General features: G+C 45.9%; 5 protein-coding genes across 10 annotated transcripts; 2 read left to right on the forward strand and 3 right to left on the reverse strand.

Moving 5' to 3' along the window:
* Window positions 1-615: 615 nt before the first annotated feature.
* LOC134406652 (transient receptor potential cation channel subfamily M member 5-like) lies at window positions 616-9,564 on the reverse strand (the record flags this gene model as incomplete). Its single annotated transcript, XM_063138170.1, has 4 exons — window positions 9,558-9,564; window positions 2,760-2,928; window positions 1,619-1,800; window positions 616-641 (listed from the first exon to the last, which is right to left on the reverse strand). Coding segments are annotated over exons 1-4 (384 nt in total), but the record flags the coding sequence as incomplete, so codon positions are not given.
* Window positions 9,565-17,151: 7,587 nt separating this feature from the next.
* On the forward strand, window positions 17,152-38,781 carry PNKP (polynucleotide kinase 3'-phosphatase). 2 transcript variants are annotated; one of them, XM_063138795.1, is made up of 17 exons: window positions 17,152-17,175; window positions 18,192-18,321; window positions 19,342-19,388; window positions 19,546-19,986; window positions 22,691-22,770; window positions 23,814-23,871; window positions 23,995-24,102; window positions 27,155-27,226; window positions 27,312-27,360; window positions 27,641-27,711; window positions 33,194-33,286; window positions 34,998-35,094; window positions 35,819-35,880; window positions 35,968-36,077; window positions 36,201-36,288; window positions 37,486-37,547; window positions 38,448-38,781. In XM_063138795.1, exons 2-17 carry the CDS (start codon window positions 18,195-18,197, stop codon window positions 38,566-38,568), a joined length of 1,686 nt encoding a protein of 561 aa, XP_062994865.1. In that variant the 5' UTR covers window positions 17,152-17,175; window positions 18,192-18,194; the 3' UTR covers window positions 38,569-38,781. The 2 variants fall into 2 exon arrangements, with proteins under 2 accessions (XP_062994865.1, XP_062994864.1); XM_063138794.1 differs by lacking the exon at window positions 17,152-17,175 and adding an exon at window positions 17,354-17,522.
* Window positions 38,782-39,241: 460 nt separating this feature from the next.
* Window positions 39,242-53,348, reverse strand: RUVBL2 (RuvB like AAA ATPase 2). Of its 2 annotated transcripts, XM_063137832.1 has the most exons (16): window positions 53,257-53,348; window positions 50,911-50,959; window positions 50,519-50,574; window positions 49,282-49,423; window positions 48,956-49,085; window positions 48,239-48,305; window positions 47,999-48,105; window positions 46,606-46,699; window positions 46,163-46,286; window positions 44,624-44,718; window positions 44,368-44,486; window positions 43,327-43,446; window positions 43,013-43,142; window positions 41,861-41,975; window positions 39,958-40,021; window positions 39,242-39,358 (listed from the first exon to the last, which is right to left on the reverse strand). In XM_063137832.1, the coding sequence occupies exons 1-15, from the start codon at window positions 53,269-53,271 to the stop codon at window positions 40,005-40,007; spliced, it is 1,380 nt and encodes a 459-aa protein (XP_062993902.1). In that variant the 5' UTR covers window positions 53,272-53,348; the 3' UTR covers window positions 39,242-39,358; window positions 39,958-40,004. The 2 variants fall into 2 exon arrangements, with proteins under 2 accessions (XP_062993902.1, XP_062993901.1); XM_063137831.1 differs by lacking the exon at window positions 39,958-40,021.
* A 2,862-nt stretch (window positions 53,349-56,210) lies between these two features.
* Window positions 56,211-65,309, reverse strand: BCL2L12 (BCL2 like 12). Of its 2 annotated transcripts, none has more exons than XM_063137306.1 (7): window positions 65,257-65,309; window positions 63,384-63,616; window positions 62,276-62,667; window positions 60,759-60,917; window positions 60,321-60,427; window positions 58,877-59,128; window positions 56,211-57,698 (listed from the first exon to the last, which is right to left on the reverse strand). In XM_063137306.1, exons 2-7 carry the CDS (start codon window positions 63,536-63,538, stop codon window positions 57,651-57,653), a joined length of 1,113 nt encoding a protein of 370 aa, XP_062993376.1. In that variant the 5' UTR covers window positions 63,539-63,616; window positions 65,257-65,309; the 3' UTR covers window positions 56,211-57,650. The 2 variants fall into 2 exon arrangements, with proteins under 2 accessions (XP_062993376.1, XP_062993377.1); XM_063137307.1 differs by lacking the exon at window positions 65,257-65,309 and adding an exon at window positions 64,693-64,739.
* An 8,245-nt stretch (window positions 65,310-73,554) lies between these two features.
* On the forward strand, window positions 73,555-93,127 carry NR1H2 (nuclear receptor subfamily 1 group H member 2). 3 transcript variants are annotated; one of them, XM_063137738.1, is made up of 10 exons: window positions 73,555-73,623; window positions 76,281-76,403; window positions 78,110-78,274; window positions 78,398-78,520; window positions 80,629-80,898; window positions 82,989-83,233; window positions 84,134-84,313; window positions 87,386-87,485; window positions 90,941-91,149; window positions 92,420-93,127. In XM_063137738.1, exons 3-10 carry the CDS (start codon window positions 78,235-78,237, stop codon window positions 92,564-92,566), a joined length of 1,314 nt encoding a protein of 437 aa, XP_062993808.1. In that variant the 5' UTR covers window positions 73,555-73,623; window positions 76,281-76,403; window positions 78,110-78,234; the 3' UTR covers window positions 92,567-93,127. The 3 variants fall into 3 exon arrangements, with proteins under 3 accessions (XP_062993808.1, XP_062993809.1, XP_062993807.1); XM_063137739.1 differs by lacking the exon at window positions 73,555-73,623 and adding an exon at window positions 73,672-73,849 and having other exon boundaries at window positions 78,197-78,274; XM_063137737.1 differs by lacking the exon at window positions 73,555-73,623 and adding an exon at window positions 73,673-73,849.
* Window positions 93,128-116,071: the final 22,944 nt, after the last annotated feature.

Genomic DNA, 116,071 nt, shown 5'->3' on the forward strand with positions numbered 1-116,071 from the left:
TTTAGTTCAAAAGATATTATTTAAATATAAATTTGCATAAGTTTTTTTTAAAAAATACAAATTTATGTAGAAATGGAATAGAATGTGTTTCTGAATGAACAAATGCAAAATCTATCTGTTTTCTGGGCAAGATAGATATCTAATTGCAAAAACTGCAGATCTTCCATCGAACGTAATTGGTGCTATGGAGCAATTATTGGAAAATGTTGTTCCTACTTGGGGAAATACAGAATTTTAAGTTCATGAGTGTTCTTATTTAATTTTAAAAGAGGTTTGCGTAATTTCACTTATTTCAGCTAAAGATTCAGAATTTTAACTTTAGATTTGTTTTGATATCTTTTGCTAAATGTTTGCTTTGTGATGGTCTGATCACTATATACAAATAAACACATTTGATCTGAAAATTGACATGGATTGGGAATGAGCCACCTCAAATTCCAACCTGCCCTTTGTCTCCTCTTTAGGTTCCCTCCCACACTACTCCTGGCCTCCACTCCCCAATCCTCACTTTTTGGAGGTTCGCCGGAGCCGTTCCGTGTCTCTCTCATGTTTCTGCTGGGACTGAGCGACTAAGTACTTCTCATTCTGCACTGATTCCCACGTGAGTAGATGTCTATCTTGGGCCGCAGAGAGTTCCAGCACTGCCCAAAACAAAAATGGATGTAGCGTGAGAGCGAGAAGAAGAAAGACCCATGTGAAAAGGACGTTAAACTGGGCGCTTGGGTAGGCGAAAGAGGGATGTTCGTGCTCACCAGGATTCTCCAAACAAGAGCTTGCTGCTCATCTCTCCCCGATTCGCGCTCACCTTTGCGATCGAAGTTTATTTTGCACCAGTGGGGAAATTGCACAAAACCAACTGCTATTGAATGTGAAATTTATGCAAGCAATTCCCAATTTTCCCCCATGGACTAAAGTGTGGATGACTTAAAATGTGCACGTTTTGCAGTTCAGGAAATTCGTGAACATCTTCAGTGATTTGCAAACTGAAATGAAATTCTTGTACATCCTTATTTGGGAATGATACTTTCTAACATTTACAAATGACCTAGAGCAGCCTTCCTCAACCTGTGGCCCCCCAGAGGGTCGGTTTACAGCTTCCAATGGCTGGGGATGATGGAAGTTGCCTCTGGAGGGCAACAGGTTTGGAAAGCCTGACCTAGAGTCAGGGACAAACACTGAGGGACAAACACTGAGCACAGATATCCAATTACGGCTTCAAACAAATTCAGGGGAGATGTGGTATAAAAATGTATATAAATCCATATGTATATAAATCCATACATAAGAGTATCTTTTGGAGCTTTTTGAGAGGCAACCATTCCGAATAATTAAGTGTCTCGCTGCAAAACACAGCTGAAGACTAAGAAGAAACCGGCTGGATAAGACCAAGGCCTTAGCTAGACCTAAGATTTATCCCGGGATCATCCCGGGGTCGTCGCTGCCTGCTCCCGGGATCCCCTGTGTGTCATTTACATGAACAGCGATGACCCCGTGCGCCATGTTTTTTTACAGGAATGCAGAGAAGGTTGGAAGGGGATAGGGGGCACAAGAGAAAGGACAGCCAGGAAACTCTCCTGTTCAGAGCCCTAAGATCCCCTCCTCCCACCACAGGACTCACGGAAGTGGCGCCCTTTGGCCGACTGAACCTTGCGTACGTGGCGCTTGAAGACAAGGTGCAGGTGGCTGATCAGGATGAAAGGTGGAGCCAGGGCTGGGCGGCTGTGATACTCCAGGATTAGGTTGTAGCGCTGGGATTTCCAATAGATGTCACTGTTGCCTTGCACTTTGGAGAATGTGTAACTGTTGGGGGACAGGGGAGAAATACCTTAAGGTAATTGTAGTCCACATACAGATGTGCATGAAAACAAGAGCAGATGGTGGGCAGTGGTTGCAGCAGGACAAGCACTATTTCCATTTTGCTCACACACACACACACACACACACACACACCTTAGTTCCAAACTGAGTGCTGACTGTAGGCCTCCCCTTATTGTACATTGAAGGAATATTGTCTGTTCTGTTCCTGTTTTGCTGATCATGCATTTATTTAGCACTTTCTTCCCTTCCCTTTTTAAAATCCCATGTCTTTTTCTCTAGGAAAGGTTGGGGGTGGCTTTGTGATTGACAGAAGAGCAGGCCAGTCAGGGCTGTGCACAGCCCTTCTCTAAGGAGGATGGGGGAGTGGCTTCATTATTGGCACAAGGGTCATCTCATCAGTGCTCCGCACAACCCTGCTCTAAGGATAGCGGGGGAGTGATTTCATGATCGACACAAGGGCCCACCAATCAGTGCTATGCAAATACAACTTCTGCTGCAAACTGGGGGAAAAAGGTTTCCCCAGAACTTGATCCAAGGGAGAAATAAGCACCAATGTAAAAAAAGATTGTGAATGCACTTCCCATGTGCATTACTTAGATTGGTCTAAAATACAAATGTAAAACCTGCATTTTTGTCTGCAGTCAACTGCACATTAATTACATCCATATGTAACACAAACAGCGTTGGACAGAATCAAGAGAATGACTTTGTCTCCTAGGTGAACACAAGTTTCTGCAGGGGTGTTGAACCTCCGGCCCACAGGCCAAATTCAGCCTGCCAGGGATCCCAATCTCTTGGGTTTCCCCGGATGACCACACACTCTCTCCCCAACCACCGATTGCTAGGTGGTTTCCCGGCTTTCGTGCAGTACACACACACACACAAACACACACGCACACTAATTCATTCACAAGAGGCGCAGGAACCCACAACCACGGTACCTGAACATGGCGATGAGCAAGTTGAGGAGCAGAATGTTGGCTACGAGCAGGAAGATCACCAGGAGAACGAGCACCAGCCAGTTGGCATAGGTGTTGGTGCAGGGTTTGGCGTCCTCCATCAAGATGGCCACAGGGTCGTAGGTGCAGTTCGATGCTTTGATCAGGGCAGCTGGGGGCAGAAGGAAAGACCAGGCAGAGAGACTTAGAGCACAACCCCTTAAAGGGCAGGGGCCTGCGGTCAAGGGTGGAGCAGACGCTTTGCACGCGGAAGGACCTAGGCTCAATCCCCAGGGTCTGCACTTAGGACTGGCATTTGGGCCAGATCTACACGCAGGTAGGACCTGACACTTTGAAAACATTTTGAAACCTGTACATGGAGTGTGTCCTGGACCTCAACAGTTGCCACTACTGTTATAAACCATTTTAAAGCACTAGTGTAGACCCTGCCATAGACTCTTGTCTGAAGTCTCGGGGAGTTACTTCCAGCCAGTGTAGACCACTGGCCTCCAACTGGTGAGTCGGGACCCAAAAGTGGATCATGAGATCAGTCCAGATGGGCTGTGGCAAATCCGTTGTCTGTGGTGACCATATGAAAAGGAGGACAGGGCTCCTGTATCTTTAGCAGATGTGTAGAAACAGGAAATTCAGCAGGTGTCATTTCAGCAGGTGTCATGCATGCAGCACCCGGTGAAATTCCCTCTTCATCACAACAGTTAAAGATGCAGAAGCCCTGCCTTCTTGACCAGGTACAAAAGAGGGCATGGCTCCTGCAGCTTTAATTGTTGTGATGAAGAGGGAATTTCACCAGGTGTTGCATGCAAACAAATGGCACCTCCTGAAATTCCCTTTTCTATACAACTGTTAAAGATACAGGAGCTCTGTCCCCCTTTTCATATGGTCACCCTACTGTGGCCACCATGTTGGGCATGGAGAAAATTGTTGAAGTGGGTCTCATTTTGCAGATTGGCAGACCAAAGAAAATGCATTCAAAGATGCATACATTTTTAAAAAGTACGCATAAAAAAGGTGGAAAAATACACACAAATGTCCTTTAGTCAATGTTGAAAAATGTATACTTTTCAGGTGTGCACAATTGAGGCATACATTTAGGAAAATGCACACAGAAATTTGCACAAACATTTCTGCGAATGAAAAAAAGCAGCTCGCAGCCTGATAAGGACACAAGTTAGAATAAGCTAGTTTTCCCCATTCGCACATCCCTCTCCCTAACCATTGATATTGCTGGCTGGGGTTAACAGAAGTTGAAGTCCAAACCATCTGGAGGGACCCAGGTTGGAGAAGGCTGGTCTCAAATACAAGATATGAACGTAAGGGGAGCCCTGCTGGATCAGGCCAGTGGCCAGCCAGATGCCTAGGGGATGTTACAAGCAGGACATGATGACGGCGGTGGTCCCTCTCCTCATTTTTGTCCCCTAGCATCTGATATCGAGATACACTGGCTCTAGATATGGGGGTTCCATTGAGTTATGATGGCAAATGGCAATTGTCCCATCCCATTTTAAAGCCATTTAAGCTAACAGCGCACCACGTGGTTGTAAATTCCACAAACTAAGAACACATTGTATGAAACAGAGCTTCTTTTGGGCCTGCCTACCCCAATTTGGTGCCTTTCAGATGATGGGAATTGCGATCCAGCACATCTGGAGGGCACCAGCTTGGGAAAGGCTGCTTTAGGCTGTCCTGAGCCTACTGCTGATGATTCCATTGGGTGTCCCCAAGTTCTACAGTTGTGAAAAATCTGTGCTGATTCTCTTCTTGCCATTCATCGTTCTGTTAACTTCTGATAGAGGTTTATAATATGATGAACAGCATGGAGTTGATCACTCTATCACTCAGTTGAGCACTCTAATCATCTTTCTTTTTTCTAAACTAAAAAGCCCCCAAACAATCATACGGAAGATCTTCCACCCCCTTAGCCATTTTGGTTGACCCCTTTTCTGCATCTTATCTATGGCTACACTACCCCAGGCCTGCATTTAAGCACTAGTCGAATGCATGTATGAGAGGGGTGGAGAAGGAGCAATGGAGCACTCCAGCCCCGCTTCTGCCCCAAGCATAGAAACGCAGCGGTGCGTCTGTCCTCTTCCAGATCCCAGCAGGCAAGTAAAACATACATATTTTGGTGGGCTAGTAACTTTTGCCGATTTATTTCCAGGGCTGCAGAACTCCTCTCTGAGGCAGGGCTGCCCAAAGTGGCTGCATATCCGGGATGGAAACCAGCACCCCTAAATTAGAAGCGCAGAAGCAGGAGTGAATTGACCTGCTCCGCCTTGCCCAGAGGCGGAGTAGAAGCGGACCGCGGCCCCTAGAAGCAAGGCAAAGAGAAGCGCCCATTTTCGGAGCGCTCCGGTTTCTGCGTTCCGCTTCTATCGCCATCTTGAAACATTTCGCCCATAGGATTAGATTGCGGAAAAGAATCGCAGATAACTGTGTTGTTTTTGAAGCTATCTTTCTAAAAATTCTTGTGCTTGGAGAGTCGTGAATGGGGGTCATTTTGAGACTACTCTCTACCTTTTCCGAAGGGCTGAGGGGCAGAGTCAACTCCCGGTCATGATCACATGATCCCAAAGTTGGAGGAGGGGATAGGCAAAACAGGTAACTTGGGATTCTGGGAACTTCTCTTTCTTAGTCTGAACGGACTTTTCCCAGTGTTTTTTAAAACAGTAGCCCCACCAAATGCACAAACACAACCTGTGAAATCATATACTATACTAAGCCAATAATAAGAGATAGAAACACAGCACTGCTACCCACCCTAACTTTGGGGAACAACTGAAAAGATGTGGTGCAAGGGGATGAGCTCCCCTAGGGCATCCCATGTGGACGTGCCCTCACTCTCTCCTGTACTTGGAAGGCCATCAGAGCCTTCCAAAGAGAGTAACCCGGTGGAGCAATGCCTATCATGAATTGAAGTGAGCGGTCTACTTCTCTTAGTGGTGAAGCGATGTCTATCATGAGTTGAAGTGACAGTTCCACTTTTCTGTTGTGGTGAAGCAATGGCTTTCATGAGTTGAACTGACAGCCTTGCTTCTTAAAAGACTGGTTGACCACCAGTCAAATTGGCAGCTGCTGCTTCCCCCTCCCCTGGGCACGTCCCCCTATTGCTGGTAAAAGACAGATATAGCCTTTTTAAAAAAGTTCTTCTTGTTGTTTATTCAGCAACACTGCTGCTTTTAATTCCACCCCTCCTTCGTTTATTTATTTATTTATTTATTCCATTTTATATGCATTACTGGCTTATCCTTGGCTCACTTCCTTATGCCCCCAGAAATGTCTGCTGCCTGCCTGCCTGCCTTCCCTCTCTCCTCCCCTGCCCGCCTCACAGGGATGTTGTGTGTGTCTGGCTTTGACTCAGGGGAGAAGTCCTTCCTGCGCTCACTTGGAGTTTTGGAAGTTCCAAATCCATTTTTCAAGTGTGGAAGAAGATTCATATAGGTTTATCTCTACTCCCCAATTCATGGCATGTTGGGATTTCCTTTGAAATGGCCCCATTGAGATGTCTGCAGGTTTAAGCCCCGCCAAAAATCGGGATGATGGGACTGCCTTGAGTCTGGGCGTGCATCTGTATCCCTGGATAAGCTGACATGGTGGTGAGTTTGAGGTTTCTAACGTGCAAATTGACGGAGCTATGGAAAGGGGTGTGAATGGGGTGTTGGATTTTCATAAATTCCCCCAAAATCAGGGGATGACGGGACTGCCTTGAGTCTGGGCGTGCATGTGTATCCCTGGATAAGCTGTCATGGTGGCGAGTTTGAGGTTTCTAACGTGCAAATTGACGGAGCTATGGAAAGGGGTGTGAATGGGGTGTTGGATTTTCATAAATTCCCCCAAAATCAGGGGATGATGGGACTGCCTTGAGTCTGGGCGTGCATGTGTATCCCTGGATAAGCTGTCATTGGTGGCAGGTTTGAGGTTTCTAACGTGCAAATTGACGGAGCTATGGAAAGGGGTGTGAATGGGGTGTTGGATTTTCCTAAATTCCCCAAAAATCAGGGGATGATGGGACTGCCTTGAGTCTGGGCATGCATATGTATCCCTGGATAAGCTGTCATGGTGGCGAGTTTGAGGTTTCTAACGTGCAAATTGACGGAGCTATGGAAAGGGATGTGAATGGGGTGCCCGATTTTCATAAATTCCCCAAAAATCAGGGGATGATGGGATTGCCTTGAGTCTTGGCGTGCGTGTGTATACCTCCATGAGGTGTCATGGTGCGAAACTTGAGGTTTCTAACTTTCACAGAAAAAAAGTTGTTTACTTTTTTAGCGTAATGCAAGCCTATGGGGGGGGGGGAAACGGAGCTCCGATCCGGATCCGGAGCTCCGAGCGGAGCGGAGCGGACATGGGCAGAGCGGGGGCGGAGCAAAGCGGGCCGATCCGAAAATCACGGATCTGGAAGTGAAGCGGAGCGGGGGGTCCGTGCACACCCCTAGTTATAAGGCCATTTCCAATCAATTTAAAGTCCATCATTCTACAGTGAGAAAGATGATTCAAAAGTGGAAAACATTCAAGACTGTTGCCAATCTTCCCAGGAGAGGACGTCCCAGCAAACCGTGCAATGCTCAGAGAAATTGCAAAAAACCCAAGAGTTACATCTCAGACTCTACAGGCCTCAGTGAGCATGTTAATGTTAAAGTTATGACAGTACAATTAGAAAAAGATTGAACAAGTATGGTTTGTTTGGAAGGGTTGCCAGGAGAAAGCCTCTTCTCTCTAAAAAGAACGTGGCAGCACGGCTTAGGTTTGCAAACTTGCATCTGAACAAACCACAAGACTTCTGGAACGATGTCCTTTGGACAGATGAGACCAAAGTGGAGATGTTTGGCCATAATGCACAGCGCCACGTTTGGCGAAAACCAAACACAGCATATCAGCACAAACACCTCATACCAACTGTCAAGCACGGTGGTGGAGGGATGATGATTTGGGCTTGTTTTGCAGCCACAGGACCTGGGAACCTTGCAGTCATTGAGTCGACCATGAACTCCTCTGTATACCAAAGTATTCTAGAGTCAAATGTGAGGCCATCTGTCCGACAGCTAAAGCTTGGATGAAATTGGGTCATGCAACAGGACAATGATCCCAAGCACACCAGCAAATCTACAACAGAATGGCTGAAAAAGAAAAGAATCAAGGTGTTGCAATGGCCCAGTCAAAGTCCAGACCTCAACCCAATTGAAATGCTGTGGCGGAACCTCAAGAGAGCTGTGCATAAACAAATGCCCTCAAACCTCAATGAACTGAAGCAACTTTGTAAAGAAGAGTGGGCCAAAATTCCTCCACAACGATGTGAGAGACTGATAAAGTCATACAGAAAATGATTACTTCAAGTTATTGCTGCTAAAGGTGGTTCTACAAGCTATTGAATCCTGATATGTAAAATCATACAATTCCAAGAGGGTGTACCTTCTTTTTCACATGACTGTACATCATTTTTCTCTGTTCCTTGCAAAAATTCTATCAGAGGTTTCCATTCAGATGTAAATGTGGCTGTTGATTTATCTCTCATTATTGCTGTAAGTTTTGCCATTTCCGCCAACTCAAATATCTTCAATATGTATTCTTCCATTGTTGGCGTTATTTCATTTTTCCACTTCTGTATATACAATAATCTCGCTGCTATCATCTTATACAAAAACAAAGTTCCCCCCTTCTCTTTCCATTGATTGTCCATTAACCCCAATAGAAAGGCTTCTGGTTTCATTTGTATATTAGTCTAATATTTTCTGGTTTATGTATTTCCGTCCAGAATGCCTTAGCTTTTTTACAAGTCCACCAAAGGTGATAGAAGTTTCCATCTTCCTCACATTTCCAACATTTGCTCGAAGCTCCCTTAGATATTTTAGCCAGTATTGTAGGCGACATATGCCATCTATACATCATCTTATAAAAATTCTCTTTGAACATAATGTAAATTTCAAACCTTTTCCCCACATTCTTCCACTGTTCCATTGAAATGTTATATCCAAAGTTTTGAGCCCATTTTATCATACAGCCTTTTACCTGCTCATCCTCTGTTTCATACTTTAATAAGAGATTATACATCTTTGAGATCACATGCTCATCTTTTGTACACAATGCCTTTCAAACTCAGTTTTCACTTGCTCAAATATGAAAACTATTGACATATATGACCTTCTTTCAACAACTCCTCCCTTGGTTTTAATTTACATTTATCTTGTGATATTTCTAATACATCATCATATGCTCTGTTTTAAGTTTTTATTTTTCCAACAGCACATAAACAGACATCACATATAATACATACAAACAAAGCTATACATATAACAACTACAATTACACTAAAAACATTTAAGTGAGGTTAAAGTACTTTTTTTAGCCCTCTTCATGCCAAAAATACCCACTAATTTCTTAATTACCATTTATATATCAATCAAATTCATTTTTCTTATAATTTATCTAAGTTTCATACATTGGATTCACAGAGTTATACTTCTTTCCTCTCTTTCCCCATCTTAATACTAAAATGCACAAACAAATACATCATTTTTTCTCTGTCTCTTTCAGATGTTCTATCAAAGGTTTCCTTTTCAACATAAACATAGCTGTTGACCTTTCCTTACATCATCATATGTTAACCATTTAAGCATAAATGACAATCCCCTCCTGTTAATAGCCTCCTGGGCAGACACCCAAAGCGGTATGTTCTGGCAGAACTTTGGTTTGTATTTATTCCATACTCTTAGGATAGCACGTCTCACACAGTGATGATTAAATTCTACGTTAACTTTAGCTTTGTCATACCACAAATAACCATACCATCCATATCTCAATTCGTGTCATTCCAGTTCTAACAGTCTCCTGTTTTTCAACAACATCCAGTCTTTCATCCACACTAAGCAGCAGCCAGAGAAATACGCCCTGAGGTCTGGCAACCTAGTCCTCCTCTTCCTTTCGCATCCTGCAATATTTTAATTTTAACTCTTGGGTTTTTTGCTTGCCATGTAAACTTAGATATCTCTCTCTGCCACTGCTTAAATGGTAAGTCCAATGTTACAATGGGCATTGTTTGAAACAAAAATAACATTCTTGGCAAAACATTCATTTTAATTGCAGCAATTCTCCCCCAAAAAGACACTTGGACCCTTTCCCATTTTAATAGTTCTTTTTTAACTTCATTCCACACCTTGACATAGTTATTATGTATTTTTTAACGGTTTTTAATGCTTTATGTGTGTATGTTCTGTGTTTTAGAATTTTAAATTTTGTATACTCGTTTTTATCTTAATTTTAGAATTTCTGTAAACCACCCAGAGAGCCCTGGCTATGGGAGCGGTATATAAATGCAATAAATAAATAAATAAAAATTATGAAATAACATACAGTTCATATTTGCCAGGACAATTCCCAAATATTTTACATTCTTTTCAATTTGGAAGCCTGTCTTTTCTATAAATTTTTATTGTTCTTCGCAGTTCATATTCTTTGTTAACATCTGTTTATTAACTTTGAAGCCTGCTACTTTCCCAAATTCTTTCAGTTTTCTCATCAAGATTTCAATACCCTTTAAAGCAGCCTTCCTCAACCTGGGGCGCGCCAGATGTGTTGGACTACAACTCCCAGAATGCCCCAGCCAGCTGGCTGAGGCATTCTGGGAGATGCAGTCCAACACATCTGGCGCGCCCCAGGTTGAGGAAGGCTGCTTTAAAGGATCTTCCAAGGTAAAGACCAAATCATCCGCAAATGCCCTCAACTTGTATGACTCTTTTTAAAATCTTTATTCCTCTAATTTGTTCCTCTTGTCTTATATCTCGATTCAGCAGTTCTAACACCAAGATAAACAATAACAGTGACAGTGGACAACCCTGTCTTGTCCCCCTTTATATTTCACATGATTTGGTCACATCTCCATTAATAATTATTTGTGCTTTCTGAGAGGTGTAAATAGATTTCACCCATTTTATTAAATTTACTCCAAAGTCCATTTCTTCTAGAGTTCTAAGTAAAAGGGGCCAATTAAGATTATCAAACGCTTTTTCTGCATCCAGGAAAATCAAAGCCGCCTGTTTCTCTGGGTGTTTTTCCAAATATTCCACGACATTTAGGACTGTTCTTACATTGTCTCTCAACTGCCTCTTAGGTAAAAAGCCATTTTGATCCTCATGTATAAATTCTTGTAGGACTTTCTAAAGTCTTTCCGCCAAAATTGCCGTAAATAGCTTATAATCATTTGATATAAATAATAGTTAACTAATAGTTAGCTGTTCTCTATCAGAAGACAAGCAGTAAGGCAAACATGCAGTCTAAGCGAAGAGACCACATATACAGTTGGGGTCAAGAGGTAAGCACGTTATCTGGAAAGACCCAGCTTGCTCAGTCAACAGACAATACACAATGAGTTTCTGCTAAGGGCAGTGGCTGCAAGGTTAGTCTATGAGCTTCTTGCGAAAAATTTACCCAAGAATGACACTGTATAACCAAATATGATGTAACTTGTTTGCCACACAGTATAAAAGTCCTGGATGAGAAGCATTCGGGGCTGCTGCTGCTCCTAAATTTGAAGCAGGCAGTCTTTTCGCTGCGGAAATAAAGCCAAGGCTTTGATCTTACCCCATGTCTATTTGTTATTTGGTTCCGGCGGCTAGACACGATCCGAGAGAGAGAGAGCTCAATTTGAGGGCTCTTACCACACATTGTTTATAATCCTGTCCCCACAATATACCCCTGTAAAAAATTTAAGGTCCAGATATTTTCTCTGCTGATAGGTGATCTTAAGGTGTTGGGTTAACATAATAATTTGGGTAGACATTCTGATTCTTGTGCAAAACCTTTTCAGGGGCTATTTTCAAAATGGCGGACAATTTTCTTTAGGTCACTAGTTTTTGTCAATCACAGAAGTAACTATCCTGTGTTTGGTATCAAATTATAGGTTTTCAGGGTCAAGGAGTTCAAAAAATGTGTTATTTTGTCAGAGTACTCCTTCTGCCATTTTCCAAGATGGCGTTGAAATGTTGTCTCATTTTCTTGACAAATCAGCATACAAATGTGATTTTGGCTTTAAAGTATAGTTTTTTGGGGTTGAGCAGGTCAACAATTACATTAATTTTGATGGAAAGACAGTCCTTCCACCATTTTTAAAAATGGCACCCAAACTTTTTTCCCTACAATAGGCCAAGTAATGCGAATGTTTAGCTTATGTAGTCATTTTTTTCATGATGTATGCTAAAACATGGTTTATTGCATCATTCATTTTAAAAAAGGAATGAAATTTGAATATTTATATTTTTGTATACTCATCAGGTGCTACTATTGTATCTAGAGACTTGCTAAAACAGAAAAAAAATCACATTTATATAGAAATATTAAAGCAGTTTAACATAAGCATTTTTGCAATTCCCCCCCCAAAAAAACATTTACAGAAATTTGTGCATTTGACCACTGTGTTTTGACATGGACACCTCATTGTACCACAAACCTTACAGTTACATACACATAAAAGATCACATGGCAGGAAATTCAAGAACGTTTTTGGTCGTAGGACATCATCATCATTTTCCCAACTGTAATCACATGGGTCTATTTCTGGATGAACACTCTCTAAGAGGCACATACATCTTCTCATCAGATAAAATGCTCTTGTGATATGCCCTCTTATGGAGCGTGATGTGGAAGGAAGCTCACTGATTGGTCCAGATCTTTTATATTCACTGAAACACAGATTGTCAAAAGTGTCATATTTTGAGTGAGATTTCCAGATGCGTACAGGGTACTTCTCCACTTCCTCAAAATGACAGTCATTACGTGTTTCCCCAAATTCAGTAAGATATTTTGTTGGTTCGGCACTTAGTGCTCCAACTTTTATCCTGATTTTGCTCATTTCATCATCTCCTGTTAGAATATGAGCCTTTATGACTACTCTTGACATCTGTGGACCTAACTTTTTGAACAGTTCATGAACTGAAATGAAGTTATCATTTTCCCCTGTTCCAAAACATACCCATAACTGAGACATACCTTATGGAAACCCAACTGGACATAAATCAAAGAAGCAAGATAATGACATCCGCATCATATGAAAGCAGAACAACGCTCTCTGAACTGTTGTGAACTGCCCAGTCTACATGTGGAACAATTCTAAAGTCACAGCCTCCTCCAATCTATTCATTAGTTGTTCAAGAACCTGAGTCCCTTCTCTTGTGACTAGAACAGCAGGTTCCAGCTCATCAACAACTGAACCACTAAATATCAGTGGAAGTATAGCTTTTCCTGCTTCCTCTTGCAATTTTGTTTGTGCTAACTTCTGCAGATTTGTCTTGTTTGAGGCAGATGACCAGAATTTTTCAAGCTGAACAGGTATTGGTATATTGCTTTCAATTACACCCAGATCTACTGTACCAGTAGTAGATTCTCTTCTTATCCTCTCTCGCATTCCTTTACTGTCAGCTGCAAATAGCTGTCGAAAACAAAATAAAGTTCCAGAAGACAACATACAGATGTTGATCCCTTCACTATGTTGTTAACAACTTCTCCAAAGTTCTTCATTGCTGACATCTTAACCATTCTTACTTGGGACATAAAGTCAACTAAAACAGTGGTTTTCAATGGCGAATATGCATTGAGTTCAAAATCTTCAGGGGAAAGATGCTTCTCAAGCCATGCTGTGAGAATGTGCATCAACATGAAACAGCATGTTCGTTGGCAGTACATCATGCTCCATAATTTTCTCTATTGATTCACCCCTTTCTTTCGCAATTTCCATATCTCTGTGTGCTTGAGCAATTACTTCCTTAGTTATCAGTTTGGGTGTGGTAGGCTCTGTGGTGCTTTCTGTAGCAAAAGATAGTAGTTTTACTTTAGAGATTGTGTCTGACAGCTTTTTATTTTTTGATTTAAATCTCTCCTGCCTGAGGTGCTGATACAGGTCTGAACCATGTCTTAAGACATCAAAGCCCAACAATACCTTTTGAACTTTTCTGGGATCTTTGAATGATTTGCTCCAACTTCATATTAGGTGCTATAGCACTGGACCTCCCCTCTTTATCCTTCACAACAAAATGTCCTTCAATGAATTTTGGGTAAAGGAAGGGGTTCTCATGCTCCAGTTTCTTTACTCTCTCCAGATACCAGCTGCCATACCGTAGGTAACTGATGAAGTCAAATTCATGAAAAATGGGAAGTAAAGACTCAACAGTGTCAACATGAAGATTCCAGTTACCATCACGATCAGCAACAATCAAGTTTTTCACTAGTGAAACTATCCTGAAGAAGATTTCCCAGCCAATAGGATATTAAAAAAGGGGGTAGGAAGGGGCAGGAAAAGGATGGGGTAAGAATTTAAGAACAGACTTCACAACAGGCAATTTCACAAGGCAAGCAAACCTTTAAAATTCTAGCCCACCCAAAACCATGCCTCAAAGGCAAACAGATTTCCCTGGAATGTCTAAAACCAAGCGTTTACCCAGGGATCACCAGGGATCTCCCATTCTACATACGCATAAGTCCAGGGAAGAAGGCTGGGCCCCTGGCTGCCCGCCTCTTTATCCTTTTTCAGGCCGGCAGGCCTCGTGACTCACTTTAGCCAGTCCTATGCCCCACTCGGGTCATTGGCACCCCCTCCCTTGCCAGGCCGTCTCCACAGTTGAATCAGGTCAACACCCCAATTAATACAACCTTGGCTACTCAAGCTAAACTGATAACCCATAGGCGCTGTTCCAGGAGATAGAGAGGACTTGGCACAGCCAATTACCCAGCCATGAGATAGACTCTAAGGAATGTTCCCTGAAACTCCCTCCTCCTGGCCCCGAGGCCGGCCAGACTGAGCAAAACTAACTGAACAGGGCCGCAGCCATTTTGGGCCATTCTTCACAAGAGGAAGTTGATTGTTGATATTTTGTAATAGATGGAACTTTATTAAAATGTTAATAAAAATGTGCTGGAGGCCTTTAATGTTTTAGAACAAATGTTGTTGATGGTCATCACTGTGAATTTCCCCTAAGTCTAAAAACAAGTGACTTTAGTCTTCCCAACAAGAAAAAAAATCCAGCTGCTGCTCTCTTGTAGGGTGACCATATGAAAAGGAGGACAGGGCTTCTGTGTTTTTAACAGTAGTTTACAAAAGGAAATTTCAGCAAGTGTCATTTGTATGTATGCAACACTTGGTGAAATTCCCTCTTCATCACAACATTTAAAGCTGCAGTAGCCCTGCCCTCTTTTGTATCTGGTCACTCTAGTATAGCTCCTGCAGCTTTAACTGTTGTGATTTCACCAGGAGCTTCATGCATACAAATGACACCTGCTGAAATCCCCTTTTCAATACAACTGTTAAAGATACAGAAGCCCTGTCCTCCTTTTCATATGGTCACCCTACTCTCTTGGCCCAAACATGGGACAAGATCAGTGAAAAGGAAAAGAAATGCATGCCCTGACATCTCAACAGGGACATGATTATGGTACCCCAGTTTTCGTTTTGTGACCTCCACCTTCCTCCATTTTTACCCTTTGTTGAAGGTTCTTTGCTCTCTGTCGTATGCAGTGTTTATTTACTTTGCCGTTTGGGGGGATATGTTTTTTTAAAATCCATTAAAAGCACAATTTAAGGAACTGCAATAAAAGGAAACACTCATCTCACAATTTTGCCTGTTTGTGAGAAAGTAGAAGCAATGTGAAGCATTTTATCTTTGTTTTAGGGGGTTAATCCTTAATTGCTAATTTAGCATTGCTTATCGTGATATATTTTTAAAATTGTACACCACCCTGAAACCCGAATAGGAGACGGCTGGTATATAAATATTTTTAATTAATTAAATTGAGCTTTTAAAAAGACAACATCAGCTATTTTGCCAGTCAGCCCTTTCCATCGGTGCAGATTTCTCCTGGGCTACCATTGCACGGGAGCTTTCCTTGCCCTCGCTACAGCAGTGCCTGCCCCCTCCCCACGATAAAAGTGTAAAGGAATTGAAACCGCCCGGAACGAATTCGCGATAGTTGACGTGCAGCGCTGGAACTCTGATTCCCCCGTGCCTGACGGAAGCCCCAGCCTACAATTCAAACCATAGAGATAAGAAAAGGTGAGAGTGACACCCAGTCAGCAGCTTCCGGTTTGACCCGAAAAGGTGTGCTGTGGGATGCTTCGCCGGGGGTACGGGCGGGCGACACGTGCGCAGCCAAGGCAACGGAGAGCGAGGCTCCTGCATGCCACTGAGTGCCGGACTGGGCCCGAGGGGAGCCTTGTACAAGACTGCCCATTGCACAGTGGAGGCTGGTGGCTCGGATGTCAGTGGCAGCGATGTAAATCTGCTCTGCGTTTCACTCAGAACCAGCCAGAACGCTAGACAAGGTGCTTTGGGGATAGGATTTAACCCCTTGGATAGCTCCTTTAGCGTTCTGGCTGGTTCTGACTGAAACCCGGAGCGGATTTACAGCCCCACTGACATCCGAGCCGTTATGTTTGCGTGGGTTATTCTGGACTGGAAATCCAAACCCAATGACAGAGGGAGCGACAGTTTCTACAGCAAGCCTTCCCCAAGCTTGGGCCCTTCAGGTGGGTTAGACTACAATTCCCAGCATCGCCCAGCCAAGCATAGCTTGGGAGTTGTAATCCAACCCGTCAGAAGGGCCCCAGCTGGGAGAACAGTGTTCTACTACATCACTGTGTGACAACCACTGAGGCTCTCTTCGAGTGCATAGAGTTTCTTGGGGTGCCAGGCGGGGTGGAGTGGGGGTGACCCTATGGAAAGGAGGACAGGGCTCCTGTCTCTTTAACAGTTGCATAGAAAAGGGAATTTCAGCGGGTGTCTCATTTGTATGCATGTCACACCTGGTGAAATTTCCTCTTCATCACAACAGCTAAAGCTGCAGGAGCTATACTGCAGCTATACTGTGACCAGATTTAAACGAGGGCGGGGCACTTGTAACTTTAACTGCTGTGATGAAGAGGGAATTTCACCAGGTGCTGCATGCATACAAATGACACCTGAAATTCCCTTTTCAATACAACTGTTAAAGATACAGGAGCCCTGTCCTCCTTCTCATATGGTCACCCTACCAGTGGGGAATGAAGGCAGGCACTACCCTTTCCCTGCAGGCTATTATGGGATCAAATTCAAGCTAGCCCGCTAGCCTCAGTCGCACACACCCGTTTTCTCATACATGTACTTGAGAGAAATAGGAAGTTGGAGACCAAGCAAGACGAACACCATCGAAATCAACCAGGAAGTGCCTGGTTCACAAACTGAATGTGGCACTCTTCATACATAGCTCTATGTAATCCTCTGCTGTTTACTCGGAAGTAAGTCCCCGCTACGGTTCAACGGGACTTTACTCCGAGGTGAATGTGCCTAGGACTGCAGCCTCAGTCCCACTCCTCTTTGGCGTTTTCGACTTAGAAATTACTTTTCACTCTTCAACATGTCCAATTTCACCATAGAGGTGCCAAGAGGTAGAGCGGCACCCCATGGCCAATGGCGGCATTCATATTATTTCCCGGAAGTTCAGATGTGCCGTTTTAATTTTTCCATCTCTATGGTTCCCGGCCGACCGTGTGTGGATAAAGCCCACTTCCGGGTAGGGATAGGAAACGATGTAACACCACCTTTTGGACTTCCTATTGCGGAAGAGTTTGCTATCTCGGTCTTCCTTTCTTTTGCTGGGGGTAGCAACAGCAGTGTGGAGGTCTTCCTCTTAAAATGTGGGGCCAGCCCCTCTATCTGCCCAGGAGGACCCCTTCAGAAATTCAAGTCTAATTTTTCTGAGTTTTAGCTCATACTTATGAAGGGAGTCCTTAAGGTACATCTTTTTCCTCCCACTTAATACGGCTTATGGACATACTCCCATCCTGGGATTTCAGACCTCAAAGTTCAATGGGATGCAGTTTTGCTCATTCCCTATTATGAGAAGAGGTGTCTTCTTAAACACTAACTTTTGTTATAGATTATGTGGTTTTGTTTTCTTATCTTTTATTGGGTGCTACCAACATTTTAATACACATTTGTTCATAATTGTGGCATTCGTGGTGCAACTAGATTTCCCCTCCTTACTGCCCCTTCTAGGAGGGGTGCTTAATTAGCAGTTTTCATAGAGAGCAGATCCTTTCTCCACATACCTTCTCTACTTTCATATGTCCTTTCTACCTTGGCTTCTTTTCCCCAATTAGCCTGGGATCGCTGAAAATGGTCCTTTCCAAATTTAGCCCCCTTTCCCCCATGTCACAATCTGCTGCCCACTTCCCAAACTTCAGGGTCCATTCTTAGCATGGGGCTCATTTCTCTTCCCTGCCTTTTGGGTGGGATCTACTTTCCTTTTGAAAACGAGAAGATTCTAGCCCCCGAAGCTACGGGAGGGAAAAGCTATGAAAATTGTTCTGTGCACCAAAAGAGGAAAAGAAGGGAGATTCGTGTGACTGTCACAAACGCCACTGTGCTATGGTTGACCCAGACTATCCCTTTTCATTTGCAGGCCATGCGGTGCCTCTTTGACAGCCAAGACAAGCGGCACGATCCAGTTCTTCTCCCTGATGGTGTGACTGTGGTTCTGGGCAGAGGGCCTGAAACACTTGTCACTGATAAAAAGTGTTCCCGAAAACAAGGTAAGTAATTTTTCTCTTGTTAGAAAGCATTTGCTCCTAGCATTAAAAAAAAACCAGACACACATGCACACAATATCTGCATTATATCTGGTCTGAGCTGCATCCCTGAATGTTCTGGGGTTCTTCCCATTCTGTTTGCCAGATTTCTGCTTTGGGGGTTGGATCCAACATCTTGAGAGCAGACTTCCCCTGGAAGAAATAATAGTTGCAAATGTTTCCAGGCTTGAAGGCTGCTGCTCTGGAGCTACAGAGAATCAGTGGGTTGAACATCCACAGTGATGGGCAGACCAAGGAAACCTCTGCCCAAATCTCTGCATGAAACTCCCTGGGTTACTGTGGGCCAGCCATTATTTCCCAGCCTAAAAGTTGTTTTGCAGAGTTGTTGCAAGGATAAAATGGAGGAAAGGTCTGTGTAGGTTGCCCTCCTTGCCTCAGTTAGGACATTTTAAGTTCAAGGTCTCCCCCCACCCACCCTGCCCTTTAGATGATAATGTGTTATTACTTCACTTTCTTCAAAATGTGATAAGCCAGCCCTGCTGTGTTTAAAGTCACACATACCCTTTGCTCATCTTGCTGAGTGGGCCCCTGGACCATTGCCCCAAAGTCTTGCCCAAATGGCACCATTTTCTACTCAGAGCTCCATGGAGGAAAAACAGGCTTTAACCGGATAGATACCTGCCCTTTCTTTGCAAACTAAAATTATGCTATCTTCCCTGCACACCACCTACTGTAGGGATGGGCAACTTGTAGCCCTCTGGATGTTGTTGGATTGCAACTCCCATGATGCCTCACCATCAGCTATGTATGCTGTCTAGGGCTGATGGGAGTTGCAGTCCAATCTCTGGAGGACCACGTGTTCGCCACTCCTGGCCTACCACCAGTGTATCCTTTTTTGGCCAACAACATCACTGCTTCTAATTCTTCTGGTTTGGCATCATGAACGGACTTGTTTTGTGTGTGGAATTTGAGTTTTCTCCGTCATAACAAGCCTTTTTTTTTCTTTTCTCCATATCGTCACAGTGGAGTTGCTGGCAAATTATGCCTACCGATCAGTTCGAGTCACCCAGGTAAGGTGGGAAAAGCTCAGAAGGGGAAGTGGTTCTGGCGGAGGAGGGCAGGGCAGCTGCTTCCAGCTGCACGGTTGCAGGCAGCCCCTGGCCTCTGGGCCTAAGGGGCAGCTGGCTCTAGGATAGAGCCCCCCTGAGGTTTTGGGTGTGTTGGCAGCGAGGGGTAAACCCCACATCTGTGGAGGAGATACACCTGCGCTGTGGGGACAGCACGACGCTCCAAGAGGGCGAGACTCTGCGCTTGGTGAATGGACTGTATCCATATCGCATCCGCTTTGAGCAAGACTCCAGCTCCCCAAAGAAAAACCTGCTGCAGTTCTTCAGCCCCAAGCGGCCCCTGAAGAAGGAGGAGGACGACGGCAGCAGCCGGCCCAAGCGGCCCAAGGTCTCCTCCCCTTCCAAGGAGGAGGAAGATGACGACGACCCATCCGTGGTTGAGAAGCTGAGGCAGCTGCAGGAGATGGCAGCTCGGGCAGAAATGAGCCGCCAGCCTTCCCAGCAGCCTCCCTCTAAGCTGGCTGCCCAGCCCTCGGACTCCTGGGAGGAGCACGGCAAGCTCATGGTCTTCACGAAGAAAGGGGTGGCACCCAGCGCTAAAGTAAGACCCGAGGCCCTGGGGGGTAGTTGCCAAAGGGCACAGCTTATTCGCAGGGGGGGGGCTGCTTAAAGAATGTTTTGGGCAGCTTGCGGACAACTTATGGCTCTGTGGATGTTTTGGCTTACAACTCCCATCAGTCCTAGCTGGCAAAGCCAATGGTGAGGGATGATGGGAGCTGAGTTCCAAAATATCTGGAGGGTCACAAGTTGACCACTCCAGTTTGGGGCAAAGTTTTAATACCCCCCCCACCCCACACACACTTTTAATGAAAATAACTGTAGGGTATAAATCTCAGCAGTGGAGACTGATGTCTCTGATGTTAGTGCGGCGGTGAATCCGCTCCAGGTTTCAGTCAGAACAAGTCAGAATTCTAAAGGAGCTTATCCAAGTTCCAACTGGTTCTGACTGAAACTCGGAGCGGATTCACTGCCCCCACTGTCATCGGAGCCACCAGCCTCCACTGTATCACAGTCACCGTAGACTAGCCAGTTTCTGACATTGTCTCTCTTTGTCTACGTGTGCAGTGGAATAGGACAGTGCCATTTCAGATTGCAGGGGGAGGGATATTTTAACCTACTTTTTTTTAAAAAAAAAAATTGCATGTAAAAAACAAACCAGGGAAAGTGCTGATCTAGAAGCTTTCTTCCTGATATGTTCTCGATCTTCACTCTTCCTTATGTGACAGTTTTCTAGTTTGCACAGATTTTTTTTTTAAGCACCATGAAGCTTTCAAATTCTCACTCTTCCGCCTGCAATCAGAAGGGGTACAATCCAGTCTACCACTTCAGAATTCCAAACACCTCATTTTGTGCCTTGTTCCGCTGGGATGATGTAGCGGCTCAGAGCATCAGACTAGAACTAGGGAGAGTCCTGAGTTCAAGTCCTCGCTTAGCCTTGGGCCAGTCACTCTCAGCCTGTTGTGAGGATGGAATGGGAGAGCCGGAGAGCCATGCAGACCGCCTTGAGCTCCATGGAGGAGGAGAAGGATATAAATATGATCTATAAAAAGAAATAAAATGTGTAGAGCAGGTCAGCTTGTAGCATAACTAAGAAACGGAACCCAGGGTAGGACTCTCGTGGGTGGGCTGCATGCATCTCTAAGTCTAATTTAAGAGAGCTTCGGCTAGTGGGTGGTATAAAAGTGTAATAAATAAATAAATAAATAAATAATTTCAAAAACGCTTTATAAACAATCAGTGCAAACCTCTGACAAGAGTGATCTATCCTTGACAGCCCCCTGGGTGGGGAGGGAAAGAGAGAAAAGTGAGTGGGCCTATTCAGAAGACACCTTAAACCAGTGGTTCTCAACCTTCTAATGCCGCGACCCTTTAATACAGTTCCTCATGTTGTGGTGACCCCCAACCATAAAATCATTTTCGTTGCTACTTCATAACTGTAATTTTGCTACTGTTATGAATCGTAATGTAAATATCTGATATGCAGGATGTATTTTCATTGTTACAAATTGAACATAATTAAAGCATAGTGATCACAAAAACAATATGTAATTATATATTGTGAAATATTTATTTCTAATTACAAATAAATGAAATGTCTCGGTTCCTAAGACCATCGGAAATATGTGTTTTCCAATGATCTTAGGCGACCCCTGTGAAAGGGTCGTTCGACCCCCAAAGGGGTCCCGACCCACAGGTTGAGAACCGCTGCCTTAAACCCTGCTGGTTAAGGCTTTTGGTTTAGCAGCAGGGTTTAAGGTGTCTTGTGTGATGCGCTTTGCCCTGCTCACTCACTAACCACGGTCAGACCGCCTGCAGCAGGGTTAGTGGCTCTAACTGTGGCTTAAGGTGTTGTGTGTGACAGCACGGCTTGGGGTTAGTGCTAACCCCAGAGAACCACAGTTTCTCTAACCACAGAGCCTGAAGTGTCGTCTGGCCTTACGCACTTCTAGCATGTGAAACACACACACACACCAGATTACCTTGCTTTGACAGGGGGGAAAAAAATCCTTGGCCCTTGATGTAGATAAGAACAGAAAAAGAGCTTTGCCGGATCACACCAATGGCTTAGCTTGTCTAGGGTTCCAGATACCCCAATAGGAAACCAGCATTTCGGCATGAGTGCAACACCCACCTACCCTGCTCAAGCTCCCCAGCAGCTGACATACAGAGATGTTCTGTATGTTTAATCCCCTCTTCAAGCCATCCGATTTGGTGGCCACCACTACATCTTGTGGTCACAAATTCCATGCTTGATCTGTGCGCTGTGCGCAGAAGTACTTTTGTCCGTCCTGAGTCTCCCACCATTCAGCTCCACTGGGTGACCCGAGGTTCTAGCGGCATGAGAAGCTTTTCTCCCTATCCACCTTCTCCATGTCGTGCGTAATGTTACGTGCCTCTGTCGTGTCCCCTGCCTCTGTGCGTTTTTCCAAAGCCCCGAGGTAGAGCTGGGGGGGGGGGGCTTGGAGCAGGTGTAGCCCCTGCCCCAGGGCTACGGGCGGAGGCACCTCCACCCCTCATTCTGCCTGCCCTGCAAAGGTCACCTAGAGAGTTGCTGCTGGTGGTGGTGGTCCTGCATCCTTCATTTGCAGATGGGCCTGAGGGATCTGGTAGGAAGACTCAAGAAGACTAAGCCAGGCAGGGCGGAGATTGCCATGCCTTGGAGCGCTGTAGACCCATGGTCACTGGGAGGCCAGGCTAGACGTGCCCCCTTGGTCTGATCCCTTGCTGCTTTTTTTAAAATCTAGGTTGCAGGGTTTGATCTGGACGGAACCCTCATCACAACACAGTCTGGGAAAGTGTTTCCTACAAGCCCTGACGACTGGAGGTGAGCACAGGGCTAAATGCCGGGGCAGGAAAAGCGGTGGGCAGGGACTGCGGGCCACCAGCATGGTGTAGTGGAAAATGAGTTTGACCGGGAGCGGAGAGACAGGGGTTCGAATCCCCACTCAGTCACGAAGTTCACGGAGTCCGTTGCTTTCTCAGCTTACGTCACAGGGTTATGGTGTGGATACCGTGTGTTTGGGTGTGGGTGGGGCAACGAGGTATGCCATCTTGGAGTCCATGGAGGAAGGGTGGAGGAAAAGATACTAAATAATATTGTATGGCAGCTTCTCCTGACCTGGGCTACAATTCCCATTATCCACAACTAGCATGGCTGGTGGTGATGGGTGTTGTAGTCCCACACTTCTTCAGGGCACGAGGCTGGCAGTGTCTGCTGTAAGAATAGGGTAAAGTTGGTTTTTAATCCCAGCTGCAGATTGTTTTGTGCTGTCTCTGTTAGACGGAGTGTTTATGCTGCCTTTTTATTGCTGTTTTTAATTACTGTGTCTTTAACGTTTTATTTTGTTTGTCTCAATGGTCTGTTATCCACCAAGAGGATATTTGTTGAAGGGTGGCCACATGAATCTAATCAGTCGAAGAGAGCCGGTGCTGTAGTGGTTAGAGTGCCAGACTACCACCAGGGAGAGCTGAGTTCAAGTCTAGCCATTCAGCCATGAAGTCCACTGGGAAGCTTTGGGCCAGTCACTTTCTCTCACCCTGTCCTACCTCACAAGGTTGTTGGGAGGATATAATCACCCGTGGAGGGGGGGGAACTACGTACTGTGCTCCTTGGAAGACAAGCAGGATAAAAATGTAATAAATGAAAATAGAAATGGGGTTGGGTGGGGTTTGGTCCTACCCATATGAGGGGAAAAGACAAATGCCATGCGGGAAAAGTTGCCACTGACTTCACAGAATGACCAGGACTTGTGCTGCTCTTCCCACATCGTGTTTTACATTCTTCGCCTAACATTAGCAGTAGTAGTATTCTATCCATACAGGAGATTAACACATGAAAATTGGCCATAACCCCTCTCTGCTTTGCAGGATCCTGTACCCTGAGGTACCCCGTAAGCTGAAGCAGCTTCAGAGTGAGGGGTACAAGGTAGGCTCCTTCCCCAGCCCACTCCCCTCCAGCCACGTTCCCACCTCCTCCCTGCTCCTTATCGCTATGTTCTTCTTTCTCCCCCGCCCCATCCCTCTTCCTTCCCCCCACCCCCATGGGCAGCTTGTGATCTTCACCAACCAGCTGGGAATCAGCCGTGGGCGCCTGAGGCCTGAAGTGTTCAAAGCCAAAGTGGAAGCCGTGATGGAGCGGCTGGGCGTCCCGCTTCAGGTGAGTTGATGATGGCAAACAACGCCTCTCCCAGAGTGCTTTGCAAGGAAAGCGACAAATTGAGCAGAGGCAGGTGCTGGTCGGATATGCAGCAGGGCTCATAGAATCAACTAATGTGGGTTGGGTGTGTGTGTGTGTGTGTGTGTGTGTGTGTGTGTGTGTGTAATAATATAATAAGCCAGTGTGGTGTAGTGGCTAAAGTGTTGGATTGGGAGTCGGGAGATCTGGGTTCTAGTCCCCACTCAGCCATGGAAACCCACCAGGTGACTTTGGGCGAGTCACAGACTCTCAGCCCAACCTACCTCACAGGGTTGTTGTTGTGAGGATAAAATGAGGAGGGGGGTTACGTACGCCACCTTGGGTTCCTTGGAGGAAAAAAAAGTTGGGATATAAATGCAATAAATAATATAATAATTAATAATAATAATAATTATAATAATAATACAGGATGTCTGTCCATGCATCGTGCCCAGATGGTGAAAGCTAGATCCCTGAAATTTGGCCATGCATCTTGTTTTTAACACATTAATTTCAATTTGTTCTTATGGTTGAAGCCTGCTGTAACAACTTTGGCCACCAGGGGCAGATGTCCCTGAGCAGCATGTAGCTTTGCAGTTCATACAGTTTGAAGGCAGGAAGATTAAGAGAGCGTCAGCTATGTGGCGGTATAGAAATGTAATAAATAAATAAATAATAGGCTCAATGGCGCAGGTATTCGCCTGCCCCTGCCCCCTGCTACGGGTCCGCTCCCTTAGGGCAAGGAAGCGGACTGATCCCACCCTCAGAGGGCTGCAGGGTTGCACCATGGCAGGGACCGTGCCAGCGGACGTGGCTTCACTCAGACAGGGCAAGCACAACGTCTCCAATTCTGACAACTACAATAAGTTTGCCAGAAGGTTTTGCTACACCAAACTAGGAGTCATTCCCACCTGTGCAAAGCCGGGTTTGTTTGCTAGTTTTAAATAAAGCCCAAAGACATGAAATCTTAACTATCACCAAGACACAAGATGAGAGGGGCAGAAATGGAGATTAGAACATGGAAAGATAATATTTGATTTATAAAGGGCCTGTTCAGCGGTGGCATCTGAGTTGTAGTGCTCCTTTCCCAGGGAGACTTGTCTGGTTGGCTGGCCAGCCTCCCTCCTCCCAGGTAATAGTCTTATTACTTAGGCCAGCCTTCCTCAACCTGGGGCACTCCAGATGTGTTGAACTGCATCTCCCAGAATGCCCCAGCCAGCAGAGCTGGCTGGGGCATTCTGGGAGTTGTAGTCCAACACATCTGGAGCGCCCCAAGTTGAGGAAGGCTGACTTAAACACTTCTGATTTCAATTTGCCTTAGTTGTCTTTGATGTCCTTTTTGCTGTCATTAGTTTCGATTCAGACCTAGTCCTACTTTGAGTAGACCCACTGAAAACAGTGGGATTTAAGCTAGCCGTGCCCAAGATAAGTCCCATTGATTTTAGTGGATTTACGAAACAGGGCTACATTTGGATCTGACCCACCATTTCCATGTTGTTGTGATGCATTGCTGTTCCACTACATGCCTTTTAACGCCTTTGTTTTTATATGGTTATGCCGCCTTATTGATCCCAATGGATGAAAAGGCAGGTTGTACCGTATTTCTTCGATTGTAAGACGCCATCGATTCTAAGGCGCACACTAATTTCAGTGCCACCAACAGGGGAAAAAAGCTTTGATTCGAAGAAAAAATAAATTTCTTTGAACATCTTTTATGAGTAGAATTTCTTAGAATATCTTAGAATTCCTTAGAAAGAGCTGGGTTTTGGGGCCACTGGGCTGGGAGAGGCTTAGGGGTAAGCAAAAAACAGATGCTTACCCTCCCAGCTCCTTGTCCCGGCTCGCGGCTGCTGCAGGAACTTCCTCTTTTGGCTGCCTGCCTGCACGTGGAGGGGAGAGACGACTGGAGCTGCCGCGTGAGAGCAGCTTTGGTGGAGCAGCACAGGTTTTTCCGCGGGTGTGAGGGGTTCCAGGTGGGACACGCGCTTCCCAGCGCGGCGGCTGGGGGTGGTGGACCCGGTGCTTGTGGGGGGCTGAGCCTCCTGACTCTTGGAGCCGCGTGTCTTCCTGGCGCGGCTGATGAGGGCCGGAGCTGCACGGGGCGCGCTGTAGGCTCCAATCACCCAGCAAAGCAATTTTAGAAAGCCCTGCTTGCTCAGCTTTCTAAAAGCAATAAAGCTTAGGAGACTGGATGTTTCAGACCCTTTTTAATGGAATAGAGTCTTTTTGCATCTACCATATTGCTTCGATTCTAAGACGCCATCGATTCTAAGGCGCGCCCCATTTTTAGAGCTGTCTATTTAGGGGAAAAAGTGTGTCTTAGAATCGAAGAAATATGGTAAATAGTTATTGTAAGAGATGGCAGTGGTCCTTCTAAATCAGTAGAGGTTTCCAAATTGTGGCTCATCCCCTCTAACAACTGTATCCATGCTGAGTTGTTCTACCTGGCTGCACCGGAGGGAGAGGCAAGCTGCCCCCCCCCCCCCAGCCACCACTCCATTATCCCCGCTAGGACCCACTACCTTTGACTCCCTTCCAAGAGCAGTATCTGTTCAGCCTGGCTGTCTCCTGCACCTAGATCTTCTGCCATTTTGAGAAGACAGACGACGCAGAAATCCCAAACAAATAAAGCCGCTAAAATGTCCCAACCCCTCATTCACCAACATGTTTTCTCCACACACACACACACCCGTGTCACCCATTGGGCCTTGCCTGGAATTGGCATCGCCCGACGTCAGTCAACACAACCCAGACAACAGACTTCAGCCCAGAAGTTGTGCTTGCTGCGGAAAAGGCCGAATAACCTTACCATCAACCAGGCTTCCCCCAATTTGGTGCCCTCCAGACGCGTGGGACTTCAACTCCCATGATTCCCATGCTGGTTGGGAATGCCGGGAGTTGAAGTCCCACACGTCTGGAGGGCACCTGGTTGGGGAAGCTGCCGCAAAGGAACGGTGCCTGGTGCTTGATGTCAGTGAGGCTGGGAACCCAAAGCCAACCTTGTCACCCCCCCACGGCCTTCCTTTCCCTGCAGGTGTTTGTGGCGACCGGCTCCGGCATTTACCGCAAACCTGTCCTTGGCATGTGGGATCATCTGTGCGAGAAGGTACCTGTGGTGATGGGGGTGGGTTTGATGGGGAGAGAGAAGCCTCTGCCCCTGGCTTGCCTTGACTTCCCCTCTCCCTCCCAAGGCGAATGGCGGCTTAGCGGTGGCTTTGCAACAAAGTGTCTACGTGGGAGGTGAGTCCAGTGCTCCGGGACGCCTTTCGCAGTGGGTGGGCACCGCTCGCTTCCAACCTCCACTTGCCGTCTTGGGCGGATGGCCTTGGTTGGGGGACAGCAAGCGTCGGTTTCACATGTGCCCGTCTCACTGCAGCAGGAGCGGCCTTTGCAAGACTTCCTTGTGCCCCCAAATTGACGAGGCCCAGCTCTGGGTGTTAGCAATGACCTGCCACCGGATTGGTCTTTTCCCACCACATGGTGAGGGTTGTGTTCACATCCCTTTTTCCCCCCTCGACAGATGCAGCTGGACGTCCACCAAATTGGGCCCCTGGACATAAGAAGAAAGATTTCTCCTGCAGTGACCGCCTGGTATGAGATCAATCCGACTCTTTCCTGGGGTCTCCTGCAGCCCTTTTTACCTCAGAACTGGTTATTTGGGCCACCTTCATGTTCCGCCATTGTTGCTGTTCGCCTGATTGTCAGGGGCGACTGAAGAGGCCCTTCCAGCTTTTGTTTGCACTCGAGGAGATGACTGTTATGCAGGTGCAGCACTCTGTGAGCTACATAGCAAACATTTGCTGCGCACAGCGCCGGCTCTCTAGCATCCTCAGAATCTCAGTTTCAATCAAAAGCAAGTTTCTAGCACACATAAATTTGCATTTTTCAATGAAAACTAAGTTATTTTTGAAAAGTTTTAATTCTAAAAAGCACACATTTCTAACCTACTTTTCTTACCAAGATGAAGGCAGCCCTCCAGTAAAATATGGGGAAATAATACCTGTCGGCTTCCTCATTTCCTCCCTCTGTATCACCCACTCGATTGTCTTCAGATCCCACAAATCTAAACTGTAGAACCAGAATAAGTTATGGTTTACTTATTGTTGCTTATTGAATACAGTAGTACTTTGTTTGAATTTTATGTTGCTCAAAATGAAATTCTTATGCAAGTGCTATCAACCTACATGGAATTGCAGAATTAATTTGCGTGATTTTTTCCATCTAAATTTGCACAATCTTTTCAAATTGGGTGGGGTGGGGTGGGCAGCGGGGGCGATCTAGGAGTGACTTGTCAGTTTGTGCAGAGAGAAAGAGCTGCAGTAAAGCCTTTGAGCTGCAAAAAGTGATGTGAAAGTTGCACAGGTATGTTTTAAAATGGAGAGGATGAGGAGGATTATGAACCCAAGGTTCCTCCAAGGAACCTTGGGTTCCTTGGAGGAAAAAAGGCGGGATATAAATGCTGTTAATATAAATAATAATAACAACAATAATGATATCACTTGCATAAGAATTTCATTTTCTGCAACACAAAATATACACCACTGGCCATCGATGTCAAAGAACTAGGGCAACAGGAAAAGGTCACAATTATTCCATTAGTCACATCAGTCGCTGGCATCACATCAAAAAACTATACAGAAAACCTTCAGAAAATGGGCCTACCAAAATACATCCAAAAAGCAGTCATACTTAAAACATGCTCAATTGTCAGGAAATTCCTGAATCTGTAAAAGACAGTATGAATGGCAATGCCCGTCATGTCCATCTAGACCAGCCTTCCTCAACCTGGGGCGCTCCAGATGTGTTGGACTGCATCTCCCAGAATGCCCCAGCCAGCTGGCTGGGGCATTCTGGGAGTTGTAGTCCAACACATCTGGAGCGCCCCAGGTTGAGGAAGGCTGGTCTAGAAAAACCAATGAAAAAGTAGAGATAGTCTCTAGTATTGGAAAATAGAAAAAGGGGTTTTATTTTTTGTTACGTATATCTTCAATCTTTAAAAATTATATTGTTGTAAACGGACTGATATTATAAAAAGCTCAACGTTTCGGATCTCCCGATCCTTCTTCAGGAGCTTCTGAAACAGAATAACATCCGTAAACCAACTGCTGCATTTAGCTGTTTTAACTCACGGTATTTGGACTTGTGGTTTACGGATGTTATTCTGTCTCAGAAGCTCCTGAAGAAGGATCGGGAGATCCGAAACGTTGAGCTTTTTATAATATCAGTCCATTTACAACAATACAATTTTTAAAGATTATTATTATTATTATTATTATTATTTATTTATTTATTTATTAATATAGCACCATCAATGTACATGGTGCTGTACAGAGTAAAACAGTAAATAGCAAGACCCTGCCGCATAGGCTTACAATCTAATAAAGTCATAGTAAAACAATAAGGAGGGGAAGAGAATGCCAACAGGTACAGGGTAGGGTAAAACTAACAGTAGAAAGTAACAGTAGAAGTCTGCACAACATCAAGTTTTAAAAGCTTTAGGAAAAAGAAAAGTTTTTAGTTGAGCTTTAAAAGCTGCGGTTGAACTTGTAGTTCTCAAATGTTCTGGAAGAGCGTTCCAGGCGTAAGGGGCAGCAGACGAAAATGGACGAAGCCGAGCAAGGGAAGTAGAGGCCCTTGGGCAGGCGAGAAACATGGCATCAGAGGAGCGAAGAGCACGAGCGGGGCAATAGTGTGAGATGAGAGAGGAGAGATAGGAAGGAGCTAGACCGTGAAAAGCTTTGAAGGTCAACAGGAGAAGTTTATATTGGATTCTGAAGTGAATTGGAAGCCAATGAAGAGATTTCAGAAGCGGAGTAACATGGTCAGAGCGGCGAGCCAAGAAGATGATCTTTGCGGCAGAGTGGTGAACAGAGACCAACGGACTGATGTGAGAAGAAGGAAGGCCAGTGAAAAGAAGGTTGCAGTAGTCCAACCGTGAAATAACCAGTGCATGAACAAGCGTCTTGGCAGAAGAGACAGACAAAAATGATCGAATCCTGGCAATATTATATACAGGAAAAATCGACAAGATTTAGCTACTGCCTCAATATGAGGAATAAAGGAGAGCGAGGAGTCGAATATAAAGCCAAGGCTACGAGCTTCCTTGACCGGAGTAAGCGTAACATCATTGACAGTAAGAGAGAATGAGAGATGAGGAGAAGGTTTAGGAGGAAAAACGAGCAATTCAGTCTTTGCCATATTGAGTTTCAAACGACGATGAAGCAGCCAAGCTGAGATATCTGAAAGACATGCCGAGATACGATCGTGAACATCAGGAGAAAGTTCCGGAGATGACAGGTATAGTTGTGTATCATCGGCATACAGATGATATTGGAGGCCATGAGATTGAATAAGCTTGCCCAAGGGCAACATGTATAAGGAAAACAACAAGGGGCCAAGCACCGAGCCTTGCGGAACCCCTACTGAAAGGGGAAAGGAGGAAGACGAGCTGCCATTAGTCAACACGCTGAAAGAGCGACCCGCTAGATAGGAGGCAAACCAGTTATAGACAGAGCCACAAAATCCAAGGTCATGAAGGGAATCTAAGAGAAGATCATGATCAACCGTGTCAAAGGCTGCAGTTAGATCAAGGAGAATAAGAATGGAATAATGGCCTTTAGACTTGGCAGTAAGGAGATCATTGGTGATCTTAGTAAGGGCTGTTTCGGTGGAATGCAGAGGACGGAATCCAGATTGAAATGGGTCCAAAGCAGAGTTACTAGAAAGAAAGTCAAGACAGCGAGAGTAGACCGCACGCTCCAGGATCTTTGAAACAAACGGCAACAAAGAGACAGGTCGGTAGTTAGACAGAGATAGCCTATCAAGAGTAGGTTTCTTGAGAATGGGAGAGACTGTAGCATGTTTAAAAGCAGAAGGAAATGAACCAGAGGACAGAGAAAGATTAATAATATGTAGCAAGGAAGGGAGGATAGCAGGAATAAGATTAATAAAGACGCGAGAAGGAATCGGATCACGAGAACAAGTGGAAGGCTTTGAAGAGCGCAGTATTGTAGACAGTTCATCCGCAGAGACCGAAGGAAATGCAGAGAAATTTGCAGGAGGAGCTGACAGATGAGGAACAGGAACTGGAAGAGGAGCAGAGCTGGCCAGATCAGAGCGGATAGTTTGGATTTTAGCATTGAAAAAAGAGGCAAAGTTATTAGCAGACAGAGAGGCGGGGAGAGATGGCGGATTAGGCTTCAGAAGAGAATTGAAGGACGCAAAGAGCCGCTGAGGATGCCTAGCATTTGACTGGATCAGCGTTGAGTAGTACTGCTGTTTGGCCAGTGAGATGGCAGAAGAGAAAGAGGAGAGTACAAATTTGTAATGGACAAAGTCTGCCCGGTCCCTGGTCTTACGCCAAAGGCGTTCAGCTGCCCGGGAACAAGAGCGAAGGTAGCGGAGGGAAGAGGTGAGCCACGGTTGGGGTTGAGAAGGGCGAACTTCCGAGTTGTAGATGGAGCAAGATTATCAAGAGTTGAAGATAAGGAGGAATTAAAGAAGGCGACAGCTGAGTCCAAGGAGACAGCCGAACAGACAGAAGGGAGGGAGGAGGCTAGAGACTGGGAAAAAGCCTCATAATTGATAGATTGCAAGTCACGACAAGAGCGAGAAGCGGGACGTGAAGGAGGAGGATTATGAGTAATATTGAAAGAAACTAGGTGATGATCTGACAACGGAAAGTGAGCAGTAGAAAAGTCCAACACAGAGCAATTCCGAGTGAGAACAAGATCCAGACAGTGTCCAAGGGAATGTGTGGGTGCATCAGACCAAAGCTTAAGATCATAAGAGGAAGATAATGAGCAAAATCGTAGAGCTGCAGCATCTTGAGGGTCATCCACATGAATATTGAAATCACCCAAGATAAGAGTAGGACAGTTATCAGAGAGGATATTGAAGGATTGAATCCTCAAGAGAGGATTGAAGATATACGTAACAAAAAATAAAACCCTTTTTCTATTCTCCAACACTAGAGACTATCTTTACTTTTTCATTGGATTCGCATAGTGTTTTTTTCCCTCCTTCATTTTGACGACGTCTAGAAAAACCGCCATGAGCGAGATTAATAATAATAATAATAATAATAATAATAATAATAATAATAATAATATTATTATACCGGAACCTCAGTCCTGGGGTCCCAATCCAGCCCTCCAGGATTCCCCAGATGGCCACCCCACCCTTCCCCTTCACTGTTTCATGGTTTTCTGGCTTTGTGCCAGTTTTTCCCCATTCTGGAAGGTTGAAATGCCTCTGCTAAGGTTTCGTTACTGGCGGTAAGAGCTTTAAGCTACAATGTGCTGGTATAGTGTGTCTTTTTGTCTGCATCTCTTTAGCCCTTGGGCCGCCCACCAATGCAGTGTGCGTGCGCACACCTACCCACCCACAGGCTGCTTCTCTGAAACGGCCCTTATGCCGACAGAGGTTCCTCATCCCTGCTTTATACGCAAAGTCCTGATGCCATCCTGCACGGAGAACCCAGCAGCCCATTGCCAGTCAGTGGGCATTACTGCTGGCTCAAATAACCAGGATTCGGCCGCAGCCCGCCTGGTACCTTTGACAGGGAGAGGCAGGGCCAAATATAACCAAACTTCCGAAGTGCAAAATAATATGCTTGGGTCACATTTGGTGTAGAACGTGGCATCTCTCGGCTTTCTCCTTTTAATGGAAGCTGCTTATCCTCTTACCACAGAGAAAAGATTGAAAAGGTGCAAGGAAATTGTGGCGCTCAGTAGGGTTTAAGGAGCTCAGCCAAGAGTGAGGACTCCAGTGACCTGCCCGGTCTCTCCCTCGTAGCCACGGTTCCTGCTGCCCACCTCCCCCGAGTCTCCATGTTCATTTTTCTCATTCTTTCAGTCCTGGCCAGACAGTTCCAAATTCCTAGAAAGTCTGGCAGCAAGTTATGCAAAACGAACAGGGTGAGATGCAAACTGCGTGTACTTTGCCGACTTTATTGCGGTCACAGAACGTCTCTGTTCCGGGCGCCAGAGTACAAGCAGTTCTCCTCTGCTCCCGCTTGTTTCTGGCTCCTTCCCCCACAATTAACAGCTGTCCTTCTGCCCATCTTCCACAGTTTGCTCTGAATGCCGGGCTTCCTTTCCACACCCCTGAAGAGTATTTCCTGGGCTGGAAAAAGGCATCATTTGCGCTCCCCAACTTTGACCCGGTGAATAATTTCTCAATCTCTTTTAAGCTGGGCTCCCTTCCGGGTCTCGTTATTGTAGAATTATGTGTGACTTTTCAATATTCAAAGCACTTCACGTCCCTCCTCTTTGTGTTACCCTGACGACAACCCTGTGAAGTAAGTAAAGTTATCTATATTGCAGATGATGTGAGAGGGGGAGGGGGGGCACTGAGGCAGAAAGAGAGGGGAAGGTTCACACATAATGCTAAACCTTCAGCGTGGTGGCCCCCCTCCTTTGGAATTCCCTGCCTCTGGAGGTCAGGCAGGCACCAACTTTGTATTCCTTTCGGCGCCTCCTGAAAACGTCATTGTTCCAGGAAGCCTTTCCTGAATGACTAGCCATGGTTTACTATACATTTTGCTTCTTTGAAAATCTATTTGAAAGTGTTTTATTCTCTTTTTATTTTATTTATCTTGTACACCGCTCCGAAATTTTCAATGGGGAGCGGTATATTTTGTAAATAAATAAAACAAATTAACCGTGGATTGGTGCTAGAATTGAGCTTCACTTTTGTGCTTGCATGCTCCTGCAGTTTGGGGAAAAGGAATAAACCAGGGTTCAGTTTCACTTGGCCCAATTCTCTATGCGTGAACCAGGAGTTGTGATTTGAAATAAACTCTGGCTTGTTTAATAAATGGGTTTATATTAAACCACGATTCCGGGTTCACACATCACGACAAGACAGATTGGCTAAAGCAATACTGAGTTCATGGCAGGTGAGAGTCCAGTTGGGCGTTTTCTGAGGGCTATATTATCTATATCTGTTTAGACATCAATTGTTAGAGGACTGATCACTTTTTGATTACAATTTAAAAATAAATAATTTTTTTTTTTAAAAAAAATCTATAATAAAGATTTGTGTCTTTCTGTCCGTCGGCACCATAGTGTCAAGTCCCTGAAATCTAGGCACCTGTAATTTGGAATGCATACGAAGGGGACCCTAGGGATGTGCATGTTGGTGACGTATTGTTTTTAAAATACATGAATTAAAAATAATTTAAATATGCCCATGTGGTTGAAGTCTGCAGTGACATCTTCAGCCACTAGGGCGACTTTCCTAACAAGCCCGTATTCTTGCAATCCATACAGTCTGAAGTCACATCTGTCCTCCCTGCCTTGCTGCTTTGAGGCAGCCCCTGCCCACAAGGGAATGGAGTGGGCAGACCTCTTCCTCGGGGGGCTATAGGAGCACCCCCCTGGCAGGAGCTGTGCTTAGGAGTGCCAGCAAGCATGGTTTCACTCAATCGGGGCAGGCCTAGTGTGTCCAACTCTGAGAGCTGCGTCATCTTGCTTGAAGGAGGAGGGCCAGGATCTCTTCTCGATCCTCCCAGAGTGCAGGACACGGAATAACGGGCTCAAGTTAAAGAAAGCCAGATTCCGGCTGGACATCAGGAAAAACTTCCTGACTGTTAGAGCAGTACGACAATGGAACCAGTTACCTAGGGAGGTTGTGGCCTCTCCCACACTAGAGGCCTTCAAGAGGCAGCTGGACAACCCTCTGTCAGGGATGCTTTAGAGTGGATTCCTGCACTGAGCAGGGGGTTGGACTCGATGGCCTTGTAGGCCCCTTCCAACTCTGCTATTCTATGATTCTAAGGTTTTGCCCCATCAAACTAAGGGCCATTCCAACCCATGCAAAACCAGCCTGTCTGCCAATTCATATATTGCTATCTTCTCCCTCCTCCGACACAGCGGGCGCTGGATCCCAAGGCACGGCTGTACGATCCCCCGGACGCTTGCCTGACCTCATCCTCCCCAGAGCTGGTTGTGGCTGTTGGCTTCCCTGCGGGTGAGTGAGCCTCTATGATCCTCCCCAGGGGTCCAAGTATCGATGTTTCCATATTGCCACTTTGGGTCAGCACGAGAGAAGAGCGACGTGCAAAAGGTCCCGCTTGGCTCAGGAAGCCAAGGCCAACAGAAGCTGGGTGGGGCCCTGAGGGTTTCTGTATGCTTTTTGATCCCGATTCCTGACCAAGACATCAGCGTTTCCCTGTGGTTCTCCAACTTGGAAAAGGCTGGCGACCCTTTTGCTCATGGCTGTCCTTCAAGCCTTTTTCGCCCTTGGTTCGCCCAAAGGGCGGGGAAATGAGGTCTAGGATGACGGAGCTGTACTTTGCCAGAGAGATTTAGTGTGCTGAAATAAGCCGCCACTGCAATTTTGCGTGCTTTTGAAAGATCCAGGACAGCTTGACGCAGTTCCCATCTCTTTTAGAGGACTGTAGCGAGGTCACCAGTAGCCATTTGGTGCCAAAGTAGGGCAAGTCCAGAGAGAAAAAGCATCACCTGGCAATATCCACAAACCATGCAAGGAGGGACAGCTTGACAAAACTGTGTTCATATCGGGGACATTTAAGATGTATGCATATACGTCTTTAGCAAGGCTTCTAGTGCTGGAGGGGTCTCCACTAGGCTAGCCAAACTTTTGGGGAAACCCTATTTCTACCCCCGTTTCCTGTCTTAACTTTTAACACGAACTTCCTCCTTTTCTTCTCTCTCCCCCCCCTCCCCTCCAGCTGGCAAGTCAAGTTTTTTAAAGCAACATTTGGCCTCTGCTGGTTACGCCTACGCCAACCGGGTAAGTGAATGGCTATGCCTCCCCCGCCCCTTTGCCCTAATCATCCAGCCTGTCTTTTTTTAACCTGTCTTTCACACACACACCCAGGACACACTTGGTTCGTGGCAGAAGTGTGTGGCTTTATGCCACACATCGCTGCAGGCAGGGAAGAGCGTAACGGTGGACAACACCAATCCAGACCTGGAATCGAGGCGGAGGTGAGGCACTTCCTATCAGCAGATGGGGTTGAGTTGCTAGTCCGGCAGGATCAAGCTGCTGGCGGGGGGGAGGAAGTGGGCTCAGGTTCCCTGGAGAAACATCATTGTCTTCTATCCACCCAGGTACATTGAGTGTGCCAAGGAGGCTGGTGTCCCCTGCCGGTGTTTCCTCTTTACCGCCTCGTTGGAACAAGCCAAGCACAACAACAGAGTAAGTACATCCCTGTCCCTGAAAACTAGCAGGTCGGCAACGCCTTACCAACTGAAGCCCATCAAGTCCCGTCACTACAGGTCTTCAGGAAAGCCCCTCCCAGCTCAGGGCCTTCACTTAAGTTGTGTGCTTTTACAACCCTGGTGACGGCATTTGCTGCAATGTTTTGGGGGGGGCTGGGATGTCTGTTGCATTACTGTCTCTGGTTATTATTTATTCTGTTCATTGCTTTTATCTTGTAAGCTGCCTTGAGAGGGTTTTGTACCCTAAAAGTGTACCTACAACTATTTTCTAAAAATAATGTTTTCCATTCCCCTTCCATAGAGAGACCAGGTCACCTCTTTAAACTCATGAACCCACCCACCCCAATTCTGGAGTAGGATTTTCTCTCTCTCTCTACAGGGCAGTAACAGACACATTGCTTTGTTTTGGAGCTATTATAATGAGCACCCTTTCTTGGGAGAATCTAAGTAATTGAGTAACTGAGCATGGCTTTGTTTAGGTGAGGTGGCTGAATTCAAACCAGCCTATGAGTGCTGTAGCTCAGTGGTCTATGGCCAAACCATTGACCCAATAGATGCCACCAGAGAACTGTAGCAGCAGTGCAAGACTGATGTACACCCTCCTTTGCTTAGAAATTGCCACTCTGTCTGAAGTGGTGTGCAGCATTAATAACCTGCTGCACTTGCTAGTCAGAAATATCCTGTCCCTGAAAGTGAAGTCTGTGCTTCAGGCTACAGTGCCTAATGGTCACTGACAAAGCAGACCCTTCATGTAGTTATCCAGTGTGGTGTTACCCTACAATTGGGTATCTTGTACACATCTAGATTAGTATGTCTGGTGAGTAATGGTCACTGACAAAGCAGACCCTTATTTATTTATTTTATTTGTTACATTTATATACCGCCCCATAGCCAAAGCTCTCTGGGCGGTTCACGTAGTTATGCACTCCTTCCTGAAAGCTGTTCATCCGACTGGACAACACAGTATTCAGTGAATTCTACAATGACGAATGTACTGTGTGAATTGCTTCTGCCTTAAATGTGCTGCCTGAGAAGCTCAGTTGGATTGTTTGCATTTCTTCACTCTCTCTGATGGGCCAAACAGGAAGCTTCTCCATCTCCTGGTCAAAAAAACCAGCAGCCAGAGTGATTAGGGAGCTCGCTTTTTTGCTTTTTTTTTTTTTCTCTCTTTCAGTTTCGGGAAATGACGGAAAAGGGACATGTGCCTGTTAACGATATTGTCCTCAACACTTATAAGTGAGTTCCTGGATGTCCTCGAGAGGGCAGGGGTGCCTTGCAGTGGAATGGGAAGCATTGTTTCTGGGCCATCACCCCTCTTCCCATTAATCCTAATCCATCTGTTCTACAACCGAGGTGCTGAACTCAAGCCTGGGGGCCCGGTCAGCCCCTAATGGCCCCTGCTTCCCTTCCCCTCGACCACTGATTGGAGCCTTTTATGCAGTTTCCCCCCATTCTAACTGGTTGAAATGACTCTCCTGAGGCTTAGCTACAGGCAGTAAAAGAGTTTCAAAAGCTGCAGCATGCTGGCCTTTTGGCCCCTCCCCTTTTACCTTCAGCCCTGCCCATCCAACATGGAATTTGGCCCGGAGGCTAAAAGAGGCCCTGCACCTCCTGCTCTCCAGACTGCTGGAGGAGAGCAGTCAAGGTATTATTATTATTATTATTTATTTATATAGCACCATCAATGTACATGGTGCTGTAGGTACACCTACATTTAGCAGCGTTGTGTATTTGTGGTACCACAACACACAAATGTCTGCTATTTCTGCAATCCAATTGCAGAATAAGAGGGTGACAAGCCAAAAATCACTAACTTTTTTGATTGTATGGGGGAAATTGATGAACTCTGTGGGGCTAGATGAGTCTTCCCCAACCTGGTGCCCTCCATATGTCTTGGACTACAATTCCCATCGACCCCAACCAATTTGGCCCATGCTCCCTTCCCTGTGGCCTTACCATTATTAACTCTTTAGTTTCATAATGCGACCTCCATGAAAATCCAGTGCCACACCCATGTAGAATTATGCAGCTCTGCTACTTTCGTTGCAGGATAGGGTGCCCTGGGGCAGAATTGTGAGTAGGGCTGCACCGCTACCCTTGAAACCTCACTTAACCATCCAATTTTCTCTTTGGCAGGAGTAAGTACGTGGAGCCATCGCTGGAGGAGGGTTTCTCTGAAATCCTCAAGATTCACTTTGTGCCTCAGTTCACAGACTCTCAACTAGAGTCGCTTTACCGGCAGTTTTCGGAGGGGTGAGGGCGAAGCCGCAGCACCCGTTGGCTGGAGCCGTTTTGAAGTGTAGGAGGCGCGCTTACGGAGTGCGTGAGCTCCCCCTGCTGGTCAAAGGGGAACTTTGCCTTTGCCTGGAGTCTGTCCTCAGGCTGCTTGAAAGTGGAGCAAACTAGGATATGATTCTCCTTCCCCTTCTACCTTTTAGAAGCAAGGTGAAATAAAGTTTTGGAATGCAAACTGCTGTCCTCTTTTTCCAGGTAAAGCCACAAGGACTGTATTAAGGCTTCCCCCAGCAATATGGGGGCCTTCCAGATGTTTGGCCTACAACCCCCATGATCCTTAGCCAGCACAGCCAGTGGTGAGGGATGATGGGAGTTACAGGCCCCGAGTTACCCATCCCCTGCTTTACGAAAACAGCAGCAGTAGGCACACGGTGGAGTTGGACCTATCTACTGGTAAATCCTATGAGGGGAGGCAAAGCAATGACGGAGGCTAAGCTTTCTCTTCCCATCAAAGCAGTCCTAGGCTGATTACACCTAATCTCCCAAGTCCCAACAGAGCCAAAGCCGTGCACCAAATAAGGAAAACTCACTGCAAAAGTGACTACGTAAATATGACTGAGGGAAACAAGGGGGTGACAAACCGCAGGCCATCTTCATTCCACCTTCTCCTGCCCCTCCAATTTGAACACAGCAGCAATTCTCCAAAAGGTTTATTTTACAAAAAAATAATAATAAAAGAACCATCCATTCACACACATTCAACCTGAGCCAGGTAGCGGAAGCCCATCAGGACGTGTCCATGGTCTCCCCCTCTGGAAAACAAAACGCAGAAGTGAGGCTTCAGGATGGAGGAAAACACAACCCAAGAGGATTTTGGAGCCCTTCCCTCAGCAAAACGAAGAACCTCATCCCCACCCTCCTCTTGAATTTTGGAGCGGCCCCATTTAACCTTTCAAGTTGATAAAAACCCTCTCTCTCTCTCAACCAGGGGGCTCAAAGTGGACCTAATGCTACAAAACTATCCCACAGCAAGCCCACGGTAACCTGGACCACCACCCTGGCAAGCACAGCTAGCACCGAGAGGCTGCGTGCGCCCTACACACAGTAATTGACTAAACGCCTCTTGGTCTATGCTCTCATTTCAATTCCCGCCTCCCCCCCATGCCCAGTTTGCTAAACCCTCATGAAGGAGGCCCCTAGCAGAGGGCAACAACCACACAGCACATTGCAAAGTCTTGCATAGTGCTCAGGTTAAGTCAGCTTTCGTTTAAAGAAAAAAGTCCTCTAGCCTTTAGAAAGAAAACCCTGAAAATGGAGCAATTTCCCTTGAGGGCTGGGGCCAGCTTATCTGACGGTGAAACTTGGGCCAGCCTGGCTTCCTGCCCCTCCCCTTCCCCCTGCAGCAACACACCTATGGCTTCCAAATGTTCCTCACGTTTTAGCTTTCCTTTAACCCCATCAAACAATTCCGAGTTCTACAAGAAAGAGAAGCCCTTCAGATTTGGCAAAAAAGCAACCAAAACACCCCATGCAGTTTATCCCAAAATTGGGGGGGGGGGGGTTTGTTGGAGCAAGATTAGCACATAACACATTTAACACGTGCGGCTCCCTCACACAATGCCATTTCATTTATCCAAACATCTTAGGAGCTGCAAGAGGGTGGAGGAAAGTTGTGCCACTGCAACCGTTGGCTTGTGAATGCTGATTCTTGTATTTGCTGCTCCATATTATTTTTGCCCAAAGATGTGAGTAACAAGGGAGAGGTAAATATGGCAAGGCCCACGGTTGGTTATAGCTACAGCAGCCTTCCCTGACCTGGTGCTCCCTCCAGATGTGTTGGGACTTCAACCCCATAATCCCCAAAACCAGCATAGCTGCCCAGCTGAATACATCCAGAGGGGACCAGGTTGAAGAAAGCCGCTCTAGGGTTATTCCTTCCATTGTCCAACACTTCCACCCCCTTTCCACAGGTTCTGGCCCTGTGAAAGTCACTCAGGGTCATCTGACAACTGTGACTCAACCCGTTTGTGTAATTTGTCTGCTACAGGAGTCGGGAGAATGTAGTGGATCCTATTCTGAGTTCTGCAGCCCTAGTAGGAAAAAGGAAAGGAACCTCTCGTGCAAGCACTGAGTCATTGCTGACTCTTGGAGGGACGCCAGCTTTCGCTGACGTTTTCTTGGCAGGCCTTATAGCGGGGTGGTTTGCCGTTGCCTTCCCCGGCCATTATTACCTTTCCCCCAGCTAACTAGGTACTCATTTTACCGACCTCGGGAGGATGGAAGGCTGAGTCGACCAGAGCCAGCTGCCTGAAACCAGCTTCCGCTGAGATCGAACTCAGGCCGTGGGGAGAGTTTCAGCTGCAGAAACTGCTGCTTTCCAGGCCTATTCTCACACCTCTTGGCAAAGAGCAGACCATGATCATTATGTTAACAAATCTAATTAACTTTTGGGTGGTCTTGCTGACACTGAATCAGTCCTATTATTTATTTATTGCATTTTTATACCGCCCAATAGTCAAAGCTCCCTGGGCGGTTCACAAAAATTAAAACCATTCAAAGTATAAAACAAACTGCATAAAACACGATATAAAATACAATATAAAAGCACAAGCAGGATTTGAATTTTCTTGTCCTGTCTGGGACTCTCAGTGCTTTTAAGATTTTTGGGGATGGATTCAAGGCAAAACATGCATACGTGGATGACGCTCGACATGGAGCTGTCACCAAAAGCAGCAGCCCCATCTCAAGTCCTCTTCCTGCCCTTTACTGTGGTATTTTATCCACCTCTGCTTCATGTCACTGGTTAGGGAAACCAACCTGCTGAGCCCGGCTAAACATTTGTGGAGCAGGAGTGGTGGTGGAGGAGGGAGAGAACTCACCACAGGCTGCCATTTTCAGCAGAAGCACCATGTTGAGCGTTGCGAAGTTTTACCCTGACAGAAGCATTCACAAGTTCGCCTCAAAAGGAGACTCATAAGACCTCAAATGCTTTTGTTGGTGAGAGGCCATCCTCCGTGGCCCTGACCAAAGCCAATCCGAGCCCTCCGTTTCTGAAAGCACCTCTCTCGCTCCTTGCCAGCTAAGTCCTACGCTTCAGAAGCAATACAAAGAAGGTGGCCGTTCTGGCCCTTCCTCAACCTTCTGTCTTCCACATGTGCTGGGCTACACATATGGAAAACTGGCTGGGGGATTTTGGGAATTGCAGCTCAACACATGTGGAGGACACCAGATTAGGGAAGCCAGCCCTCGGGGGAGTTGGCACTGGCTCTGAGAGACCTCTGAGGATCCCCCATCACCCTTTATCTTTTACTCACTGAGTTCGTTGAACATGAAGGCATCCTGGTACTCTTTCATGTACTGAGTGGAGCGCGACTCATCCAGGAACAGTGAATACACGCGCTTGATGTCGTCCACCTGAACCTCTGTGCCCTGTGGACGAGAAGGGGGAGAGTCAGCGCTCCTCTCGGGAGAGGCCGCAGCCAGCAAAGGGCCTCACACAAAAGCCAAGACTAGAGGAGGGAAACCTCCGTGCGCAAGGCAGCTCCCTCCGGCTCAACCTCGAAATCAGAACCACGGCCGCTGGGCTTCCAAACCCTCTCGCAACTCTTCCCCAAGAAGCAAGGGGTCCTGGGATCTCTAGCAGGGTGCTACTGCCACATAGTTCCCTGCACATCATACGCTCAGTCATACTCAGAATATACCCATCTAACAAAAGGATACTGAACCTCTTTCAGCCCGAGGGCCGAATTCCATTTTGGAGATGGTCTCAAGGGGGGGAGGGGGATGCATTCTCATGGTGGGTGGAGCCAAAGGCAAAAACGGCAGGGCCAATGTTACCAAAAGTACCAGCCTATTTTAGCTTATACGCACTTAATGCCAGTAACTAAACCTCAGGAAAGGCATTTCAGCCTTTTAGAACGGAGAGGAAAAAATGCACAAAAGCTGGGAAACCCATCAAATGATCTGTAGTCAAGGGAAGGGGCCTGGCCAGCTGGGGAGCCCTAAATTATTATTATATTTATTTGTATCCCGCCTTTTGCCCAATACTGGCCCTCAAGGCGGCCAGATTAGGATGCCGGACAGGCTGGATTCAGCCTGAGCTTTGGCACCCCTGCGCCAACAGAAGTCCTCATCCTCAATTCTAACCCACCTAATTATGACCCACCCAGAGTTCCTGAGCAGTTTAAGAAAATGTACAGGAATAGAAACTCTTGGTGGGCACATACAAGAGGACCCCAAACAGAGTTGAAGGCCAGATCAGGAAGAAAGGGGAAACCAGCAGGGATTCTCCTGGTCGTATGGAGACTTCAAGCACTGGAACATTGTCCATCTGTTTCAAGGGGTTTTTTTTTTAAAAAAAAAATATTCATTCATTTATTATTTAAACTACTTATATACCACTTGGTGTAAGATCTCTAAGCGGTTTGACTCCCCTCCTCCCAGAAAAGCCCAGGGTTGGGTCTCACCTTCCTCTTGCGACACACAAGGTTGGCAGCTGTGATGAGCTGGATGGCGTAGCGCAGGGAGGTCTCCAGGCCGATGCGGGTCAGGACTGTGTAGGCGTCTTCATTCATCTCCACATCTTCCTCCTCGCACCTGCAAGAGAAATTCGACAGAGCTCAGAATACAGAAAGCCTCCTGTCTCTCCCAACAGTACAGGGGAAGATGCCGGAACGAATCAATCATCGTCGTCATTGTAGCGAGGGGGCAGGTGGACGGAAGAGAACCGCAAGGCAGGAGCACCCTGCTAAGGCCGAGGCTGTGGCGCTCAGCCCCTCACCGGATTTTGAGGATCTGCTTGGTCTCCTTGTCGCTGTAGGGAGAGGTCGAGATGATGAGCATGCGATCCAGCAGGTCAATGGGGATGCCGTGGGGGCTCTGGTAGTTGGTGCCACGAATCCTGCATTGAAGAAGAGGAATGAGCGACGGGTGCAGGACCGCCAAACCAAAGCGAAGGGGAGGAAAAGAGGAAATGGAGTTCTGGTGCCAAGGGAGCCCCTCTGGACAACATGCACATTCCCACCCCCAAATGTCTACAGAGTGCCACATCTGCGGCCACATTGAGCTCAGCTGTGTGGTGCTGCCCCTAAAAGGCACTGCTTAATATTGACAGTTGATCTTCAACCCTCCCGTGACTTCATCAGCAATGCCCACCATCACCTCCAACTCATCCCCCTGAGATGGCCACGCCCCCATCCCCTGGCCCCACCCTCCTTCTCCCAACCACTGATTGTTTGGTGGTTTCCCAAGCTTTGGGGTTAAAAGGTTGAAATGTCTCTGCTAAGGCTTAGTTACTGGCAGTTTGAGATTTAAGCTGCAACATGCTGGTCTTGTTTGTATTTTTACACCACCACCCCCTTTTGCCTTCGGCTCCTCCCACCATTGGAATGCACCCCAAAGCTTCTCGAAAATGAAATTAGGCTGAATCATGCTGAAAGAAGTTCTCCACCCTCCAGAAACACCCTCTCAGAAGTGCCCTCGTCTCCCAACACTCTGCATCCTTCCTTAACTGCACAGAGCAAAAGGCCGTCCTTGTCCCAGCTCCGGCTCCTTTGCACGTGAATAACGGTGCAAGCAGAAGTTCCTGTAGTGAGAGGAAAGGGGCTGAGTGCCCTGCACAGCTCCTCCTTGCTCTGCCTTGTGGCAGGCGCACAGTCAGTGATGTGAGGCCAGGGAGAAGATGCAGAGCTACAGAATCTACAGCTCACAGAATCTGGGGTCACTTTGCAGGAGAGTTCTGATGCATCCTCCTCCACTCCCGACAGCAACCACCCACATCACCAATGCCTGATGCCCAACCGCCTGGTGCTGTTAGGCCTACCTGGTGATGCCTCGGTTGGTAGCCATGATGAGAACAGGCGCCATGTCACTCTCCAAAGCCCGGTTCAGGAAGGAGAAGCACTCAATGTCTAGCATGTGGACTTCGTCAATGAACAGAACCTGAAGGGAAGCAGGAGAGGGGAGACGGTTGGTGGGGTAAAGAATATTTGCACACACACCCCGCAAACATTCAAGTCAGATCACAGTGTGGGAGAAGGTCACCACGGGCCTGATGCACCCTGTGGAACAGGACTCACCCCTGGGATCACCTCCGCCTTGCCTTCCTCTCGCCACTCAGCTACCTTTGCGTTGATCTGTTCTCGCACCTCTGACTTTATCTCTCCCGTATCACCTGGGGGCAGACACAGGTTTGTGAGGTGGGGAATGCTTGCCCATACATTCAACCCCCCTCATGCAAGTAATAATGTCTTGTAAAAATGAATCAATTACCCACCCAATTCCAGGATGGGCTCTCAATGAGACAGTGTTTTTTCCCCCTTTTTAAAAAACACCAGACGAGAGAAAAAGAGCGATATCCACCGTTTTAGGTCACAGCATCTCATATTAGAATACCCACCTCATATTTTAGGCTCTGGTCTCAATACAGCTCAAGTAACTCAGTATGAAAGAGGTGCTTGTTATATTTTCATCCCAAATTTTAGCTAAGAAAGGGTGGCACACATGGTTCTCCCTTCACCCAAGTCCTTTTTAATCCAGTTAGTGAAGATTATTTACTGCTTGTAAGTCCAAAGCGTTTTTATCAGAATATTTTCACAATCCTACATTATTCTGTACCTTTAACTTGCCTGCAGTGTGAACCAAACTTTGCCTGGTTTTCTTCCAGGCTCAAACCCTCCACCTCTAATATCACCTACTATATTATCTTCTCCACCTACATTATGATTTCAGCACCATGTGAAGACCTTTTCGTTTCCCCAAACGTTTAAAAGGAATTTAGCCTTCAATTTGCATTGATTTTATGCTGCATTGGCTGCTGTGCTTTTTTCTTTTTAATTGTGGGGTACAGGGGGTTGTTTGTTATGATGTTGTTTTAACTGAACGATGTGTATGCTGCCCTTATATTATTATTTGAAGTTCAATATTTAAATGTATTAGTAAGTGAAATAAATCATTCTCTAACTCCACACTCTTATGAATGCTTCAAGTATAACTTGGGGGATTTTTACATTCCCTCTAACTGGTTGATCTGAACCACACTGGAATGTTACAAACTCTTGTTATTCATACTGGATTGTGTGACTAAAGAACTTACAAAGGTCCACTACCCCATTAAAAAGCAGAGGTATACACCTTGAAAGATCTGGGTTCCAGTCCTCAGTTAGCTATGGAAGCTCACTGGGTGACTTTGGGCCAGTCATAGACTCTCAGCCCAACCTACCTCACAGGGCTGTTGTTGGGAGGATAAAAATGAAGAGGAGGAGGATTATGTACGCTGCCTTTGGTTCCTTGGAGGAAAAAGGCAAGATATAAATGTAATAAATAAACCTGGTGTGTGTGTCCCCTGCAAATGTTTTGAACTGTAACTCCCACAAGCCTCAGCCATTATAGCCTGTGGTGAGGGATTAGGGGAATTATAGTTCGATATATCTGGAGGGCACCAGGTTGCCTAACTCTAGCGTAAAGAATGCACGTTTATACATACAATACATAGGGCAGGGCTCCCACGGTATCTCAGCACCTAGAACCCAAACACAAAGGCCCAGCAACCCTTCTCTGACAGAAATCCCACAGGTCCAGGTTTCCCGTGTACTACACCTCCCTCCCCATCAACATACCAGAGAAAAGGGCCAGGAAGCCCTGCGTGCGGCTGTTGATGACGTCGATTTCATGCAGCGTGACTGTGTGCACCACTTCCTTGCGCTTCTGCAGCTCCCCGTCAGGGCACTGGACAAACTTTGTCTGATATAAGGAGATGCAGTTAAAAGCTCTCCTCATGCATTGCTCCTTGGCCCAACCCCAAGGCAGCTTTCCGGGACATGTGTCTCCCCCACCCCCCCACCCATCCCCGCAGATGTGCTAGTTCGATGGGCAGGCTGACCAGGGATGGTGAGAACTGTGGTCAACACCTGGAGGCTACTCCAAGACTCTGCCACCCAGAGTAATTGTGGGACTGAACTGAAGCCCACCTCACAAGCTGCAATCCATTTGGTCCCCTCCAAATGAGCCTTGAGGACCTCTATGTCCTCACTCTAACGGGCCTGTCGCCCCACGGTAATACCTGCGAACCCATGGCATCATAGTCTCTAGCCCGGGTAAAGGAGCGCCCTAGTTTGGTGATCTTCCCTGTGGCTTTGTCAATAGTGATGACATCCCTGCGGAAACAGAAAGGGGAAAAAATTAGGACTGGGGCCTACCATTTGGCCCTGGTGGGGGAAAACACCTCACAAAGGATACCTTCCCCTTCCCCGTGAGGACAAGTTAATTTCTCTTTTCTACTCCTAACTGAAGGGAGGGTTAAAGCAGGGGTGGGGAATGTGTGGCCCTTCAGGTTTTGTGGACTGCCATTCCCATCATGATTCACCATTGGCAACGCTAGCTAGGGGTGATGGGAGCTGAAAGCCAAAAACATCTGGATTAAAGGATGCTTAAAAGGGTGGTGAGGAACCTAATTTACATCAATCTGACTTTGACAAATCCACTTGCCAGGGCAATTATGGCAAACAGGCCCTCTCAGCCCTGGTGTAAGAATGAGATGATAACCAAGAGTTTAGGTGTTATTATTGCTTGCCATGATTAGATCAAATTCAAACAGCAAGCTGGGCCAGTTACTCTGTTCAACCCACATAAAGACAGAGGGACGTAATTTCATTGGACAATACTTGCGTTAATAAATTCACATTTTTGTTAAAGTATCGTGATGGGACTGGACTTCCCAGCTGGTTTGCAGAAACTAACGCTTGGCTACCAAGCACAACCCTCATTTGTGGTCCCGACTTTAATGAATCTGAGTCCTTGTTTTAAGACAAAGAGGAATATCATAATAGCTCTGTTGTGCCAAATATCCAACGCCTTTAGTCTGTAGTGTTTAGTGCATGTGCATGCTCTGGAACAAAAGATAGCATTTTGGACCTCAGGCCTTCCCAGGCAACGTCAACCTTTGGCCAACTTCCAGTTAACGCTTCACCGCCTGCTACTCTCCTTGCCTCACCCCCAGAAGCAGATTCCATTCCACCAACATACCCTGACACACACATCACCCTAACACAGCCTTCCTCAACCTGGGGCGCTCCAGATGTGTTGGACTGCATCTCCCAGAATGCCCCAGCTGGCTGGGGCATTCTGGGAGTTGTAGTCCAACACATCTGGAGCGCCCCAGGTTGAGGAAGGCTGCCCTAACAAGACATCTCAACACATCTCAGGTCTTCATCAATCCTCCTATATGCCAATCAGCCAACTGTGCTCATCTTCACTATCCTTGTACATGTTAAACTGTGGAGCTCCTCCATCCCATCCTCCCCTGCTTCCATCTGTTGCCAATGTCTGCTTCCCATTTGTCCACAGAAACCCTGCTTTGTTTATTGCTACCGGTCAAATAAAGAAGCCCCAACTTCTCTCTACTAGCTGTTGCTTCTCACCTGCGCCCTCCTGAAATTGCACCCACCCACACTCACCCAGCCTGAACTTTCTCCTTTGTCAGTGACTCAATCATCTTGGTGCCCAAGTCGTAAATCGTCTCCATCTCCGTTGTCTTCAGGGTCAGCTTCCCCACCTTAGCACCCTGCAGTAGGGAAGGGGACAAGCAGCAGCATCCATCAACAGTTATCTTGATAAACAGGCTGCTACACACAGTGCCACCGCTCCTGGGCAAACGGACACAGCCAGCCACATGTTATCCTCCACCCTCAACTCACGGTGCCAGTTGCAGGGCGATCTATTTGGATCTCCACCACTTCACCTTCAATTATTTCTGTTTCCTCCCTGCAAGTATTAAAGGGGGGGGGGGGAGAGAAACTAGTCACACAGGCAAGAGGGTAGACCGCAGAACACCCCACTCCCGTAACTCCCTTCTCACAAGAGCTGGAAACAGAAGTTCAAAAGAAATCAGAGGAATCTCATAGGCCCTGCTTTTCTCATTCACTTCCACTCCCCATCTAGAGAACCAAAGTCACCAACTCCTATTGTATTTGTAATTTTTAAAACCTATCACATCATATTACCTGCTAAAATAGCATTAAAGGCAACGTACAAAATATTACAAACACTAAACAGTGAAATCAAACAGCAAGCGTGTAATGGTTCAACTTCCACAATTTGCTAGGCTTCCAAAGCGTCCTAGAATCCTGGTTGTTGGCTCCCACACTTCTGTTTAAACCAGCCTTCCTCAACCTGGGGCGCTCCAGATGTGTTGGACTACAACTCCCAGAATGCCCCAGCCACTGGCTGGGGCATTCTGAGAGGTGCAGTCCAACACATCTGGAGCGCTCCAGGTTGAGGAAGGCTGGAACCCTCTAAGCCTGAGTTTCAACTTCTGGGCCCGATAGCAGCCCCTTCCTGCTGAAGCCACTAGACCTCATCAATCCCCCCCCCCCCCCCGTCAGAGAACAAAAGGGCTCCAGGCCGCTCCTCACTTGATGCGGACACCGATGGAGCGCCGGAAGGCCTGAGTCAGCGCCTCAGTCTTGCTCATCTCCAAGGAGAAGATCTCACTGCCAGAAATGGCTGTGAAAGGTGTGTCAAGGCCCAGCGCCTGCGCCATTCCTGGGAAGGGAAATGAAAGCTTTCGGTTACCACACAGGCGAGAATGAGGCGAGGGCCCCAGTTCTTTGCCTCTTGATACCGGACCATGGCAATATAAGAAGAATAGACCCCAAACCAGAGGACATCCAAGGCCATAGGGCCAACCCTACTGAAAATATCAGCAGACCTCTCCTGGTTTCTAGCGTCTGCTCCTTACCCATGGCAATGGCGGTTTTCCCTGTGCCTGGTTGGCCAGCAATCAAGACAGCCCGGCCAGCAATCTTGCCCTCCTTGATCATCTCCAAGATCACACCAGCAGCGCGGCGGGCAGCCAGTTGGCCTACCATGCCCTGGGACACCTAGCAGGGAGAAAATAGGGGGAAAGTGGAGAAACAGGAAGACCAAAAAGCCCCACACTTCCTTCCTTCCCACATTTCAACCCTCACACAGCCCCCTACTTACCCATTTCTCTCTCATTCCCACTCTGTAACTTCTCCATTTGTTCCTCTTCCTATTTCATTTTGCCCCCTGTAAATCTATCAATGCCCACACTACCATTACGTATGTTACATAAACTATGTAAAGTTTTATGAACTCTACATTAACAGTGGCAGGATCTACACTACTGCTTTATAACAGTTTATAATGGTCTTGACAACTGTTTGGGCCCAGGACACATTACATATACTGTTTTCAAACCGTTTGCTTGGTATAGATCTAGCCACTAATGTACATTAATACCATTCTAGCTAGTTGTGTTCAAAATTGCACATTCTCTTTCGCACCCCCCTCCCACATACATATGGAGGGAAGAGGGACAAATCTGTGCATTTTTGGATGTTGGCAAATCCCTTTTTTCAACTGCAGCTGGTTGGACAAAGAGAACCAAAGGGACTGCAGAGAGAGTTTATAAACATTAGAATCCAGCAAGTTATCTATCTTGCTTACCTCCTACATATGCAGTAGGAGACAGGCAAGGCAGACAACTTCCTGGGGAACATTCAGGTGCTATTAGTAAAATTGCAAAGGAAAGATGTCTCAGATGTTTGTATGCGTAAAATGACACCCTTGTGTTACATTTGCAACCCCAAATATAATCCCTCCAGATACACATTGGTCCTGTTCAGAAGACACCTTAAACCATGGCTTTAACCACGGTGGTTAAGCCAGAAAGCCAGGCTGTGTTCAGAAGACACCTTGAACCACGGTGAATAAAGCAAAAAGCCTTATTCACCATGGTTAAAGCCATGGTTTAAGGTGTCTTCTGAACATGGCCTGGTTTTTTGGCTTAACCACTGTGCCATGGTTTAAGGTGTCTTCTGAACAGGCCACCAAAAGTTTCTGAACCTCCCCTCAATTTGCATGCATACTGTTAAGTACCAAGTACTCCACTCTCTCTCATTTGATCAGATTTTGCCAACTGCTCCCTCCCTGAAAGTTCTTTCTCCAAGTACCTGTCTCGGTTCCAATGTATCATCCAAGCCAAGCCCTCGGATGTGGGAGTGGGCACCTGTAAGAAAGAGAAAGAGAGACTATTTGGAAGGAGCATGTTGAGTCTAAAGTGGACACCAATGGAATCTGAGCCATTACCCTATCTCGCTCTGCACTGCCCCTAGACCAGGTGCTGATTTTAGGCATCACTTCCAAAGGTGAAAGCAGCGTCATCGACAGCAGCACTCCCCAGCCACTCTCCAAAGGCCAGGCTGTCTGGAATGCTGGGAGCTACAGTCCAGCACATCTGGAAAGCAACTGGTGGGGGAAGGCTGATCTACTGGGAGGGATTTGACTGTAAGCTGCAATGTGGGGCAAAGAGAGAAGCAATCGCGGGGAGGCAATGGACACTCACCAATGCGTTCAATCCGGGTGACATCCCGAACTTCAGGAACCTTAGTAGCCTGAGGAAGAAAAGAAGATTTAGTGAGGCTTATCAGATCCCAAAACATTTCTCCCCCAATCCACATGTAAACTAACATACTTTGGAGAGAAATGTTTCACATCCACAATTAAGTGGACCTCCTAGAAAGAAGCCAAAGGAAAGAATCACAAGCTCTCTGTTCTGCCACATTGGGGAAGGCTGGTTTATTACACATACATATTCACGCATATATTTATATCAAAATCAAATCTGAGTGATGGTAGTGTTAGAGTTACAATTTTAGATGCTACAGCAGCCTTCTTTAACCTAGTGCCCTCCAGATGTTTTGGATTTCAATGCCCATCAAGCCCCAGCCAGTATGGCTAATGGTCAGGAATGGTGGGAGTTGGTCAGAGAAGGCTGCTCTAGAGTTCTTATAGCAACAGCAGCTTAAGTAGAGTTAAGTAATGGTCAGATCAGCCTTCCCCAACCATGCTGGCTGGGAATGATGGGAGTTGCAGTCAAATCTATCTGGAGGCTACCAGATTGGAGAGGGCTGGATTACATGGTCAGGGGATACCCAAATTCAAATCCCCACTCTAAAATGGCTTCGAACAGGAGTGGGCAGATTTCAGGCTTATGGGGTCTGCTTTGCATTTTAATAGAATACTGAGATCCACCAACCAGAGCCAAGCACAAGCAAACCGCACTTTGAATTAAAGAATTCTGACTCCAGAAATTTGGTTAATATCCTCTTCTAGTCTTCCCCCACCCCAGCTTTCTTCATTTAAATGGTAGCTTTGGGAGGTCATTTTGCTGTTGCCATTGTTAAACAATTGTGAGGCAGAAATCCTTGCTGGCCTACTTCAAATCACCAGCAGATCCCAACGTACCTTTTGCCCACCACTGGCTTAGAACAAGGAGCAAAGGGCAAGTAAAAGACTGAGAACGAGGGAGAAACACCAACCGGCATGGGACTCCCCACTAATGAGTCATGAAGCTTGGATTAATCACTCTCAGACTAAGCTACCTCACAGGGTTGTTGAAAAGATAAGATTATTTACTATTATTATTATTTTTTACAGGTATATACCGCCCCATAGCTGAAGCTCTCTGAGCGGTTTACAAAGATTAAAAGACTTAACATTAAAAATCAGTATACAAAATTTAAAATCATAAAAACAGCTAACATATAAAACTGTTAAACTCTCAGCCATGCCAAAGATAGTTCTGGAGTCAGTTAAAACTCAACATATGCTGTTAACTGCCTGGGCGAAAAGAAGTCTTGACCTGGCACCGAAAAGATAACAAAGCCTATTATGAGGCCCTTGGAACCCGGCCTCCCCTCAATGTGGAGGAGCTGGGTCCCTCGTATCAAAAGGCCATTGAGCTGTTTTCTCTCTGCACCATGGAGGATCCGAGGAAGCGTCCTGCGGCTGCACACAGTGAGCGTCTTGGAGGCAGAGGAGTGCGTACAGTAAGTACCCCCGTCTTCATCCCTGCACGACTATGGCAGCATTTCTATTTCCTTCTAGATATTTCTTAAGAGGTGTAGTGTATGTATATATAGCTTTATTACATGGAGGATATAAAACTTTCAGGTTTCCATAATTTCAATTAGAACTGGGTGGTCTCAACACTGTTCTACTTTAAGCTATTTAGAACACCCAGGCTATAAATGTTTCATAAATGTCTTTTTTGCTAAGTGTAAGCCGCTCCGAGAGCCTTTTTTGGCTGAGGAGCGGGGTATAAGTATGATAAATAAATAAATAAATAAATAAATGTTGGCCCCAGGCGGGCCTCATCAGGGAGATCGTTCCATAATTGAGGGGGCCACCACAGAGAAGGCCCTTTCCCTTGCTGCTGTCCTCCAAGCTTCCCTTGGAGGAGACACCCGGAGGAGGACCTCAGATGTTGAGCGTAGCGTATGGGTAGGTTCATATGTTACCCAGGGGGAAAGTGGGATAAAAAAGTAAATACATCATCAAATAAATACGAGGTAGACAGATCTATCTGCTACAAGGACAGGCAACTTATGGCCCTCCAAATGGTGTTGGGACTGCAATTCCCATCATCCCTCACCATTGGTTATGCTGGCTAAGGCTGAGATGAGTTACCGTCTAACTATCTTGGAGGGCCACAAGTTGCCCACCCAGGAACTATGAGGTAAGGGAGGGAGGGAGGGAGGGGGAGCGAAAGCGCATCTCCTGGGGTTCGCTCCGGATTCCCCCTCCCCACAAACGTTCAGAGAACAGAGAACCAGGGGTGCATTTCTAGGTGCGCGTGAGGGGGCTTATCCGGGTCTCTTTCTGGGGCGGAAACGAGGCTGTTGCTCACCGCGGCCGTTGCCATGCTGCTGCTGCTGCTGCTGCCGCCGCTGTCTCGCGCCGTCTCTAAGCTCGAGCGCGCTCCGCCTTCTCAACAGCTACAGGAGGCCGGGACCAGAAACCGGAAGTGGCTCTAGAGAGCGTCCGTGCTCCAGTTGACCTCTATGATCGCTCGGTCCTCCAGCCTCCGTGGAAGTGGCCTCAGTCCATCGCCGCCTCACCGGCACTACAGACGTTGAGTTTAAAGCGCTTTGGCCAGCCGTATAGCGGAACTGCCGCCATCCGCTCCGGGGAAATTTTATCCACCCCGCTGCCGTAAGATCATCGCTTTAAGGGTCCAGTGATGATCCAGCTGTTTGTTTTTTTTAAATACAGAATAGAAAAGATGTGACTGTCACATCGGGGGCGGGGACGCTGACACCCTTTCTCAACCTGGTGCCCTCCAGAGGGGTTGGACTATAACTCCCATCATCTTTGGTCAAGCCAACTAGGACAATGGGAGTTGTAGTCCAACCCCTCCGGAGGACACCAGGTTTGGGAAGGCAAAGGCACTACTATAGATGGGTGGGATAGAAGTCTCTAGTGGAGGCTGGTGGCTCCGATTTCCATGGGGCTGGAAATCCATTCTGGGTTTCAGTCAGAACCAACCAGCACCTATCCAAGGTGCTGAACCTTATCCCCAACCTGGATTCAGCGCTTTGGATAGCTCCTTTACAGTTCTGGGTGTTTCTGACTGAAACCCAGAATGGATTCACATTCCCCAACAAATTCGAACCAGCAGCCTCCACTGGAAGATTCTATATACATTTGTTGTTGTTTAGTCGTTCAGTTCCTTCCGACTCTTCGTGACTTCATGGACCAGCCCACGCCAGAGCTTTCTGTCGGCTGTCGCCACCCCTAGCTCCCCAAGGTCAAGTCTGTCACCTCCAGAATATCATCCATCCATCTTGCCCTCGGTCGGCCCCTCTTCCGTTTGCCTTCCACTTTCCCTAGCATCAGCCTCTTCTCCAGGGTATCCTGTCTTCTCATTATGTGGCCAAAGTACTTCAGTTTTGCCTTTAATACCATTCCCTCAAGTGAGCAGTCTGGCTTTATTTCCTGGAGTATGGACTGGTTTGATCTTCTTGCAGTCCAAGGCACTCTCAGAATTTTCCTCCAACACCTCAGTTCAAAAGCATCTATCTTCCTTCGCTCAGCTTTCCTTATGGTCCAGCTCTCGCAGCCATAGGTTACTACAGGGAATATCATTGCTTTAACTATGAGGACCTTTGTTGTCAGTGTGGTGTCTCTGATCTTAGCTATTTTATCAAGATTTGTCATTGCTCTCCTCCCAAGAAGTAAACGTCTTCTGATTTCCTGGCTGCAGTCAGCGTCTGCAGTAATCTTTGCGCCCAGAAATACAAAGTCTGTCACTGCCTCCACGTTTTCTCCCTCTATTTGCCAGTTATCAATCAAGCTGGTTGCCATAATCTTGGTTTTTTTGGTTTAACTGCAACCCAGCTTTTGCACTTTCTTCTTTCACCTTTGTCATAAGGCTCCTCAGCTCCTCCTCGCTTTCAGCCATCAAAGTGGTGTCATCTGCATATCTGAGATTGTTAATGTTTCTTCCTGCGATTTTAACTCCAGCCTTGGATTCGTCAAGCCCAGCACGTCGCATGATGTGTTCTGCATACAAGTTGAATAGGTAAGGTGAGAGTATACAACCCTGCCGTACTCCTTTCGCAATCTTAAACCAGTCCGTTGTTCCGTGGTCTGTTCTTACCGTTGCTACTTGTTCGTTATACAGATTCCTCGGGAGGCAGACAAGATGACTTGGTATCCCCATACCACCAAGAACTTGCCACAGTTTGTCAAAGGCTTTAGAATAGTCAATAAAACAGAAATAGATGTTTTTCTGGAACTCCCTGGCTTTCTCCATTATCCAGCGGATATTGGCGGATATTATCCATTATCTAGCGGACATATACATAAATGCCCTTTGAAAAACCAATGGTATCAAAAGCCACTGAGAGATCCAGGAAGATCAACAGAGTAGCACTCCCCATCTTTCACCCGGAGTAGGTAATCAGTCAAAACAGCCAAGGCTGTTTCAGTGCTGTTCCCTGGCCTGAAACCAGACTGAAATGGGTCCAGATAATCCATTTCTTCCAAGAATGTCTGAAGCTACCCAGCTACCATACGCTCAAGCACCTACTCTGCTCAAGCACCAACAAACGTTTTGGGAATGGTCACTGTGAACAAAATTATCTGTCACTACCTTGTACTCATGGCATTTCATTTCTCTGACCTCATTGTTTAGAAGCTGTGTCTCTCTCACACACACGTACACACACGCACCCCTTGTAACTCAGGATAAAGCTTCATCAGGTGCATGGAGTACTCCAGAAAAGCTTATGCAATTTCTTTAAAATGCCACAAAACATTTTGCTGTTGATGTTAAGAGTGGCTTTAGTGGGGTGTGTGGTTTTATAGCAATAAATCCCCCTCAGTATACATAGTACTTCACAGATTTACCTAGACATGCCTCTACTCCCAATGTTCTTATATAAAGAATCTTGGCACAGAAGAGGGGCTGGACCTCTTCAAAGCATTCCTAGTTGTAGTCTAGAATGCTTTATACATAACAAGCATTCTCTTTCTGTGTTGTATATATATCTAGGTATTTGCTTTTATTTTTCTCTCTGCAGGAAATTTGAACACTGCAAATGGCTATTTTATGATACTATGTTTTAGACTTTTTTTTTTATTATTTCATTTGCGTGCTGCCCAGAAAACAAAGTTATTAAATGGCCTTACATAAATAAAGTAAAGACATGAATTGTTATATAAAGAGATGGGTATGGCAAAGAAAGACTTAGGGGAATGCCTGAAAGGGCAAACATACACACACCAACACAAATACTTAACACTGAAATATTTTAATTAAAATGTTTGTTTGTTTTTAAAAAAAGAATACAGTGCATTTCAATGCTTCAAAGAAGCTGTTGGTATTCCACAGAAACACTCCCACACCCCTGAGTTGAAGGGTTAAATTATTTTCAGAGACTTAAAAACCCACCCTATACATATTTACTTGGAAGGTGGTCCCATTGAGTTTAATAGGACTGACATACAAATAAGTTTTGTATAGGATTTATCACACACACACACACACACACATATATATATATATCTCCCGCACTTCCACCTGTAAAGCTTCCCAAAGTAAGTGGCTCACAAATTCAAAAAGTTTAAAAGATAAAAACACAAAAACAATAATTATAAAACAGTGGAATAGAATCAAATCTTGAAACCAGAGCCAAGTAAAACCAAACCACATCTAAAAAGCCTGGGCAAACAAAAAAGGTCTTCCCGTTGTGTTCTAAAGATAACAAAGTAGGCATCAGGCAAGCCTCTCTCAGGAGGCTATTCCAAAGATGGGGTGCCACCACTGGTAAGACTCTTATCTTGGGTCATCACCCACCTCCACTCTGACGATGGGGGATCTGAGGAATGCCCTTTGAGGAAGATCTCAACATCTGGATAAGTTCATGAGGGAGTAAGTGGTCCTTGAGGCCACCTGAGGATTGTAACCCATGCACATTTACTTGGGAGTAAGTTATTGCACTGAATTCAGTTACACATTTCCATGTAAACACACACAAAAACATACTGTTTGTGGGAATGTGGCGAAGGCAACATTTTAATAGTGTTTATAGAATCCTGTAATTCTCAGCTAATGTTTCTTTCTCTCGCGCTCTCTTTAATAACTTTTCCATATATATTTTTTGTTCTCATGATGGTTGAGCAGCCTGGTACCTTCCAGATGTTTTTGGGAGTACAGCTCTTCTCATTGGCCATGCTTGCTGGGAATGAGGAAAGCTGTAGTTCAACACATCTGGAGGGCACCAGGTTGGGGAAGGCTGAGAATAAAACAGAATTCATCTAACAAGGCACTCTCCAAGAGCATCAGCAGGGTGGGATTATAAAGCTATCTGTCAGTCCATTTCCCCTCCCTTTACTTACTTCTTTCGCCTCTCTTTTCTACAAGTCCCCAAGTCTCCTTTGCCCAAGTAAAACATCAAATTAAAAAACCTCCAAAACTTGAAATTCTGCAGGAACAGACCTGCAATAAGTCGTCACCAGAGCAAGACTGTCAATTTCTCCAATCCATTCCGAGTGCAGAAATGTGGAATTCGTGAGTGTGGATCTTTAGATCCCAGAAATTTGAGTAAAAGTCAAACTCCACTCATGGTTGCATGAAGAGTAGGTTCTTCCTTGACTGGCCTTTATACCCTGGCAGAGAGGAAAGATGCAACTTTTCTCGGAGACTGTAAACAGTTCCCCAGGAATCAGCTCCCCCCAGAAAAGTGCTCCCCTGTGTCACATTCATAAGAACATGGTGTTGGGGTTGGGGGAGGATGGCTAGTCGAGCTGCAGGTCAAATATCTCATCCTGGGCCACAATGTTCTCCTACAGAGAAAGAAAAACGTAAGAAAAACAGTCATTTCCATAGCAGCTGTAATATAACGCATTTTGCACTTTGTGTACCATTTCCCCATCATGTCACAACCCCAATGGTTGGCAGGAGCCAGGAATATTGATGCAGAGGTGAATGCAAGCAAAAGCTGCAGAACCCAGAGCCATCCTCTCTCTCCCCAAAACTCTTGTCAGCGAGGAGCTGCAGAAGCCAGAGGATCCTGAACTGGGGGCCCCAGACATAACTTCCCCTGAGAAACTAGCTCCTTTCCACCAGGGCCTCATATTTCCCTGATGCCCCCCCCCCCCCAGCAGACACAGTGCACCAGACAAAATGCGACTGGGAAGTGACAGAGTTCTAGGCTTCAGTTTATAGCTCTCCATTCTAGAACAGTTTTCCCTAACCTGGGTGCCCTTCAGATGTTTAACATTCCAACTCCCATCAGCCCCAGCCAGCACATCCAATGGTCAGCCTGCAGGGCACCAAGCTGGGGAAGGCCACTCTACAAGGGTGTGGAACCTAAGAGTTGTAGTCTGGACCAAGAGGGACAAAAGGCCTCAGTTGAGCTTTGTTGGAGTATGTCAAGGAGAGGCAATATGGTGACCTCCAAATGATCTGGACAGCAACTCCCATAATCCCCAATCATGGAGGCTTATTGGAGCTGTAGTCCAAAGCATCTGGAGAGCTGCAACTTGCTTACCCCCGTGGAGTAAGCTGCTCGCTAGGAGGTATCCAAGGTCCTGTAACTCCAAGCTGGCTCTACCAGCTACTGGACTGACTACGCTCACCGTAGACTTTGGTGCCCTGTGGGCCCTTTTACATTCAGGTCAGAACACTGATAGCACTCCTGTTAAGTAGGTTACTTAGACCCATTTTATAGATGCGAAACTGAGGTCTAGAGGGTTAACAGCCTAAGCTACACAATTCATAGAATAGATGGGCCTTTTGTGCGAGGGGGCTGCATTACTGTGGCAAGATCATGGCCATGAGCATTTCTCCACAATCCTCCACATCATTCTTGATTAAAGCTGCACCCAAGGGCAAATCTCACCACCATTTTTTTTAAAAAAAATGTTGGCCACTTTTGAGGCCGGTTTCGATGTGTGAAAGGTAGGTTTCCGACCCAGTCCGAGTAAATTCCACGGTGCCACACAAAAGCATCACCACCTACCCAGCCACCTTGCTGCTGCAGCCAAGGCACAAACATGTCCATATACTGCAGGCTGTAGCCCATGAGGGTGTGGACTGCGTGGCTGTTGATGCCGGCCACTTTCCGCGTGAGCTCCATGGTGAGGGCCAGCTTGGCCAGCTGGGGGCTGGAGACACCAGGTGGGGTCCGTGAGGTGAAGACCTCAGCCATGCGGGAGAAGCTGCGGTACGACAGGCGGGAGACGGTGCTGCGCAGTAACGGGTCTGCCTCAATCTGTCAGTGGAAGAAAGGAGAGAAGAATCCGCAAGAGTTCAGCTGTCAGAGGGAGGGACAACTCTGTATTCAAATCAAGAGGACCTAAGCATTCATTTAGCACAGGGGCAAGCAACATGCATGCGGTCCCTACTTACCACCAAATTTGGGGTGACCCCAATTTTTTTAATAAAAAAATATTATTTTGGGGGGTGGGGGAGTAGCATCTGTACCTGCTATGCAGTGCCAAAACTTTCAAATTCAGCCTCCAAGTTAAATTTGACTCTTTGGGTGCTCGGTAGCTGCTACAGATGCCATTGGTTTTTACCTTAATTTTTTTTTTTAAAAAAAAACCTTTTCGATGGGTTGCCCCTTGGATCGCAGCCTGGGGCAGGGGGGGCAGGGGGCACAAATGGCCCCCTGACATCCTGAAGGTACCCACCCCTGATTTAGCACCAAGAGCAGCAACACCCATCATTCCCCATGCTGACTTCTTGACATCAGACTCTCATACTGACAGGTGAAAAAGAGGGAGAGAAGATGGCTGATTGTCCATTTTGGGCGCCACATTTCAATTGTCCATTTTGGGTGCCACATTGACAAATTAGGGTGTGGTCCAGAAGAGGGTGATCAAAATGGCGAGTGGTCTGGAAACCAAATTCTATGGGGGACAATTAAACAAACTGGGCATGTTTAGCCTGGCGGAGAGAAGATTAAGGGGGAGGCACGGTAGCTTCTTCAAATATCTGAAGGGCTGTCGCACAGAAGACGAAGCAGAGTTGTTCTGTGTTGCTCCAAAGATCAGGACTACAATAAAGGGATGCAAATTGCAAGGAAGCATATTTCAGTTAAACCAACAGGCGAAATTTCTTAAGAGTTAAGAGCTTATAGCAAACTTACTCTCCAAATCGGGACTCTTAGGAAACCAAAATGTTGCACCATCCATCAACAAGATGGAGGTGTCAGCAGGCCTTGTGGGCAAAGCAAGGTTTGCAGGAGTACAAAAAAATAATATGGGGGTGGGGGGAACCTAAAAAAAAAAAAAAAACACACACAACTCAATGAGGACTTCATGGCCACAGAACGTAGTCTTGGTGGGAAAAACTAAAGGAAGGGGGAGTAGAATATTTTCGAAAATGACGCAACTGGCTAGCTGGAACCCTAAACAAGAGCATTCGATACCGCAACAGTTCATTGCAGTACCCACTCATACCTCCTTATTGATGACTCCAGCCTGTTCTTCCAGGAGGGCAATCAGTTTCTGGAGGATTTGCTCTTTCCGTTTCTCATCCAGTCCTCCTTGCAATTCTTCCAAATTCACTGTGAGCAGAAAGACCAGAGCAATTCTAAGATGCAATATGGGGAGGGCAAAACAAGACCTCAAAGGAAGGTAAAACCTAAAGGGGTCTGGATCTTGCATTTAGAGTGCCCTCGCTCATTAATTGTCTCCTGTTCTTGAACTAGCGGAGCCTAGGGATACAGAAGTCCCAGGGATAAGGAAGTCCCACTAGGGAGTACTGTAGTGAGCAAGAGAAAAGGGATGTGGATCTTAATCCTTAGAACATATCAGGTCCAACTAAGGGAGAGAGGATAAAGATATATCACTATTATCATAATGCAGGCTATCCGCCTAAGTAAATAAATCTAATACCTGGTGTACTGGATACAGTGTCCGTGGGAAGCGTGTTGATCTGGTCTACTGAAGGCAATCTTGTTGCTGCTACAGGGCTGATCCGCTGTTGCTGTTTCACGAAGTGCTCCAGCTTCTGGGCCACCAAAGTATAAAACTCATCATCCTCAGCACTGGTATCTGGAATAATAATAAAGAATGGAAAGTCATTAAAGCAAGGAACAGAAAGAAAGATTCTGCACTGCTGAGATACTCACTGGCCAGCAACGCAGCCAAGGCTAAAGTATGCCACATGATCAACTTTTGTTGTTAAAGATATGCAAGCTTTTCAATTACAAAGAACACTTCAGTCAAAAATTTGTATTATTATTATTATTATTATTACTACTACTACTACTACTGCTACAAAAAATCCAGAGGGGCTGAGAGCCTGGCAGGAACCAAGAGATGTGTCCATGGGCAAATTGGTCCATATGGGCAGCATGCTGGAAGACTCCAGGGCAGCCTTCCTCAACCTGGGGCGCTCCAGATGTGTTGGACTGCACCTCCCAGAATGCCCCAGCCAGCCGGCTGGGGCATTCTGGGAGTTGTAGTCCAACACATCTGGAGCGCCCCCAGGTTGAGGAAGGCTGCTCCAGGGCTATAGCACCAGGCTCAAAAGCAGGGCACCCAGGTTCAAATTTCTGCCCAAGATGGACTTGGGGAAGATAAAAACATCACTTTATCCCATCCTTCTTTCAATGAGCTAAGATGTATACACTTTGGGTCTCCAGCATGGTGCACATAGCCACCAATGTGCCAACAGACACCTCTCTTGGCACCTGTCAGGTTGCCTGCTCCTCCCGATTTTTATTGTATTTGTGAAGTTTTTATTTTATTTTTTAAAAAGTTTAACTGGGAGGCTGGTTTACTGCAAAGCAAAGTGCTGCTCTCTAATGCCATCTTTATGAGGGGCGGATCCGCACGTCGGCCCCAGAGCGCATTTATGCGACCCCAGGGCACCCCAAAAACGATAGTCTGTACTTGCCTGTAAAAAGAAACGAGGAAGAGACGCCGCCGATGACGCCGCCGACGCCACCCAGCTTCCTGCTCCCCGGCCGGCTCGGAGAGCTCTTTTTGAAGAAGGCGGGGTAGAGAGCTTTTTCCGCTCTCCACCCAGCTCTCCGTCCCGGCCGGGGAGCAGGAAGCTGGGTGGCGGCGGCGGCGGCGGCATCATCGGCGGCGTCTCTTCCTCGTTTCTTTTTACAGGCAAGTACAGACTATCGTTTTCGAGGTGCCCTGGGGTCGCATAAATGCGCTCTGGGGCCAACGTGCGGATCCGCCCTAGTTTTCAAAAGAGTAAGGATTTTTGTTTTGTTTTGTTCTGGAGGTCAAACCCCACATCTGCCTTGTACTTTCTTGGGCAGGTTACTATTCTTTTTCTCACCAGTTTGGCTTCTGGGAAATGAATGTTCTGTGACTGCCCATGCCCACCACGGCAGCCAGGCAGCCCTCCGTGGCAGCCATTTTGTGAGCCTCACATCTGGGAGTTTTCTTACCGACTGCCTGGGGCTCCTGTTGCTCGGCTGGGTGTTTTCTACAGTAGCAGGTGTCAAGAGGCAAAGAGTCAGGCCGCTGGCGGGGGGTAGCGGGGCCCGCTGTCTCCTCTGAGGTGGCACCCTTCTTCCGCAGGAGGTTCTTAAAGGAGAAGGCACGCTTCTGGCGGGTCCCCTCCCCTCCCTCTCCCCCTGCCTTGGACCGCTTCAATGAGTCCTTTGAGGAAGGAAGGCTGTCTGAGGGCTCGCAGGGGCTGGGCCTGCGAGGGCTGGGCCGCCGCCGCAGGAGGTGCTTGAGGCTGGTGCGGAAGCCATGTTTTCTCTCCTCCACGCGGTTAATTTCCTCATGAACTGGGGTCCAGGCTGGACACTGTGGACCATGTTCAGCTGGGGACCTGTAGTGAGAAGATGGCAGCAGAAACTTGGGTATCTTGATCAAGACCCAACCTAGAACATTTTTAATTAAAAGTTTACACGTAGGTTATTCCTTCACTCCTCAAAGTTAAAATAATTTCCAGAGGATCTAGAAATGAAAAATCACTACATTAAGAACAAACCAACACATGAAAACAGCAGAGCAGTTTTAGCAGCATCTGCTAAAAAAGCATTTTCAAACCAATGGTGGCAAGGTTTTCTTTTTAAGACATATATTAACAGCATTTAAACAGGAATGCAAAACACTGTAGATTGTCCCCCAGTGGGATGGAAGCACCCCACCCCTGGAGGAACTGCAGAAGGCTTGGGGAGTCCGGCTTAGACCCACAGGCAAGGGGTTCTGAATCTTGATCTAAAAGCTTTGGGCAAATTGAAGTTTTTTACCTGGCACCAAAAAAGATTACAAAGCTGGCACCAGGTAGAGAGGCCATTCCAAAGAAGAGATGCCACCACCAAAAAAAGCCTTGCTTCAGGTCAACACCTGCCTTACCTCCAGAGAACAGGGGGACCCGAAGAAATGTCCCTGAAGATGACCCCAGGTTTTGTCCCATCCTTGCCCAAAGAGCTTACACTCCTTGGCTGACAGTTCCCTCTCTTCCTAGCTATAAGCAGCAGGCCTCCTTCCCCTCCCCACGCCACCCTGGAAGACAATCCGTTCACTCCCCAACCCATTTACCTGTGCATGTAACTTTCGGGGTCATGGTAGCTACCTCCCACATGACCTGGGGGCCCTGCCTCTCCGTTGCTCAGTGCCCCTTGCAGGAATGCTTCCAGCACCCGCCGCGTCTCTTTTTCCACTTGCCTCCTGTGAGGCACTGGACTCTTTGACATGAGCCTGCAGTATCGCAAGTCTAGGTTGGCACACGACGAGAGGAGAACAGTTCCTCTGCTTTACATCTATCATCACCCCTGGAAGGAAAAAAGAAGACACCACATAACAGACTCTTTCTCTGCCATTCCTCTCTTCTTCCCATCAAACCTTGCACCCTGTTTCTCACAGTCTGTGCAACTGATCACCACACACACCCAGCTCTTTACACAGCAAGGATCTTCCACTCACCTTCTGTCTCCACCCCATGCCTGCTAGAATCATATGACTGAGAGGCTATCTAATTCAGTGTCTGCCCAAAGACAGTACCTATTAATCAACCAGCCCCACTCGAGACCCAAATCATGCCATAGGCACAGACCACTTTAGAGCAAAAAATAATCCCAGATGATTCAAGTAAGTGAACCAAGCCACAAAACTGGAGGGTATATATAAGAAATGGTAAGCAGTATATGAATCGATTAAATAAACAAAGCCCCAGGTCACTGTCAATAAGATCTGCAGAAAATGTCCTTTCTGACTCCAAATAGAATTCTCATCTAAGGCCCACACTTCATTTTTAGTTGTTCCATATTCCCTAAATCCTACTTTATTGATTAAGGGAGCAATCTTATGCATGTTTAGACAGAAAAAAGTCCTACAACTCCCACCAAGGCTGGCTGGGGAATGCTGGGAGTTGTAAGCCTTTCCCCTCCACCACCTGTCTAAATATGCCTAGGATTGCACCCTTTATTCATTCAGTTTATGAGTCGTCCTACAGCCAAACCTCCCAGGATGACGTTCATAAATACATAATAAAACACAATAAGGTCAATTATCAGAACCCAGTTAACTAAAAAACAAACCTAAGAGCCATCACAAAGGTTATTTAAAATAGCAAAGATATAAGCCAAATACTTAAAACTCGACAACTTAAAAGTCTTTTAACATTTAAGAAAGCTACTGAGACTGATCTCTTCTGGCAGGCCTACCCAGTGGAATTTTAGAATGTTTTAATAATGTGTTCTATGTTTTAAATCAATTTTATGTATTTATACTTATTGTTGTTCCCAGCCTCAATCCAAATAGAGAGGCCGGTAAAAAATATTTTTATTATTATTATTATTATTATTATTATTATTATTATTATTATTATTATTAAAAAATCAAAACATACCTTCGGAGATAAAAACAGCTCTACCTCACAATCTCAGCCCTTCGAATATATCATCCCTCCTTCCCGATGCCACCAGCCACAAATCAACAGCTGTCCCAAACCAGATTCCCTCCACGTTTTTCGGTCCGGCAGTGCAATCCTAGGCACGTCTACTCAAAAGTAAGCCCCGCTAAAGTTCAGTGGGGCTTACTTTCAGGAAACGTGTGTATACCGTAGCTTTTCCCAAGCCGGTACCCTCCGAGATGTTGGACTGCAACTCCCATTATCCCCAGCCAGCACGGCTGCTGGGTGGGAATGATGGGAATTGCAGCCCAACACATCTACAGGGCACCAAGTTGGAAAAGGCTCGTGTAGAGGATTGCAACCTGAAAGACTCCTTTCTCTTTCCCTTCTTGTACCGTCTCTCTGCCTGTCCCCCATTCATCACCTTTCTCGGATCTCTTTCTCCACCCTTTGTGGGTAAATCAGAGACACCCCTCATTGTAGGAACTGAGTCTCCCTCGGCCGTCGCCTACCAGTAAACCACACTTAACCCCTAAGGAGAAGAGCAGCCCAGCTACTAACCTGAGAACTTTTCACCGGCGGCTCCACAACTTTCCTGCCAAACTTTTGCACCGCGACAGAGCTGCGCATGCGCTACTCGCTCTCAACGGCAAAGTTCTGGTTTCATTTCCTCCTTCAGTCGTGGGAGTATCGGGGGCGGGGCTCTGAAGAAGACACGCCCCCCGCGCTCGGACTCAGACTTGGACCGAGGCAGAAATCACAGAAGTCGGGCCGGAGGAGGTGGGGGGGGGGGGGCAGGTTGGCGAGTAATGGATGGATCCTGAACGAGTTTACCAGGGTGCACTAGCGGAGGATCCCATTGCGTAGGGAGGGAACAAAGACGACCGTTCCAGTGCCTTGAGAAAAACATGCAGCAACTATTTCCCTCCAAATGCACTGGGTAACCTTGAGAAAATTAATCATTTATCTACGGAAAGACCAGTCATCTCAGTCTTGAAAAGGAAAAGAATACAGAATGAATGACAGGGGGAAAGATATTCCCAAATCCCATATCAATATAAAACTTATGAAGTTCACTGAAGAGCCTTTATAAACATCATATGATCTACTGGGCAAGTTAAAAGCCAGAATGAAACTGGAGAGAAGAGTGTATTTATTCCCTTTTTTCTGTCTAAACCTGCATAGGAGTGCACCCTTGTTTATTTAAAATTGAAATCGGAAGGTGGTGGATTTATTTAACATGGACAATATCTTATATTTATTTATTACATTTTTATCCTGCCTTTCCTCCAAGCAGCCTGGTTCTTTACCACTCTGTTTTTAGCCCCACAATAAACCTGTGCAGTAGATTAAGCTGACAGAGAGCAAAAGAAAAAGTGAGCCACTAAAGGTCACCTATGGCTGAGTGGAGATTTGAAGCTGTCTCCCCAATCCCAGTCTGACACACTAAATTAGTCCTTCCTAACCTGGTGCCCTTTAGATATGTTGGACAGCAACACCCATAATTCATGCCAGCTGGAGTTGATGGGGGTGGTGGAGGGCACTAGATTACAAAATACTGGTGTTATCACTATGCCACACTTCTATAAATGAAAATAATCTGTAGTAAGGTATTAATATTCTCAGCTGGAACCTTTTGTTATCTATCTATCTATAAAACACTAAGGTGATGCATGGCATAATGGAGATTCCGAACAAGAACTTTTTGTTGCTAAGCAACAGGAGCTATGAGAAGAACTTTGTGTTGCTCAGCAACAGGATATATAAACACAAATGATACAGCTGGCATTGAAACATATTATTGCTGAACCAGCGGGGTGGGGGGAATGGGGAGGGAGGAGCGGATAGGAGTGAGGGGCAGCAGATGGGAGGGAGCAGGGGGGGAGGAGAGGAGGGAGTGGCTGAGAGAGGGGGAGCTCAGAAAGGAGGCCCTGGTGGCTCACCAGCACACAGGTAGGCTTCAGATGAGTCTCGCGGGTCGATGGACAGGCGATGGGGGATGGCTGGAAGTGGGGAGTCCAATGAACTCCTGATCAGCCTTGTGCCCAGCTTTCCAGGTGCCAGTGGAAAAGCCAGAAAAATATGACACTGAGCAATAAAGTACTAGCGTGCAGATAGTTTTCATTATTTTATTCTAATGCACATCTAAACATAAAGGGTCTACTCCAGTATACTCCCACACACGCACACAATTAAAGTGTCATTGCATTATTATTATTATTATTATTATTATTATTATTATTATTTTATTTATCATACTTATACCCCGCTCCTCAGCCAAAAAAGGCTCTCGGAGCGGCTTACACTTAGCAAAAAAGACAGTCCCTGCCCTCAGGCTTACAATCTAATAAAGACATGACACACAAGGAAAAGGAGTCAAGGAGGGAGGGAGGGAGGAGAGAGAAAGAAAGAGAGAGAGAGAGAGAGAGAGAGAGAGAGAGAGAGAGTCCAGCAGGAGCAGGCCCCGATGTTTCTTCTGCCTGCTCCTGTCCCCTCGGTCCTTCTTCTTCCCCACAGGGCCAAGATGGCAGTTTGCCCTGTGGGGGGGGGGGGAAGAGTCCAGCAGGAGCAGGCCCCGATGTTACTTCTGCCTGCTCCTGTCCCCTCGGTCCTTCTTCTTCCTCACAGGGCCAAGATGGCAGTTTGCCCTGTGGGGGGGGGGGAAGAGTCCAGCAGGAGCAGGCCCCGATGTTACTTCTGCCTGCTCCTGTCCCCTCGGTCCTTCTTCTTCCCCACAGGGCCAAGATGGCAGTTTGCCCTGTGGGTGGGGGGGGGGGGAAGAGTCCAGCAGGAGCAGGCCCCGATGTTACTTCTGCCTGCTCCTGTCCCCTCGGTCCTTCTTCTTCCCCACAGGGCCAAGATGGCAGTTTGCCCTGGGGGGGGGGGGGAAGAGTCCAGCAGGAGCAGGCCCCGATGTTACTTCTGCCTTCTCCTGTCCCCTCGGTCCTTCTTCTTCCTCACAGGGCCAAGATGGCAGTTTGCCCTGTGGGGGGGGGGGGGAAGAGTCCAGCAGGAGCAGGCCCCGATGTTACTTCTGCCTGCTCCTGTCCCCTCGGTCCTTCTTCTTCCCCACAGGGCCAAGATGGCATATGGACTCAATGGTAATAACACAATGCTAGACCAACTCGCCTACCAGCCTCAACCCAAGGATTGGGATCAGGGGGCTTCCAGGCTGTAAAACAGCCTTTTCCAATCTGCTGTCTTCCATATGTTTTGAACTACAAGTCCCAGCATGCCCTAGCCAGGTTGGGGAAGGCTGGAATATGTGTCAATAAAGTAGGCTTTAGGAAACATGGTAGGTTGAAGAGGCAGAAGAACTAAAACTGAGGTGTGCACACCTCTCGCTTATCCATGCTGCTCTCTGCTCTTTTGAGTCTCATGTCATAGGAAGTACTGAAGCATAGGCCTAGACTATCCTTCACCAACCTTGTGCCCTCCAGATGTTTTGGACTTCAACTTCCATCCACCCCAGCCAGCTGCTTAGTCAATAGTCCGCAATTCTGGGAATTGTCCTCCAAAACATCTGGAAGGCAGCATGCTGGTGAAGGCTGGGGTAACACATTGCTTTTTAAAAATGGAACATCCTAATCTGAACTATTCTGGACAACCAAGCTGATAATCCAAAGCTATATAGGCCTGAAAATTCCGCTCGGCTTTTATACTCTCCCCATATATAGCCAATCTATTCAATTTCCTACCACAGAATGTGGTGACAGCCACCAACTTAAGCCCTCTTCAATTGCATGTCAGCTCGTGTGTAGGGCTAAACTGGGTATGGGGACATGAGTACACATACAAGCCCTGCCCCGGCATCCCTGCACACCCGGCTTCTCAGCAGACCTTCATGATCAGAAACCCGGTCTGCTTGGAAAGAGGATGAAAACAAATTCATAGAGGAGAAGACTATCAATGGTTAATAGATAAGTTGGCTATATAATTGCTCCAAGATCGGAGTCAGTATGCCTCTGAATGCCAGTTGCTAAGGAACAACAGTTCAGGGGAGGTATTAGCCCTCAACTCCTGCTTGTAGCCATTTTTTTACTACTTAAGAACATAAGAAGAGCCCTGCTGGATCAGACCAAGAGTCCATCTAGTCCATTACTCTGTTCACACAGTGGCCAACCAGCTGTCGACCAGGGACCCACGAGCAAGACGCAGTGCAACAGCACCCTCCCGCCCATGTTCCCCAGCAACTGGTGTATATAGGGTTACTGCCTGTACTTGTAGGCTTCCCTACCACAGGCAGCCGGTGTCAACAAAACCACCAGTGAGGGAGGAAGCAGCAGCCAGGTACCTCTCCACCGTGCCTGGGTCCAGCTCCAGCTGAGAGCCCCCTCCCTCCTGCTACCAACTGTCACTGCAGAGGCCACCAGTGAGGGAGGAAGCAGCAGCCAGGCACCTCTCCACCGTGCCTGGGTCCAGCTCCAGCTGAGAGCCCCCTCCCTCCTGCTGCCAACTGTCTCTGCAGAGGCCACCAGTGAGGGAGGAAGCAGCAGCCAGGCACCTCTCCACCGTGCCTGGGTCCAGCTCCAGCTGAGAGCCCCCTCCCTCCTGCTGTCAACTGTAACTGCTGAACTTTACAACTAAGATTGTAGTGCCTGAATTTGCTTTCCTTTTCCCCCTCCTCCTCCTCCCTCCCAATCCCCTTTCCTTTTGTGTCATGTCTTTTAGATTGTAAGCCTGTGGGCAGGGACTGTCAAGAAATACTTTTGTAAGCCGCCGTGAGAGCCTTTTTTGGCTGAATGGCGGCATAAAAATCCTTAAATAAATAAATAATAATAATAAAAAAAAACAAAATGATGGACTACATTGGCCTTTGGTCTGACTCAGCCAGGTTCTTCTTATGTTATAGGCATTTCCTATAGGCATCTGATTGACTAATATGGGAATCTGGTGTACTTATGTTTTTAAATGGCAATGGTTACTAAAGGTATGTTTATGGGTGTGGTGACTATGTACATTGGACTCATGAACTGCATGGCAGCTGGCACAACTCTTGCCCTCCAGTGAGACTGCGATCCCAAGGAATTGTTGCAAGATACTTGAACCAAGCAGCTATAACTTGCCGCATTTTGTCAAGGCTTGAATAAAAATTGGAGGGCACTTCTCTTACTGTAAAAGACATAGGGTGCAATCCTATGAATTGTTTAGACAAAAAAAAAACCCTTCTACAACTCCCAGCAATTCCCCAGCCAACTGGGAATTGTATGTGGTCCCCCCACCCTGCCGTCTAAACATGCATAGGATTGCACCTTTAACTGGGACATCTCATAGAGACCACATAATGCGGGTCTTAAAGGAATTGCGCTGGCTGCCTATATGCTTCCGGTTGGAATTCAAGGTGTTGGTAATGATTTTTAAAACCCTAAACAGCTTGGGACCTCGATACTTGAGGGAATTTTTGTTGTTGTTTATTCATTCAGTCGCTTCCGACTCTTCGTGACTTCATGGACCAGCCCACGCCAGAGCTTTCTGTCAGCCATTGCCACCCCTAGCTCCCCCAAGGTCAAGTCTGTCACCTCCAGAATATCATCCATCCATCTTGCCCTGGTCGGCTCCTCTTCCTTTTGCCTTCCACTTTCCCTAGCATCAGCCTCTTCTCCAGGGTATCCTGTCTTCTCATTATGTGGCCAAAGTACTTCAGTTTTGCCTTTAATACCATTCCCTCAAGTGAGCAGTCTGGCTTTATTTCCTGGAGTATGGACTGGTTTGATCTCCTTGCAGTCCAAGGCACTCTCAGAATTTTCCTCCAACACCACAGTTCAAAAGCATCTATCTTCCTTCGCTCAGCTTTCCTTATGGTCCAGCTCTCGCAGCCATAGGTTACTACGGGGAATACCATTGCTTTAACTATGCGGACCTTTGTTGCCAGTGTGGTGTCTCTGCTCTTAACTATTTTATCAAGATTTGTCATTGCTCTCCTCCCAAGAAGTAAATGTCTTCTGATTTCCTGGCTGCAGTCAGCGTCTGCAGTAATCTTTGCACCCAGAAATACAAAGTCTGTCACTGCCTCCACGTTTTCTCCCTCTATTTGCCAGTTACCAATCAAGCTGGTTGCCATAATCTTGGTATATCTGCCTGCCTTAGACCTGAGATCTGTCGGAGGAGCCCTTCTCCATGCCCCACCAACACAAGATATATGCTATGGTGGGACATGGGGGAGGGCTTTCTCTGTTGTGGCACCCTGGCTGTGGAATGCCCTCCCTCTGGAGGCCCGACTAGCACCGGCACTGGCTTCATTTCAGTGCCAGGTTAAGACATGGCTTTTTAACAAAGCCTTTGATGGCTAAATCCACCAGCTTGCACACTCTCTCGTTTTAATTGGATTTTTTTCTGTTTTAAAATTTCATATTGGTTTTAATATGTTAATGGTTTAATTTGTTTTAGAATTGTATGTTTATTGTTCTATTTAATATGTATGATTTTATCTGTACGCCACCCTGAGATCCTTGTGATATAGGGCGGGATATAAATGTTTTTATAAATAAATAAATAATCTCTCATTTGGCACTTGAGCCCTCGTTTCTACACAATGTACCAGCCAAAATACGTTATATTCTGTTAACAGAAACACATTCCTGCCCCAAGTCAAGATTGCTAAAATATGTAAGTTCTGCCCCACACACCCATAGGATAAAAAGGCAGGGCAGGTCCTCTGAAGAAGAAAAAAGAAACAGGAGAGGAATAAGTTCTTCTCCAACCTAGCACCCCATTTCTGACCGTTGTCCATGCTGCCTGGGACTGGTATTTTTAAGTTGTTCATAAAGGAATACAGTTCCCAGATGACACTACGTTATTCGGGGTGGTGACAGCCCAAGTGACCTGTCAAGAGCTCTGGAGGGAGTGGCGGCACTAGAAGAAAATAGTGCAAGGAGCCACCCAGAGAATGGGCAAAGTGCGTTGGGTGCGGGGAGCTCTACCAAATTTCTGACAGATTCATGACAATATATTTCACATTATCTCTCCCATCCTAAATGTTTTCTCTGATACAACAGCCATATCAGCTATAACACCGTGAGGACTAACACAAGCTTGCGTGGGCTAAAGTCACTTCATCAGATGTGTATAGTATTGCCATTTGGCAAGTATGCATGTGTACACACACACACGCGTGTAGACAGTGGTGCAGCTAGATTAATTCTATACCCTGGATATGCTGGCTGGAGGAATCTGGAGTTGCATGCTCCCCCCCCTCCCCCGGTGTAAACATGCATAAGATTTTACCCTTACTGTTGCAGGCTTGGGACCAAAAGAGACATTACTTTAAATCTGGATCTAGAAGCTGTCTCTCTCACTCACACACACACACTATCTTTACTCTAGAGTAAGCACGGAGTCCCCTAATCTGGATCAGGGCTCTATGTGTGTACGGGAGCTTTCAAGATCCGGATCGGAAATTTAAAGAAAAGAGAAAAACATAGCTGCTAGATGTAAAGTAATGTCTCTTTTCGGCCCTTATCTTAATTTCCAGTTTGTGCTTCAGTATAACTCAATGTGAAAAGTATTATTATTATTATTATTATTATTATTATTATTACTTATTTATATAGCACCATCAATGTACACGGTGCTGTACAGATTACACAGTAAATAGCAAGACCCTGCCGCATAGGCTTACAATCTAATAAAGTTGTAGTAAACAATAAGGAGGGAAAGAGAATGCAAACAGGCACAGGGAAGTGTAAACAGGCACCGGGTAGGGTGAAGCTGACAGTATAGGGTCAGAACAAACTCAATATTTAAAAGCTATAGGGAAAAGAAAAGTTTTTAGCTGAGTTTTAAAAGCTGTGATTGAGTTTGTAGTTCTCAAGTGTTCTGGAAGAGCTTTCCAGGCGTAAGGGGCAGCAGAAGAAAAAGGACGAAGCCGAGTAAGGGAAGTAGAGACCCTTGGGCAGGTGAGAAACAAGGCATCAGAGGAGCGGAGAGCAAGAGCGGGGCAATAGTGTGAGATGAGAGAGGAGAGATAGGAAGGAGCTAGACCGTGAAAAGCTTCGAAGGTCAACAGGAGAAGTTTATATTGGATTCTGGAGTGAATTGGAAGCCAATGAAAAGATTTCAGAAGTGGAGTGACATGGTCAGAGCGGCGGGCCAAGAAGATGTGGCCAAAAAGTGCATTTTCCTGTAAGCAGCCACAGGAGTCCAACAAATTACTTGCAGGGGGTGGGGTGGGGTGTCGGTCTTGCCCTCTTCTGGGTGAAGGTCTAGGAAAACGTTTGGCTCAGAGCGGGTTGGAGTGGGTAGGAGAGAAGAGTCCATCAAATCCACCATCTTCCCGTGTGCGTCTAAATGAAATAAGTGCGCAATCCTATGCATGTTCAGACGGGGCGGGGAGGGGGGAGTACTACAACTCCCAGCATTCCCCAGCCAGGGAATGCTGGGAGGCGTAGGTCTTTTTCTCCCTGTCTGAACATGTATAGGATGGCGCCTTAAAAGAATTGCAACCACCACCACCCCCTTTCTGCTTCAGAATTGCTCCGGCCCAAGCAGACATGACTTTACATCTGTGTCTAGCAGGTACATCTGGCTCTTAATTTTACTCTAGAGTAGGTGCAGGGGACCCGATCCAGAATTTCGCGCGCCGGGCAGCTTTTAAGATCCGGATCAAGCCCCTTGTGTCTACTCTAGAGTGAAAATAAGAAGAAGGAGCTCCTAGACATGGAGTTAACGTCGTGTTTGTTCCGTCCCTTAGCTGCTGCTGTGGCTTCCGCCTTCTTCAGCGGCCCAACCCGCCGATCCCACTCCCGTCCCCGGTTGTGCAACACCCGCGACACGGGAGTAGAAGGAGGCGCCTGCTGGAGAAGGGGTGGTTTCCCAAGCTGGAAAGGGAAGTGACGCCCAGCAAGGGTTCCCGGAAGCGACTGGCTCCTGTGTGCGATAACAGTGTTTTCACTTTTTTTTAATGCAAGTTGCAGCAGCAGAGCGAGAGAGGTAAAGAAGGGGGTCGAAAGTAGGGCGGCAGTGGCGAGGTTTGGGGAGAGGTCTGCTGTGTAAGGGCTGGAATCGCTGGGCACCCCCACCCCCCGGAGGAGCGTATACACCCCCGGAAAAACAGAGTCCAAATCTGCGAAGTAAAGCCCCCACCCCACCCCCGCACGCTTATGAGAAGATCTCAGCCGCTCATTTACTGCGCAATCCTATTCGTGTTTACTCTTAGGTAAGCCCCATGGTGTTCAAGGGGGCTTTGTGTGTCGGAATGCAGCCTGAGTGAGAGGATCGGCGCCCTGGAGCTCCGAGGGTCTCCTAATCGTAGCGCGGGCACGGAAAGGATCTATGTGGGTCTCTGGGGCAGCCTTCTAAACACCCCCCCCCGATGTTTTGGACGACACCTCCCAGCATTCCTGAGCATTTGTCATGCCGGCTGAGCTGATGGCAGTCCAAAACATCTGGAGGGCAGCAGGTTGGGGAAGACTGCCCTAGGGGGTTTAAAACCGCAACAACTTCCAAAGCAGATGATCACAGGAGGAAGGGTTGGCTTTGGCTTTTAGATTCTGGCTCCCTTTGCGGTGGGGGAAGATTTATGCCATCTGTCCTGATTCTAGCCCCCACCAGCTGGAGCAGTCAGAAAATGAAAAGGGGTGTTAAATGAACTCCCCATAAGGCAGAGACAGATGCTTTTGATGGGGGAAATGGTTGAGTCCCTCAAAATGGTGCTGAGGGCCACAGACAAGTAGAACCTGCTTAATGCCTGTTAAGTACTTGTGTTGACAGCTAAGAAACATCCAGAAGTCCCAGGTGTGAATCTCACATCTGCCATGAATTCACCAGATGGCCTTAGGCAAGCCGCTCTCTCTCAGCTTCAGTTCCTTACCCACCCATCTGCAGTATGGAAGAAAGTGGGGCCTGCAACAAAATGTTGCAGTGGGTGGGAGGCGTGCTCTTGTTCAAAATGCCACCCATGCTCAGACTTCATTGGAGGGGTCTATTCCTCTCCTTGCCCCAGCCATTAGAGTTTTAGCTAGCTAAGGATCCATGCTCACCTCTAAACTTTGGGAAAAGAGGGAATGATAATAACACCGGCTTGTTTTATGGGGTTGTTTTAAGTTAATGCACACAAAGTGCATTGAACATTTCATTTTTCATTTCATTTATTATATTTCTATACAGCCCCATAGCTGATGCTCTCTGAGTGGTTCACAAAAAAAGTGCTATGTAAATGTTGTGTATTAATAGCAATACAAGCTATTTAGTTAGCTGGACTGAAGGCCATTCACTCATTCCCAGCAGTGACAGAGACAGCATGTGGCGAACTTACACAAGACTGTAAACTTTTGCTCCCATCAGCTTCCCTACAGTCACCATCACACGTTAGGATAATAATTCTGTGCAGTATAGCTGAGAATACCTAGTTTTCAATTAACCTGATTGATACAATGGGAGGGGGTTTATTGTGCATGAAAGGGTGAAGAATCTACACTTTGATTCAAAGGATGGGTGCTCAGGGCCACATAACACAGCTGAGCTAAACTTTTGCACATGCTTTTGTTCTTGGAGATGGTTAGAGAGTGGTAACTGTTCTTGTTTAGTTTACTGCTTTGGTGCAATGCTTTTGATCAAGGTTTTGGCTTCTACTCTGCGTTTATTCATTAGGGACATAGAACAACGAAGGATTGGATTACTGCAATGCGTTATACGTGGGGCTGCCTTTGAAAACGGTCCGGAAACTTCAGCTGGTACAAAACAGGGCAGCCCGTTTACTAACAGGGACTGGCTGGCAAGATCATATCACGCCAGTCCTTCTACAACTTCATTGGCTCCCAGTCCAGGTCCGGGCCCGATTCAAAGTGCTGGTATTAAGATTCAAAGCTCTAAACGGTTTGGGGCCAGGTTATTTGAAGGAATGCCTCCTCCCATATGTGCCTGCCCGGACCTTAAGATCATCCACAGGGGTCCTTCTCCGTGAGCCCCTAAGTGAGGCAGGTGGCTACTAGGAGGAGGGCTTTCTCTGCTGTGGCACCCCGGTTGTGGAACGAGCTCCCCAGAGAGGTTTGCTTGGCACCTACATTGTTTTCTTTCTTTCGCCAGCTGAAGACCTTTTTATTTTCTCAGTATTTTAACACCTAATTTAACTTAAATTTAAACTTTTCTGTTTTAATCTCATATTTTAACCTATATTAACTTTTGCTGTGTGGTTTTATTCTGGTTGTGCTTTTTATATTGTATTTCGTATGTGTGTTTTAAATTTGTTGGTTGTTTTTATGCTCTTCGTGGTTTTTAATTTTTGTGAACCGCCTAGAGAGCTTCGGCTATTGGGCGGTATAAAAATGTAATAAATAAATAAATAAAGGATGAGAGTGATTAGAGATAGATTCATTGGAAGTAAAAGGATGTGTTCTTGTGCATGTTCCCCAAGAATCTCGAGACCCCTATAGCTAGCCCCGAACACCACTGTGTGCGTAACTTATCTCCTGATGCCATTGAGGGCCCCTGAATATACAAAATATCCTCAACAGTCAAATAATGTATGTTGGAGAAGTGAATGTCCATCTTTGTGGGAGTCCTGTCTATTCAACATGTGTAAGAAGGGTGATGTAAGGGAGAATGGTGGGGTGGGATTTATTCACCCCTGCTTCCTTTTCCCCTTTCAGGTTGTGCTTTGTCCCCGGATTTATTTGGCCACCTGCCCTTCCACTGCCTTGCTGCTGCGCCCCCAGAAATCCTGCTATGTGGCTCCCAACCAGCTGAATCTCTTCCCCATAGTGGGGAGAAAGGTGAGATTGTGTGTGAGAAGGGGGGGGGGATATATAAAATGGGGGGGGCAGTGAAAATTTGGAAAATGTGTGTAGGAGGCAACGGGTGGGCAGAGGTTGGGAAAAGAGACAGGTAGTAAAGAAATGAGGTTATAGGTGGGTGGATAAATAGGTACCATAGTTTTTTTGATAAAGAGAAGCCAAAAAGCAGTCTGTCCCCTTGTGGAAAAGATTGCTCATCAATAACATTTTAGATTCAGGCTGAGACTGCTATGTTTTTATGTATGTATTTTATTGTATGCATTTTATGGTTTTTTTTAATAGTATTACTGGTGATGTTTTCTGCTGTGCTGGTCCATGACTGAAATAAATAAACTGAAACTGATAGCTTTTGGGAAGGAAAGCATGTGAGGAGCGCTCTAGAAATATGTTGACATAGGACGGGAGTAGGGAACTCTTTTTCTGCTGTTGGCTGCATTCCATAGGTACATAGGAAGCTGCCTTATACTGAGTCAGACCATTGGTCCATCCAGCCCTGTACTGTTGACACGGACTGGCAGCAGCTCTCTAGGGTTTTAGGCAGAAGTTTTCCCAGTCCTGCCTAGAGATGCTAGGATTTGAACCTGAGACCTTCTGCATGCAAAGCAGGTACTTTGCCACTGAGCTATGACCCTCCCTTTGGTGGGTGGGGCCATACCCAAGAGTGAGTGGGGCCACCCCTTTCTCTCTCTCTCTCTGTGACACCTCCTTCTTGCTCTTCCTCCCTACCCATTGGGCTGGGAGAGAGAGATCACTCTTGCCAGAGATCTAAACTGATCTCTTTCAGGGAGCTCTTGTAATTAAGCCAAAGGGTTCATGTGCTTAAGGCCCACAGGTGTTTCACCCTTGGCATAGGAGGGAACAACATAAGAGGAGTCCAGCTGGATCAGACCAAAGAGTTCTGTTGGATCGGGCCTATCTATTCCAGTGTCCTGTTTCCTATGTTAGCCAACCAGAGATCTCTGGGAAGCCCACGAGCAGAGTATGAAGTTGCCCCCAGCAATTGTAATACAGTGGTATACTTGTCTCCTCCCAATATGGAGATTCCATGTAGCCGTAGCAGCTAAGAGCCATCGACCTGCCTCATGCAGCTGATTTTGGAGACGTTATGAAAGGGCAGGAAAATGTTAGTCATTTAATTCATTCTTATTTTATTTTTCCTCCCAGAGAGAGGCACTGAGAGTAAGAATATAAAATAATTTTATCATTATTATCATTAATATGTTTTTTCTGCCTCAGGCACGAAAATAACTTGTTACTATGCACCTTATCTTGGAAAAGGGTGTGCAATTTACTGCTCTGCCTCAGACAGCACAGGCCTTTGTGCTGCCTGAGGCGGAACAATGTCTTTGGCCAGGCCTCACAGGAACTAACAGGTGCAGGCAAGAAGGGCACAGGTAGGTAACAGGAAGCAGAGGCAACGTTGGGACTTGCTCTTTCTCTGCCCTTTAAGACAATGTCCTCCAGATCTTTTGGACTACATCTCCCAACATTCCTGACCATTGCCTATGCTGGCAGGGGCTGATGGGAGTTAAAGTTCAATACTTCGAGAGGGCATCAGGTTGGAGAAGCCTGCCTTAAGAGACCTGAAATAATTAAGTGATAGGAAGAGGATCTGACTGGAGTTAAAGCACCTCCCACCAAATATGACAGAGGGCAAATGGCTGGATTTTTTCTCCTTTTCCCAGGGAGATGGAAGAGGAGTGAGGAAGCGGAGCTAAGGGGAACTGCTGAGTTAGCTGAACTGCCTCTTTATTTGTCTGCCTGGTTCCCAGGGCTGGCTATGCAATGCTGCTGTGGCTGACGCCCTGAGATGGCCAAAACGGGCACCGATGAACCTCAGTTACCACTAGGTAAGCCAGCTCCTGAGCAACCTTAAAATGTCAGCCCACGACCAGCCGGACAACGGGGGTGGGCTGTTCGAAAACTAACTCCTGGTTTCCCTCACTTTTCTTTCCATTTGTTTTTAAAAACAGAAGATGGGGAGTCTGCTTCGCAGGTCAAAGATGAGTGGTCGGAGGCCAGGTCAGATTCTCACAGCACTGTGAAGATCGAGGTGGTTTGCACAGATGATGGAGAGAGCTCTACCCACAGCGCTGGTGAGGGGAACAATGGGGAGGGCTTGGGCCCAGGCACCAGCAGCCTGGACTGGCCTGTCATGGGGATAGTTGGGAGGAGCACTAAAGGTGCAGTTGGGATTTGGGGCAGGAGTGTGTGTATTTATTTATTTGAATTTTATTTTATTTGTTTGAATTTTATTAGATCATATATATGATCTAACATTCCACAGCACATCATCTAACACAGCCTTCCTCAACCTGGGGCGCTCCAGATGTGTTGGACTACAACTCCCAGAATGCCCCAGCCAGCTCTGCTGGCTGGGGCATTCTGGGAGATGCAGTCCAACACATCTGGAGCGCCCCAGGTTTGTTTATTTATTTATTTATTTATTTATGATACTTATATACCGCTCCCATAGCCAGGGCTCTCTGGGCGGCTTACAGAAATTCTAAAATTGAGGTAAAAACAAGTATACAAAATTTAAAACTCTAAAACACAGTACATACATAAAGCATTAAAAACCGATTAAAAACTAAACATGTGGGTAATTAGGATGTGCCGCCCTATGCTTGGGCAAAGAGGAAAGTCTTGACCTGGCGCCAGAAAGATAGTAGGTTGAGGAAGGCTGATCTAACACATCATCTGTTGTTAAACATGTGGGGTGGGGGGAAACCAGTAAAACAGTTTATCCCAAACTGGGCAAAAACCACATCTTAATCTGTCTATAACAAGGAAAATCATTTGTATCTGTCAATATCAAGTTGCATCTAGCCCTCATAAAGACAATAAAAGGGTGACAGATATTGGGGGGGGGGAGTCAGTCTTTTGTCTACCATCTCTTCAATAGATGTACTCCGTTTACCCTGCTTTTCAATATGAAATTTTGAAATCAGCTTACAGATTTTTTTCCTGAGCACTCACAAAATACCGTGTAAATGAATAATAACTGCAGCTTTTCGCAGCAAGTTTAGAAACTGCTGAACTACTTAAAAGAATTTGTTTAAAACACCTTTAAAAGAGCTATTGCAACAGAAGAACTGGACGTTTTTAACCTAGTCCATGAAGGCCATCTAATTTGCTCCCAGGTGAATGGAAGAACGGAGAGAGGTACATAAGGGAGTCTCCCTTTATCAAGAGGCCCTCCCTTTATAGCCCCTCCCCTCTCCACAGAAGCTGGAGGCATTCAGAGCTGAGCCTCTGATGTTAAGGTCTCTGCAGTTGAGCAGATCCTTACGGAAAGAGCTGGTCCTTCAGATACTCTGTCTAGTCCTAGACTGCTTAGGCAGGAGTGTTGCACTTCTTTCGGCTGGAGGGCCAGAGTCCATTTTGAAAAAGCTCTTAGGGTCTGCATTCCAGTGGTGTTCAGGGCCGAAGCCAAAAGGGCGGGGCCAAAATACCAGCATATTTTGAGCCTAAAGCTCTTACTGCTGGTAACTGAACCGTAGGAGAGTCGTTCCAAGCATTTAGAATGGAGGGGGGGGGACCTGCTCAAAAGCCAGGAAACCAATCAACGATTGGTGGTTGTGGCCAGGAGAAGAGGGTGTCGCCGTCTGTGGAACCGTCTGAGAGAGCGCCTTCTCCCTTACCAACCTGCCCGGTCACTGAGGTCATCCAAGGGCCTTCTCCTGGTGGTTCCACCTAGATCCATCCTCCAATTGGAATCCACCAGGGGAAGAGCCTTCAGCATGGCGGCACCCCTCCTGTGGAACTCCCTGCCTCTGGAGGTCAGACAGGCTCCAACTTTGTACTCCTTTCGGCGCCTCCTGAAAACATCTTTATTCCAAGAAGCCTTTCTTTAACATGCAGCCTTGGATTTCTGTGTTGTTGTTTTTTGCTTCTTTTTAAATTTTGTTTTAACTGTTTTATTCTGTTTTTATTTTCATTTTACCTTGTACGCCGCTCCGAAATTTTTTCAATGAGGAGCGGTATATAAATATTCTAAATAAATAAATAAATAGACCCTGGAGGGCTGGATTGGAATTCCTGGTGGGCCGGATGCGGCCCCCAGGTTCTGCACCCCTGTCTTAGCCAGCTCCTGCGATTAAGAGGAGGGTGTGGGTCTCCCAGCTCATGCAGGGTGTGGGTCTCCCAGTTCTCTTAGCCACTTTTGTTCCCTGTCGCACCCCTCCCCACCTTCCCTCCGCAGCCGAGGAGCCGGCCCGCAAGCGCAAGAAGGGCCCCGCCCCGAAGATGTTGGGCGACGAGGTCTGCAGCGTGTGCGGCGACAAGGCCTCGGGATTCCACTACAACGTGCTCAGCTGCGAGGGCTGCAAGGGCTTCTTCCGGCGCAGTTTCATCAAGGGGGCACAGTACACCTGCAAGGGCAGCGGGCAGTGCCACATGGACATGTACATGCGCCGGAAGTGCCAGGAGTGCCGCTTGAAGAAGTGCCGACAGGCCGGCATGCGAGAGGAGTGTGAGTACTGGCGAGGGGAGCTTGGAGTGGGGGGTGGGTGGGGGTGGGTGTCAGGCTTGCAGCATCTACTTTGGTTTTATACTAGCACCCCGAGATCCACCGATTGAAGTCTGATGCAAAAAACATACTATTACTGTTTTTATTTATTTATTTATTTATTTATTTATATAGCACCATCAATGTACATGGTGCTGTACAGAGTAAAACAATAAACTCCAGAATTGTTGTTTTAAATGAATACTGTTGTTGTTTTTATACTGTTTTTATGTTTTTTAAATTTTTTGTATACTTTTAATGTCTACTATTTTTAATTGTTGTAAACCGCCCAGAGAGCTTCGGGTGGGGGGCGGTATATAAATGTAATAAAATAATAAATAAATAAATAAATAAATAAAATAAAATAGCAAAACCCTGCCACATAGGCTTACATTCTAATAAAATCATAATAAAACAATAAGGAGGGGAAGAGAATGCACCAAACAGGCACAGGGTAGAGTAAAACTAGCAGTATAAAAGTCAGAACAAAATCAGGTTTTAAAAGCTTTAGGAAAAAGAAAAGTTTTTAGCTGAGCTTTAAAAGCTGCGGTTGAGCTTGTAGTTCTCAAATGTTCTGGAAGAGCGTTCCAGGCGTAAGGGGCAGCGGAAGAAAATGGACGAAGCCGAGCAAGGGAAGTAGAGACCCTTGGGCAGGTGAGAAACATGGCATCAGAGGAGCGAAGAGCACGAGCGGGGCAATAGTGTGAGATGAGAGAGGAAAGATAGGAAGGAGCTAGACTGTGAAAAGCTTTGTAGGTCAACAGGAGAAGTTTATATTGGATTCTGAGGTGAATTGGAAGCCAATGAAGAGATTTCAGAAGTGGAGTAACGTGGTCAGAGCAGCGAGCCAAGAAGATGATCTTAGCAGCAGAGTGGTGAACAGAAACCAACAAACTGATGTGAGAAGAAGGAAGGCCAGTGAGAAGAAGGTTGCAGTAATTCTTTTACTCTTAGAATGCAAAGAATCCTGAGCCCAGGAATTTGTTTGAGAACCAGAACTGCAGGAGTTCCCAGTCCTCCCACACAAAGATCCTTTCCTGGTTTTTACCGGTCTTCATTGAGACCCGGTGTGGTGCAGCTGGGGCTTGGTTCTGATCCAGTGGAGGCTGGTGGCTTTGATGTCAGTAGGGTGGTGAATCTGCTCCGGGTTTCAGTCAGAATGCTAAAGGAGCTATCCAATGTAGGACACCTGTTACCCACTCAGCCATGAGGCTCACAGGGTGACTTTGGGGCAGTCACTGGCTCTGTGACTCAGCCTAACCTACCTCACAGGGTTGTTGTGAGGATGAAAAGGGAGAAGAGGAGGAAGACTACGTAATGTATTTATTTCTTTGTTACATTTATATACCGCCCCACAGCCGAAGCTCTCTGGGCGGTTTACAACAGTTAAAAATGGTAAACATTAAAAAAATATACAAAATTTAAAAACCATCGCAAACATTAAAAACAACAGTATAAAAACAACAGTAAGCTGCCTTGGGTTCTTTGTAAGAGGTAAAAAAGGCAGTATATAAATATAATAATAAATATAATAAAATAAATTTTAGCAGAATTATTTAGGATGGAGGCGGGATCAGTTTGTTGCTTCTGTTGTGAAACAACTGGAGGTCAGGAATCCTATCAGATCTACTGCAAATCACCCAGAAACCTGCCAGTAGATCCAGATCTACCTTCCGTGCAGCTATGATTTACAACTCACCATTCCACTATCTTAATCTTCAGATTAAGATAGCAACACCATGTTAGAAATAAGCAATCATAAAAGCAAAATAAGGGTGCAGTCCTATGCATGGTATATTTCAAAATATAGACAATAGTTTTATTTTGCAATCCAAAAGCAGTTGAAAGTTTGAGCAAACAGAATGGGCTTGGCTTGGAGTCATAAAGATATAGTAATGATGGCAGCTGGCAAATCTTTCTGGGGAGGGAATTCCACGGCCATGGAACACCGTTCTTTAGTGGGCTGAGAGCGTTCTAGTGTAGCAGGAGCTCTGGGATATGCTTCTGTGATCCCTCCGCTCTTGCTGACCCCCTCCCTCCCCATGCCTCTCCAGGTGTTCTGTCGGAAGAGCAGATCCGCAAGAAGAAGATCCGGAAGCAGCAGGAGGGGGAAGTGGCATCAGGTGGGGAGGGGGGTGGAGGCGAGGTCCTCCGAGTGCCTCCTCTGCCCTGCGATCCTGCTTTGCCCCAACCCGAGCCAGCTCCGCTCACGCCCCAGCAGGAGGGCATGATCCGGCAGCTGGTGGCAGCGCAACAGCAGTGCAACAAGAGGAGCTTCAGCGACCAGCCCAAAGTCACGGTAATGACACACTGTGTTGCTGGCGATTCCATTTATTGCTGCGTTTTTAATTGGGTTTTCATTCATTTGAGATTTTGCTAACCTGGACTGTATTGTTAGCCACCTTCAGTGCCTTTTTGGGGGTGTGGGTTTGGGTAGGATGGAAAGACAGGATAGAAATCAAAATAAATAAATTGTATGAGGCAGGGGTAAGTGGGGGAGAAATGTCTCAGAGATATTTCTCAGAGTAGTGGAGAAGCTGCAGGTGTGGGGAAAAGTCTTATTCGTATCTTAGATTATTATTAAGCTATGGAGTTGTTCAAAAACACATCCATGTGTTAAGCTCAGCTTCCCTGGAATTCCCGCTTCACCCCCACCTTGACATTGAAGCATATCTGTTCTCCAACCCCCGCCTCCATTCCATTCTGCCTTGCAAATAACCAAGAATCCTATTCCAAAAGAGGTCTGTGCTTCAATGGAGGGGAGAAGGATCTGGGGGAAGGAGGGGAGTGGGGTTGGGGTTGGGAGGGGTTGGGGTTCAGATGTCTAGATTTGCACTCCATTCCTCTTCTGACCCCTCCAATTTTCCTCCCCTCCCAGTGGGTCAGGAGGAAAATGTACCCAGAAGGGGATCCTTTGGATGGTGGGGGAGGAGAACAGTAATCCTGATGGTTAAGGAAAATTAGCAGGGGATTTGAAGATGACAGAAAGTCTCCTGGATCTTGTTTGGAGGGAATCACCCAGCTCTTGTAGTCTTCTGGATTAGAAGGAGTGTGTAAGAGATCATAAGTTCTGAGGAGTGGGAACCCTTGGGATCATGTTGGAGAAGGCCATGCTGTGCACGTGTTTCCCCAGACCAACCTTGCTCCCCCTTTTTTTTTCTCCTTCCATGTCTGTTTTGCCCCTCCTGCCACCCACCAGCCCTGGCCAATGGGCAGCGACCCCAACAGCCGGGAGGCTCGGCAACAGCGCTTCGCCCACTTCACGGAACTGGCCATCATCTCGGTGCAGGAGATTGTGGACTTTGCCAAGCAGGTGCCCGGCTTCCTGCAGCTCTCTCGGGAAGACCAGATTGCGCTACTCAAGGCCTCCACCATCGAGGTGAGCAAGTGCTGAAGATGTTTCTCCAAAACCCATAGTTTAAGAATAGTTAGGATTATTTAGCGTAGTTTAGGTTATTTTAATTTAGCTTCGGTTGGTTTAGAGAAAAGGTGAGTGAGGGGAGACATGATAGAGGTGTACGAAATTGTGATGGTATGGAGAAAGTGAACAGGGAAACCTTTTTCTCCCTCTCTCATAATACTAGCACCCAGTGGGAGTCATCCCAGTTGCTGGGGAACATGGGAGGGTGAGTGCTGTTGCACCATGTCCTGCTTTGTTGGTCCCTGGTCGATGGCTGGTTGGCCACTGTGTGAACAGAGTGCTGGACTAGATGGACCCTCAGTCTGATCCAGCATGGCACTTGTTATGTTCTTATGAAGCTGATTGGTGGGAGATTCAGGACAGATAAAAGGAAGAGTTCTTCACACAGTGCATAGTTAAACTATGGAATTCACTTCCACCAGATGTAGTGATGGGGACCAATTTGGATGGCTTGAAAAGGGTAATGGACAGATTCATGACGGGTAAGGCTATCAATGGCTACTATTCCAGGTGGCTACATGCTATCTCCAGAGCCCATATACCTATGTACACCAGTGTTGGGGAACATGGGCAGGAGGGTGTTTCTATTGCACTCATATCCTGCTTGTGGGTTTCCCATGGGCTGCTGGTTGGCCACTGTGTCACCAGAATGCTGGACTAGATGGACCTTGGTCTGATCCAGCAGGGCTCTTCTTATGTTCTTACGAACTTATAGTCTTAAGATGCTTAGAAGCGTTTCTTCCAATCCTGGAATTATCAGTGTGGCCTTCTTAGCCCAGGAAGCTCTGAAGCACCGCTGGACCCTGTAGTAATAAGTAAGAGGAACCTCAGTGGTGGATAGTGATGTGGGTTTGGGGGCGGGGATTCCCATGCAAATTAGGGCAGTTTGCATCAGAGCTGAGTGGGGGGCAGCTTGTGGCCCACCAGAAGTTTTGCTCTACAGCTCCCCTCAGGCTTAGCCAGCATAGCCAATCATGAGGGATGATGGGAGTTGTAGGCCAAAATCTCAGGAGGCCTACAAGATTCCCCACCACTGCCCTAATCTTGGTCAGCATATTTATATTACTTGTATTTTGTAAACAACCATGTTAAACATAAGTGTGTCAATACACTGTAAGTATTTGACCTGAAACGTTTGAGGAAAAATATGTAAAGCACACTTTAATGTGATTTAAAGGTTATATCTTGGATTTTTTATGGGAATACTGAGTCAGCTGAAAAATGTTCATTACCACTTTGAAACTGCCAAACTTGCATAACACTGTATTTGCGGTTGGCAGCTGTTCATTGTTACTAGCGAAATGATGCAATGGAACATTTGCTGTTGAAAAATAAAGCATGGGAAATGTTCTGCCCCACATCACTGGTGGCGGTGCCTGTTTTGCATCTCCAGTAAGAAGGAGCAGAGAGCAGGTGACAGGAAAGCATTTCTGCCTGAGACCCAGACAGGGCCAACCCAAGACATTTTGCTGCCTAAGGCAAATTACAAGTTGGATCCTCCTCCCCAGTGCACATACAGAAGCTGACTGGACTGGCAGTTGAATTTTACCTCAGCATTGGCAACAGGATAGCATCTTCCACTACCCCTGAGGCAGCAGGTTAATTTAGGGGGCCCAGGACGGGTTGTGTGGCTCACAGAGCTCTGTCCTCCCAGCACAAGAAGCTTCTGAAGACTTCAAGAGGAACAATTTGGAGGGTGCCATTGCCTAACCCCCCACCAGCCAGCATCTTTCATCTGAAGTGGTCGCCTCACTTTGCCTTATAGTAGGGCTGGCCCTGGACCCAGGAAAACCACTGCCACTCAGGAGAAGACAGTACTAGACTAGTTGGAAGAATTGTCTCTTCTGGTCTAAAGCAGTTTTCTGTGCTTCTAATCCTACAGCAGCAAATGTGCTGCTTACAAAGAGAGAAAGAGAGAATTTGCTGACAAAACAAGTGGTGAAGTTCAGGTGTGAATGCAAATTGAGATTAATGACAGTGCACGAGTGAAACAGAAGCAAAAGAGGAGGCCTAATTCTCCCTCAGGTTTGTCTGGGCTGTACGACCTGAAACTGCAGGTGGAGGCTCACATGATTGAACCCTGCTCCATAAAACACATAGGGTGCATTCGGACGACACAAAAGCCAACCCTGCCCTTATAGTCCACTCCACGGATGACTATATTATGTCGTTCTTGCCTCTCAACTCTGTAGGCAGGGCAAATAATCTATGGAGCCTACCACATGACACAATCATCAACGGTTGTGCAGATAACTCTGCATACCGTTGATTATTTGTGTTGGCTATTTCTAGAAAATAACCAACCGTGGCGTGTTTTCCCCCCGCCAGACGACACAATAGTCAACAGTGGAATATTTAGTCTATCATGGACTATTTAATCAACTGTTGACTATTGTGTTGTCCAAACCCAGTCACAGAGTGAGAAAACCAGAATGTCGGGGAAAAAGAAGGCTTTAGCCTAGAGTTGGTGGGCTAGCTTTCTATGTGCAGTTATCTAACTGTCTTTTTTATTTTATTAAAAATGGAGCCATGTTCAGTCACATGAAACTGAAGTAGTATTAACCCAGGCAAAGGTTTACCAGCCCTGTGAGAACTAGGCCTTACATGAAGTTACTATGGGAACAGAATGTGGGCAGTTATTTGTTTGTGATATTTAAATGTACTGTATTTTGTTCTTTGTATTGTAAGTTGTTTCTTCTTTTTAGCCACCTTGGGCACCCATGTTTGGAAAGGCAGGATATATTATTTTCTTTAATGTAGAAAGAGGGAAAGAACAAAAGAGCTGTCTTTCTATATTTTCTTATCTTTCATTTTCAGCGAGGGGGGAAAGTGTGAGGAAAGCAGTTTCAAATCCAGTGAGTCTATAAGGATGCAATTGTATGCATGTTCAGGCAGAAAAAAGTCCTACAACTCCCAGCATGACCTTTTCTGACTAAAGGTGCAAAGGATTGTAGCCTAAATGTGTCTGCTGTGTATATTGGACAGTTTTTCAAGAGAGGCCCACAACCTCACCACCATCTATCTCCACAGATCATGTTGTTGGAGACAGCCCGGCGCTATAACCACGAGACCCAGTGCATTACCTTTCTTAAAGATTTCACCTACAGCAAGGATGACTTTCACCGTGCAGGTGAGCTGGGAAAGAGGCAAAGATGAGGTAGAAGGAGAGAAGGTTCAAAGTATGTGTGGAGCAGAAGGGGCTACTCCCAGAAAATTCTTCTCCTTGGTGCACCAGGCCAGAAGAATCAAGCATCGGGGGGAAAGACCAAAGTTATATTTTTGAGTTATCATTAGGGTATAACCATTTTCCTCTTATTTCACAAATAAAGGACACACTTAAGTCTTGTGTTTAATTAAACTCATATGGACAAGTTCTTTTTTGTGTGTGGGCAAAATGCAGATCTCTGGATATTTTGGACTTTCAGCATCCCTGACCATTGGCCATGATGACAGGGGCTTCTGGGAGTTGAAATCCCAAAGCTCTGGAGATCTACCTTCTGCCCATTCTTGTCTTAAGCCATCCACCATTCAGAACACCTTAGATAGATCTCTCTAAAGAAAAATGCATTCTCTTTCTTTTCTTTCCCTAAAATATTTTGTTTGTTTTACTTTGGCAAAGGCCACAAATATGCACATGGAGGATAAATCCAGTCATTGCCTCCTCCTCCTCCACTTCTTCCTCCAGGGTGAGACTAGCAAAACTCCAGACTCTTGCCAAAAACAGTTCCTGCTGGCTTTCTCGACAGGCATGAAAATGACAGGGCTGCGCAGTACCCGGCGTGCCTGAGCAGAGTTCCAACTCCCCACTCAGAAAAATCTTCTCACCAGCACTGGTTTTGCAGTGAGATTAGCAAAGCTTGAGCAGACTCTTATCAAGTACAGCAGGGGTATTGAGCCCCTTTCCGACCAAGACCTGAATTCCATTTTGGAGAAGTTCCTGGGATTTTCCAAAGGCAAAAGGGACAGGGCCCCAAATCCCCAAAATATAACCATATTTAACTTAAGGCTCTTACTGCCTGTCACTAGGAAGCATTTCCACCTTTTAAAATCTGGGGAAATCTGCACAAAAGCAAAGAAACCATAAATGCCAGGAGAAGAATTTAATTTTTGTGACCCTCCCAGAGAGCTTCGGCTATTGGGCGGTATAGAAATGTAATAAATAAATAAGAACCCCAGAGTGTTGGATTTGACCCCCAGGCCTGAAGAAATGATATCTTGACTAAATATATGGCAGCCATGCTTTTTCCAAAATGTTCTCAGCAGCCCTGAAAATTAAAGGGTTGGTGGTAGAGTGATTATATATTTAAAAACAAGGCACTGCTTTTGGAGGATTTCTGATATGTATCCAAGGTGACAGATCTTTTGCCTTGGGGGACCAGGAAACTGGGGCTAGGTTTTAGCCTGCCTTGCAGGTGATTCACTCCACTCATTTCTTCACACGTCAACAACCATCTCTTCATGCTTCAAGTGAAAAAAAGATGGCGGGGTTTTCACATTTGGCGAGAGTTTGCACGGATTTTTCGCCCTCTTTCTGCAGCTGTGCACCTAGCTGGGTGGAGGAATCACTTAGAGATGTGGAATCCAGTCAGGATTTTCTTTCAAGGATTGATTCTGTATTCCTGGTCTTGTGTTTGGGAGTGAAAGAGGGTGGTGTCTGCCTCAGACACACACACACACACACTCACTCAGTCCTGGCTCAGCCTCTGCCTTCCTGCTTCTGTTAACATGCAGCGGTTACCCATTGCACTGTGCTGGGGAGGTTCTTTCCTGATGGAATAAATCTTTCCAGGATGTATAGGTGGCTTGGTGATCTCTAAGTTTCCTGTCATTTTTGGTCTCTGGTTGGAAGTCCCTATTTGTTCCTAGAAACGCTTTGCTGCACTGTGTTAGTGGTTGATCTTTAAAGCCTCGATACCTTGGGCCTAGTCTACATTAACTTAGAAGGTAGATCGGGTAGATTTCTGGATGATATGGATCCGCAAGGATTTGTGACTTGCAGTTGGTTAATAATAGTGGTTATAAAATTACACACACACACACGCTGCTAGATTGTACTGCTGAAGTAAAGCAATGAAGGGGAGTGCAGGGTAAGCAGGAGTGAGTTTCCGTGCAGAAGGTCTGTCAGCTCCACTCAGTTCTGGTGCTCAAAAGAAATCCCTGGCCCCAGAAACAATTTAATTTGGAGTGAGTGGGCCGGTTTGCACAACACAACAGCCTACCCGTGGGATATTGAACCCGGGGAAAAGCTACAGTGTGTGCAGGGCATGTGCAGCTGCATTTTTGCATATCCAGCTCCCATTTAGGGGTTGTTGTGTCGTACGAATCCAGTGAGCATAGGCTATGCGAAGGTAAACAACCCTCACATCAACCTCAAATATACCATGGTTTATGCAAGGATTGTTTAACCCTCGCCTAACCCACAGCCACTGCGTGAGCAAAACACAACAACCCCCAAGGGGGGGCTGGCTATGCAAAGTGGTGCCCGAGGGCAGCGTGGCACGTCATGGATTAAATAACCCACGACGAGCTGCACCATGTTGTGCAAACCACGTCTATCTCTTCTGCTCCAGGCTCTGATTAGTGGATCTTGAGGTTTTGATTTAAAAAAAAAACCCACACAAATCAGATCACGCAATCCTGAAGTCTTCCCAGCCCTGAATAGAAGGGACGCTTTCCTCCCACACCCACCTGCCCTTTCCCTATGATCTGTTGGGGAACCTTATCTCTGAGTCCCATTGGTGGATGAGACGTGGCCAGCTGGGATACAGGAGAGGACTTTCTCTGGGGCCGTGGCTAGTTTGTGGAATTCTTCTCTCCTGGCCTTCAGCTGCTTGGCAGAGATTTTCTTAAAAATTCCAGCGCATGTCTGACCACCTGGGTATTTGGAATTCCTTTTGCAGCCATCCCTGTGGTCTCAGATTGTTCTTACCTGCTGCGCCTAGCTCTGTTTCCATTAATTTATTGTTATTTTGGTTAATGTTTGATTTCTTTTGTTCCTTTCTATGAGATCTTAATGTTTGCCCTGTGCTCTGGGAATTTAGCTGAAGGGCAGGATATATAAACCTTCTAGTATGGAGGCGCTGTGGCTCAGTGGTAGAGCGCCTGTTTTGCGTGCAGAAGGTCTCAGGTTCAATCCCTGGCATCCCCAGATAAAACCCCTGCCGGAAAACCCAAAGAGCTGCTAGCAGTCAGCGCCAGCAGTGTTTTTTCAGTCTCTCCTCATAGGGCTTTATTTCCAGAAACCTGATCATCCTCATTGCCCTCCTCTGAACCCCCTCCGGCTTGTCTGCATCCTTCTTGAAGTGTGGTGCCCAGAACTGGAGGCAGTACTCAAGATGAGGACTAGCCAGTGCATTTTGGGGTCTGCAGATTAGTAAACAGGCTAGCATGAGCCAGTATGTTGTGTATGAACCAAATTGCTCCGATTGAGTAATGCAGAAAAGGACAATTTTCAATGGGAAGATAAAACTGTAGAAGGAACCCTGACAAAAAACAAAATAAATAACTTTGAGCATCTCTGTGTTGTGAGATGCACCTGCAGCCTGTCTCTGATGCTCTGCTTCCATTTCCCACCGCCCCTCTCAGGTCTGCAGGTCGAGTTCATCAACCCCATCTTTGAATTCTCCCGGGCCATGCGACAGTTGCAGCTGGACGACGCCGAGTACGCCCTCCTCATCGCCATCAACATCTTCTCAGCCGACCGGCCCAACGTGCAGGACCACGGCCTTGTGGAGGCACTGCAGCAGCCCTACATCGAGGCCCTCAGTTCTTACATCCTCCTCCACCGCCCACAGGTCTCTGTGTTGGGCCTAAGAGTAGCAGCGGATACCGAGGATGGGTGGGTGGTAAAGTCAAGGGAATCACTGGGCCTGTTCAGGTGACACAGTAAGCCATGGTTAGGCCAAGAACCCTTTTGTAGCAAATGGTTAGTGGGCACGTTTAAACCGTGGTTATGTAGCCACCATGGTTAGGAATGGTTCACACGAAACGCTAAGCTGTAATGTTTCACTCGGAATGCTTAACCACCGTGGCTTAGCGTGTCATCTGAACAGAGTCAATGTGGGAAAGGCCCTAGCTCAGTGGCAGAGCTCCCACTTTATTTATTTATTTACAATATTTATATACCGCTCTGTATCTAAAATAGATTCCAAAGCGGTGAACATAGGGATGAACTGTAAAAAGAAAGAAGATTAAAAAAGCAAATTCAAATTGTTCAGTTTAAAACAAGGACCAGTAAAAACAGTGGCTGGTCAGTTGTGTTAAGGAAGGCTTCTCAAAATAGAATTGTGTTCAGGTGGTGCCAGAAGCAGCCTAGCGCTGGCGCCTGCCTGATCTCTAGGGGCAGGGAGTTCCACAGAGAAGGGGCCACCACACTAAAGGCTCTTCTCGTGGATTCCAAATGGGCCACAGAACCACCAGGAACATGCCCTCCAATGACCTTAGTGACCAGGCAGGTTGGTATGGGAAAAGGCATCCTGATCCCAAGTGGTTTAGGGCTTTGTACACCTGGCCCAGTAGGCAGAAGGTCCTCGGTTCGATCCTCTGTTTCTCCAGGTAAGGGCTAGGACAGAATCCTGCCTGAAAGCCAGGACAGCCATTGCTGCCAGTCAATGTGTCGACAATATTGGGCTAGATGGACCCATGATCTGACATGGTAGAAGGCAGCTTCCTGTGTTCCCTAAGGGGATGGGAAATCGTCATCAGTTTATTTGTATGCCGCTTTTCCATGATAAAACCAAGCTCAAGGAAACCGTTTACTGCAACATCAGAAACATTACACAATAAAATACAACAGCATTTCTAAATAGTGAACAGTTACCCAAGCATTTCAAAACCACCACCCTATTTTTGGGTCGTCCTGTTTGGCTTCCAAACGGATCGGCACTCTGTCGCCCACGTTTGCTATCAAAGGGAATGCTTTCCAGCAGAACCTCTGGCCCACCTGTTTGATGTTGCGTTCCAACTCCCACCGGCTCTAGCCAGTATGGCCCATGGTCAGGGACGATGGGAGCTGTAGCCTGACTTAAAACTGAGACGCCACCTCTCCCCACTTCCGTTCTCTAGGACCGCCTGATGTTCCCACGCATGCTGATGAAGCTGGTGAGCCTGCGAACTTTGAGCAGCGTACACTCCGAGCAGGTCTTTGCTTTGCGCCTTCAAGACAAGAAACTTCCACCGCTGCTCTCCGAGATCTGGGATGTACACGAGTAGACATTTTGGGGGTGGGGTGAAGGGAGGGTGCAGCCCCTCCCTCCCTCACACACACACACACCTCTCTCTCTCTCTGTCTCTCTGTCTCTCTCTCTCTCTTTCTCTCGGCCCCTGCAGACCTGGCTCCCCTGTGAGGGATTCTTTGGGACCTTGGCATAAGACTTGCTACAGATGGACCGTGATAAGGCCAAAGGGACTGCATCAAGGGGGCTTACAAAGCACTTCCCCCCCCCCTGCCCTGTCTACTTGTTTTCGCTCCACGCCTTGCTTCCCCACTTCTGGTTTTGGGGATTGGGGAGTGGAGTTGGCTACAGTTCTTTTTTTGGGATGGGAGGGAGAAGATGCAAAGGGGCTTCTCCCCCCAAAGACTGATCATGGAGAATGAACCACATCGCCCCGTGTGGCATTCTTGTTTGTCAGCCCTCATGTGCGCCCCACTACGAAGGGCGGAAGGAGAGTATTGCAACGGAGAAGAAGTAGGAAGGGGCAGGGGGCAGAATACCGTATGCCTGGTGTGTGGGGCAGATGCCCAGAAAAATAAATTCCGTCATGACAAACCAAGTGTCTGGCCTGGCGTGTGTGAATGGGAAGAAATGACCATTTGGGGATGTCACCTACAATGGGAATGTGGCGAGAGCAGAAGTCAGGAGCTGTCGAAAGAATGTATCTCTAATCATAAAAAAAAGGAGGGATGTTGGTCCACACTGTAACTCCAAGACCACAAAACCTAGACACCTGAGCCTTGGCATGCATACTAAGGTGTGTTAGGAATGCTTAGCAGAGATTAAGCAGCAGCTTCTCAGCATTTGACTCTCCTGCATGGTTTCTGAGTGCCTTCCCTCCGAAAGAAAAATACTCACACCACGTAGAGTTTTCTTCAGCAAAGATTTTACTGAAGTATATACGTATAACATTTCCATACAAAACACATCCAGCAGTAACAACATGACTGAACAGCATCAACCACACCTACATTACATTTGTACAGCTTTATATACATTTCATACACAGCATTGCACACAGTTTCATCATCCAATAATTCAATTAAGGGATGATGCAAGAAATTCTTTCCTGATTTTCAACCCTGACAGTTCCAGCACGAATGAGCAACACCTGTGTGAAGCTCTGTGCCAACGTCCAGTTTTCTTTTTCATTCCAGGGCTCTTCTGTGGATAAATTTTCCCCCTGAAAAGGTGGCCCTAGGGGTGTGTGGCTCAGGCTTACTTTGTTTTTGTAACAACAACTTAAAATTAATTTAAATGTGTCCATGTGGTGGAATCCTGCAGTAACATCTTCAGCCACTAGGGGCAGACTTCCCTAACCACATTGGCCTGGTTCAGACAACACGCTAAACCATGCTGCTTAACCACAAAACAGTTACCATTTTGTGGTTAAGCAGCATGGTTTAGTGTGTTGTCTGAACCAGGCCATACAGTTGCAAGCCAGGAGAGATTAGCAGGCTGAAGGACCCCACTGCTATGGGGCAGCCGGGGAAATGGAGCACACAAGATCCCTCTCTCAGGGTGTGACGGGATGCACCATGGCAAGGGCTATGCTGGGGGGTGCCTGGTTCAGCCAGATGGGGCTGCCACAAGGCGTCCACGTCTAACAGCTGCGTAAATTTGCTTGAAGTCTTCGCCATGTCAAACTAAGGGCTATTATAAGCCAGGCCTATTGGCTAGTTAAGAATATTTGAGTCTTGTGGGTTGAGGAGGATTAGAAACCAGCATGCTTTGGTACTTGGGGTGGTGATGAAAGGGAATGTCTAGTTCAGAGGAATGGTGAGTCTGGAGGTATAAGAGCTGTAGACGGTGTGAGAAGAGGAAACGAGCATGTGGCATTAGCAGTGAGAGTGTTGGACGAGGGAGATCCAGGTTTAAATCCTCATTCAGCTGTGAAGTTTCACGCGAGCCAGTAGCCATCTCTCAAACTAACCTACCTCACAGGATTGTGAGGATAAAATTGTTGTATCTCTCCAAGAGCTCTTTGGAGGAAGGTTTAAAAAAATGGAGTGAATGAAATGGGATCCGGGACTCCTAAATTCTCTGTAAAGGTTGTGTGATAGGGCTGATCATTTATTGGAACTGGCGTAGAACCAATCCCCAAAATAACCTACAGATGGCTTGGACTATAATTCCCATCATCCCATCTGTAGTCCAGCACATCTGGAGGGCACCAGTTTAGGGAAATCTGGTTTAAATGCTCTGCCAATTTTAATATTGCCTCAGGCCCCCTGAATTACCCCTTCTGGGCTTGGAACTTCCCTCCTGGCAATGGGTCTGGGGGAAACCCAGAGTTGTTTGGAAAATGGGGAATTCCTCCTTGTATTTCTAGTGCTGGCCACCAGAGGGCCCCCAAACTCCACTGCTTCTAATCAAATGAATTGGGTTTGCATGCATGAAACTGCTGGTTCCCCCCCCCCCCCCGTGGGTCATAAATTTGATTTAAAAATACATTATTTGCACAGCAGAATGTATAACAGTTGCCAAAGTAAATGGAAAAGAAATACCCCTAAAATTTCAGTCAGGGAGTGGCTGTCCGTATTCTACATGAAGAGATTAAGCTTCTGGGCTCAAAATAGTGCATGCAAACAAATTCAGTTTTGCATAAAGTTGCTAAATTAGGTCTCTTATTTTAAACCTGCTTTTTATTTTTTGCAGAATATGGAATTACTGTTTTCAGGAAGGTCAGCAATTTTATACAGACAGAGAAGGGAACATGATTGTAAGGCAAGGCAGCCACAGAAGTTTTTTCCTCTGTTAATACTGGAATCTGTGGCTCAATATTGCCTTGAACATTTAGAATACGGGTCCCTAGCCATGAGGACTAGAAACTTCTCTCTTCTTTTTTTAAATTGAACTGACACTTGAAATGTCCGTGTCAGATGTCATCTGTGTAAAATTTGGAGAGTCATGATATATGAGTGGCCCCGTCTTCCTTCCAGACTGTAGGAATTAGTCACATTTCTTTTGGACAGCGTCAGGAGCGGTGGTGGTAATAATTCTTGTTACTAAAACTTGATATCTTCAAAGTAAGGTAAAACAGATGGGCGTGGGGAGGCTGGGATACTAAAGCCTGAACTCACACAACACTTGGCCCTCCCCCCACCAGCTCAACCGGTTAAATCCTTGCTATTATCTTAGCAGCAAACAGAATACTTAACAAACAAAAGTGTAAAAATAATCATTACGAGATAATCTCTTTAATAAAAGTCACGAGGTTTAACTCTGAGCTTGATCACATATGGAAACAAAAGGGCAGCCAGAGAGAACGGCAATTTTAAACATTTTTTTAAAAATACACCTTTTCTTTATCAAGAGAAGTAGAACATATTAGTGTCCACAGAGTTATGTCTTTTTGGTTGTGGGGTTCCCTTGATAAATGTATGAGTTTCTTTATTTTAAATATTTATATATTTAAATACTCAGTGCTTTTTAATTTTCTTTTATTTTTGTGTTTTTACATCACTGCACTGTTATATCTGTTTTTCATTCTGGGTTTTGGGTTTGTTTCTTTGCTGCTGATTTTATCTTGGTTTTATTATGTGCTATTTTTATTCATTGTTTTATTGTTTCTATTTTATGTTTTTAATATATTATACACTGCTCCGAGAACTTGGGTTATTGGACAGTTTTAGAAGCTAAATGAATAAATTTAAGCTGAGCGAAGGAAGATAGATGCTTTTGAACTGTGGTGTTGGAGGAAAATTCTGAGAGTGCCTTGGATTGCAAGAAGATCAGACCAGTCCATACTCCAGGAAATAAAGCCAGACTGCTCACTTGAGGGAATGGTATTAAAGGCAAAACTGAAGTACTTTGGCCACATAATGAGAAGACAGGATACCCTGGAGAAGAGGCTGATGCTAGGGAAAGTGGAAGGCAAACGGAAGAGGGGCCGACCGAGGGCAAGATGGAGGGATGATATTCTGGAGGTGACAGACTTGACCTTGGGGGAGCTAGGGGTGGCAACGGCCGACAGAAAGCTCTGGCGTGGGCTGGTCCATGAAGTCACGAAGAGTCGGAAACGACTGAACGAATAAACAACAAGCAGATCTTCCTGGATGGTTTACAAAACAAGATAAAACGCACAAATAAAATATAACACTATGTTATATATACACCTGGGAAAATTAGAGTGTATTTGCCTGGCACAGAAAGGATAATAATGTTGGTGCCAGGCAGGCCTCCCTGGAGAGGGAATTCCACGAATGGAGTGCCATCACCGTGAAGGCCCTTTCCCTGGTCACTACCCACCTTCCTTTGGATGGAGAAGATGCTCTGAAATGGGGGAGGGGTTGTAGGATGCTACATACGGTACATCTGCAGGTAGAAGCCTCACTGGTGTGGCAACAGAAAGCTCCAGCACTGTGGTGTTCCTCAGGAGGCGGAGGCTAGAAAGGGGTGTTCCAGGGCTATGGAATATTCCACGCAGGATATTCCACTATGAAAGTGGTGTATAAAAGGCAGGAGCCACACTACTGCTTTCTAGCAGTATTGAAGTGCACTGACAACGGTTGGGGCCCAGGACACGTCTACACCAAGCAGGATATACCACTATGGAAGTGGTATGAAAGCAGAATATGGTATGTGTCACGGGCCCCAACCGTTGTCAGTGCACTTCAATACCATTATAGTGTAGCTGCTGCCTTTTTTATACTGCTTTCATAGTGGAATATCCTGCTTGGTGTAGATGAGGCCTAAGTCAGGAAGCCATAGATCCGCAGGATCCTACATCCCCTTGTTTCTCCCAGAATGCCTCCAAACAGGCATAACTACGTCAGGCCTGGAGCTGGTGCAATTAATCCCCTCCCATTGGTTTCATTTTTAAAAAAACTGCTGTCTCAAAAAACAGCCTAAAAAAACCAAAACCCAACACCCCCTCTGTTAGAAATATCCCCCATCTCATGCCCTAGCCTCTATGAACTGGCCAGCACGGCTTTGAATGTGATGGTTGCTCTGTTGCAGATCCCCAAGTCGTGGGTAAATAGGATTACACAGTGAGTTAGTTGCATTGATTTCCCATTGTAATCCATAGGCTTTAAATCATGAGTAATTTGCCCTGTTGATTTCAATGGAATCTAAATGCAAATAACTTCGTCGGTATCTATCTGTATATTATCTGTATCCATATATGTACACACACACACACACACAAGTACAGAGGGAAGGACAATGGAAAACAAACAAAAAACTGACTATTTTGTGTAAAGCTTAAAGTGAGCAAAGAAAGCCATTCACAAGTGATAACACAATCATCCCAGCTTTGCTATGTTAACTAGGCAAGTATCCTCAGGGCTCACAGGTTTATGATGGCAGAAGAGTTTGTGGACTAGAACTCATGTCATCAGAAGTGTGATCCTCAGTAGATAAGATTAAAAAAAATTATTACACAATGGGGTGGGCCTTGAGGGGAAGAAAAGAGTAACAAATGTGGGCAAATGATCACAAAATGCAAGAAGTATAGTCTGTGACAGTCTGTTCAAAGGTCAGATGTATGCATGATAAGCACAGATATTCACGGCAGTAATCCATCAATCATAATAAATGAGGATGTCTGTCTGTCCATCCGTCTGTCTGTCCAGCCTTTTTTGGCTGAATGGCATCCGTGTGTTTGAAGCCTTCAGTACCACCCTCAGTCGCTAGATGGCGGATGTGTCTAACCAACACATAGCTTTGCAGTGAATACAGTTCGAAGCCAGGGAGTAGTTGTCCAAGGCACAGAGGTATAGGGCTGCCCCCTTCACATGCTGTGGAGCACCCTACCCCACCCCACCCCGGAGAATGGAGTCTACAGGGGAATGGAATATGGGTTCACCATGCAGGGGCCGTGCTTAGGGGCATCAGTGGCCAGGGCTGTTCTTGAGAGTGGACATAATGACCTGGTTTGCACAATTGTGGCATCATTAACAACCCATGGGCTGTTGTTGGGTGATTTGAGGGTTGCTGCCCCCACCCCCCAAACAAGCCATGCTAGTGTGGCAGGGTTAGCAATCCACTGTGGCTTATTTCCCTCACTGCAATTGTGTGAACTGGCCCAATGTGTTCAATTCTGACAGTTGCAAAAGTTTGCTGGGAGGCTTCACTGTATCAAACTAAGGGCTATTCCAACCCATGCAAAGCCGGGTCCATGTGCTAGTAAGGACACAAGAAAAACCCATGCTGGATCAAACCAAAGACTATTCTAGTCCTGCATTGTGTTCCCACAGTGGTCATTGGTGATGACACTTTGCTGTGCTAATTTAATACCCACAGTGGGAAAACTATTATCATACAAAACTGCTGGTTGCTAGATCCCAGAATACTGTCTAGAGCAAGATGCAGGGGAACCTAAGGGGTTCATCGCACGCTTGCTACTGCCCACTCACGTTTTTTCACACAACCTTTAGATGACGACATCCACCTCCTGCATGCCTCCTGTTCCTTATTGCCTTCTTTCTGTCACAAAATAGACCCCCCCCCAAAAAAAATTTAAACAGAAAAGAGTCACAATAAAAATGGTTTACTTTTTATTTGTTTACTTCCTCTTTCTTCTCCGGGAAGAAAGAGGAAGTATTGTGGGACAGGAGCAGGGGCGGAGAAGCGACAGTAGGGAACCATGATTTCCCCCTTCCATGTCCCCCTTCCAGATGTTGTTGGATTCCATCAGCTACAACCAGGATAGCCAATGGTCAGGGATGATGGAAGCTGTAGTCCAGCAACATCTGGAGGGCCACTGGTTCCCTACCCTTGTGTAAAGGAGTGGTGGGCAGAAAGTGCATCAGGATCCATTGATAGATCCCTTTGCAGTAGATTGACAAATACTTCTGGTTTCTAATTGTTTAACAGTAGCAGCAACAAAATGACTACCCCAACTCAACCGCTGACCTTAAGAAAGCTTGTGGTAGCCAGGAGTGGATTTTTGTGTGGAAGGACTGTGAACTCCATTCAATTCTGGTCCTCAAAACAAACTCCTGGGCTCAGCGATCACGGATGCTCGGGAGAAAACATGAGTAGATTTAAGCATGAGAGGATTTGTGTGCCAGCTCCAGAAATGGAAATGGAAATGAATGCCTGGGCTTAGCATGTGCTCAGAGGCTCTTTGCCAATTCTATGGCTGCCTCCTCAAGTTACTATTTTGCGCTTTGCTCCGCTCGGTGGATCTCAGCATTACAGTGAAAAACAAAGTCAATCCTGCAAGACTTCCTCCTCCAGGTACAGAGAGAGGGAACCTTGCCTCCAGACTACAAGATGTGTAGAGCAGGAACTGCCTAAATTAGGAAGGGGAAGGATTATGGCAGAGGTAGGTAACCTGCAGTCCACATACTAATTTTGAAAGCCCTCTGCCTGCAATCAGTTCAGACCTCAACTGGGTAGAAAATAGAAGTGCCACTATTCTTGGGCCCATAGGTCCCAGCCTCTAGATCTATCTCCCAGGGTAGGGTGACCATATGAAAAGGAGGACAGGGCTCCTGTATCTTTAACAGTTGCAAAGAAAAGGGAATTTCAGCAGGAGTCATTTCTATATTTGGAGAACCTGGTGAAATTCCCTCTTCATCACAACAGTTAAAGGTGCAGGAGCTATACTAGAGTGACCAGATACAAAAGAGGGCAGGGCGCCTGCACCTTTAACTGTTGTGATGAAGAGGGAATTTCACCAGGTTCTCCATATATACAAATGACACCTGCTGAAATTTCCTTTTCAATACAACTGTTAAAGATACAGGAGCCCTGTCCTCCTTTTAATATGGTCACCCTATCCCAGGGCCATGAATCTATTCACCCAAGCTCTAAGGACTCATCTACACCAAGCAGGATATTCCACTATGAAAGTGGTATGTAAGCAGTATATAAAAGGCAGGAGCCACACTACTGCTTTATAGAGGTATTTTTTATTATTTATTTATTTATTTTTTTAATAATTTTATTGATTTTCTATAACTACATAATAACCATACTTCTAAACAATACAAACAAAACAATATATAATAATAACCCCGTAATACATAATACATAATAATACATACTTAAACAAATTAATAAACGTACAATCTTTTCACTTAATTCTACTTTGATCTAATCATTGATTAACATTAAAGTGCACCCCCAACCCAGGGATCTTATTCTGATTTCCAAAATCTCATTGATTCTTCTGGAGATGTTTTCCCTCTCCCCCTTAATAATACAAAGTCCAAAAACAGTTTCCATATTACTTCAAAATCATTCATTTTTGTCATTCTAACTCTAATGTTACATGTTAATTTATCATTAATAGCAACATCCCATATTTCTTTATACCAGCCTTCCTCAACCTGGGGCGCTCCAGATGTGTTGGACTACAACTCCCAGAATGTCTGGCTGGGGCATTCTGGGAGATGCAGTCCAACACATCTGGAGCACCCCAGGTTGAGGAAGGCTGCTTTATACCAATCTTCTATATGATAATCCCCTTGAACCTTCCAGTTCCTGGATATCATTAATCTTGCAGCTGTTAACAAATTTGTTATCAATTCTTTTATCTCTTGATTACATTTCAATTCACCATACACTGAGGACAATGCCACAATTGGTGTCTCCTCTGTCTCCATTCCTATAATTTATTTTCTCTCATTGAACACCATTTTTCATAATTTTTGTACAAATATACATTCCCACCACATGTGTAAATATGATCCTTTCTCTTGACAACCTCTCCAACATAATGCTGAATTCGTCTTGTTTATTAAAGTGCACTGACAACTGTTGGGGCCCATTGACATATACCATATACCACTTTCATACCACTATATCCTGCTTGGTGTGGATCCTGTCTTTTATATACCACTTTCATACCACTTTCATAGTGCAATATCCCGCATGGGGTAGATGAGCCCCATGTGTCCATTGGTGCCAATGGAAAGTGTTCTCTCAGCTTAATTACCATGCAGAGGACAATTTTCAAGGGGCATTGCAACCAGGGAAGGAAGGGTTAATCCTCCCACCCAAATGCCCCTGAATAGCAATTTAGCATAGAAAAAGACGTTCCATTGGTGCCAATTGGAATTGTTGTTTTTATCTAAGGGCAGAATTCTATGCATATTTTTTTTAAATGTCCTACAACTCCCAGCATGATGCTAATGGAAAGACTGGGCCATGATTTTTTTTAAAGTGTTTAGCAATGCCCCAAGCAAGAAAGACCTGCCAATATGCGTTACCCCCAGCAGATCACCCATTAGGCAATGTGGCCCTAATGGGTAGAAAAACAGAAAAAAAACATTGCCCTGCCTTGGATTACAGGGAAGATGTCACAGGGGAAGAGGTAATGAACCAGGGTGACAAGGAGAAAGAGAAAACAACCAGAAGCCACAGTGCCAAAGATAGGGTGACCATATGAAAAGGAGGACTGGGCTCCTGTATCTTTAACAGTTGCATCGAAAAGGGAATTTCAGCAGGTGTCATTTGTATGTATGTATGGAGAACCTGGTGAAATTCCCTCTTTATCACAACAGTTAAAGCTGCAGGAGCTATACTACAGTGACCAGATTTAAAAGAGGGCAGGGCGCCTGCGGCTTTAACTGTTGTGATGAAGAGGGAATTTCACCAGGTTCTCCATATATACAAATGACACCTGCTGAAATTCCCTTTTCGATGCAACTGTTAAAGACACAGGAGCCCTGTCCTCCTTTTCATATGGTCACCCTAGCCAAAGAGGAAAAGTTGTGGGTGTGCAGCACATATGCAAATACACACACAGTTTGGGGGGGGGAAGGGAAGAGGACTGCTAGAGAAGGGAGAGAGGGATCAGTCAGGTGGAAAATTTTAAAAAAGGATTTTGTTCAATCAGGAAGAAGGGAATTGAGGACTAGTTAGGGAAAGCCCACACCTTTGTCATGGGGCCAGCTCTGAGCTCACCAACCAATGTAAGCTAACAGCATGATCTCATTGTTCCCCACTGCAAAACAGCCCTGGCTCCAACATTTGCCTTTCAACACCTTGAATGTTGGTCTTTATCCATCTGTGGCCTGAAAAAGATACACCTATGGTTGGATCCAAATGTAGGCCTACATATCCATGGCACTTAAGGTACTCATGACTGACTTAAGTGCCCCACTGAAATGAATAGGATTTAAGTTAACCATTACTTTCTTGCCCCCATGGATTTCAATGGGCCTACTCGAAGGATGACATAGAGCTTCTCCACATGTATTGCACCCCCGTGATTGGTCACTCACAGAAGTTTGTTGTTCCTTTTCATGACTTCATCAGCATCCAGTGCCTCTCCCACTATTTTCAAGCAGAAATCCACCATTTTATAAAACTAGGGTGACCATTCAAAAAGGAGGACAGGACTTCTGTATCTAACAGTTGTATTGAAAAGGGAATTTCAGCAGGTGTCATTCGTATGCATGCAGCACCTGGTGAAATTCCCTTTTCATCACAACAGTTAAAGCTGCAGAAGCCCTGCCTAGCGTGACCAGATACAAAAGAGGGCAGGGCTCCTGCAGCTTTAACTGTGATGAAGAAGGAATATCACCAGATGGTGCCAACCCAAAAGGTAACATATTTGTAAAAAAATTGAATATAACCATCTTGATCCATTAGTGGGGAATTATTTATGTTGTTATGATTTATTATGATTGATTTATGTTATGATTTATTTATTAAAGGTTGCTTCTTTATGACTTTGTTTAGTCTTAATAAAGCAGGGTGCTGAACCCCAGGCCAAAGGGCCAAATCCGGCCTACCTAGAATCTCCATCCAGTCCTCTGAGGTTCCGCAGATGGCCCTGGCCCTACTAATTTCCTCAAGCAGTGGTGGTAGTTTCCTAGCATTTGTGCCTCTTCTAAGTCTTAATTAATGGCAGTAAGCGCTTTAAGCTAAAATATGCTGGTGTCTTTGGTCCTGCCCCTTTGGGGCTTTCGCTCCGCCCACCACTGGAATGTGGCCCTTGAGAGCTTCTACAAAATCAAATTCGGCACCTAGGGCTGAAAGAGATTCTGTATCCCTCCCTGTAGTAAAGAGATCCGCCTGCTATTATCTATGTTAAAAAGTATTATTATCAAGGAGATTTTCTTTTAAAAAGAGACACCAGACATGTTACTCCTCTGTTACCATTATCTGTACTTTGTCCAGATTTGCCGATAGGCGATAACAGAAATTAGAAAATAGTGTAGCTATTGAAAGTGGAAGACAGAAAAAAAGGGGGGGATAGTTGCATATTTCTACTATGTGACAACTTTGTTGTGATAAGGATGATAAATCCTTATCACGGGTCTTCAGCCTGATACACAAAGAGAAGCGAGAGGTGGCGAAATTGCTTTATCTCCCATTAATGTATTTTACGTTACTTAAATGCAGATTTCCACAGTGCTGGGAACAGTCAATAATAAAAAATAAACACCTTAAAGAGTGTGGCTCAGACTTCCCCAACCTGGTGTTTTACAGATGTGTTGGATTAAAACTCTCATCATCCCTACCAGCATGGCAGGGGGGGATGACTGTGGGTGATGGGAGTTGTAGTCCAACCTGTCTGAAGGGCTCCAGGTAGGGGAATGCTTTTGTAGATCTAGGCCACAGCTAGACCTAAGGTTTATCCTGGGATCTGCCTGAGCACTAGATCCCCTGTGTATCAACTAAGTGAACAGGTTTGACCCCTGGACGATCCAGGGATAAACCTTAGGTCTAGCTATGGCCCTAGACTCTCCCTGAGTTTGATGGTGCCATTATTTACTTCCCACTCCTCCAACGGACAGTTGGAAGAGAGCTGTCTTTGGGATCACTTGGATTCCTTCTCATGTCAATCACACACCGTTGCATTGCATTGATCCTGTGATGGGGCTATATCAACACACATCCCCACCCTGTTTTATGTTGTTTCGGGGCAATGGTTTTAATCCTCTGTCTTTAATCCTCTCTCTCTTTCCTGAGCACTTTTACCCTTTCATTTTCTGAGAATCAAGGAAAGCAGGGGGATCCCCCACATCCCTCCCTCTTCCCTGCCCAAATTCTGCAACCAGGGGACTTTCCAAGCCCTTACAGCTGTTATTTCATTCTACTCAGCTTCATGACCTTGCATGAGGTCAGTGTCAAGTCCTCTGCCATAAACCCTGAACTATGGATGAGGGAGTTAGGGCTCATCTACGCCAAGCAGGACATTCCACTATGAAAGTGGTATGCAAAAGGCAAGAGCTACACTTTATAGCGGTACTGAAGTGCACGGACAACTGTTAGGGCCCATTGACACATACCATATACCGCTTTTATACCACTTTCATAGTGCAATATCTTGCTTGGTGTAGATGTATGACGGGCCCCCAACAACTGTCAGTGTACTTCAGTACCACTATAAAGCAGTAGTATGCCTCCTGCCTTTTATATACCGCTTTCATAGTGCGATATCCTTCTTGGTGTAGATGAGCCCTTAGATCTCATTATCAAAGCCATTGGGGCTTCCTAGATTTGGAGGTAGATGAGTGGGATTTTGTGGGTTGTAGTGGGGTTACATACCGGAGCCAGAACTGCCAGATTTTGGCAGGGTCAAGGTACACTGGAGTGCTGCTAGAGCTTCTCTAGCAAGGGCTTGCCCTCTTAAGTGCTTTGTCATTTGTCCTGTGCACTTGACTCTTCGGTTATCTTGCCTATGTTGCTCCAGAATGAGAGCTAGGAGCTGGCAACCAGGAGCCATGAGACAGAGCCAGGCAGCATAAATGCTATTCCCCAGGAAAAATCCAGGTCTGACCTGGAAACCTTTACAGCCTTTCCAGGTCAGAGGATGCCAATGTCCAGCTTGAGTTGGCAAAGTCACTCCAGAATCTAGGAACACTTTACTGCTCAGTGGGGCAGCCTTCCTCAACCTGATGCCTTCCAAGTGTGTTGGACTGCAGCTCCCATCCTCCCCAGCCACCATGTTGTCAAGGGGGGATGGAATTTGTAGTCCAACACATCCAGAGGGCATCAGGTCAGAAAAGACTGAACCAGGGGATACTTCTCTTACCCATAGCCCGGGGGGGGGATCTACACTACTGCTTTTAAAGCGCTTTAAAGCGCTTTGAAAATGTTTTGAAACCTGTATATGCAGTGTGTCCTGGGCCCCAACAGTTGTCAAAACTGTTATAAAGCGCTTTAAAGCAGTAGTGTAGATCCCCCTGCCACGACACAGGCTCTGAACACCAGACCCGGCCGAGGCTACTCCCTGCTCAAGCCAAGCACCACCGCTTGATACGCCTGAGGCAAGGGATGAAACCCACCTTCCTCCAAACTATGTGGAGAAAGGGGTTTAAAATGGAGAATGGATTTTAATATATATAATAATGCGCTGTGAGTTATATCTGCTAAGGTGAATGATTGTCAGAGTGGGTGTTAAATGTGTAAACTTAAGATGATAAATGCCAAACAGACACGTGGGATTTTTGTGGTAGTTTAAAAACAAAACAATCAAAATTTATTTTTAAAAGTTCATAAGCTTTGTTTCAAATAACAACATTTAAAAACCTTTTTGAAACCTTCCATACAATCCGGTCACTCATTCACATTCGCGCTTTCCTTTTTCTCACACAATCACTCTTGAACTTTATTATCAGTATTGATTAATATACTTCCACTACGTGCACACCACACTCTAAAGACACCACTCACTACACTGACTCTCAAATTTCCCAGAACTTAAGTACCATAAATACAGAGAGCACTACAGACTCTAAGAGTACCTAACAAGTCTCCCTGGAAAGCTTTCCTGACAAGAACAAGAACTCCTGAAAAGAACTCCCAATCCCCTCCGTCATTCCCTTATATATCACTCCTCCCCCCTCCCAAGACATTCTAACTCCGCCCACTCAGGCCAACATTCTAAAAACCACAGACTTACAAACCGCAGACATACATTTGGAATTGACTTGTGGGGTGTAACGCCACACACACACACCCAGGTAGCTCCTGACATATTCCAGTCTCCATGTTTCCTACCTATATTGTATAATACACACCATGTACTCCAAAAATGCACAGCCACCAGGAGCAGAAGCACAGAGCAGGGACAATGGGAGTGAGAGGGTAAAAGGGTAAAAGTTCATCATAGGGGAAGAGCTTGCCTGAAGCCATTGAGCATTGTCAGGATGCCCATTGAGGACAAAAGAGGGCACAGATTTGCATTAGCTAATTTATAGATTAGCAGACAGACTTGACTGCCCGACAGAAAGGCGTGGGCTGGTCCATGAAGTCACGAAGAGTCGGAAGCAACTGAACGAATAAACAACAACAATTTATAGATTAATATGCTAATTTATCCTTAAGTTAATTTACAAATATTATAATTTAGAAATATATGCTAATTTATAGAATTGTATGTAAAGATGCATTGATTTGGAGTTAATGGCTATAATTTAAATAGAAATACAATGCATCACCCCATAATGGGGAAGATTATGTCACCTGTAGGACTGGTTTAAGATTGGGAAAGGAGTACGGCAGGGTTGCATACTCTCACCTTACCTATTCAACTTGTATGCATCATGCAACGTGCTGGTCTTGACAATCCAAGGCTGGAATTAAAATCGCAGGAAGAAACATTAACAACCTCAGATATGCAGATGACACCACTTTGATGGCTGAAAGCGAGGAGGAGCTGAGGAGCCTTATGACGAAGGTGGAAGAAGAAAGTGCAAAAGCTGGGTTGCAGTTAAACCTCAAAAAAACCAAGATTATGGCAACCAGCTTGATTGGTAACTGGCAAATAGAGGGAGAAAACGTGGAGGCAGTGACAGACTTTGTATTTCTGGGCGCAAAGATTACTGCAGATGCTGACTGCAGCCTGGAAATCAGAAGACGTTTACTTCTTGGGAGGAGAGCAATGACAAATCTTGATAAAATAGTTAAAAGCAGAGACACCACACTGACAACAAAGGTCCGCATAGTTAAAGCAATGGTATTCCCCGTAGTAACCTATGGCTGCAAGAGCTGGACCATAAGGAAAGCTGAGCGAAGGAAGATAGATGCTTTTGAACTGTGGTGTTGGAGGAAAATGCTGAGAGTGCCTTGGACTGCAAGAAGATCAAACCAGTCCACACTCCAGGAAATAAAGCCAGACTGCTCACTTGAGGGAATGGTATTAAAGGCAAAACTGAAGTACTTTGGCCACATAATGAGAAGACAGGATACCGTGGAGAAGAGGCTGATGCTAGGGAAAGTGGAAGGCAAAAGGAAGAGGGGCCGACTGAGGGCAAGATGGATGGATGATATTCTGGAGGTGACAGACTTGACCTTGGGGGAGCTAGGGGTGGCAACAGCCGACAGAAAGCTCTGGCGTGGGCTGGTCCATGAAGTCACGAAGAGTCGGAAGCGACTGAACGAATAAACAACAGGTCTACTCAGTCTGCTGTCCAGGTCAGGTGCTAACTGTTGATGGGAAACTTCAAGGCCCCTGGCTGCTCTCCCTCGTGATAGACATCAACATGTACTTTATCTTTAAACCAGACTTGGACTGGTCCGCCCTTCAAACAGAGGATGGCTTCAAATAGAGAACTGTCCTCTGGCAGCCCTTCAACTAGAGGACTGCCCTCTGTAAAGTAGGGCACATGAATTGGATCCAGACTTAGTCACACTTAAGACAGAGCCATTGAAATCAATGGGACTTAAGCTTTTCATGATGATCTTAAGTCCCATTAATTTCAATGATCTACTCTAAATATGACTAAAGTTGCAACCCTATTGTAGAAGGAGTAAGCCCCACTGGGGCTTTTTTCTGAGTAGACATGGATAGGATTGCAAGTCTGGATGCAGCCCCAGCGTGTAGAAGACGATACTCATCTATAAGTCCCAACAGTCTGACTTTGTATAAACAGTTTTCTATGTATCAAGAATTAGAGTTTACTGCAAGTCTTGCAACTCTGAAGTGAATGGGGTCTAGAGGAGGTCTAATTGGGTTATCTGAAAGAGGAAATAAAAGCAGAAGATCTACAGAAAATGTTCAGTCTATTGGTAGCTGCAAGGAAATGATGCATAACCACGGACTGGAAAACAGCAAGCAAGCATACCACAAATTTCAGACTGGTTTAGGAAAATATAGGAAATAGCTTTATTAGCCAAACTGACGCGTTTTACAGTTTTTTAAATATAGAAATCAGGCAGATTTTTTTTTTAAAAAAAAATCTTCTTAGCTGTTAATTTCTGGAAAAATAAGAACAAAAAATGGAACCATATTCCCCCCACCCACGTTATAATATAATTCTTTCATACCTACATAAGTCTTTGAGAATTGTTTTCTGATATAACTTTTTGTTGTTTATTTAGAGTATAATGTAAAGATGTTCCTTGCTTTTATATATACAATAAAGTTATTTATTTCATGTTCACAGTAACTTTTAACTAACTTGTGTTTGGAATGAGCATAAATACCAAACTGGTTGATAATTAAAGTATGTATTTTTTGTTCTAAGAGTTAATATTTACAAATATTCAACAATATTAGATCAAGATTTAGCTGGCCAAATGCCGAATTCTCTCAGATGTGTAGCTATCCCTCAGTTAGCCTATCCATATCTATATCTACCACACACTCACACAGATTTAGAGAAAACAATTGTAAATAGTGGGGCTAAAATGCCACAAAACAAATAAGAAATATTTTAATGCAAAATGCAAACATATACAATTGCTGTTGATACAATCTTCATAGCTTTGCTGTGCTAATTTACATAACACACTTAGCACAAAATCCTATGCATGTTTAGACATTTAAGGGTGTGATCTTATAAGTGTTTAAACATGCATAAAATTGCACCCCTAAACAAGAGAGAAATTTAAGGTCAAAACAAATACATTCCAACCACCCAAAGTATATGATTAAGAGCAGGCAATGAGGGGATTTCATAATCTGTGTGTCATGGAGAAAACGGCCCTTTTCCCTCATCACAATCAACCAATTATCTGTCCAAAGCTGAGACAAGCCCTCGACGATGCCCATATGAGAAGAAATTATTCCTGCCATGTCCTGGGGTGCTTCCACACCGAGAGCTCCTAGCACTACCAAACAAAAGGATTGTGCAGCGCTTCCATATTTTCTTCTTTAGCAGATTTTTTCACAGTAAGAAAAAAGGCAAAAGAAGCAGTAGGGAAAACCGGGAAAGTTATAACTGGATGACAACATCATCTGGACCTCACCATAAAATTCTTTCTTTGAGGCAGGGCAATGGCACAATAAAAGCCACGTCTGGAAGTCCCAGATCGATATCAGAAGCCGTCCAATATGCTGCCTATTGATAGGGATCAGTCTAAAAACACGATCACCAGACTGGTTTTAACTGGTTGACAAGGAGCGGTGGGGAAGAGATGTTGAACAGTAAGGAAAACATTATGTCACAGCCATGATCTTTTGATAAGGTGAGCTTGATGAAGAACAAAGGCACTTGAGCTATAAAAAAAGGGCTACAATGGGTTAGTACGGACCTGAAGTGGGTCTGATGACAGGTCAAGTAAGATAAGAAGAGAGCGTAGGTGGCCAATGGGCAAAATGCCAGATGAAGGGAAACGTCTCTTGGAGGGACTTTCTAGTCTATGACCATGTTTTAATCCTTTTCTTCTGCAACAACAAACCGTTCTTTTGTGCATTCTGTAAAAAGCCAATTCTGTTTTTATTATAAGTGCTTTGTTTCACCTGAGAGAACACTACCGTCTTTAGGTTAACCAGTACTCCGCAACGAACTCCATGGAGACCAAGCACATGTCCTGGATCGTGCAATCATCCCCAAATTCCTGACACATTTGGAAGGCAAGCCAGTGCCTTCCAAATGTTTTGGACTACAACTCCTATTGCAAGAGCCAGAGTAACGCCATTAGCTCTAAGCGAAGAAGACACGTAGCAGGGAAGATTGGTCTTGCCCACAGGAGAAAGAACATGTTTTCTAACACTATCAGCCCCAGCCAGGAGGGTCAATGGTCGGGGTGATGGGAGTTCTAGTCCAAAACACCTGAAGGGCACCAAGTTGTTTATTCCTATTGTAACTGGCAGCACAAGTCCCTCATACACCTTGGCCAGATCTACACCAAGCAGGAAAAGACACTTTGAAAACGGTTTCAAAACAGTATAAGGAGTGTGTCCCAACAGTTGTCACTACTACTATAAACTGTTTTAAAGCAGTAGTGTAGATCCTGCCCTTGTAATCTGAGGCTGGGGAAGGGGAAGATGGCATGATGCAAGATCAAACATAGCCAATAATGAAAATGGATTCTCTGGGGTGCTTTTTGGACAGAAGTCTTTAAATTAAGGCTGTCTACTTCACTCCTGATTCCCTGAATAAACTAGATACTCTCTAAAACATACTCCAGCCTGTGCTGGAGCAGGGGTGCAGAACCTCTTTCAGCTTGAGGGCTGAATTCCATCGTTGGAGAACACACCCCTGGTGGGGGGCTGCATTCCAGGGGTGGTGAGGGCCAGGGGAAAATGGGCAGAGCCAAAAAAAACCCAGCATATTTAGCCTACAGCACTTATTGCCAGTCACTAAGCCTTAGGAGAGTCATTTTAAGATTTTAGAATGGATGGGGGGACGGCATAACACCTGGGAAATCACCAAACCCACAGTGGCCCAGGCGAATAGTGGGGCCAAAACAAAGGGGTACAGCCCTCTAGGGACCCCCAGAGGGCCAGATTGGGATACCCCAGAGGGCTAGATTTGGCCCAGGGTTCTGCACCCCTGGGTTAGAAGGAAAGGGGACACTGGGTAGTTGCACCCACACCTACGCATACAAGAACACCAGCAATAAAGAAGGATCACTACCACAGGATGTGGTGATGGCCACCAATCTGGATGGCTTTAAAAGAGGGTTGGATAAATTCCTGGAGGCGAAAGCTATCAATGGCTACTAGGCCTGATGGTTGTGTGCTATCTCCAGTATTCAAGGCAGTAAGCCTGTGTGAACCAGTTGCTGGGGAACATGGGCGGGAGGGTGCTGTTGCACCAGGTCCTGCTTATTCATCCTTGACCGATGGCTGGTTAGCCACTGTGTAACAGAGTGCTGGACTAAATGGACCCTTGGTCTGATCCAGCATCAGGGCGCTTCTGATGTTCTTATCAATCCACCCCAAGGCTAGCACAACACATTGGGCTGCCTGAGGCAAAGGACAACGTGGTGCCCCCCGCCATTCCATGTACAGAAGCTCACAGTTGAGTCTTATTTTGACACAGCTGATGGCACAGCATGCTCCAGAAAGCAGTGAGCTTATAAGTTTGTCCTCCAACACCACTCCCCAGCCCTGCCGCAGGATCTGCAGCCGCCACACTCTGCCTAGTAGCTTTGCCCTGGCCCAAATGCCTATTAATTCACTCATAAAAACATAAGAAAAGCCCTGCTCAGTCAGATTGTGTTGGTACTGGAGGTGACATATAGCTATGATGACTAATAGCCATAGGGCTCATCTACACCAAGCAGGATATTCCACTATGAAAGCAGTATATAAAAGGCAGGAGCCACACTATAGCGGTGTTGAACTGCACTGGAGGATTTTATTAGATTGTAAGCCTATGCGGCAGGGTCTTGCTATTTACTGTGTAATCTGTACAGCACCATGTACATTGATGGTGCTATATAAATAAATAAATAAATAAATAAATAATAATAATAATAATAATAATAATAATAATAATAATTTACACTATTGCTTTATAGTGGTACTGAAGTGTACTGACAACCATTGGGGCCAAGACACATCTACACCAAGCAGGATATAACAGTATGAAAGTGGTATGAAAGCGGTATATGGTATATAAGTCAAAGGGCCCCAACAGTTGTCAGTGCACTTCAGTACCGCTGTAAAGCAGCAGTGTGGCTCCTGCCTTTTATGTACCGCTTTCATACCACTTTCATAGTGGAATATCCTCCTTGGTGTAGATGAGCCCATTGATAATCATGAGGAGTATTAATCTCCGTGACTTTGTCAAATCCCCTTTTAAAACCGTCCAAATTGGTGTCCATCACTACATCTTGTGATTGTGAAACTATGTGCTGTGCAAAGAAGACCTGCCTTTTAACTGTCCTGAAACTCCCACCATTCAGCTTCATGGGGATGACCCCCATTGGGTTCTTGTATTGTAAAAGAGGGAGAAAAACGTCTCCCTAACCACAAAATGATCTATTTTGTACACCTCTATCATGTCCGCCCTCACTCGCCTTTTCTCTAAGCTCAACCCCCACCCCCACCAACCTTTCTTCATAGGGGAGTTGCTCGAGCCCTTTGTTTGAGGTGCCCTTTTCTGCACCTTTTCCAACTGTACAATATGCTTTTTTGAGGTGCGGTGAGGTGACCATAACTAAACTCACCATTTCAAGTGTGATCATTGCTTTGCTCCGCCATTTTCAAACTGATCTTCCTCCTCTACCTTTGCCTCTCCATTCCTGTCTCTTGCGTCACTTATCTTTTAAGGGCCAAATTATAGTGTGTGCTCTTCACACTTTTCAAAGTGCGTGCCTAAACTTACCACTTTTTATTTTATTTTGAAGGAAAGAAAAGCTGCTGAGTCTGAGCCAGAACATGCTCCAGATAGTCACGCCAGTTTCCTGCTGAAAACCATCCTTGGCTGCTATGTTCCCCCCCACCCCCTTTCTCAAGTGGTGTTTACTGCAAACAGCACCTTCAGGGGCAAAGAACTGCTCTGCTCTGCAGCTGTTTTTTTTTCTTCTTTTCTTTTTCTTTTCTTCAAAATAAAGGTGACTAACTTAAACAGGTCTTCAAAAGATAGACTCACTGAGGGATGGGCCCCATTGAGGGGGCCTTGCCCACTGATCCTGACAACAACCTTGCGAGGTTGGTTAGGCCCCAGGAGTGACTACTAGCCCAATTTTACCTAGTATGTTTCAGGGTGGCTGATTGGGGATTTGCCAAAGCCCATCACTTGAATTGCTTTACCATTCTGGCTATTACTTGGCAAGAAGGGAAAAAAATGGAACCTATAACATTCGGACACCTTCTGGCATGCAATCCAGTTCACTTATCTATTAAGCACCACCTCTCACTCTAAGCCCTGTGTTTTTTTACGCAAGTGCACCACAAAGAGAGAAAGAGAGATGGGGGGGGGGGGGGAAAGGAAGTGCAGTTGCTTGACGTGGAAAATAAAAGAGAAGCTTTTTCACAATCCGGGGGTTTACATGGGAAACAAGCCTATTTCACAGCATTGGGCAGGCTTTACAGAAATTCACGCAGATTATCAAAGCACGAAAGACCAATTCTATGATGTGGCTAAGATGGCTTCTCCCCACCCTCCCTACACAGGCCAGTCAATATCACATCTTCTTCCTTGTCAAGTTGCCAAACTATCCATTGTTTAGGGTAGGCAAACTGGTGTCCTCCAGATCCTGGACTAGAAGTCCCATGAGCCCCAGCCAGTATTGCCAATGGTCAGGGATTATGGGAGTTGTCATGAGAAACATCTGGAGGGAATCAAGCTGAATAAGACGTAACCTGAGATCCATAGAAGCTTCAGAAACAGATGCTAGGGCAACCGTCCATTGGTTAGGCAAGATAGGGCACTCCAATTCCCTATTCCAATCCAGTCTTAAACTATGGGTATCATATTTACTTACTGCTTCTAAATATATATATGGGTCGTGGATCGACATGTCAGTTCAGCTGTTATAAGTGTTTCTAACAGTGCTGGGGGGTCCGAAGCTGTAAAAGCAGCTGGACCAAACCTAGGTTCCAGCAGGTGTTGCAATTGCAAGTATTACCAGTGGGCCGTAGCAGGTAAATTATATTTAACACACAAGTCTGAAAAGAACAAAAACTCATAGTCTAAGCCTATTAATTGATCCAAAGTAAAAATCATTTTATCTGTCCATGTCCTCCTCAGAAATGCTTTCCTTCCAATTCTTAAATCTGGTTTTCCCCTTATAGTCAATTTTGCATGAGAGAATGGATCAAACTGTAATTGACGTGATATTATACACCCTGTCTCTCTAGCAGCCAAGATTGTAAGAGGGAGGTTACTTATTCGGATAGGACAAGAACCGAGTGCTATCCATTTGGGAAGAGGTTCTAACCATAAGGCTTCCAGAACTGACCATGGTGGCAGTCAATAGGTAAGCCCGATGATACAAAGCTAGGTCTGGAAAACTAAACCCACCTTCTTTAATTGGAACTGGATCCATTTCAAAGAACCCCAGAAGACTTTATGAAACAAAGCATTAAGTTGTTGGAAATATTTGCCAGGTATAAGTAAAGGAATCCCATGCATAACATAAAGCATTTGAGGTATAATGTTCATCTTAAGTGTGTTGACTTTACCCCACAAACTAAACTTTAATGGTGCACATCTGTCTATATCTTGTGTAATCTTACTAATCAGTTTAAGTCTATTTTGATAAATTGAGGTATCTCTCTTGGAATGAGTATTCTCAGATAGGCAATAAAAGCAGGGCAGCACCAAAATTGGCCATTAGCCAACACACTAGGAAATATACTATCTCCAATCGGCATCAACTCCAAGTTTGACCAATTAATTGAGTAACTGGAAAGATCACTTTTTCGGGTTTATTGGACTCCACAATGCCTTTTCAATAAGTGTTCGTCTAACACATACAATTGTTAGAGACGTAATGCATCTAATGCTTCTTTAACTCATATGTTTTGGCAATGCCCTGAAGTTGCCTCTTTTGGGGAGGAGGTTATAATAAGGATGAACTTTGTACTGAAACAATGTATAATATGGAACAATGTGCATGTCCTCCTAAATTACCTACCGGCTTCTTGGAAGTTAACACATGGTCAGCACAGATGGATCTTCAGAGCCCCTATGACAGCCAAAAGACTTATACTATCACATTAGAAGGACAAATTCACACCCCCCATAATGCAATGGATCAAAGACCTACTAACATTATCAACTTTTGAATGGATGTTATATAGACACAATTTGCAAGTGGATAAATACACAGATATCTGGTCTGTTTTTCTTGAAACCTTTGTATAATTCTCTCCCTTTTTTGTTTGTGAACGATACACATGATGGAAATGAGGATAATCCTATATATGCAATGTTTGGGGGTTTTTCCCTTTCATTTTTCAAGATGTATTTTCTGTTCTGTTAATAATAATAATAATAAATTATTTGTTACCCGCCTCTCCCTCTGGATTGAGGCAGGGTACAACACAATATTCACAATAATAAAAGAAAATCTAAAAAAAAAAAAGGCCAGGAGATACCAGAATGTAGCACTGGGGCCCCTATTGAGTGTGAGTCTTGACAGGTGCCCAGTGATGCTGGCTTTGATCCTATCTCAAAAAAAGAAGCAGATATCTGAGAGGTGGAACCCTTATATTTATTTATATAAAGTATTTTTATCCTGCTCCTCAGACAAAAAGGCTCCCAGAGCAGCTGATATAGGATCAGTAAAACAAGACAGCCTTTGCTCTTGCCCACAGCCTTATGATCTAAGAAGGCATTACCCACAAGGATAAAGGAATGGGAGGGGGAGTTTCTGAAAAGATCACCAAGATTATCAGAGGATCGGAGCAAAGGTTTTGACTGAAACCCAGGGTGGATCAGAGCGCCACCAAAATCGGAGCCAC

This window comes from Elgaria multicarinata, chromosome 11 (assembly GCF_023053635.1).
Source record: "Elgaria multicarinata webbii isolate HBS135686 ecotype San Diego chromosome 11, rElgMul1.1.pri, whole genome shotgun sequence".
Classification (NCBI taxonomy): Eukaryota; Metazoa; Chordata; class Lepidosauria; order Squamata; family Anguidae; genus Elgaria; species Elgaria multicarinata.

What these genes read in the sequence shown, in the direction of transcription:
- PNKP (XM_063138794.1), top strand. An exon ending in ACAAAGTGTCTACGTGGGAG is followed by an intron (nt 27,361 to 27,640) that starts GTGAGTCCAGTG and finishes CCCCCTCGACAG; the next exon opens with ATGCAGCTGGACGTCCACCA. An exon ending in ATTGTCCTCAACACTTATAA is followed by an intron (nt 37,548 to 38,447) that starts GTGAGTTCCTGG and finishes TCTCTTTGGCAG; the next exon opens with GAGTAAGTACGTGGAGCCAT.
- RUVBL2 (XM_063137831.1), bottom strand. An exon ending in ATCGCCCTGCAACTGGCACC is followed by an intron (nt 48,106 to 48,238) that starts GTGAGTTGAGGG and finishes TCCCTACTGCAG; the next exon opens with GGTGCTAAGGTGGGGAAGCT. An exon ending in CTTCATGTTCAACGAACTCA is followed by an intron (nt 39,359 to 41,860) that starts GTGAGTAAAAGA and finishes TTTGTTTTCCAG; the next exon opens with AGGGGGAGACCATGGACACG.
- BCL2L12 (XM_063137306.1), bottom strand. Translation starts at nt 63,538, where the DNA reads ATGTCAAAGAGTCCAGTGCCTCACAGGAGGCAAGTGGAAAAAGAGACG. An exon ending in CTGGAGTCATCAATAAGGAG is followed by an intron (nt 59,129 to 60,320) that starts GTATGAGTGGGT and finishes TTCCACTGACAG; the next exon opens with ATTGAGGCAGACCCGTTACT. An exon ending in TGCAGCAGCAAGGTGGCTGG is followed by an intron (nt 57,699 to 58,876) that starts GTAGGTGGTGAT and finishes CTTTCTCTGTAG; the next exon opens with GAGAACATTGTGGCCCAGGA.
- NR1H2 (XM_063137738.1), top strand. Translation starts at nt 78,235, where the DNA reads ATGGCCAAAACGGGCACCGATGAACCTCAGTTACCACTAG. An exon ending in GCGACCAGCCCAAAGTCACG is followed by an intron (nt 83,234 to 84,133) that starts GTAATGACACAC and finishes GCCACCCACCAG; the next exon opens with CCCTGGCCAATGGGCAGCGA. An exon ending in TCCTCCTCCACCGCCCACAG is followed by an intron (nt 91,150 to 92,419) that starts GTCTCTGTGTTG and finishes TCCGTTCTCTAG; the next exon opens with GACCGCCTGATGTTCCCACG.